The 139,871-nt window shown below is 39.9% G+C and overlaps 1 protein-coding gene across 3 annotated transcripts; it reads right to left on the minus strand.

Moving 5' to 3' along the window:
- Positions 1-19,157: 19,157 nt before the first annotated feature.
- On the minus strand, positions 19,158-121,191 carry LOC126470520 (glycoprotein endo-alpha-1,2-mannosidase). 3 transcript variants are annotated; one of them, XM_050098431.1, is made up of 6 exons: positions 121,080-121,184; positions 112,412-112,638; positions 86,482-86,698; positions 56,421-57,107; positions 55,907-56,314; positions 19,158-19,823 (listed from the first exon to the last, which is right to left on the minus strand). In XM_050098431.1, the coding sequence occupies exons 4-6, from the start codon at positions 57,049-57,051 to the stop codon at positions 19,405-19,407; spliced, it is 1,458 nt and encodes a 485-aa protein (XP_049954388.1). In that variant the 5' UTR covers positions 57,052-57,107; positions 86,482-86,698; positions 112,412-112,638; positions 121,080-121,184; the 3' UTR covers positions 19,158-19,404. The 3 variants fall into 3 exon arrangements, with proteins under 3 accessions (XP_049954388.1, XP_049954389.1, XP_049954390.1); XM_050098432.1 differs by lacking the exon at positions 112,412-112,638 and having other exon boundaries at positions 121,080-121,190; XM_050098433.1 differs by lacking the exons at positions 86,482-86,698; positions 112,412-112,638 and having other exon boundaries at positions 121,080-121,191.
- Positions 121,192-139,871: the final 18,680 nt, after the last annotated feature.

The following is a 139,871-nucleotide window of genomic DNA, read 5'->3' on the forward strand; positions in this document are numbered from 1 at the left end:
TAACATCAGTTTGTTGCAGAATCCTAGAGTATATTCTCAGCTCGAATATAATAAATTTTCTTGAGACCTAGAAGCTTGTGTCCATAAATGAGCACGGTTTTCAGAAGAAACTCAGCCAGCCATTTTCTCACACGATATACAGAAAACTGTGCATGAAGGGCAACAGGCAGATTCCATATTTCTAGGTCTCCGTAAAGCATTTGACATCGTGGCCCACAGCAGGCTTTTAAGAAAGGTATGAGCATAGGGAACAGGTTCCCAGATATGTGAGGCACTCAAAGACTTCAGTAATAGGACAAAGTGTGTTGTCTTCAACAACGAGTTTTCGTGAGAGACGAGGGTGTAGTTAGGAATGCAAAAACAGAAGTGTCATAGGTCTGCCATTACTTTCTGTATACGTAAATGATCTGGCCAGCAGGGTGGGCAGCACAGTACTCTACAGTTGTGTGCTCATGATGCTGTGGTGTACGACAAGGTGTCAAAATTGTGGCTGCAAGATGGTACAAGATGACTTAGACAAAATTTCTAGTTTGTGTGATGAATATGCTCTAAAAGTAGAGAAATTGAAGTTAATGGAAGAGTAGGAAAAAAAACCTGTAATGGTAAGATAGAATATTGGCACAGTCAGGTCATTTAAATATCTGGACACAACGTAACAAAGCGATATTAAATAAAATTAGTATGTATGGATTGTGGTAGTAAAGGTGAATTGTCGACTTCAGTTTATTGGGAGAAAATTGGGAAAGTGTGGTTCATCTGTAAAGAAGATTGCATATAGGATGCTAGTGCGATCTGTTCTTGAGTACTGCTTGAGTGTTTGTGATCCATACCAGGGCGGATTAAAGGAAGACATCGAAGCAATTCAGAGGTGGGTTGCTAGATTTGTTACCGCTAGGTTCAAACAACATGAAAGTGTTACAGAAATGCTTCAGCAACTCAAATGGGAATCCATGGAGGGATCGTGACATTCTTTACAAGGAACACTATTGAGAAAATTTGGAGAACTGGCATTTGAAGCTGACTGTAGAATGATTCTACTGCCACCAACATACATTTTGCATAAGAACCACAAAGATAATTAGGGCTCATACAGAGGCATATAGACATTCATTTCTCCCTCGCTCTATTTGGGACTGGTACAGATTAGATTAGATTAGATTAGTACTTGTTCCATAGATCATGAATACGACACTTCGTAATGATGTGGAACGTGTCATGTTAATAAAAGGTGTCTATACAAGATATTACATTACACAAAATATTACATGACACTCAATATTATTATTATTATCTTTTTTTTTGGGGGGGGGGGGAGGGGAGGTTGGGAAATTACCCACTTACTATATCCAAAAATTCATCTAATGAGTTGAAGGAGTTACCATTAAGAAATTCTTTTAATTTCCTTTTAAATGCTATCTGTCAGACTTTTGATGCTATTAGGTAAGTGACCAAAGACTTTTTTGGCAGCATAATTTACCCCCTTCTGAGCCAAAGTTAGATTTAACCTTGAGTAGTGGAGATCATCCTTTCTCCTAGTGTTGTAGGCATGTACACTGCTATTACTTTTGAATTTGTTCGGATTGTTAATAACAAATTTCATAAGTGAATATATATATTGTGAGGCTACAGTGAAGATTTCTAGCTCTTTAAATAACTGTCTGCAGGATGATCTTGGATGAGCTCCAGCAATTATTCTGATTACACGCTTTTGTGCAATGAACACTCTTTTACTCAATGATGAGTTACCCCAGAATATGATGCCATACGAAAGCAGAGAATGAAAATAGGTGTGGTAAGCTAATTTACTCAGATGTATATCGCCAAAATTTGCAATGACCCTAATAGCATAAGTAGCTGAACTCAAACGTCTCAGCAGATCCTCAGTGTGTTTTTTCCAGTTCAATCCCTTATCAATGTATACACCTAGAAATTTTGAATATTCTACCTTAGCTACCGATTTCTGATCGAAGTCTATATTTATTAATGGGGACATTCCATTTACTGTGTGGAACTGATTATACTGTGTTTTGTCAAGGTTTAATGAGAGCCCATTTGCAGAGAACCACTTAATGATTTTCTGAAAAACATCGTTTACAATTTCACCAGTTAATTCTTGTCTGTCGGGTGTGATAGCTATATTTGTATCATCGGCAAAAAGTACCAGCTTTGCATCTTCGTGAATATAGAATCGCAAGTCATTAATATATATTAAGAACAGCAGAGGACCCAAGACTGAACCTTGCGGCACCGCATTCTTGATTGTTACCCAGTTTGAGAAATCACCAGTTTTTTTGCATATTGTGTGAGCTGTTTATTTCAACTTTCTGCACTCTTCCAGTTAGGTATGATTTAAACCATTTGAGCACTGTCCCATTCATACCACAGTACTTGAGCTTATCTGGAGAAGCCTTTGATAGATCACAAAAAATCCCAATGGGTCACTTCCGGTTACTCGGAGCATTTAATATTTCATTAGTGAGAGTATATATAGCATTTTCCATTGAAAAACCCTTCTGGAAACCAAACTGACATTTTGTTAAAACTTGATTTTTACAAAGGTGTTAAGCTACTCTACAATACATTACTTCTTCAAGAATTTGGGATAAGGCAGTCAGAAGAGAGATTGGGCGGTTGTTGTTGACATCAGACATATCCCCTTTTTTATGCAGTCGTATAACAATGGCATACTTCAGTCTATCTGGGAAATACCCTACTTCAGAGAGCTATTACATATGTGGCTAAGACTCCCACTTATTTCTTGGGAACAAGCTTTTATTATCCTGCTGGAAATGCCATCAATCCCATGTGAGTTTTTATTCTTGAGAGAGTTTATTATCTTCCTAATTTCAGATGGAGAGGTGGATGGAATTTCAATTGTATCAAATGGTGTGGGTAACGCCTCTTCCATTAACTGCCTTGCCTCTTCTAATGAACATTTAGATCCTATTTTCTCTACAACATTTAAAAAATGATTATTCAAAATGTTTTCGACTTCCGGCTTGTTCTTTATCAAGTTTCCATTCGCTTTGATGGTGGTGCCATCATCCTGTACTCTTGGTTGTCCTGTCTCCCTTGTAATAATATTCCAAATTGTTTTGATTTTGTTATCAGAGGTATTAATCTCAGACATGATGCACATGCTTCTGGACTTTTTAATAACCTTTCTTAATGTAGCACAGTAGTTTTTATAATATTTGGCTGTTTCTGGGTCATTACTCTTTCTTGTTGTTAGATACAGATCCCTTTTGTGGTTACAAGATATTTGTATTCCTTTAGTAAGCCAAGGTTTTTTGCATAGTTTCTTATAATTAGATATAACTACTTTCTTGGGGAAACAGTTTTCAAATTCTCTTACAAGTGTATCATGAAATAAGTTATATTTTAAATTAGCATCAGATTCCTTGTACACCTCATCCCAGTCTAACTGCTGAAGATTTTCTCTGAAATTTCTAATTGTTGAGTCATTAATTGAACGCACAACATTCGAGGGTAGTTTTGAATTACTGAATGGAGCTATGTCGTGTACTGTAACTAGCTGAGCATCATGATCAGAAAGCCCATTCTCAACAGGACAAGAATTTATGTTTTTAAACCTATCTTGTTCTATAAAAGTGTTATCTATCGATGTGCTGCTGTCCTTTACTAGCTGAGTTGGAAAATTAATGGCAGATGTCAAATTGAAAGAACCAAGCAAGACTTCCAGGTCATGCTTCCTATTACACTCTTTCAATGAGTCAACATTGAAGTCCCCACAAATAATAATTTGCTTTCCCCTATCTGACAGATAGCACAACAAAGCATCCAAGTTTTCCATAAATAAATGAAAGTTTCCTGAAGGGGACCTATATACTGTCACAATTATAAAAGTGCCCTCCTTCAGCTTAAGTTGACAGGCACATGCTTCTATATGTTGCTCTAGACAAAACATTTCTGTATCTAATCTTTCTACACAGTGATAACTTTTGACATATGTGGCAACTCCTCCTCCCACCTTATTCTCTCTACTCATATGTGCCGCTAGTTTATAACCACTGATATTTACCTTTTCCATATCAGACACAATGTGATGCTCAGACAGGCATAGTATATCTATTACATTATTAGATTCAATGTCATCTAAACAAACCAGGAGCTCATCTACTTTATTCTTCAATCCCGGAATGTTTTGGTGAAAAACGGTAACATTATTTTTTACTTTACTTTTCTGAGAATCTACTTTTTTCTTTAATCCACCAATATTTTGGTTAAACATGGTAACATTATTATTTACTTTCCTGTTGTGAGAATTTTGTGAGTTTTGGATCTCTTTGGCACCTGCCTGCCTGAACTTCTCATTGGACACTGATATTAGCCTAAAGGAAAGGAAATGAATAACAGTACAGAGTACCCTCTGCCAAGCACCATGCAGTGGCTTGCAGAGTATGTATGTAGATGTAGATGATAACAGTAACAGTCTAAAAATACAATACTAGAAGGAGAAATGAATTAAACTGTTCTTCACTCAGAATTAGTGTGGCACGAAAAGGAGTGATGTATTCAGCTATCAAAATCATTTTCCACATACCCAGTGATATAAATAATTTAATCGATAATAAAATTAATTTCAAAAACAAACCAAAATCATATCTGCTTTTAATTTCTGATTATGTAATTATAGTGTGTGTGTGTGTGAGAGAGACAAAATCTACATGTGTAAGTATAAAGTTAGTATAAACTGGTTAGAAAATGAGGTAGCTTAAGACAGTCATAAAAACAATCTGCATGTTGCCATATGTTTCATTCAGGAAGTGTACAATAGTTGTGTACTTGTAAAACTGTCATTCCATGTTCTACAGAGAGGTCACAATTATAATTATAATATATGGCACATGCAAATAACATGTAGGAGGGCTATGTGTGAAGCGTTCAGTGAATTCGAAAGTAAAATTCTATGTACCGACTTGACAGAAAATCTTAGGAAGTTCTGGACCTACATTAAATCAGTAAGTGGCTCGAAAGAGCATATCCAGACACTCCAGGATGATGATGGCATTGAAACAGAGGATGACACGCGTAACACTGAAATACTAAACACCTTTTTCCAAAGCTGTTTCACAGAGGAAGACTGCACTGCAGTTCCTTCTCTAAATCCTCACACAAACGAAAAAATGGCTGACATCGAAATAAGTGTCCAAGGAATAGAAAAGCAACTGGAATCACTCAACAGAGGAAAGTCCACTGGACCTGACGGGATACCAATTCGATTCTATACAGAGTACGCGAAAGAACTTGCCCCCCTTCTAACAGCCGTGTACCGCAAGTCTCTAGAGGAACGGAAGGTTCCAAATGATTGGAAAAGAGCACAGGTAGTCCCAGTCTTCAAGAAGGGTCGTCGAGCAGATGCACAAAACTATAGACCTATATCTCTGACGTCGATCTGTTGTAGAATTTTAGAACATGTTTTTTTGCTCGAGTATCACGTCGTTTTTGGAAACCCAGAATCTACTTTGTAGGAATCAACATGGATTGAGGAAACAGCGATCGTGTGAGACCCAACTCGCTTTATTTGTTCATGAGACCCAGAAAATATTAGATACAGGCTCCCAGGTAGATGTTATTTTCCTTGACTTCCGGAAGGCGTTCGATACAGTTCCGCACTGTCGCCTGATAAACAAAGTAAGAGCCTACGGAATATCAGACCAGCTGTGTGGCTGGATTGAAGAGTTTTTAGCAAACAGAACACAGAATGTTGTTATCAATGGAGAGACGTCTACAGACGTTAAAGTAACCTCTGGCATGCCACAGGGGAGTGTTATGGGACCATTGCTTTTCACAATATATATAAATGACCTAGTAGATAGTGTCGGAAGTTCCATGCGGCTTTTTGCGGATGATGCTGTAGTATACAGAGAAGTAGCAGCATTAGAAAATTGCAGTGAAATGCAGGAAGATCTGCTCCGGATAGGCACTTGGTGCAGGGAGTGGCAACTGACCCTTACCATAGACAAATGTAATGTATTGCGAATACATAGAAAGAAGGATCCTTTATTGTACGATTATATGATAGCGGAACAAACACTGGTAGCAGTTACTTCTGTAAAATATCTGGGAGTATGCGTGCGGAACGATTTGAAGTGGAATGATCATATAAAATTAATTGTTGGTAAGGCGGGTACCAGATTGAGATTCATTGGGAGAGTCCTTAGAAAATGTAGTCCATCAACAAAGGAGGTGGCTTACAAAACACTCGTTCGACCTATACTTGAGTATTGCTCATCAGTGTGGGATCCGTACCAGATCGGGTTGACGGAGGAGATAGAGAAGATCCAAAGAAGAGCGGCGCGTTTCGTCACAGGGTTATTTGGTAACCGTGATAGCGTTACGGAGATGTTTAGCAAACTCAAGTGGCAGACTCTGCAAGAGAGGCGCTCTGCATCGCGGTGTAGCTTACTCGCCAGGTTTCGAGAGGGTGCATTTCTGGATGAGGTATCAAATATATTGCTTCCTCCTACTTATACCCCCCAAGGAGATCACGAATGTAAAATTAGAGAGATTCGAGCGCGCACGGAGGCTTTCAGACAGTCGTTCTTCCCACGAACCATACACGACTGGAACAGAAAAGGGAGGTAGTGACAGTGGCACGTAAATTGCCCTCCGCCACACACCGTTGGGTGGCTTGCGGAGTATAGATGTAGATGTAGATGTAGATGAACTAAAGTAAACGAAAGCAAGAAACAGGGTATAATGCATTACATCTTTCAAAAAAGAAACGAAACAGTGGAATTATAATGATGGGTGGTTTATGTACAGGGTGCATGGATTCATACACATTAAGCAGCTGATAACTACTGTGAAATAGATATTACTTGAGGAGTACATATTAATGAAAGTGGCATCACATTGCTGTTATGCCCAAGGTTTCATTCGTGATTCACCTCTCTCATATGATACAAAAACAATACTCTGGAGTTTCATTCAGAAATGAATAGCAAAAATTTTTAAAAATTGGTAGAACTCAAGTTCACTTCAAGATGATCTCCTAGCACAACGTCTTTGAACATACATCAAAACAATTAGGAGAATACATCAAACCGTCTTTTAGTTCTCAAAAAAGTGAAATGCAGTTGCTGCTAATAAAGTGCATTATGAGCCAAATCTGAGGAAGTTATACATATGATGTTAGTACACTTAACTTCTCATGTAAGTCTGGATAAATTGTGGAAAAAAATGGATTTCTTCTACCTCTGGTTCCAATCACATCATCCATACATGAATCTCATAGAAGTGATTTTCAGTGTACATAAGATACGATACATTTACATTATGTAAGGCATGTTGCTCAAGGATAGTTGGTGCTTTTTTCTTCTGGGATATTAGGAGACTGAAGAATAGCAGAAGGTCACATTAAAAATGAACAGGATGATTACAGATGAAAAGATATGTGGAAACAAATAACAATAAAGGGTGATTTACTACACCATCCTCGGGCCCCCTGAAGGCCCACTGGATCACTGTATCAAGCAGAAATCTGAAGATACAAATCTTTGAATGGTGGACCCTGTTTTGACCAGAACCAAGATTGGAATCTGTCTACACATCGGTCAGGGGGTGTGAAGATGGCATAGTAAATCGCCAGAAATGGTAGCCAAATAAAATAAGTTTGAAAATTAGATGGCTGAAAGATGTTTGATTTGACATTCTGTACTGAACAGCCGAGTTCCGCAACCATCTCTGAAAAGATGGACATAGGGAAATAATAATAAATCCAGTTTCTGACCACTTTTCAACTGGGTATTTAATTCAGGGGAGCTTATGACACTGGTCCAATGGTTAGAAAACCAAAAACTCAGTTTAGAGTTAATTTTTAATTGACATTTTGGAAATGCAAAGATCATGTTCAACATTATAAAAGCAGAATAAACTTAGTGATAATTTTTCTGGATGTTGCATATATTGAAGCAAGGTTCCATACACGAGCTTGGAAATATGATTACAAAACTGCGGGTGAGAGAAGGTATATTTGTAAGTATGTGAGTGAAACGAGGAGAATGTGTAAAATGCAGCTCCTGATACTTCAGACAAAAAGAAAAAGGTTCAATGGAAAAATTGTGATCTCCGATGTTCCACAGCATCAGAAAAAGATCTGATGGGAAGACAGCAGCCTGTGATATTCCAGAGCAACAGAAAAGTATTTCATGGGAAAAGTGTGACTTCCAACATGCAAACAGCGCAGAAATTGCATCCAACATAATAATAGCGGGTCCCACAGAACTGTCTGGACAGAGATGAATGCACTTCTTTGTGTCACCTGCAGTGGGAGGGTTAATCAGTTTACGGAAACCATGGAAAACCTAAATCTGAATGGCTAAGGCCAAATGGGGATTGTAAGCCTACTGCTCCCAAATATGGACCCAGAGTCTTAACCACTGAACCACCTCACTTTTGTTGTAAAAAATCCATCATACATTCTGGTAACTGAATGGACATAGTGTTTTCTTGCTATGTGATTTAAGTCCACAATTATTCTAAGTGTACTAGTAGATGTTATCTTCCAAGATATGGATGTAAGGATTGCCTGAAGAATTTCATCCATGTTATATAACCTGAGAATTACTGCACATTTCAGTAAGATAATGAACACACCATTAGAGGAATTGCAATGTTATTCATTTTATCTCTATATGGCATCTCTGCATTATTAGCAATGTTCTGTGAATTATACGCTTTCTGTCCACTCAAACGAAATGTTGCAGTTAAGTAAAAAATACACTTGAGTCACCTATCTGTCTCCTTCCACTTCGGCACTACTTTCACTGTTACTTACAAGACAGGATTAACAGCTTTCAAACAACTACTTTCATTTCTAGTACCACTGACTGCCTCAGGAACTTCTCGGATACATAAGTGGAACTGAATTTCAAAAACCGCATTTTCCTATCCAGGTAACTCCAAACCCCTTTATATCCACCATAAACATAAAGGAATAAATATCATGTGCAATTTCTTTTAGAAATCAATCTAAATATTAATCTTCACGCTCACAGAATTAGTTTACCTTCTCTATGATCTTTTATCAACTCCACTGCTTAATTATTAAAGCCACAAGTAGATTTCATGATGACTGACAGAACCTGCACTCAAACAACAATTACAATAAAATATCCATTAACATCCTGAAGGTGAAAAACAATTTTCATTGTCAGTAGTGAGAAAGAGGAGAAGAGGGGAATGGGAGACATGACAGTGAACAGTGGCTGATCATACACATACATCAAGGTCCGCAGTTAAATCCCAAAACTATTCAAATTATCTCACAAAATGAGTGCATGAAACACAGTTGATAGTGACCAATATGTTGGAGGGGGATGTTAAGCTCAGCAAGCTATATGGTGTTAATTGAGGAGAGCAGTTTGTGTTTTGGTACCAAGTTTAGGCCTCTTCCTTTCTTTCACGCAACTATATGGTAAAAGCATTCATTTAAATACCACAGGTATGCAATTGACACACTACATTGAGGAAACTAATGAGATGAAGTTAATATTTGAAGGCCCAAATAATCAGTCATAATATCTGTGTTTGTACACAGAGCCAAAGTGTGCAAATGATGACAGCTGCTGATGCAGGTATGGTTTCTTTAGACAACTTATGAGAATGCATCTAGATGATGTCTTTGACAACTGCCAGTATTCCAATAGGTGCACATCCCATAATTTTCAAGGCACAAATGCAAAGTGACAGTGCTGTACAAGGAAATTTAAAACTTTGGGTTTGCAGAGCAAATGCAGACAGACAACACACACTGTAAAAAAACTACCACCACCACACAATCAAAGACTATTAACTACCAATAGATGAGCAAAGGGCATTAACTTTGTACTTTCATTGTCTTACCATGGAGAGAACAGAATTCCAACCACAATTTTAGCAAAAACTTCCATCTCTATTTATAAGGCCACTTACTAATTTAATCTCAGCTGCATCCTTAATAAGACTATCCCAATAACTGGCAGTGCATACCGGAACCTCTGTGTTACATTTCATAGGATGACTTCTTGTGCCAAGGCAATGTTCTGCAGCAACAGATTTGCTCAGTAGTTGTGTGCATATGGCCATTGTACATTAATATGTTAGTTTAGAGTAACTAATAAATACAAAATTCAAGCAAAGTTACAACAGTGTAACTACATTACAATTTGCAAAAAAAGATAGCCATGTACAACACAAAATGCGAGTGCACAAAAGTGCTTTTCTTGGCATGACAGAACTAGAATATCCTGGACACATTTTACAACATTATTTAAATTCAAAGAATATTATTGCATTAGTAGTATCAGTTTACATTAACTAAACCAGTACAATACTTGGATTATAAACATTGACGCACTCACAATGAAGGAAGCCCTTCCAAGTCAAGCAGGACATGTAAATTCTTATGATGAAATCAACAACACACTGGTATGACAATATGCCTCTTACTGCTTTATGTAGCCAGTGATTGAACTATCACAATCAAAGAGATTCCTAGACTGTGGCAGAGGCACACAGGATGCAATGTGTGAATTGAGCTCCATGCTGCTTCATGACACTACAAAGAGCAAGGGACTCATAAGTTCCATTGGACAGGAAAGTGTTATAACCACTGACCAGCTCTATAAATGGAAATATGTAGTTGTGATGGGAAGACCTTTGTCACTTATTACTGCCAATCTGTTTATGGAGTATTTCGAGGAACATGCCTTGGAGTAATCAGTATTGAAACTATTCTTTTTTAAACACATGGACAATACTTGTATTCTTTGTCCCCATGGAAGTGAGAATTTAAACAGCTTTTAGAACATCTAAACTCCATTCGCAAGAATATTTACTTCAAAATGGAGGTGAAAAGAATAGCTATCTTCCCTTCCTTGATCAGATGGCCAGGAGAAAGGCTAATGGTACATTGGGAAATGCTGTTTATAAGAAGCCAATTTACACTGATTCATATCTTCATGCTGACAGTTGTCAGCATGCAGCTCAGCATAGGGGTATTTCATACCTTGGTTCATAGGATCCATGTTATCTCAAACTCTGAAAGTTTGCCAGCTGACTTAACTCACTTTGAAGTCACCTTTCACCAGAATGATTACAGTGAAAAACAGATCAGATACACATTGCACTATCAGCCGACCATGAATCAGCTGGATGATGAAAATAATGAAGTGGCATCTAAGTCTCTGGTCTTTTTGCCTTACACAGCTAGCATTACCATGGGGATTGGCCATACTGTGTGGAAATAAAGAGTAGAGTGTGTTTCTTGATCATAGTCTAAGACAGTCAAGTATGATCTTGGTTTGCATAAGCAGGTGTCTACCATAGTCCTTGTAGTTGTGGCATGTTGTATATTGGTCACCGTAAGGAACATGGAAGACCAGTGTACTGAGCATAAGCATCACACCACTCACTTCTGCTATTGCAGAATATATAACATAACATTGAGATTCTGACATGCACTTCCAGCTTTTGGGACAGTCTTATTAAGGAAGCATTTGAAATAAAATTAGTAAGTGACCTTATTAATAGAGACAGAGATTTCTGCTTAAATTCTGCTTGGAATCCTGTTCTCTCCCTGATCAAACAAAAGGGGGGAAAAGTAAATGTTCCTTTCTCACCCACTGGTAGTTAATATTCAGTATTGATAGCTTCTGACATCGCTCATGTTTGGTTGTGTGATGGAATTAGTTGTTTACGTAAACCAGGAGATATTAAAGTTTCATTTCTGGTTCATCTTTCAAACTAATTAATTTGTTTATTTACTGACAAAGTGATTCTCTAGCATATCAACAATAGGTGAAGCATAACAATGCTCACTTTCCTGTCACCTTGCTTTTTACCTTTGGTTTTCCCAAGAGGGCTCATGGTGTTATTGCCTCTCCCCAGGTGAGGTTTAAGAAAACAGTGACACTTTTTCTGTGGAGATTGTTTCATTTTTATGACAGTTTTCCATGAAAATTAAATGAAAGAAATTGCGATCAGCACAACCTATGCTGAAACATGTCAAGTATGTTGTTTAAATAAACAATACAAACTCAAGGTTGAAATATAAAAAACGTAGGAAAAAATAGATGGCTACTTATTGTAAAGGTGACATTATGTTGCGGACAGGCAAAATGAAGACACTTACATTTAAGCTTTCGGCCTCAGCCTTCATCAGAAAAAGAAAGAGAAACATACACCCAAGCAAGGACACCTCATGCACATATGACAGCCAACTTTGGCAGCTCAGACCAGAATACCGAGGTGGTCCAAGCTGCCGGAGGTGGCGGTCATGTATGTGTGAGGTGTGCTTCCTTGTATGAATGAATGATGTGTACTTCTCTTTCTTTTTCTGATGGAGGCTGTGGCCAAAAGCTTGTGAGTAAGTGTCTTTTAATTGTGTCTGTCTGCAACTTAATGTGTCACCTTTACAGCAAGTAGCAATATATATTTCCCTACATTGTTTTAAATATCTTGTTTATCTCAGTAAATGTCAAACTAACAATATGTAAGGAAGCAGATTTTATGTTATTAGATATTAGTAACCCAAGTTGCAGTAAAAAATCTGAGAAGATTGTATTCCCTGCATCAAATGTGCTGTGTCGCTGTGTCTTGTTTATAAGAATCAGAATTATTTTCCATACCAAATGACTACTTTTATCTTTACCATCTGTGATTTTAACTCATAAGTCTGTTACTTTTATTGAATCCTACAACTGCTGCAAGTTCTCCTGCAGGTCCAAATTTTGTACAAAAAGTACACTCCTGGAAATTGACATAAGAACACCGTGAATTCATTGTCCCAGGAAGGGGAAACTTTATTGACACATTCCTGGGGTCAGATACATCACATGATCACACTGACAGAACCACAGGCACATAGACACAGGCAACAGAGCATGCACAATGTCGGCACTAGTACAGTGTATATCCACCTTTCGCAGCAATGCAGGCTGCTATTCTCCCATGGAGACGATCGTAGAGATGCTGGATGTAGTCCTGTGGAACGGCTTGCCATGCCATTTCCACCTGGCGCCTCAGTTGGACCAGCGTTCGTGCTGGACGTGCAGACCGCGTGAGACGACGCTTCATCCAGTCCCAAACATGCTCAATGGGGGACAGATCTGGAGATCTTGCTGGCCAGGGTAGTTGACTTACACCTTCTAGAGCACGTTGGGTGGCACGGGATACATGCGAACGTGCATTGTCCTGTTGGAACAGCAAGGTCCCTTGCCGGTCTAGGAATGGTAGAACGATGGGTTCGATGACGGTTTGGATGTACCGTGCACTATTCAGTGTCCCCTCGACGATCACCAGTGGTGTACGGCCAGTGTAGGAGATCGCTCCCCACACCATGATGCCGGGTGTTGGCCCTGTGTGCCTCGGTCGTATGCAGTCCTGATTGTGGTGCTCACCTGCACGGCGCCAAACACGCATACAACCATCATTGGCACCAAGGCAGAAGTGACTCTAATCGCTGAAGACGACACGTCTCCATTCGTCCCTCCATTCACGCCTGTCGCGACACCACTGGAGGCGGGCTGCACGATGTTGGGGCGTGAGCGGAAGACGGCCTAACGGTGTGCCCAGCTTCATGGAGATGGTTGCGAATGGTCCTCGCCGATACCCCAGGAGCAACAGTGTCCCTAATTTGCTGGGAAGTGGCGGTGCGGTCCCCTACGGCACTGCGTAGGATCCTACGGTCTTGGCGTGCATCCGTGCGTCGCTGCGGTCCGGTCCCAGGTCGACGGGCACGTGCACCTTCCGCCGACCACTGGCGACAACATCGATGTACTGTGGAGACCTCACGCCCCACGTGTTGAGCAATTCGGCGGTATGTCCACCCGGCCTCCCGCATGCCCACTATACGCCCTCGCTCAAAGTCCGTCAACTGCACATACGGTTCACGTCCACGCTGTCACGGCATGCTACCAGTGTTAAAGACTGCGATGGAGCTCCGTATGCCACGGCAAACTGGCTGACACTGACGGCGGCGGTGCACAAAAGCTGCGCAGCTAGCGCCATTCGACGGCCAACACCGCGGTTCCTGGTGTGTCCGCTGTGCCGTGCGTGTGATCATTGCTTGTACAGCCCTCTCGCAGTGTCCGGAGCAAGTGTGTCAATGTGTTCTTTTTTCCATTTCCAGGAGTGTATATTGTCAGCAGAGCACTCTTTTAGTAAATCCCACTGAAATACATGGTTGTAGCTGTATCATAAGTTACATGAAGGAGTATCTTTTTTATTTCCTGATGTGACTAGTTTTGAATATTTATGTCCATTTTCAACCCATCCGTATCGTAAGTGTGACAATACAGGTGAAACCCTATGTACAAAAATGGCCCCTGCAGTGATAATCAAAGCAGCAATACGGCCAACTCAACAACAGTAAATAGACCACATAGGACAGACATTGGAGAACATACATCTGTCCTATGTGGTCTATATACTGTTGTATGGAGTCTGCCATAGTGCTACTTTGATTGTCACTGCAGGAGCAACTTCTGTACATAGGCTTTCACCTGTATTGTGATACTTACGATACGTAAGGTCTGAAAATGGACAAAGGTGTCCGAAATTAGTCACCATTATGAAATATAAAGGATACTTCTTAATGCAATGTATGATTGAGCTACAACCCTTTATTTCAATTATAAAACAAGTTTAAGACCTATTTTTCATCTGCAGCATGCTGCAAGTTCATAAATTTCTTTGAACCTAATAGTTTTCAGTGCAGAACAGTAACAAACTGAAAATAATACATTATTCTGCTTCTCACACATGTGCCATTTTGACCTGTCCTTGTAATGTTCTTGACTCTGGTCTTTTCTATACATGGAGAGGACACCATAGGGTTGAAAGCTCTTGAAGGTGTGTACATTCCCTTTTTCTACACTCTCTGTCTTTGTTTCTTTCCCTAGTGTTTTATCAGCAATCTGTAGTTTCAACCTATTCAAGTTTGTCTGAGTGTTTATCTGATACATCATCTGGAATTAGCATTTAGTAACATTTTTCTGCCATAAAATGTGGGATGAGAATATCCTAATTTTCTTTGCCTATTTTTATCTATGTATTGATTTACTAGGATCACATAATAACTTCACTTCCTCCTCTTTCTTTGTTGTTTCCTATTCTTCCAATACTCCATCTTTCCTGTATGTAGTGTTTTCCTTTCTTCTGCCCATGTTGTTTTTAATTTCTTATTTATTCTGCCTCTGAAGCCTTCTACATTCAGTATATTATTCTAAAAAATTTCTTTCTGAAATCTCCGATTCTTTGATATTGTTTCTTTCTAGTTTTTTTTTCTTATTTCTATAATCCAAGCTACTGTCAAATTATTTCTCCAGAAATATTTGTTTCAACGGCTTGTTTGCATTCATTCAGTAGCATTGTCAAAAGAAGATTTACCTTCAGTCTGCCACTACTTCTCATATTTTCTGTACATTCTGGTACATACTTTGTTTTCCAATGAGCTTTAGTTCTATAGTACTTATTATTTTTTTAACAATTATTTTTTTAGTATCTCTATTCTGTACAGTTTGTAGTTCACCATTAAGCATTTCTAAGTAGATAAACACTCTGGTTATATCAGTGTGGTATGGTGTCTTAGTTTTCTTTGTCTAAATATGCATATTTTTAGTTTAACTGTATGCTGTTTCCAATTTAAACAATGGAAAATCCAGAATGGAATGTAACAATATTATGAAAGATAGTTGCTACCACCATATGGCAGAGATCCTGAGTTGCAGGTAGGCTCAACAAAGAGGCTGTCACAAAATAAGCTTTCGGCCAACAAGCCTTTCTAAATAATAGGAAGGAGGGGGAGGGGGAGAGGGAGAGAGAGAGAGAGAGAGAGAGAGAGAGAGAGAGAGAGAGACACACACACACACACACACACACACACACACACACACACACACACACACTACCAGTCTCTGGCAGCTGAAGCCAAACTACAAACAGCAGCAGTGCATGATGGGAGAGGCAACTGGGTACAGGTAAGGAGGAGGCTGGGGCAGGGAAGGGGGATGCTAGCAGGGTTGGGGGTTGGGGACAGTGAAGTGCTGCTGGGAGCGTGCAAGGACAAGGTGGAGAGAGGCTAGGGCAGCTAGGTGCAGCCGGGAGGTTAGACGGAGGGCGGGAGAGAGAAAGGGCATGGGGAGGTAGCGGGAAAGGAGAGAAGTAAAAAGACTTGGTGCATTGGTGGAACAGAGGGCTGTGTAGTGCTAGAATGGGAACAGGGAAGGAGCTATCTGGATTAGGACAATGACTAATGAAGGTTGAGGCCACGAGCATTACAGGAACATAGGATATATTGCAAGGAGAATTCCCACCTCCCCAGTTCAGAAAAGCTGGTGTTGGTGGGAAGGATCCATATGGCACAGGCTGTGAAGCGGTCATTGAAATGAAGAATGTCGTGTTGGGTGGCATGCTAACAATGTGGTGGTCCAGTTGTTTCTTGGCCACAGTTTGTCGGTGGCCATTTATGCAGACAGACAGCTTGTTGGCTGCCATGCTCACATAGAATGCAGCACAGTTGTTGCAGTTTAGTTTCTAGATCACATGTTTGACTTTACAGGTAGCCCTGCCTTCGATGGGATAGGCGATGTTTGTGACCGGACTGGAGTAGGTGGTGTTGGGAGGGTGTATGGGACAGGTCTCGCATCTAGGTATATTACAGGGATATAAGCCATGAAGTAAGGGATTGGGAGCAGGGGATGTGTAGGAATGGACAAGTATATTGGGTAGGTTTGGCGGACAGCAGAATACCACTGTGGGAGGCGTGGGAAGGATAGTGGGCAAGACATTCCCCATTTCAGGGCACCACGACAGGTAGTCCAAACCCTGGTGGAGAATGTAATTCATTTTATCCAGTCCTGGGTGATACTGAGTTATGAGGAGAATGCTCCTCTGTGGCTAGATGGTGAGACTTTGGGAGGTGGTGGATGACTGGAAAGATAAAGCACGGGAGATTTGTTTTTGTACAAGGGTGGGAGGATAATTACAGTCTGTAAAGGCCTCAGTGAGACCCTTGGTATATATTGAGAGAGGGACTACTTGTCACTGCAGATGCAATGGCCATGGGTGGCTATGGAAGGGACTTCTTGGTATGGAATGGGTGGCAGCTGTCGAACTGGAGGTATTGCTGGTGGTTAGTAGGTTTGGTATGGACAGAGATACAGATGTAGCCATTTTTGAGGTGGATTTCAACATCTTGGAAGGTGGCTGGATGGGTTGAGTAGGAACAGGTGAAGTAAATGGAGGAGAAGGTGTTAAGTTTTGGAGAAATGTGGATGGGGTGTCCTCACACTAGATCCAGACCGCAAAGATGTCATCAATGAATCTGAACCAGGCGAGGAGTTTAGGATTCTGAGTGTTTAGAAAGGATTCCTCTAGATTGTCCATGAATAGGTTGGCATAGGATTGTGCCATGCGGGTGCACATAGCCATATCCTGGATTTATTTGTAGGTAATGCCTTCAAAGGAGAAGTAATTGTGGGTGAGGATATAGTTGGTCATGGTGACTAGGAAGGTGGTTGTTGGTTTGGAATCCGTTGGGCATTGGGAAATGTAGAGTTCGATAGTGGCAAAGCTGTGGGCATTAGGGATGTTAGTGTCAAAGGAGGTGGTATCAATAGTGACGAGCAGGGCACTGTGTGGTAAAGGAACAGGAACTGTGGGGGGTCGGTGGAAGAAATGGTTGGTATCAATATAAAAGGGTAGGTTTTGGATAATAGGTTGAAGGTGTTGGTCTACGAGAGCAGAGATTCTCTCAGTAGGGTCACAGTAACCGTCCACAATGGGGGGTCCTGGGTGGTTGGGTTAATGGACTTAAGGAAACTTGTAGAAATTAGGAGTGTGGAGACACATGGACTCTGGGGAGATGTTCTGGGATGGGCCTAAAGTATACAATAATATAGATATTGTTATTTACTAACTAAATCTATTTTACCTATTTTGATACTTTTTTATATTTGACATGAATTTTGTTTTCTCAGTTGAAATTATAAGCCCAGCATTAGTGGTTGTTCTTTCTAGAAGATTTATTTGAGTAACTGCTTCTGTCAGATTTTCTGAAAGTATTGAAAACTCATCTGCAAAGGCCAGTCAGTTAACATTAATTCTATTTGATTTCCTTCCCAGAATTATTGGTTCAATTTTTTGATTTTGTGGCTCCAAACTCCAGAGCTTTACAATATTTTCTAAAACACAATTGGAAACCAAAGCTTATAAGGTATCATTCTTATCTACAAGTAATTATTATTTTGAATGGCTAAGATATTATTCCATAAATTTCACTTTAGATACAGTTTTTGTTAAGTTTCACAAAATATGTTTCCCAATTTTGCTGAACACCAGATTCTCTAATGATTTTATCCTCTCTTTTCTGTATCTACAGAATAAAATGCTTTCTTGGAATCAATAAACGATGCTATTATAGGTTTTCTGGTTAACATTTTTTGGCAAATTACTGATTTTAATTTAAAGATCTCGTACACACAGTATCTTCCCCATCAAAAACCTATTCTTGACAGTGAGAGCCAGTCTGAAAATTATCAAAGATTACTTGAATGGCTCACTAGAAAATGTATTGCTTCCCAAAGACAAAAACCCAGATTAAAGACACGGTCTGGCACAGAGTTTTATTCCATTCAGAAAGACTGCTCCACTACAAAATTTGCCAGATTGATAGTTTCATATTGTTGTCTTATGTCTGCATGTCTGCTTACTGCTACTGCTAGATATTAGCCATACAAAATTTTTGTAAAACTGACATAACGCACTAAGCTTCATCAAGCCTTTTAAAACATTAAAAGCCTGTACAAATTTATGTTGGCAACTTATACAACTGGATGAAGTACATGAAATGTAATATTTAATGAAATAATCAAAGGGATGAATGTGACTTTGATTGGTAATGAAGTTATTGTATACAAATTTGGGGAATGATGTGACCTTGCAATTGGCGTCTTAGGTTGGGAGGAGGGGGGGGGGGGGGGGGGGGGAGGAGGAGGGCACTAGCTGGAATACTTAAGGGGGCAAGCTAGGGTAAGAGGTGGAGGAGCAGTGGAGGACTAGGTGAGGGTAACTTGGTAACTGACACACAACTTTCAGCTGTGTTACAGATTTCTGAGTTTCAAAATGTTTTTATTCATATGTGAAAAATATTTACCAGCAGCAAGTTAGCAAAATTTTATTTGAAAATAATATCTATTTAAAAGCTACATATGTAGTCATATGGCATTTTCATGTGGAAATCAGTTTTCTAGATGCAAATGACATGATGGTATGGGATTCACTGATTCTGTCAACTAGATACAATCACACAACTCTTGAGTAATTACAGTGGCAATTTGCTAGATTCATACCATTAACAAGTACGCACATAGTATCAATGAAACATTAACGTTAATATTAAATTCTGGTGCTGTCGTCCTGTGTTCTTTTTGTGAATTCATTTATCCACCATTTAGTCAAATTTAGATAAAAATATGAACCTTCAGGTTCATAATCTAGATACGTAAATGAGGGAGTGGACTTCGGTAAGGCTGGTTCTATCTGTGTTCCCTCATGCCATTCATTGAATGAAGTTATTGAAATTATTTTAGGTTGGGTAGTTATTGCACTTCGCCAAGCAACCTCATAGTATTTTCCATGGCGCCTGTGCCTGATATTTGCAACATTCCAAGGTCTAATCTGGGTATCAATATACCCAGGACCAACAGATGGAACAAATATAAGACTATTCTGATATGCAAATTTACTAAGACTTCGCCAGTTTTTCCATGATGATCCATATGTGAATCCACTGCTAGCAAAGTATGTGTAGAAACCTGTGAAAAATACAGACATAAATTATTAATAATAAAACATTATATCTGTCAATATAAATATCTCCAAAGTAGTTCTAAGAATGTTGTGTAAAGAATTAGTTGATCTCAAAATGTCAATGAAAACTAAAACTGATGTTTGAGATCTTTTTTGCACACAAAATATGTAACATACACCACTAAAAAACACTGACTACATTACGTGAAAAAGATAAACTTCTGCACAATAATAACAAACGAATATTTAAGTAAAAGCTATACCATCACAATAACCAAAAAATATCTTTCACCATATACACTGAGGTAACAAATCATGCAACAGCAGTCTGCACATATACAGATGCCATTAGTATTGTGTACACAAGGTACAAAAGGGCAATCGATTAGTGGAGCTGTCATTTGTACTCTGATGATTCACTGGCAGGAAGTAAGCCTGCGCGCCAGCACAATGGCGGCGCGTATTGCGCAACCGAAGGTGAATTATCATGCAACAGCAGTCTGCACATATACAGATGCCATTAGTATTGTGTACACAAGGTACAAAAGGGCAATCGATTAGTGGAGCTGTCATTTGTACTCCGATGATTCACTGGCAGGAAGTAAGCCCGCGCACCAACGCAATGGCGGCGCGTATTGACAATGTCCAAAAACTGACTGTTATATGGACAGCAAACAAATAAATAAATAAACACAGTGGCTGATGCCATTCACATAACGACAAACAATAGTGGCGTTTGCACTAGTTGTCAGTGCTAACAGACAAGAAACACCATGTGAAATAACCACAGAGATTGATGTTGGATGTACAATGAACATACCCGTTAGGACAGTGCAGCAAAATACGGTGTTAATGGGCTATGGCAGCATACAACCGAAGCAGATGCCTTTGCTAATAGTACATCATGTGCAGTGCCTTTCCTGGGCTCATGATCATATCAATTGGACCCTAGACAACTAGAAAATTGTGGCCTGGTCAGATGCGTCCCAATTTCAGTTGGTAAGAGCTGATGGTATGGTTCAAGTGTGGCACAGACCACATGAAACCATGGACCCAAGTTGCCAATGAGACACCGTGCAAGCCAGTGGTGGCTCCATAATAGTGTGGGCTGTGTTTATATGGAATAGACTGGGTCCTCTGGACCAACTGAGCTGATCACTGACTGGAAATGGTTATGTTTGGCTATTTGGAGACTATTTGCAGCCTTTCATAGACTTCATATTCCGAAACAATGATGTGCCATGTCACTGGGCCACAGTTGTTCACAGTTGGTTTGAACAACATTCTGGCCTATCTGAATGAACAATTTGGCCATCAAGGTCACCCGACATGAATCCCATTAAACATTTATGGGACAAGATTGAGAGGTCAGTTTGTGCAGGCAACACTTTCGAAATTATGGATGGCTACAGAGGCAGCATGGTTCAATATTTCTGTAGGGGACTTCCAATGACTTGCTGAGTCCATACCACATCCAGCTGCTGCACTACACAGGGCAAAAGGGGTCCAACACAGCATTAGGGGGCATCCCATGGCTTTTGTCACCTCAGTGTACATACGGCACCAATTTAATGAAAAAATAAATTTCATGTAGTATTACTCTACAGTTATGATATCACCATTCTTCTCAATAACTTAATACTTTCAATGTGTGCCAGTAACACATGCATTACTTATTAAGTTGAATTATTACTCAGACAGATAGAAAAACCCTTAAATTACATGCAATTTGGTTGTTCCTGGTAAAACAAGATAGATATGGTAAAACACATACCTAACAAAGATGATGTGACTTACCAGACAAAAGCGCTGGCATGTCGATAGACACACAAACAAACATACACACAAAATTCAAACTTTCGCAACCAACGGTTGCTTCGTCAGGAAAGAGGGAAAGAGAGGGAAAGACGAAAGGATGTGGGTTTTAAGGGAGAGGGTAAGGAGTCATTCCAATCCCGGGAGCGGAAAGACTTACCTTAGGGGGAAAAAAGGACAGGTCTACACTCGCGCGCGCGCGCGCGCGCGCGCGCGCACACACACACACATACATATCCATCCGCACATACACAGACCCAAGCAGACATTTCATGTCTGCTTGTGTCTGTGTATGTGCGGATGGATGCTCCCGGGATTGGAATGACTCCTTACCCTCTCCCTTAAAACCCACATCCTTTCGTCTTTCCCTCTCCTTCCCTCTTTCCTGACGAAGCAACCGTTGGTTGCGAAAGCTTGAATTTTGTGTGTATGCTTGTGTGTCTATCGACATGCCAGCGCTTTTGTTTGGTAAGTCACATCATCTTTGTTTTTAGATATATTTTTCCCACGTGGAATGTTTCCCTCTGATTATATATATATATATATATATATATATTTTTTTTTTTTTTTTTTTTTTTTTTTCAGTGAGTGCGTAAGTTATATCTGGAGGAAAGGAAAATCAACATCACTAAACCAAATTTAATATCTAATTAACATGTGACTGAGCGAGATTCAAAAAGGAAGAGCAGTATACTCAGATTACATAGAAATACTGCTCTACCTTCAATCCATTAAATCACATAGAATAAAACACTAATCGCACTTCCACCTCTGTGTTTTCTGAAATAATGTGGCATAAGTCCAAGGTTGCTGTTTGCTAATAAAATAAAAATTCTTCTTAAAACAGTTATACATTATTGTACAATGAGTAATAAGGCCACCTGCAAAGAAACTACAATGACAAATGAAATATGTCCTTATATGAAAGCCTATTAACAAATTACATGTAACACATGTTAACAGAATTGACTGGTGGACATGAGATAAGGCTAACTCATGTGGATTTGGTGACCAGACACTAGCACACGCAGTCTAACTTTTTGTATATGCCAGGCTGTTGTGTCTCATGCAGTTAAGAAATTGCTAAAATTCACATTACTGTGTCTACTACAATTTTCTACATGCCCACAGACTGATTCTCTCTAGTAGTAAGATGTAAGTTCCCAATGACAATTTGTCAATGTAGGAAGTTAGTTTACAACTATGGAAATTTGCCTCCGACAACAGACAGCATTATAAACTAGTTGTTCTACTGCCACAAACCTGGCCAACACACACAGGTACTGATGGAATTCTACTCATTTTGTCATCTCGCAAACTAGTTTGGAGTTCTTCATCAAGATGTTTACGTCAGCAGTGATATCTAAAAATATGCAATGAAGCCATTCAGTCCTCAGTTAATTACTGCACGACAAGCTCAGAGGCTGTAGCTATGAAGATATGTCATTACAACACCAAAGGGGCAATGTAGCTTGTCAAGTATCAATAAGAAAGATAATTCAGATTTCTGCAAAGCAGCATGATTATTAGTGGGCAAACCATACATATTTAATAGGAGATGCAAAAATATGATATAGGATAGATTGCTACTAACCACTGAGTGACAGGTACACTGCAACAAAGACTGTTGGATATTATAAGCTATTGGACAAATTCCTTCTTCAGTAAAACACACACATATTCATACACACATGGCCACTGTCATCTCTGGCCTAATTGTGCTGAATAGTGCATGGATAGTGTGGTTACAGAAGAGGTATGTGACTGGGAAGGGTAGGGATAGCAGGATTGGAGTGGATAGGATGCTATAGTGCTGCCTGTGGTGAGGACAGGATGGTAAACTGCTACATGCAGCATTGGAAAGCTGTGCTGAAGGGGTGAGGGTGGAGGTGAGGGGAAGGGTAGAGGGAGAGAAGCAGACAAGGGGAAAGGACTACACAGATGCATTGCAGGGGTAGCAGGCATTTGTGACATTGGAGTGAGAGCAGGGAAGGGGCCAGAAGCAGATGCAGAAAGGGGCTAGCAAAGGTTGAGGCCAGGAAAGGTTAAGAGATTGGAGCATATGTTGTAGGGAGAGTTCCCACTTGTGCAATTCAGAAAAGCTGGTGTTGATGAGAATAGTCTAAATAGCACAGGTTGTGAAGAAGTTGTTGAAGTGGGGCACATCATGCTGGGTGGCAGGCTTTGCAACTGAACTGACTCTTGGCCACAATTTGGTGATGGCCATTTATGTGGGCAGACAGCATGTTAGTGATCATTCCCACATAGAATGCCACACAGTGGTTGTAGCCAAGTTAGTAGACCACATGTTTGCTTCCAAAGGTGGTCCTGTCTTTGATGGAGTAGAAGATGCCTGTGACAGGACTTGAGTAGGTGGCAGTGTAAAGGTGTATGGGACAGGTCTTACATCTATGTCTATTACAGGGATATGAGCTGTGGGGCAAAGGGTTGGAAGGAGGGATGGAACAGGCACAGAGAAGGATATTGCATAGATTGCGTGAGTGGTAGAATACTGGGAGGGGGGGGGGGGGGGTAATGGGGAGGATATGGAGGATATTTCTCATTGCACAGTGATAAGTTGTCAAAACCCTGAGCAGACAAGGTGCAGGAGATCTGTTTCTGGATAAGTTGGAGAGGGTAATTTTGATCTGTGAAGGCCCAGTGAGATCCTCAGCATACTTGGGGAGGGATGTTTCATCAGTGAGGATGCAATTGCCATGAGTGGCTAGGCTGTATGGAAGGGATATCTTGGTGTTGAATGGGTGGCAGCTGTCAAAATGAAGATATTGTTGGTGATTGGCAGGTTTGATGTGGACAAATGTACTGATGGAGCCATCCATGAGGTTGTGGTCAACTTTGAGGAAAGTAGCTTTCTGAACAAAGAAGGGCCAAGTGAAGTATATGAGGGAGAAGGTGTTGAAGTTCTGTGAGAATGTTAATAGCGTGTTCTAACCCCTGATCTACATCATGAAGACATCATCAATCAATGTGAACTATGTGAGGGGTTTGGGATTCTGGCTAGCAATGATTTCTCTAGAGGGCACATGGATAGACTGGCATAGGATAGTGCCACATAGATGTACATGGCTGTACTGCAGATTCATTGTAGGTGAAGTCCTCAAGGGAGAAGTAATTGTGGCTATACTTGGTGATGGTGCCCAAGGAGGAGGTTGTAGGTTTGAGGTTAGTCAGACATTGAGAAAAGTAGTGTTCAATGGCAGAAACGACATGAACACTGGGGATATTAGCATAGATGGAAGTTGCATCAACAGTGGTGAGCAGGATGCAGGGTGGTAAGGGGATAGGAACTGTGGAGTCAGCAGAGGAAATAGTTAGTGTCTTTTATATAGGAGGGTACATTGCAGGTGTGTTAGTCCACAAGGGCAGGTATTCTCTCAGTGGGGACACAGAATCCAGTCACAATAGGGTGTCTTGGATGGTTGGATTTATGTATTGTAGAAGGCAGGAGTGGAGGGGGTGAGGAGAGAGGTGCCTTCAGGAGAGGGAGTTCTGGTATGGACCTAAGGCTTGGAGGAGTAATTGCTGATAATGCTAGATTTCTGGAACGGGGTCACTATGGCACGTCTCACATACACCTGTTATTCCACCACACCACACCACACCACACCACACCACAACACACCACACCACACCTCACCTCCCACAAGCACAACCTGCCCATGCTACACCCAGCACCCCACTACCCTATTCCCATCAGGTCCTTGCACATTCCCACCACAGGCAGCACTACAGAATATTCCCCCATTGTTACCCCACTGTCCCTACCCATACTCCCCTATGCCTCTTCTGCACCCTCACTTCACATCCCAAACAAAATCACTGCTCACCACAGTGAGACCTTGGCACAATAGCTGTGTGTGTGTGTGTGTGTGTGTGTGTGTGTGTGTGTGTGTTTCCTACATGTCAAGAAGGAGTTTGTCCTATAGCTTATAATATCCAACATTATTCTTTCAATATACCTGCCTGTCCCTCAACACCTCCTGTATGTGGTGAACAGCAGTATATCCTATATCATTATCCCTATGACATCAGACTTCTGGAAGTCCTACATTGTGTGTCATAATATTTCATTAGAAGCAAAAAATTATGTAAATAGTACAACATCTCATTTGCTGGCTGTGCATGTGTGATCTTCCTGTGGCTACTGTCTATGACAGGATTGATTTTTAGGGGAAGGAGGCTTTCTTCAGTATGGAGTTGATGGTCCAGTATTTGCAAAACCTCCTAAGTGGGCTGTGGCTGAAGCTTACATGGCTGGCTTATAGAGAGAGTAATTTCCCCACAATGGCCGGCGTTTCCAACATCTGATGCTGGAAAAGTTCTGAAAGTCCTGACAGAAAGCAGCAGTTTACAGAAGCTCTATTAGCAGGAGCAAGAAATGGTGGATGAAAATGCCTGCATTCTGCTCCTGATCCTGATTCACTGAAGGGCCTAAATGCTAAATAACTTTGTGAGGCAGTTTGAGCCAGTGAAATTGGGGTTGTTGATCAGTAGCCCTGTTAGACTCTCTGGAGTGAAGGTGCCAATGCGAGAGTCTTACTGATTTCTGTGTGCAGAGACTTAAAGTATGACAGACTGGAAGAATCGGAAGTATGGCATGGAACTCTACTTAGTCACTTTCCAGTTTTTGTCCATGAATGTTGCAGATTAGTGAGCATGGGCTGACAGCAGTGAAAATATTCAACTCCAAGGTCAGGTCTCGGAATCTTTTTCAAAGTAGTAGGATTGCTACAGGGCTTTCATTATTGAATCAGAGTATTGAGAAGTTTAACCCTGTCCCATAGATTCATAGAGGTCAAAGCAAGGCTGGCAACCCTTTCTCAGACTGAGCTTGTGTGTAGTAACATACAGAATTAATCCAGGTCAGCTAATAAATGTTTCCAATTAATCTGTGGAGCAGCACATTGCATAGTTTGTCTCAGGTGCTGCATGTCGCCGAGAGTGCGTGGATTCTGGCCATGACTGTTATGTAATTGCACACAACACTATGCAGTGGACAAAAAGAATGTTTCAATAGTATCACAGGAAAATTAATTTGAGAAAACTAATAAATTATGAGACAGCATTGCTGGCAAGTTCTTTCCTTCAAGAGGCAAGAGGTATACATTGTCTATAGTCACATATGAAGTGACACACTTCCTAGCTTTCAGAACTAATAGTTCCTTTGGTTGGGAGGAGAGATGGATAGTTTGTGGAAGATTTAAAAGATAGGAGAGGTCACTTGAACCCCAGAATGTGAAAGACTCACATGTAGTAAGAGTGAGGGTGGATAGAGATGAAGGGGGATGGCTTCTCCCTTCATCTTCACTACAGGTGAGTCTGTCTCCCATCCTGGGGTCTGAGTGACCTGCCAGTCCTTTTTAACATTGCCCAACCTATTCATCTCGCCTTCCAACCACAGGAATTACTTTAGTTCTGAAAGATAGGTGGGTGTTACTTATATATCTGTTTATCAGCAGCACTGCATGTAATGCCTCTTTAAGGTAAGTACTGGGCAACAATTATGCATGGTAAATTATATAAACAGACAAAATGTTAAAATTACATGCCCTAAACCTGTGAACTTGTTGACGACTGGAACGATAAAAACGTCTAGAAACTCAGTTTTTCATTACCTAAAATATGGCCAGATCTCCAGGTATGCCCATGGTGTCTCCCTTGACACCACAAATTAGAAGATGGTGCAAGCAATGATACTGTTTATTCACAAGCATCGTCACAAACAGATGGCCAAGTGTCAAATGGCAATATTCTATTCTTAAGGGATGCACATCCAACATGAATGGTGACCTAACTTTATGTAGGTTGTTACATTTCCAATCTCTCATTCATCCTCTAGCAAGTGACCTCCACCTCAAAACTGAGAGACCATGGTACAAGAATAGCACAAAGCAATACAGTGTGTTCATCTCATGCACACCCTGCTCCTGCATCTCTTATGCACACCCTGCTCCTGCATCAGCTTACTAATTTCCTTTGATTCCCACACATACATGTACCAGCAAAATCATACTCAATTTCCATGCAACTGCAGTATGTGAATGAGCCTTGTTTTCTGCATGCTTTTCTGTATCTGGCATACATTTGCTGAAAAGCATGAATAACACTTTCGGAACAGAACAGAAAAAAATATTTCCACCAATCACATTTCATCTCCATCTGTCCCTATGGAAGGCCACAGAGCTATCACTGACTGCAATTAATCTAGAAAGTGATCCTAAAGACAGTGTCAGTTGCTTGTAGATACCACTTTTACAATGTATACAGCACAGGTTATCCACTTTGAAGTTGCAATTGAATATTCACTCTTACATAACTAGGAACAGGAACTATCAATATGCACTGGTCTAGAATTACAAAAATACAAAAAAGTCTCCTGCATGCAGGACAATTCTTTTTAACCAATTATTCTGTGGGAACCAGCAGTTGAAAACTAGTACATTCAGAAAAGCTGTGGAAGCTTGGCAGAAAGAAAAAGCTTTCTATAAGGAGCAGTCAAATGAAAATGGAACAGATGGGGAAAAAAGTAAGTAAACTGTTTATTATTTTGAAAGTAATCACCATAGCTGTTAATGCATTTATCCCATTGTGAGACAAGACGGTCAATGCCTTCATGGAAAAAATGTTTGCAGCTGCCTTCTGTTACGCAATCAAGCCATAATTTTCATACATACACATATAAAAGATTTACTCTGAAGAGCCAAAGAAACCGGTACACCTGACTAATATCATGTAGCGTCCCCGTGAGCATACAGAAGTGCCACATAACGATGTGGCATGGACTCGACTTATATCTGAAGTAGTGCAGGAGAGAGTTGACAACATAAATCCTGCAGGGTTGTCCATAAATCTGTAGAGTACAGGTGGGTGGAGATCTCTTCTGAACATTACAAACATCCCAGATATGCTCAATCATGTTAATGTCTGGGGATTTTGGTGGGCAGTGGATGTGTTTTTAATCAGAAAAGTGTTCCTGGAGCCACTCTGTAGCAATTCTGGACGTGTGGGGTGTCGCATTGTTGTGCTTGAATTGCCCAAGTCCGTTGGAATACACAAAGGACATGAATGGATGCAGGTCACCAGACAGGATACTTATGTACCTGTCACCTGTCAGAGTCGTATCTAGATGTATCAGGGGTCCTATATCACTCCAACTGCATACAACCCACACCATTAAAGAGCCTCCACCAGCTTGAACTGTCCACAGCTGACACACAGGGTCCATGGATTCATGAGGTTGTCTCCATACCCATACATGTCCATCCTCTCGATACAATTTGAAATGGGACTTGTCCGACCAGGCAACATGTTTCCAGTCATCAACAGTCCAACGTCAGTGTTGATGGGCCAAGTCAAGGTGTAAAGCTTTGTGTCTTGCAGTCATCAAGCGCACACGAGTGGGCCTTTGGCTCCAAAAGCACATATCAATGATGTTTCATTGAATGGTTCACATTCTGACACTTGTTGATGGCCCAGCATTGAAATCTGCAGCAATTTGTGGAAGGTTACATTTCTGTCACATTGAACAGTTCTCTTCAATCATCATTGAACAGTTCTCTTCAATCATCATTGGTCCTGTTCTTACAGGATCTTTATACAGCCACTGCTATGTCGGAGATTTGATGCTTTACCAGATTCCTGTTATTCACGGTACGCTCGTGAAATGGTCGTACGGGAAAATCCCCATTTCATCCCTATCTCTGAGATGCTGTGTCTCACTGCTCATGTACTGACTATAACACCACATTCAAACTCATTTAAATCTTGATAACCTGCCATTGTAGCAGCAGTAAGCAATCTAACAACTGTGCCAGACACTTGTTGTCCTAAATAGGCATTGCTGACTGCAGTGCCATATTCTGCCTGTTTACATGTCTCTGTATTTGAATACGCATGCCTATACACCAGTTTCTTTGGCACTTCAATGTATATCCCGAACATTTAAACTTATGTTGAAGCATTTCACATGAATTCATGTAAATCCATTTTATTAATTGTTTTGAAGTTGTACCAGCAATTATCATTTATAGTGTTATTAACTCTTTGAACGTAAGATCACTGTTCTTGTTCACTTAGAAACAGGTAAGAGACTTTGCAAATATGTGGTGTGGAATGGAAGCTCTTGGCAGAAGGGTTGTTGCTAAGGGACTCCAATTTTGTTTTGTAGTACTGCTGAAGGCAGAAGCATTATATGTTATTATTTCTGAGTGTAGAAATTCATTTAACAGTACAGAAACTACATTTATTGGAAGTTAGCTGAATAACAATCCTTTGTCCATTCAATATTTTTTGGTATAAGGATGACAACTTGGGACTTCATGGAAGACAGTAAGGCCAACAATGAACAAACATAAGTACTAATTTAGAACAATAGATGTGATGTGGGAATCTCTACAAACTAACTACATAGGTCATTAAAACAGCCACTTTATGACATTGTCTGGTATCATTACAATGTACGAAGAAATATTAGACTTTTTCAGAAGTTAAATGCGAAAAGAAACTAAAATTTACCACGAATGCAAAATCCAGTGAAATGAAAATGAAACAGAACAACAATCAAGACCTGTGAACAAAAGGACTGGAGAACAAAGAGGACATTACATACACAGAGAAATAAAAGCTAAGTACATGATACCAATTTTTCTTTAATTATCTTCTTAGACAAAAAACAGTAACAAAAATTTTATTACTTGTGATATTTGTTTTTTTATGTGAAGTAATTTTGCTAACCTACTTCATTGATCATTTCAAAATAACATTGAAGGAGGAGGAAGGTGGCTCACTTGAGAACATCTTTGAGGAAGACATTTCAGGGTTAGGATTTCAGAATCAGAGTTTGGAAAATTCAGAGAACAAACAAACGTTACATCAATTTATGCAAAAAAAGAACACAGCTATAAATTTTTAGCACAAAAAAGTAACTAACAAATTTCTGATGCCAACAAAACTTCAAACAATCTAATTTCTGAGCAGTTCTCTGATGATGCTGTAATTTACGGTCTGGTAAGGTCAACCGAAAACCAGTATCAGTTGCAAAGCGATTTAGAAAAGATTGCTGTATGGTGTGGCAGGTGGCAGTTGACATTAAATAACGAAAAGTGTGAGGTGATCCACATGAGTTCCAGAAGAAATCCGTTGGAATTCGATTACTTGATAAATAGTACAATTCTCAAGGCTGTCAATTCAACTAAGTACCTGGGTGTTAAAATTACGAACAACTTCAGTTGGAAGGACCACATAGACAATATTGTGGGGAAGGCGAGCCAAAGGTTGGGTTTCATTGGCAGGACACTTAGAAGATGCAACAAGTCCACTAAAGAGACAGCTTACACTACACTCGTTCGTCCTCTGTTAGAATATTGCTGCACGGTGTGGGATCCTTACCAGGTGGGATTGATGGAGGACATCGAAAGGGTGCAAAAAAGGGCAGCTCGGTTTGTATTATCACGTAATAGGGGAGAGAGTGTGGCAGATATGATACGCGAGTTGGGATGGAAGTCATTAAAGCAAAGACGTTTATCGTCGCGGCGAGATCTATTTACGAAATTTCAATCACCAACTTTCTCTTCCGAATGCGAAAATATTTTGTTGAGCCCAACCTACATAGGTAGGAATGATCACCAATAAGAGAAATCAGAGCTCAAACAGAAAGGTTTAAGTGTTCGTTTTTCCTGCGCGCTGTTCGGGAGTGGAATGGTAGAGAGATAGTATGATTGTGGTTCGATGAACCCTCTGCCAAGCACTTAAATGTGAATTGCAGAGTAGTCATGTAGATGTAGAAATAAATTTCCAATAAGAGTGAAGCACCGAAAACTGAATTAGGAAATAAGATTGCTGAAAGTTGTGATGGTGATAACTAGGGGGTAGGAAATCAGATTCTGGCATTCAGAGATGGACTAAGTGGACAAACTGAAACCATGAATTCAAAAATTAGACTTAAATGACAGAGTTACAAACACAGAATCCAGTGTTCACATTGTTAATCAAAAAGGAACTAACTGGAAGTAAATTTGTGGGGTGAAATTTTAGAAATAGATCCTAATTTTAATAATGAAATTGTAACTGTTAACATTACTTGTGAAAAAAATTTGTAATATTGAAAATACCATTTCGGAAAAAGATAATGGCTGTAAAAGTTGGTAGGCTGGTTGGTTTAAAAGAGGGGGGAAGGGACCAAACTGTGAGGTCATCGGTCCCTTGTTCCCAGTAAAATAATTACAAAATGGAAAGAAGAGAAGAAAGGAGACATACAGCACAATAACGAGAGAAAAGAAGAACCAGAAGAACGACGGAAGGACATCCAACACTACTATGGACAAAAAAAGGAAAATAAAACCATAGAGAGAAGCAAGAAACAGGTAGAAGGGGTAAAAACAAGAGAGCAGATAACAGTGGCTGGCCGACCACGAGAATAAAAAGGAAAAGCCAGCCACTCTGCGTCACATTAATACATCTACCCTAAAAGCATTACAGTGGAGAACACAAAGGGACAAAGAACATGTGCTAAAACTTATATAGAATGATAAAACCCACCGTCGCGTATCAAACGTAAAACTAAATTAGCCAATGACGCACTGCCAGCTAAAATTAATGGCAACGAGTCCGGTAACTGAAGAGTCCGTCGCAGGTCAGCAAAAGAAGGACAGCTCACCAAGATATGGGACACTGTCAGCTGGGCGCCGCACAGACACTGAGGTGGGTCACCACAGCACAGGAGGTAGCCGTGTGTCACCCAAGCGTGGCCAATGCAGAGCCAACAGAGAACCACAGAGTCCCTGTGAGAGGCCCGCATGGAGGACTGCCACACATTCATAGTCTCCTCCATGGCATGCAGTTTGTTGTGCATGCTGAGGTTATGCCATTTCGTCTCCCAAAGCTGCAAGACCTTGCGGCATAGTACTGAACACAGGTCAGTTGCAGAGAAGCCAATCTCCATAAGCAGTTTCCACATAGCCCGTTTGGCCAGCTTGTCGGCAAGTTCATGCCCTGGGATTCCATTGTGACCTGGGGTCCAGACAAAAACCACTCAACGACCGGACCGTTCCAGGGCATAGATGAACTCCTGGATGGACGCTATCAAAGGATGATGAGGGCAGCACTAGTCAAGAGCTTGTAGGCTGCTCAAGGAGTTAGTACACAGAAGAAAAGCCTCCCCAGGGCATGAAGAGAGGTGTTCAAGAGCACGAGATATAGCCACCAGCTCGGCAGTGAGAACACTGCAGACATCGGGCAAGGAATGCTGTGCAACACATCCTCCATGGACATACGCGATGCCGATGTGAGCATCAGCCATCGAGCCATTGGTGTAAACCACTTCATGGCCTCGGTACTTGTCAAGAATCGAGAGGAAGTAGCAGCAGAGAGCCGCGGGGTTAATTGAGTCCTCAGGGCCATGTGAAAGGTCCAGATGAAGCTGTGGCCTAGGTGTGCACCATGGAGGTGTACGTGAATGTACCTCAATTATAGGTGGTAAAGACAAGGATTCCAGTTAAGAAAGAAGGGATCAGACACGAACTGCAACTGGAAGCCCTGACCTGGGCTGCCCATGCAGGAGATGAACCACCATGGATGGGAAAAGGAGACGGTGATTCAGACGCACAGGAGAACTACGAACATGTGCTACTTAACTGGCCAGCAGCTGTGCATGCCTAACCCGCAATGGAGGTTTCCACAAGGACACTGGTCACCGGACTCGTCCTAAACGCTCCTGTCGCTAGGCGAACACCACAGTGGTGCACTGGGTCAAGTAAACGCAATGCTGAATGTGCCGCCGAACCACAAACCAGACTCCCATAGTCAAGGCGGGATTGAACAAGGGCTCTGTAGAGCTGCAACGGTGTAGAGTGATCTGCACCCCAGTTGGTGTTGCTCAGGCAGCGAAAGATATTGAAGGTGCTGCCAGCACTTCCACTTAAGCTGATGAAGATGAGGAAGCCAAGTCAATTGGACATCAAAAACCAGTCCTAAGAATCGATATGTCTCCGCTACAGTGTGTGATCATCATTAAAGTAAAGTTCTGGCTCTGGATGAACTGTACGATGCTGACAGAAGCTTGTGGCTGTAAACTGGAAACCGTGGGCTAGAGCCGATGACTGTGCCTTGTGGATGGCTTCTTGTAGGTGCCACTCAGCAGCACCAGTACTGGTGGAGCAGTATGAAATGCAGAAATTGTCTGAATACAGAGAAGGTGAGACGGACGACCCTACAGCTGCTGCTAGACCATTAATGGCCACTAAAAATAGAGAGACACTCAATACAGAGCCCTGTGGGACCCCATTCTCCTGGATATGGGGGAACTATGGGAGGCACCAACTTGGACACGGAAAGTACGAAGCGACTGGAAATTCTAGATAAAAATCGGAAGTGGGCCTCGGAGACCTCACTCGTATAATGTGGCAAGGTTATGATGTCGCCAGGTCATGTCATACGCTTTTAGCAAATCAAAAAAGACGGCAACCAGGTGTTGGCATCTGGAAAAGGCTGTTCAGATGGCAGACTATACGGACACAAGATTATCAGTGGTAGAGCAACCCTGGTGGAAGCTGCTCTGACATGGAGCCAGTAGGCCACGTGGCTCCAGGACCCAACCCAACTGCCGACACACCATACATTCCAGCAGCTTATAAAGAACGTTGGTGAGGCTGATGGGCTGATAGCTATCCACATCAAGTGGGTTTTTACCAGGTTTGAGCACCGGAACGATGGCGCTCGCCCGCCACTGCGATGGAAAGATGCCATTGCATCACATTCAGTTGAAGATGACGAAGAGATGTCGCTTGTAGTCAGGTGAGAGATGTTTAATTATCTGACTGAGGATCCAATCTGGTGCAGGAGCTGTGCAGGGCAATGTGCAAGTGCACTGAGGAGCTCCCACTCTGTAAATGGGGCATTATAGGATGCACTGTGGCGTGTAGTAAACGAGACGACTTCCCCTTCCAGCCACCGTTTGGAAGTGCAAAAGGCTGGTGGATAATTCTCCGACGCAGAGGCTAGAGCAAAGTGCTCGGCAGTCGTGTTTGCATCAGTAGATAACATGCCATTTATGTTAACATCGGGAACACCTGTTCGGGTCTGGTACCCGAAAACACGTTTGAAATTTGCCCAGACTTGTGAAGGTGATGTATGGCACCCAATGGTCAAGATATATCTCTCCCAACTCTCTTGCTTCCGTCATTTGATAAGTTGGTGAACGCAAGCACGGAGCCATTTAAAGGCTATGAAGTGCTCCAGGGAACGGTGCCGCTTATGCCGCTGGAGAGCTCACCGATGCTCCTTAATTGCTTCAGCAACTTCCGGTGGTTACCACCAAGGGACTGTCTTTTGCCAGGGGCACCCTAAAGAGCGAGGGATCATTGTAGTCACCTGCTCAACCATCAATTGTAGTCACCTGCTCAACCATCACATCGATGTTACCGTGTGGGAGAGATTCAACAGTGACCACAGAGGTGAAAGTTTCCCAATCCGCCTTATTTAAAGCCCATCTGGGCAGGCATCTGTGGGCTTGACATCGGGGCAGTGACAGGAAGATGGGGAAGTGGTCACTACCACACAGGTCATTGTGTGCTCTCCAGTGGATAGATGGGAGAAGTCCTGGGCTGCAAAAATTGATAAATCAATAGCCGAGTAACTACCTCGAGCCACACTGAAATGTGTGGCAGCCCCAGTATTAAAGAGGCAAAGGTCAAACTGAGACAGTAAAGTTCTGACATCTCTGCCTCAGCCAGTAAGCACAGTGCCACCCCACAAGGGGTTATGGGCATTAAAATCTTCCAAAAGCAGGAAAGATTTAGGGAGCTGATCAATCAATGCAGTTAATACATTCAGGGATACTACACCATCTGGAGAAAGATATACATTCCAGACAGTTATTTCCTGCGTCGTCCTTATTCTGACAGCCACAGCTTCAAGAGGGGTTTGAAGGGGCACAAGTTCACTACAGACTGAGCTTAGGGCATAAATGCAAACTCCACCTGACACTCGATTTCAGTCGCTACAGTTCCTGTAGTATCCCTTACAGCAGTGGAGGGCAGGGGTCCGCATTGCCAGGAACCAAGTTCCCTGGAGGGCAATGCAGAAAGCGGGTGTGATACAATTAAGAACCCCAAAGACAAAATTTCAGGAAATTAAAGTAAGCAATAAATATAACAACATTGTGGAAGTGGAATCTATTACATTTCTAGGATCAAATCTATATATGATTTTAAACTGGAATAGGTGTAGCGAGTACCTATCAAGTTAACTATGTTTCTTGCATTTGTAATGTAAAACTGATTCACCATCATCAACATGGACACAGGGAAAATTGCATAACACAGTTATTTTTAATCAGTAATAAGGTATGGCATTCTGTGCTATACATCCAAGGCAATTACATTCCCCTGTTATTTGAAAAGATTGCACTTTTGACTGTCATCTTCATAAACATCTATAAGAAAATGATCATTTAACACACAAAACTAGAATTATTAGTGAAAAATCATTTTCATCATTCATATATTATAGAAGAAATAATTTTATGTTTTATGTCTCCTATTCATTAATTTAAATTACATGCTCAGACTTTCCAGTATATGAGAATGCTAGTCATTAGCAAATCAAAAAAGTTGAAACCACCTCATATAATTTTGCACTGAATATAATTTAATCATTGCTAATACTTGGTTTAAGAATTATGACAGATTGTACACATGGAAGAGACTTGGAGACCAGTTGCGAGTATTACCGGACCATGTTTAAGTCACTCCTGCAAAATGCTGACACAAATCTGCATCTACATCTACATATATACTCCGCTAGCCACCAAGCGGTGTGTGGCGGAGGGCAATATTCGCGCGAAAGTCACATTCCCCCCCCCCCTCCCCCCTCTGTTCCACTCGCGGATTGTGCGAGGGAAAAACGACTGTCTGAACGCCTCAGTACGAGCTCTAATTCCCCTTATCTTTAAATGATGATCATTGCACGATTTGAAAGTTGGTGGTAATAATAAATGTTCTACATCATCAGCGAAGATCGGATTTTGGAATTTAGTGACCAGCCCCTTCCATTTAGCATGTCGTCTATCTGCAAGTGTGTCCCAATTCAAACTTTCTAAGATATTTGTAACGCTCATGCGATGGCTAAATGTACCAGTCACGAATCTTACCACTCTTCTTTGGACCTTCTCAATCTCTTGAATCAGACACAACTGGTAAGGGTCCCATACAGATGAACAATACTCAGACTGGACGAACTAACATATTGTAAGCAATTTCCTTTGTTGAAGGACTGCATCACTTCAAGATTCTACCAATAAACCACAATCTAGATTTCGCCTTACCCGTTACTTGTGTAATCTGATCATTCCATTTGAGATCATTTTGAATAGTCACACCCAGATACTTGACAGATGTTACTGCTTCCAAAGACTGGGCATTTATTTTGTACTCGTACACTAATGGGGATTTTTGCTTTCTTATTCACAGTAGGTTGCACTTACTAATATTGAGAGATAACTGCCAGTCATTACACCACGCATTTATTTTCTGCAAATCCTCACTGATTTGTTCACAACTTTTGTGTGATACTACTTTGCTGTAGACTACAGCATCATCAGCAAACAGTCTAATGCCACTGTCAATACCATCAACCAGATCGTTTATGTAAATCGTAAAAAGCAGCGGAACTATTACGCTGCCATGGGGCACACCTGATGTTAAGTTTGTTTCTGTTGAAGTCTCCCCTTTCAGAACGACATACCGGTCTCTGTCTGTTAGAAAACTTTCTATTCAACCACATATGTCATTGGATAGACCATAAGTGCACACCTTTTGGAGGAAGCGACACTGCGGAACTGAGTCGAATGCCTTTCGAAAGTCGAGGAATATGGCATCAACCTGGGAGACAGTATCTAGAGCCTGTTGTATATCATGCACAAAGAGGGCCAGCTGTGTCTTGCATGACTGCTGTTTCCTAAAACCATGCTGGTTTCTGCAGATGAGCATCTCAAAGTTTAGAAAGGTCTTTATATCTAAACACAAAATATGTTCCATGATTCTGCAACAAATCAAAGTCAGTGAAATTGGCCAGTAATTATGTGGATCCGATTTTCTACCCTTTTTATAGATTGCTATGACCTGGGCCTTCTTCCAGTCCCGTGGAATCTCCCGCAGTTCCAATGATCTGTGATAGAAGATGGATAAGAATGGTGCCATATTTGTAGCATAGTCAACATAAAATCTTATGGGGATACCGTCTAGGCCAGGTGCCTTCCTAAACACTGTGTCTACATCTACATCTACATTGATACTCCGCAAGCCACCCAACGGTGTGTGGCGGAGGGATTTTATGTACGATCAAAATTTTTTGGGGTTATTTTTAGAATCTGCAGATAAAATATTGCAAATACATTACATCAGTAGAAGCTGACCACGGGGAAGATCAGTTCACATTCCAGCCATCCTTGCATTTGTTCGATAATTGAAAAGGTGAATGGTGCTGCAGTCCTCTACCCGTAAACGAGTTTTTGAAACCTAGGTTTAGAATTTCGGCCTTCTGTTTATCATCATCAGTTACATTACCCGTACCGTCAGCAAGAGAAGGTATTGAATTATTAGTAACATTCATAGATTTTATGTACGATCAAAATTTTTTGGGGTTATTTTTAGAATCTGCAGATAAAATATTGCAAATACATTACATCAGTAGAAGCTGACCACGGGGAAGATCAGTTCACATTCCAGGGAAATGTAAGAATACCTGGGGCAGTACTGACCTTATGACCAATCTTAGAAGATTGTATTGTATTGTATGGAACCAGGGACCTAGAAATGACGGAGAGGCTTCGCCCCCGCGGTAGCCCTGAGTGGTTCACAACCCCACAACAGGCTACAGCAGTCCACATACCCCACTGCCGCCCCACACCGAACCCAGTGTTAGTGTTCAGCCCCCAGTGGACCCCCCCCCCCCCCTCCCCCACCTCCCCAGGAACATCTGACACCAGACAAGTGTAAACCCAGTGTTTGCGTGGTAGAGTAATTATGGGGTACGCGTATGTGGAGAAAGTGTTTACACAGCAATGGCCGACATAGTGTAACTGAGGCGGAATAAGGGGAACTAGCCTGCATTTGCCAAGACAGATGGAAAATCACCTTAAAAACCATCCACAGACTGGCCGGGACACCGGACCTCGACACTAATCTGCCGAGCGGATCCATGCTGGGGACCAGCACACCTTCCCGCCCTAAAAGCAGTGCGTTAGACCGCGGCTAACCGGGTGGGCCAACCTTAGAAGATACTCTGAAGAAGAGAGGCAAACCTATATTTATAGAATTTGAAGATTTAGAGAAAGCTGATGATTTTAATTAAATTTGAGGCCACAGCTGTGACAAATTACTTAAATGATTGAATCCCACTCATAAATTTCACTTTATTTGTTGTACTACTGCACAATTTCTGCATTAGGACATTTTCAAGGACATGATAAAAATAACCAATACAAATTCAGTGATGCAAAAATCAGTTAAAAATTGAACACAGTGACAAATCAAGTCATAAAAGATGCCAAGATTAATAGAAACCTATTTAACAATACATTTGTCAAAAATCAGTGATTGTACATTATGCCACACTAGTCTCTTTCACATGTAGCATCCAAAGTGTGTCCACAGCTGCCACTGTACGTGTGGGTGCAAATGTCATAGTTGTATTAAAAGAATGTGCCACTAGTACCATTAATACAGGTACATGTAACAAATTTAAAATTTATGAATTACCAAATAGCATCACAACTGACTTATATGTTATGCTCAGACATTAACTAATGTTAACATGGCGCTTCCAAAAATACTGTGTCAAAGAACTTACCCTAAAACAATAAAGTAGGAATGATGTACATGAGTGTCATGCATAGTCTATCTTTAATTAGTTCCTTCATATAGGGTTATGGGTAATGGGACAAGTTTAATTAAATTTCTAGATGTACAAGCTATCGGTCAAATAAGATAACTACAATACAATATTTGCACTTACAAGTACAATGGCTGTGGACACTCTTCAAATGCTACATGTGCAAGAGCCTAGTATGGCATAACATGTTATAGCCAATTTTTGACAAATGTATCAACTACAAACACCTAGCAAATGCCTATTAATCTTAGCAAATTTTATGATTCAATTTGTCACTGTGTTTAAATTGTAACTGATTTTTGATGCATTGACTTCATATCACAATACTTGAATATAGCTGACGGAAGAAATTTTGTAGTAGTACAATGAATAAAATTAAATTGACTATTATATGTGAGATGAAGTCATTTAAAAAATTAGAGAAAGCTTTGGATGATGTTGACAGGAATATACTCTTTAAAATTCTGAAGGTAGTGGGGAAAAAACTACTTGGAGTGATATGTATTTACAACTTCTACACCAACCAGACTGTAGTTATAAGAATCAAAAGGCATGGAAAGAGAATCAGTAGTTGAAAAGGGAGTGAGACAGTGTTTTAACTTACCCCTGATGTTTTTCAATTGACACGCTGAGTACGCTGTGAAGGACACAAAGGAGAAATTTGGAAAGGGAATCAAATTTCAGAGAAAAGCAATTAAAAAAGTTAAGGTTTCTGATGACACTGAAATTTTGTCAGAGATGGCACAGGACTTGGAAGACCAGTTGAACAGACTAAATAGTGTTTTGAAAAGAGCCCATAAAATGAACATTAACAAAAGTAAAACAAGGTAATGGAATGTCACGAAATTCAATCAAGTGATGTTGAGGGAATGAGAGCTGAAAATGACATATTAAAAGCAGTAGATGTGATTTGGTATTTGGGCAGCAAAATAACTGACGACTACCAAAGTACGCAGCATATAAAATTCAAACTGGCAATACCAAGAAAAGTATTTCTGAAAACAGAAATCTGTTAGCATCATATGTAAATATAAATAAATAACAAATAAATGAATTTTGTGAAGGTATCTGTGTTGAGTGTAATCTTGTACGGAAGTGAAACATATTCAATAAACCAAAATAGTTCACAGGAGGTGAGAGTCGGAGATTCTGAAATGATGTGCTACAGGCAAATGCTGAAGGTTGGATAGACTGAATAGCTAATGACGGGGTGCTGCACTGAACTGGGAAGAAAATAAATTTGTGGTGGAGTTAGACTAAAGGAAGGGATCAGTTGGTAACACATGTTCTGAGGCATCAAGAAACCATTGATTTGGTAATTTAAGGAAGCATGAGGAGGGGAGGGGGGGGGGGCAATTTCAGGGGGAGGCCAAGGATTGACTACAGTAAGCAGGTTCAAATGGATGTAGACTGCGGTAGTTATGCAGAGATGAAGAGGCTTGCAAATGATGACTAGTATAGAGAGCTGCACCAAGCTGGACTTTGCAATGAATACCACAATAACTAAACTGCTCCACTTTATCGTCATTTTTTCCTGTTTTCCTTCATTCCTTAGTTGCTTCAAAATTTGTGGAGGTATATCCTGTCCATACAACTTATTGAAGCCAGCTTATTGCCACGTGCATTTTGCTTCTTTCATTTGTGAAGCATCTTCAGAGGTGATTTCCAGTGCTGTTAGCCCATTTGTGTGGTCCTGGAGATGTGTTCATTAGTCTCCATGCTCCAGTTGACCGATTTCTGCCATTCTTTCACTCACATTTGATTCAACACATCACAGACATCACTTGCATTTTACATTTTGTGTTCAACGTGTGTGTGTTTTTGGTGTGTAGTGTTGCCACTTTATTAGCCAAAATTTTATACAAGTTATGACACTGCAGATGGATCCTCTCCATCTGTGATTTTTTTTTCACTCCCATAAATAACCATTTCTTTTTTTTCTAATTTTCATCTAATTTCAAATACATTAATCTATTGACATGCAACATCCATATAAAACTCTCAAGATCCTATTTATACTGAATTTTACTTAAATTTATCACTCTGAATCTTATTTCAAGTGTTCTGAGTCCAACTGTGTAATTAGTTTTCATTATTACACAGTTAATTTAAAGTTAAAGCTAGCACTACAGTAAAAACCTATGAGCTAATACTTATATATGAGAAAGGTGACCTGCACTACTTGAAAGTTAATCATTCTGGTTTTCCGGTAAAGTGCTTTAAATTACCTAAAACTAATTATCTTCCACCATAATTAACATCAAATTTCATAACCAGTACTACGAGGGCCGTTCAGAAAGTAACCTCCGGTTGATTTAAAAAAATACACCAAGTTAAATAAAAATATTTTAATATATACATCTTACAACTACATCTTTGCACTATTTTTCTACATAGTCTCCATAGCGATTGAGGCACTTATCGTATCTCTTCACAAGCTTTGAAATTCCTTCTGCATAAAAATCACCCGCTTGTGCCTGGAGCCAGCCTGTGACCGCATCTTTGAGCTCTTCGTCGTCATCAAACCGCTGTGACCCGAGCCATTTCTTCAAATGCATGAAGAGGTGATAATCACTTGGCGCCAGGTCTGGGCTGTAAGGTGGATGGTTGATAACGTCCCACTTGAAGGACTCAAGAAGGGCCGTTGTTCTGCGAGCAGAGTGAGGACGGGCGTTATCGTGCAAAAAAACGATACCGGAAGTCAGCATACCACGGTGTTTGTTCTGTATAGCCCGTCGTAACTTTTTAATTGTTTCACAGTACACGTCTTGATTAATGGTCGTACCACGTTCCATGAATTCAACCAACAACACCCCTTTGGCATCCCAAAACACCGTTGCCATCAGTTTTCTGGCAGAAAAATCTTGCGAGGCTTTTCTTGGTTTGGTAGGCGAATTTGAATGTGCCCACATCTTTGATTGTTCTTTTGTCTCAGGGTTCACGTACTTAATCCAGGTTTCGTCACCAGTCACGATTCTGTTTAACAATGGTTCTCCTTCGTCCTCATAACGTGACAGAAAGTCTAATGCAGAGGCCATTCTTTGAGTTTTGTGGTGGTCGGTAAGAATTTTGGGCACCCATCGTGCACAGAACTTACGGTAACCCAAACTTGCTGTCACTATCTCGTACAAGAGAGTCTTAGAAATCTGTGGAAAACCAGTAGACAACTCCGACATTGAGAAACGTCGATTTTCACGAACTTTTGCATCAACTGTCTGAACGAGTTCGTCAGTCACCAATGATGGTCTACCACTCCTCTCTTCATCATGAACGTTTTCTCGTCCACTTTTAAATAAACGTACCCATTCACGGACAACTCCTTCACTCATAACTCTTGGTCCGTACACGGCACAAAGCTCACGATGAATAGCTGCTGCAGAATATCCTTTGGCTGTAAAAAACCTTATGACAGCACGCACTTCACATTTGGCGGGGTTTTCTATTGCAGCACACATTTCAAACTGCCACAAAAACTAAACTAGCGCAGGTACGACGTTCACTCGACCACGGCTTGATGCCGACTGACCTGTTGAGTGCGTGAACGCACAGATGGCGTCGCTACTCCCCCCACAACCCGCACTGTGACCAATCGGAGGTTACTTTCTGAACCGCCCTCATATTTTCCAGCATAGATTTTGTTGTAACTACTGTTTTCACTGCACAACCACATTTTTGTCTGGCTGTATGATTACTAAAATGGCATTTTATGTACAAATCAATTATGGAAGTGTATCAAAAATGCTGCTATATAACTGAATAAATATAAAATTTTGCCACTCTCCACACCCACAGTGAGTAATCACTGTGTGGATCTGTAGGACACATATCCAATAAATAAACAAAGAAATGACAAGAAGATAATAAGAGACAATTGAGAACAGTTTACATGCAAAGGAAACAAAATCAATTTTCATGCAAGAAAAATTTCTTTAACACTTTACTAAGTTCATATAATAAAGTAGAAACTGTGTTAACACATTGCAAGAAAGAATATGCTCCAGAAATAATATATGTCTGATACTGGGGACAGTGTCTTAAAACAGTGTGTTTCGCATTGTTATAAGCACTGTGTCTGACATTACATGAGAATCATTACCAGAGTGGTGGGATCCATTTGTCAGTAACACTGTGGCCTATTCCCTGGACTCTGGCAAGTTGGCGCATCCGTTTCAGCCAAACTAAATGACTTAGGAGAGGCCTAGGAAGGAAATATGAGAAAATCATTGCACCACTTTAGCACTTCAGGCTGGTGTGTCAGTAGGATCTGCTCACAGATATGTGTGCAAATGCTGAAACCTTACACGCAGTGCATGATGGAGAGGCTGAGTCTCAAATGCTCCTTTCTTCTGATAAAGTATAGTACAACACAAATTAACGGACTGACCTTTTCCCACTACACTATAACTTCTGATGGGTATATGAACAATATGCCGCAACATTTCTTCACACAAATAACAGCTATGGAAAACATGTATGGCCATTTCATACAGGACAATGCAAGAGCAAACATCACCAGTTCACCTATGACGGTATTAGGATGATAGATTCTATCATTAAATTATACTAATATTTTTTCCTCTAAATTTTCTAGGTGTCATGAAACATGATAATGGATTCTGCCAGTATCACAAGTTGCTTTACAAGACTCAGAAATGCATAATTTAGATGCTATTTGGTTAAGAGATATTAGGTTGGTGTATAAGCTGGTAGCATTTTTGTTTTTCATGTTGGTATCTCGGCTCTATGGCTTTATTTATTGGGGGCCATTTTTTATATGTAGTTCACTGTTGCTATATGAGTTCACATATTGTCATTTTGTCATTTGGAGATAGTGAGTGGAGCTATGGAAACTAGAAAATAGAGTGCTAAGTGGAGAAATTGGAATGTTGCCAACATATTCTTCTGTTTGAGTTCAATAGAGAGGTGACAGCAGTGGAGGCAGCCAGAAACATTTTTGCCGTGCATGGGGATAATGCCACTGGACAGAGAATGGCAAAAAAGGGGGGAACCGATAGAGGTACTCAAAGTACCCTCTGCCACACACCTTCAGGTGGCTTGCAGAGTATAGATGTAGATGTAGATGTAGATGAAAATGGTTTCCTCATTTTAAGGAGGATTGTTTTGACATTAGTGACTCTCCACATTCAAGAAGACTTTCGGGGTTTGGTGAAGATTGTTTAAACATATTAATCCATAATGATCCATGTCAGTATGTTCAAGAACTGGCAAATGTGATGAACTGTGATCATTCCACAATCACACGACATTTGCATGCAATGGGGTACATTCAAAATTTGGTTGTATGTGTGCCGCACCCAGTACAAAGAGCTGGTGCACCCACAATACATAATGTTATGTATCTGGTGGAACAGCGACAGAGTGATGTACTATGAATAGCTTCCCTGGGCTGGAAGCATCACTGCTGAAATTTAGCCAAAAACAACGACCAGGAAGGCTGTGTGAAGTGATGCTACTCCACGATAATGCCCGCCCATTCTGCTAGACTGACAAAAAACACTACTGAGGATCTGGAGTGGGAAGTCATTCCACACCCACCTCATTCACCTGATCTTTCACTCTCAGAATTCCACCTTTTCCATTCTTTATTGAACAACCTTCAAGGAATTTCCTTTCCAGCTTAAAATGAACTCCAAACATGGCTCAATGAGTTCTTTGCCTCAAAACCATGTGATTTCTACAGTCACACGATCAAAACGTTACGCCAGTGTTGGAAGATTGTTGTAATTAATGAAGGAGAATATATTACTGACAACTAAAGTCTCTGTTGTGTGCATTTGTCATTTTTATTAAACTTATGGATAAACACTTCGAACCTATGCACCAACCTAATAGTTGTACTCTTCACTGTAATTGGAACCTAAGTCCTAGCCCATCTGTCCTTCAGGTTGCAGAAAAGATCAATGTTGTGTCCTGGTTCGCAGTTGCAGTGACTGACAGGAAATATTTCCAAATTGTATGGGTGAATGGGAGATGATTCCAGTTGTTTAGTTAAGGTCTGTGTTATTAGAGACATAACACATGTTCCAGAAATCCCTACATCTTTATGTAGTTGGTAGAAATATTTATCTATTGCAGAAACTACTCTTGTGATCACACCATGTTTCCTCTGGTTGTTGTTCCTGCCTCTGCCCATATGATGTGAAAGGCTGTTTGACAACTGATTTCCATTGCAAGCAGGCTGATACGGCAGGAAAAAGAAAAGTTTATTTATTGGAATTCAATTAAGATTTAACCTCCACACATTGTGGGTACTCAGATATTCACAGGCCAATTTGAACATATAATAATCTCAAGAGGTAAGGGTGAACATAGCAGGAAATTAAACCCCATACAGGAACGGCACAATTCCAGAGATGCTACGTGGTCTCACTATTAACCTATAATTTTCCCAGATGTGGCAGTCTCTCCACACGGCAAAGTCATTGCCAGTATTTTGAAATTGGGGATGGAGATTCAAGATAGTGTTCCCTCACTGACAACAATGGGATGTTCAAAAAGACAAGAGAAATCCCGATTATGCCCAGTTTTCCTGGTGACTGATATCCTGCAATGTGAGAAAACAAGTCTGCATGCATGTCCAAAGGAACACTGCATTGTACTTCTGAACAACACAGGCACTGCAATATCATAAACATGCTAGCATTATGGAGATGCTTAGGAAACTCATTGAGGGAAGGTAATGTTCTTTTCAAGGAACACTATAGAGAAAACTTGTATAATCAATGTGCACTCCTACAGCAAGTGCTTAAATATTTGTTAAGTAAGTTGAGTGGAATGTGCCATTCACAAAAGTGGCCACTCTACCTTTAACCCTACACCCACAGAAGTCATACTTTAGTGGAGATTGTATCTCGTTAGACACAAACACATGAGAGTCTCCCCTGTGCAGAGGGTTTCATATTCTCTGCAAGTGTTATAAACCATTCACATTCCATTCTCTCCTCTGAAAGGGAGAGTCTGTAGGAGTACATTTATGATACACAGTTTTCTTATAAGAATTATACATTTCACCATAGAAGAAACTGAGATGAACCATCTGTAGTAGTCAGATTTCTTGATAATTTAATTATTAAAAAGTTGACCAAGAGCCTAGAGGTAATATTTTAAGTTCCCGGGTTAATTGCCTACTAATTTTGTTTCTTTGACATAGTTCCAGATTTGGAAGTCATTAATTTTATTAAGAAAGTGGGTAACCATTGAATGTAAGTATTTTTAGGCTTGTTTCCCTCCTTAGTTCAAAGGTACACCAGGTGAGAGGTCATTTGGCATTACAATGGGGTATATGTATTTCTGGCTTGCTTTCTGCCAAAACTGGCAGTTCAACAGAGTACACGTATCTCTGGCTTGCTTTCTGCCAAAACTCTGTTTGTGCATACTATATAGGTGAGAAATGGTGTCATCTATGCTTGTATCTGGCACCAATTCTGCTTAAGGGATGCATCAAGTTGACTCCCCCTCATTTTGCTAATTTTTCTCACACTATTCACTACATCCACTTCAGTGGAGAAGCTCACACATTGCTCTCGGTCATGTGCAGTCGAGACCCATCGAAACAGAAAGCTAGAGCAGCACTCTCTCCTACTTGTATTGAACTTTGACTACTCATGTGCAGTCACATCTAGAAGCCCTTCAATACAAAAACACTTGTAAACTGTGATTAATTTTGCAAGTATTAAGACAGGTTATGATCATGATAAACCAGGAAACTGGAGCCACAAATCTCCACCACCTACAGACCACATAATTGAGCCAAACTCATATTCTACTTCTACAAGTGAGGCGCTCTCTCTCTCTCTCTCTCTCTCTCTCTCTCTCTCTCTCTCTCTCCATCTACAACTATACTCCACAAGTTATCTTCTGTGTGTGGCAGAGGGTACTTTGTGTTTTCCTGCTCCAGTCTTAAATAGTTTATAGGAAAATGACTGCTGGTAAGCCTACATGTAGGCTCAAATCTCTCTGATTTTATCTTCTTGGTCTTTTCATGAGATATTCATAGGAAGAAGCAGTATACTGGCTAACTCTTCCGGAAACATACACTCTTGGAACTTTAATAATAAACCACACCTTGATGCAGAATGCCTCTCTTACAGTGTCTGCAACTGGACTTGGCTGAGCAGCTCAGTGACGCTTTCGCACTTACTAAACGAACCTGTAATGAAAAGAGCTGCTGTTCTTAGGATCTTCCCTATTTCCTCCATCAATCAGATCTGGTACAGATCCGAAACTGATGAGCAATATTCATGTATTGGTCAAAAAAGTGTTTTGTGAGGTACTTCCTTTGTTGATGGAGTACATTTCATGAGGATTCTTCCAATGATTCTCAGTCTGGCATCTGTCTTACCCACAATAATTTTTATGTGGTCATTCCACTTCAGATTGTTCCATATGCATACTTCTAGATATTTTATGGAAGTAACTGCTCCCAGTGATTGATTTGCAATCATGTCATCATACAGCAAAGGCTATTTCTGTCTATGTATACACAATATGCTACATTTGTGTATGTTGAAGGTCAATTGGCAATCCCTGTACCAAGCATTTATCCTCTGTAAGTCTTCCTACATTTTACTACAATTTTCTAACATCAGGACTTCTCTCAACAGTATCATCCAGGAAATGTCTGCCCCCGGTAGCTGAGTGTTCAGCGTTACAGAATGTCAATCCTAAGGACCTGGGTTCGATTCCCAGCTGGGTCAGAGATTTTCTCCACTCAGGGACTGGGTGTTGTGTTATCATCATCATCATCATCATCATCATCATCATTTCATCCCCATAGACCTGCAAGTCGCCGAAGTGGTGTCAAATCAAAAGACTTGCACCTGGTGAACGGTCTACCCGACAAGAGGCCCTAGTCACATGACATTTACATTATATCCAGGAAATACCGGATGGAACTTCCAACATTACCTTCTAGTTTGTTTACATATATTGTGAAAAGGAATGGTCCTGTAACCCTCCCTTCAAGCAAACACAATATTACTTTTTCATCTGAAGACCTCTATCTGTTGAGAATGACATGCTGTGTTCTGTTTGCTAGAAACTCACCAATTCATTCACATTGTTGGTCTGATATTCCATTCACTTGTATTTTGTACATTAGACATCAGTGCAAAACTGTACTGCATGCCTGCTGGAAGTCAAGGAACACAGCATCTATCTTGTCACCTATATATACTGCTTTCTGGGTCTCGGGGGCAAACAGAGTGAGCTGGGTTTTGCATGATTGTTGTTTTTGGAACCTATGTTGATTCCCACAGAGGAGATTTTCAATCTCCAAAAATGTCATAATATGCGAGTATAAAACATGTTCCAAATTCTGCAACAGGCCGACGTCACAGACATGGGCCTATAGTTAGTGCACCTGCTCGAAGACCCTTCTTGAAAATGGGACGACCTGCGCCTTTTTCCAATCATTAGAAACACTTCACTCCCTCAGAGACCTATTGCACACTGCTGCTATATGAGGGGCAAGTTCTTTTGCATACTCTATGTATAATTGAATTGGTATCCCATCAGGTCCATTGGTCTTTACCTATTGAGCAATTTCAGTTGCTTTTCTATACCTTGGTCACTTATTTCAATATCTGTTATTTTGTTGTTTCTGTGATGATTTAGAGGAGAGTTACAGTGCAGTCTTCCTCTGATAAAAAGTTTTGGAAAGAGATGTTCACTATTTTGGCCTTTTCTGTATCATCCTCTGTTTCAATGCCATTGTGGTCAGTGTGTGTCTGGACAGAGGGCTTCAATCAATTCACTGATTTAATGTAAGATCAATCAAAACTTCTTATGACTTTCTGTCAAGTCTGTAGATAGAATTTTACTTTTGAATTCATTGAGCACTTCAGTCATGGCCCTCCTGATGCTAATTTTGGCTTTATTTAGTTTTTGTTTGCCTGTGAGGATTTGGCTACATTTAAATTTGCAGTAAACCTCTCTCTGCTTCGTTAGCACACTGGACTCGCATTCGGGAGGATGACGGTTCAATCCCGCGTCCGGCCATCCTGATTTAGGTTTTCCGTGATCTCCCTAAATCACTCCAGGCAAATGCCGGGATGGTTCCTTTGAAAGGGCACAGCCGACTTCCTTCCCCATCCTTCCCTAATCCGATGAGACCGATGACCTCACTGTTTGGTCTCTTCCCCCAAAACAACCCCCCAACCTCTCTCTGCTTTCATAGCACCTTTCTAACATGGTTGTCGAACCATGGCTTGTCTTTTCCATCCCTCATAACTTCATTTGGCACATACCTGTCTAAAGTGTATTGTACAATGCTTTTGAACTTTGCCCATTGATGCTCAACATTGTCAGTGCTGGAGTTGAAATTTTCAAGTTGACGTGTCAGATAACTTCAAATCTGTTTATAAATTTTCCTGTTTACAGCTGTATTCAGTGATGCTGTAATGGCCCTATGAACATGGATTCTATGCTGAATCAAAAAGCTCGGATCTGTTTGTGACCAGCTGGTCTAAGAAGTTACCTTCGGGAGTTGGTTCTTTCATTAACTATTCAAGGTAATTTCTCACACTAAGCCACTCACTCACTCATTCATTCCTACTTCCTTCTCTCTCTCTCTCTCTCTCTCTCTCTCTCTCTCTCTCTCCCATGCACCTTATTTGAAAGACCTCATTCTTCTCTTTCAAGCAAACATTTTACTTTTTATGAAAACTTAATATTTCAAAAGTTATTTTTATTCAAAATTTGTGTTTTTCAGAATTTTCCAGTCTTAAAATAAGGTTATTTCCAAAATCCATTGTTACAGTTTAGCAGCAGTGATTGTTTTTGTTTTTGAAAATGTACACAGCTACTAAAATAACATGTTGGTTTTATTACTATTCCAATTAAAAAACCTCACTTTTTAGAAAATTCTTGACAAACTTTGGGAATCCCCATGCTCATTAAAACTTCCCTTTTTGTAAGATTAGTAATTATTATTGTCAATTTCTAATTAAAACTTTTTTGAGCAAATTTACTTCACTGTCAATTGAATCTCTCTCACTTCCGCTTTTTCTATCTTTTATGTTGATATCTAAAGTGTAATAGTACAGTGTTTTACCAGTTTGTAATTTCTGTAGCATGTGCAGGCCTGTCTACAGATAGGCATTGTGCACAAAGCAGGAATCAGTCAGCATTTGGTAATCTTTGTCTAAGGTAACATGTTAGTCCACCAATACCCAGTAGTCAAAATTGGAAATTTATGTCAGTTTTTAGTTGGTATACAAAAGTCAATGAGTGCACAATCGATGTTCATTTTATAGACTCTTTCGTGCAGTTTTTTGTCAGTTCTGAAACAGTCTTCAATTGCTTTGAAGATGTATAGTTATTTTGTTGACTATTGCCACTTGAGAACTTTTTGGAGTTTCTTCTAATTGGTGTAGCTTACTGATTTGTGTTACGATATTGATGTCCATACATACGAGGGGCATTCAATAAGTAATGCAACACATTCTTTTTTCTGGAAGCAGGCTGATTTTATTCGGGATCCCAATACACCATATTGTTCCCACCTCTTTTGGTTACAAAACCTTATTTTTCAATATAATCTCCACTTAATGTGATGGCCTTATGCCACCTTACTGGGAGGGCCTGTATGCCCGCATGGTACCACTCTACTGGTCGACGTTAGAGCTAATGTCCTGCTGTATCAATAACCTTCCCATCATCCCCGTTCCCGGGGAGTGCATCCTTTTTTTGGGCTAAACAGATGGAACTCAGGAGGTGCAGGATTCAGGAGGAAGAGCAGTCCAATGAAGTTTCGTAAGCTCCTGTTGGGTGCGCAGACTTGTGTGATGCCTTTGCATTTTTGTTAGGCAGCGAAGAACCCAGCGGGTACACACCTTTTAGTACCCCAGCTGATGAATAAGTGTGTCAGTCCTATCAACAAAAACACATCTAGTTTCGCAGCTAGGTGTTTGATTGTGATCCACTGATCACCTCAAATGAGAGTGTCAGCACATTTCAACACCACTGAAGTCATAGCTGGCACATGGGAGATAGGAAAGGTTTGTGCGACCTAGTTGCGATGACAGACACCTCGCCCAACAGCTCACCCTGCTTGTGCTCACATCCAGGTCTCCGTGAACATTCTGCAATGTTCTGGCTTTCCACCAAAAGAAACTCAATGACAGCTCTCCACTTAGAATGTACCGCTGTTACAGATGCCATTCTGAAGGCTACATATAGTGCCTTCACCTATCCGAACTTCATGAAACTGTAGTGGTTGAAGCAGGAAGATTCCACAACATCCCACAACATATTCCACATTTTTCAACCAAAATTGGTCAAGAAAAAAAATGTGTTGCATTAATTATTGAATACCCCACATAAGATAGAGAAGATCATCAAAACTGAACTTAGTGTTAAAGAGAAGAAATTGAAAAGTAATCTCTATAGTGCGGTGCCCATTTATTCAACAACTGCTCACTATATCCAGTACTCATAGGAGGACAATTAAAGAAGACATTCCATGAGACGCATGAAGTAAGAACCAGGTAAGTAACATTCCGCACTAACAAGAACATGGTTGAGTAAGCCAGTCATTTAAATTTGTTCTAATTCGATGTATTAGAAGCTCAGGATTATTAATAGCTCTTAATCCTATGCATTCATTAGCCTGCAACATTTCTGTGAATATCATAATATTGAGTATGAGTGTAAACGATTTTTTAGTACACTGACAAAAAAAATGCAACACCAAGGAGGAGTTGTAAAACATAAACAAATGTTGGTAAGCATGTATCTACATCTAAAGATTATGTCTGTTCAAATTTTGTGCCAGTCGCATAAGAGTAGCACAAGTAGCATCTCTATGAGGCCGCAATTCATGTTTACTTTAAATGCACGCTGTACCATTCGTGAGCATTAGTTTCCTTTGAGATTGGATGTGGTGGTTGTTCTTAGTGAATAATGCCTTTAAGGCATCAAAGATTCCATTATCAATACCTCAATGGGTTTGAACCAGGTCATGTAACAGGGCTGCCAGAGGCTGGATGTTCTTTCTGTGATACTGCAGAAAGACTTGGCATGAATATAGCCACTGTACATGACTGCTGGCAGCAATGGTCACAAAAATGTACAACCGGAAGAAGACTGGGTTCCAGACGGCCCTGTGACACTACCAGCAGGGAAGACTATCATGTTCAGTCTATGGCCCTGGCATACCGTACTGCATCTGCAGCAGCTGGCACCACAGTGGCACAACGAACTGTTAAAAATTGGTTACATCAAGAACAGCTCCGAGCCAGGTGCCTGGTAGCATGCATTCCACTGACTCCAAACCACCACCATTTGTGACTTCAGTGGTGTCAAGCAAGAGTTCATTGGAGGGCAGGGTATTTTGTATTTTCTGATGAAAACTAGTTTTGCCTTGGTGCCAATGATGGCTGTGTGCTGGTTAGAAGTAGGCCAGTTGAGGGCCTGCAACCAACCTGTCTGCATGCTAGACATGCTGTACTTACACCTGGAGGTACGATCTGGGGTGCAATTTGGTATGGCAGCTGGAGCACTCTCATGGTTATCTCACACATTCTAGCTGGAGACCTGTATGTCAGTCTGGTGATTTGACCAGTTGTGCTGCCAATCATCAACAGCATTCTGGGGATTGCTTTCCAAGAGAATAACACTAGCCCAAGAGAATAACACTCGTCCACATACCACTGTTGTAATCCAACATGCTCTACAGAGTGTTGACATGTCACGTTGGCCCATTTGATCACCAGATCTGTCTTCAATCGAGCACATATGGGACGTCATTGGACGATAAGTCCAGCATTATCCACAAATAACATTAGCCATGAAACTCCATCCCTCAAATTGTAATCCAGCACCTTTACAACACAATGCATGCATATTTGCTTGCTTGCATTCAACATTTTGGTAGTTATATCAGTTATTAATGTATCAGCATTTCAAATTTGCAATGGCTTATATTGCGCTAACATTAACCTGTGACCTTGCAATGTTAATCATTTAAATATGTTGCCTAGACAAATGTATTCCCAAAATTCCATTACTGTACATTAATTATTTTATGGTGTTGCAAATTTTTCTGTCACTGTATGATGATGTACAGATGTAATATGTTGGTTGTGACTGAGAAGGAAAATTAGGATTTAATGTCCTATTCGTGATGAGGTCATTAGAGGAGCAGCACCAGCTCAGAATGGGAAAGGATGAGCAAGGAAGTCAGTCCTTTCCTTTTCATTTCCCCCATATGCCTTAAACAACTTGCGAAAACAACAGGAAACCCAAATCTTTATCGCTAGAAAGGGGTGTAAACTTTGTTCCTCATAAAGGTGTGATAACCACTGAGTCATCTCAATATTCCTGGGTTCCATTGAAATGCAGTATTATGAAACTAAGTCTGAATGAGAAGAATGGATGAAAGTTTGTGGATCACACACATATCTCAACTGAATCACAGAGTAATTATCATTGGAGGTCACTGATGTCTCTAATGTTTGAACTGACTTCATTTCCTCAACACTTTGTCTTTGGGTTATATTCTTTTTCTCCTTTAGAAGAAACAACATATATTTAGACCTGAACATACATACTTTATATTATTTCCCCTGCAATTTTTTTGGTATTTATAAACTGAATTACTATGCATGATTTATTCCTTTCGCAGTTTCCATAACCCACTCACTGTTTCCATAAAAGAGAGTACCTTTTTGATGGTCTGCAGAATATAATCAGGATTTTCAGAAGTTAAATTAAGCATTCCATCAATCGTCTGCTTTGGGACTTACCAGTCCCACTTGTCATTGATGCTGGCCACAGGTGCATCTCCACATGGTGTTGGGGCCACTCTCTCACATAAGTTAGATGATGGAATGGGAGAGATCTGTCACATTTATAACAAAGACACTTACTTCGACACATGAGGATTACTCTGAGATCAAAAAGAAAGTGGTGGTCATCATTTTTGGTGTCCATGAATTTCATATCTTTTGTATCGTCATAAGTTTCATCTTATCATCAGCCTGTCATTTTTTGGATCGAATATTAAATCATCAGAGTATAAGGTGGACTGCCTTCATCAATCAGCAATGTGCTTGGCAAATTCCCAATATTTAATTTAATATTGCACTTCCCCTCAGCATTCTAACATGGGTGACTTATCTTGTCTTCCAGCAGGTCAGGATCCTGAATTTTACTCCCAGGAAACAGTTTATTTTCATGTAGAAAGCCAACTGGAGCAACTGCTTGATTAACTCCCTGTAAATTTCTGGGATGGTGCTACAGCTTCACTTGTGACCGACTTCTTCAACTGGTCCTGCAATATGTCCAATTTGCTTGGCCTCCTAAGCTCTCTGGAGCAGATCCACCTGGTCTTCCTGTTTTTTTTTTTTTTTTTTTTTTTTTTCCCCTTCATCTGTAGCACCAAATTCAGGTCTGACAAGACATGGTGCTCCTTACAGAAGATGATGAACAGTGCCACGTGGTGGTACCATCCTCTCTACAATACTGGATGCTTCAGCTCATGCATCAGCCCCACTGTGAGAGTTCTAGGATGGAACAACTGGCATGCCACTATGACTACTGGCCTTGTATGGATGATGATGATGATGTATGAGTGGTGCGACAGTGTGTTGTTGGCCGGGCACACCAACCAGCGCGGACCCAATTGTTCTCGCTGTAGCCCACATCCCCATAGCTACAGGACTACATTAATACTGACTTTGTGGATCCTTACCTAAGGGTCCATGTGCTTAATTATTGTGGACACCTTATTCCACTTCCTGTATGTTTTCCACCTGCAGCTGACAACAGCAGCAGCCAAGGTGGAAGCCTTGGAGCAGATCTGTGTAATAGAATTTGGACACCACGTGCTGGTGGCCAATAATGGTCCCCAACTCACAGATGCAGATTTCAAAAGGTTTGCAGCTGCAATAGTATTAAACATCTTACCGTATCCCCTTTCTATCCAGTCTCCAATGGGCTGGCAGAACAGAAAAATCTCAGGATAATTTCTATTACATTTGATATTAATAGTTTGCCAAGAACTGTTTCTTCTTGGTTCAAGGACTAATTAACTGTTACATTATTGCTATGGAAGTTATTTATCTTCAATAAATGTTGTGATCCAAGTGAGTTTACAACAGACATGACTATCATTATGTCTCCTTTTTTGCTAACTGAAGCCCTATGGGTCCCTAAAACTAGCTCCACAGCCAAACATGACACAGTAATAATAATAATAAAAAAACACACACACACAACAACCATATTCAGTTTCTGTTCAGAAAAGCTTAATATTATTTACATGGTAACAATGTTCATACAAATAAATTCTTTACAGAAAATATTGTCTAAATATGTTTTACATAGCTGCTCAGAAACTCACCATCAAAGTGTGCCTTCTTTATTTCATATCTGTGTTGAACATCTACCAAGAGCCCAAGGAATATTCCATCCAGTTTTGTTCCACGAACACTAAGGTTTCCTTTATTGCTGAGAAGCTCTTTCCATGTTCCAGAAGGAGTTAGATAGGAATCATAAATGTAAAACACAGGCAGTTTCTTTCCTCTATGTTGTCTATGGTAGAAGGCTGGATGACTTGCATACTGAGTTGCAATGTATTGTAAATATTTTGCAAGATTGATAGGATTTCTGCCACTGTATGGTTCAATATGCAGTGCTATCTTGAGGTCATATTTATTAGCAATGTCCAGCAAAACTGAAACTAATGAATCTGATGAGGCACCCTCGGTATCAGACATTCCTGGTGGATACCATGAGATGACAAGTACACCTTGAAAATAAAAAGATTAAGATATGAGTAAATTATCCAACAACCAACAATAAGGCATAATGTAAAATAATAAGTTTCTCTAACTATATAGCATGCTAGTAAATACCAATGTTAGCATCTCTTAGAAGTCTCATGTGCACATCAATAATATTATTATCTCTTGAGCTGTAACATCCAAGTGCTGGGTAGAAGTTCGAGCTAATGTCTGTAGGAGGCTGATGACTGCCTGTAGGGTAAACTCTCTTATCTTCTCTTTTCCAGTTTGGTAGGTACCTGTGATTCCAGTGTTTCCACTCATGATCAACTACTAAATTTCCATACCACACATAATAAAATATATGTACATCATAGTTCAGTTTTGTACTCACAGTTCTGTTTTGCTCTGTGTTACTATTACTACGATATTTCTTCATTTTTTGTGATATATGTTGCATCTTTTGATAAAACCTTTTTGCTTTAGCAATTTTTTCATTGAGTATTTTCTCTGTGGTAAGGTGGTAAGACTTGCTTGACAGTAGCTTTTGTACATTTTCCTCTTTCAAAAGGTCAGTCTTGATAACAAATGGTTGTACAATAGTGGCTTGTCTTCTGTTTGGTAAATCTAGGTTCAAAATCATATTTCGCCATTTGTGACTTACAAAGCCCAATACAGCAACCAAACTGAACATAAATATTGTCAGAAAAACATGTCGCTTGACACGGATAATTAACAGACGAATGTGCATTACCATGTACATGTACAATGCATAGAAGCTTCAGACTACTTCAATGTAATGACATCACTAGGCCCATTCTGAAAAAGAAGACAGTACATAAAATTACTCACTTGATGGTTATTAGTACTGGTGCTGGTTTGTTATTGAAATCACTTAATACTGCAGTTACCAGTACATATACACATATTAGAAAACAATGTAGCCCATGTCTGTCTGAATTGGGGTATAGAGCAAAAATTAATTTGAAGTAAATCAATCAAGAACTTTTTGAGATTTTCGGTTTCACTGGGTGATTTTGAACATGTGACATCACCTGATGACGTACCTCACCACACGTCCAGCGGTGGAGCCTATCAGTCTATCACACCTGATGATCCCATGTCAAGTGTTAAGTGTAGCTCCGGGCATGACTCAGTGCATCTGGCAGGCAGTACTTTTTTTGCATTGCATTAGACAATTATCTGCACCGAGGTAGTATTCATTATTTTATTTATTGGTCTCATGCTCTCCACTGGTTAACTGCAAAGTACAGTACAACAAAAACCTACCACAATGCGTCACAAGCACATAAATATAAGCTTCCGAATTGCATTGCTGCCATTAAATGACCCACATGTTTTTTACTAAATAAAGCCTGTAAACACAGCAGCCTAGCAGAGCAATGTGGAACACTGCCCCCTACCAGCAAAGGTAAGATCGACAAGCCCTATTGCTATACATGTAGTGAAGTATGTCATGTGGTGACATCACATATCCAACATTTGATGTCCACTTTTGGGGTATTTCCTGACATTTGCAACCCCATGTGCATTATGTTTAATTATTTGTCTCAGTGTCATCTACAATGCTTCATGGATTTTTAACTGTTAAGAAAAATCACCTTGCATGCATAAAATCTACACAATTATATAATGACAAGTCATGTTTAACATTGCTACCAAAATTTTATGTGATACTCTACTAAATTTTTGGTCTAACTAAATATGCATATAAAGGGGAAAATTTGTTAGCAACAAATCCGCAAAGTTCTTGGCCCATTTACATCAAATATTCACATGATACTCAAATAAATGTTCACATGGACATAAGCTACATATATTTTTATACATAAGCTATATAAACAAATATGTAGCAATATATATAGAAGAAACATTGTTAGCAAATACCTCCGAAAATATTTTGACTGATTTACCTCAATTTTTTTACACAATCCTCTAATAAACGTTTGGTTGCACATAGGGAAACATTGTTAGCAAAACTGTCGAAAAGTTCAAATTTTTACAGGATACTCTATAAACATTTAGATGGACATAGGCTAAATATTTTTTAAACAATGACGTACAGGTTTCCTGTTAAAACTTTTCTTGCAGTAAGTTTTAATTGCAATAGTGGGGCACTTAAACCATTAGGAAAATTGTTTCTCCCTATATATTCTTTCTCCTTAATACAGTTTTAAACAAAACTTGTATTCACGACTATGTGCTGTTTTATTTTCTTCCTCACAGTCAGTTTTCACAACAAACAGGAAAGTTGTATTTATAGCTTATCAGATTATGACTAGAATACTACTTCGGAACCCGAAGTGTCCAAACCTTTGTAATCTTACCCATTTACAGATTAAAACTATGAGGGTTGGAACTTAAAAAGTGGCAACTATTTATTCACGACCGATACAAGAGAGTTACTTGTTTGCACCTGTTGCTGCCCTTCAAAGTAGTCATCAGCGTTGTGTACAACCCGTTGCCAGCAATGTGGAAGGCGTAATACACCATTAGCAGAGCCCTATTCTGTTGATGGTGCGAATGGAGCAGTCTACTGCCTGTCGAATCTCTGGAACAGTTCTGAAGCGAATGCCACGAAGTGGTTCCTTCATCTTCGGAATCAAATCAAAGTCACTAGGACTTAAGTCCAGGGAGTATGGTGGATGCTACAGTACTTCCCAGTCCTATCAACTGAACAGAGCAGCCACAGCTTGCGCTATATGCACCTGCGCATTGTTGTGCAAGATGATGGGTGGGTTGCGCAGAAAGTGTCGCTGCTTGTTTCGCAAAGCTGGTCGCAGGTGATGCTCCAAAAACGAACAGTAATACTGTGCATTGACTGTCTGCCGTGGAGGAATGCAATGTTTTAGAACAGGGCTTAACAACTGGCCGGTTTTGAGCGCGAGTACTCGCATCTGCTCAGGCACATGCTCGCGAGCAGGTGCAAGGTCGCGGAGTGGGGAGGGAGGGGAAATGCGCGCGCACGTTTGAATGGGGCCGCAGCGTGCCTATTGAATTCGCGCCGACTGTGTAACATTTAAAGTACTACGATCAGCTCTAACAGTCACTTCGCTGGTTAAGAATCATGTCAAGTCGCCGTTTTTTTTTTTTTTTTTTTTTTTTTTTTTTTTTTTTTTTTTTTTTTTGGGGGGGGCGCAAAACTGCCATGGTCATTAGCGCCCGGTCCGTGGCTTAGGAAACAGTAAAAAAACCGAAAAAAATGGAAACCAGCGGCAATGGGAACGAAAGTCATAAAATTGGAGAAACGAAAAGCAGAAGGAAGGCTTAAAAATCCACTACAGAAAGGGGTGGTTGTCCCCAAAAAAAGCTTCAAATGACTGACGTCATTTCACTGGCACTAATAAACTTGAGAACGCGATCGGCTGAGCGCGTGTCATCTGCTAAAATCGACGATATATCAGGCGATAGCTGTAGACGGGAGCGTAACGGATTAAAATAGGGGCACTCAATTAAAAGGTGTCTTAGGTGTCTTACCGTCCACAGCTGAGAGCAGTGGGGACAGAGTGGGGGAGGATCGCCGCTTAAAAGATGTCGATGGCTAAAAAGACAGTGCCCTATCCGGAGTCTAGTTAAAATTACCTCCTCCCGACGACGCGTTCGGGAGGAAGAGGTCCAAGCACAAGGAAGAGCTTTCACGTCCCGCAATTTATAATGGGGAAGTGTCGACCAATGTGCGTGCCATAAATGAAGAACACGACGACATAAAACGCTCCGTAGATCGGCGAAGGGAGTCGATTGAATAGCTGGCCGAAGAAGAGAGACTGCAGCCTTGGCTGCAATATCGGCCGCCTCATTTCCACAGATACCAACGTGTCCTGGGAGCCAGAGGAACGCCACCGAGACGCCCCCCAGGTGGAGCAAGCGCAGACAGTCCTGAATCCGGTGGACCAGAGGGTGCACAGGGTAAAGAGCTTTGAGACTAAGGAGAGAGCTGAGAGAATCTGAGCAGATAACGTACTGTATCCGCTGATGGCGGCGGATGTAGTGGACAGCCTGGAGAACAGCGTAAAGCTCCGCAGTATAAACTGAACACTGGTTGGGAAGCCGAAAGTGATTTGGGGTGTCGCCAACAATATAGGCACTCCCTACACCTAACGATGTTTTCGAGCCGTCGGTGTAAATAAATGTGGCTTCTGTCATTTGTGCACATAGAGCAGCAAATGCCCGACGATAAACAAGTGAAGGGGTACCTTCCTTGGGAAATCGACAAAGGTCACGGAGCAGGCAGAAAGTCGCCGTTGTGTAACCCCAACCATGCTTTCGCAGTTCAACCCCCATTGGGAGGAATTGTATCTGTTTACAGGAAAAGATGGTGTTGCAAAACGTTAGGTATGTCACAAAACGCTGAATTCTTTTAGGAAATTTAATTTGCAGCGACATTATATGTCGTACCACGCGAAAGACTACGGAAGTGGAAAATGTGATGGACCAGATCGTGCACAGGAAGTTATTAAACTTAAAAGGAAGCTATCCGAAGAAGATCTGGACGACGAAGAAAAATCAACTGAGGCAGCTCTCAGAGTGAGTTACAAAATTGCTTTGCTTTTAGCAAAATCCCTGCGCCCCTTCACTGACGGCGATTTAATAAAAGAATGTTTGGTAGTTGCAGCGGAACATTTGTGTCCATCTCAAGTTGAACAGTTTCGGACTGAGCCATTATCTAACATGACCATTATGCTCGCATACAGGACATGGCAGACGACGTCCAGAGCCAGCTTGCAAATTTCTGTAAAGATTTTATGGCGTATTCTCTAGCTCTGGACGAAAGTGTTGATATCACTGGAACAGCTCAGCTTCCCATATTTATAGGTGTTAATAGAGATCTTCAGGTGAGGGAGGAGCTCCTCGATGTAGTAGCCATGAAGAACACTACAACCGGAAATGATATTTTAAGTTGTGTTGAATAAAGTGTTGAAAATATAGGATTGTCGTGGAATTCTTTAGTTTCTGTGTCTACAGACGGTACACCAGTGATGACAGGGAAAAAATCAGGTTTCGTTGCGCTGTTGAAGGAGAAAATGCAAAAACTGACCGTGCCGAATGAAATAAGGGGCGTTCACTGTGTGATCCACCAGGAAAACTTATGTGCAAAGAGTATCACTCTAAAAAATGTGATGAGTGTTGTTGTTTGTACAACCAATTATATAAGGAAGCATGGGCTACAACACAGGCAAATTACACTCCTGGAAATGGAAAAAAGAACACACTGACACCGGTGTGTCAGACCCACCATACTTGCTCCGGACACTGCGAGAGGGCTGTACAAGCAATGATCACACGCACGGCACAGCAGACACACCAGGAACCGCGGTGTTGGCCGTCGAATGGCGCTAGCTGCGCAGCATTTGCGCACCGCCGCCGTCAGTGTCAGCCAGTTTGCCGTGGCATACGGAGCTCCATCGCAGTCTTTAACACTGGTAGCATGCCGCGACAGCGTGGACGTGAACCGTATGTGCAGTTGACGGACTTTGAGCGAGGGCGTATACTGGGCATGCGGGAGGCCGGGTGGACGTACCGCCGAATTGCTCAACACGTGGGGCGTGAGGTCTCCACAGTACATCGATGTTGTCGCCAGTGGTCGGCGGAAGGTGCACGTGCCCGTCGACCTGGGACCAGACCGCAGCGACACACGGATGCACGCCAAGACCGTAGGATCCTACGCAGTGCTGTAGGGGACCGCACCGCCACTTCCCAGCAAATTAGGGACACTGTTGCTCCTGGGGTATCGGCGAGGACCATTCGCAACCGTCTCCATGAAGCTGGGCTACGGTCCCGCACACCGTTAGGCCGTCTTCCGCTCACGCCCCAACATCGTGCAGCCCGCCTCCAGTGGTGTCGCGACAGGCGTGAATGGAGGGACAAATGGAGACGTGTCGTCTTCAGCGATGAGAGTCGCTTCTGCCTTGGTGCCAATGATGGTCGTATGCGTGTTTGGCGCCGTGCAGGTGAGCGCCACAATCAGGACTGCATACGACCGAGGCACACAGGGCCAACACCCGGCATCATGGTGTGGGGAGCGATCTCCTACACTGGCCGTACACCACTGGTGATCGTCGAGGGGACACTGAATAGTGCACGGTACATCCAAACCGTCATCGAACCCATCGTTCTACCATTCCTAGACCGGCAAGGGAACTTGCTGTTCCAACAGGACAATGCACGTCCGCATGTATCCCGTGCCACCCAACGTGCTCTAGAAGGTGTAAGTCAACTACCCTGGCCAGCAAGATCTCCGGATCTGTCCCCCATTGAGCATGTTTGGGACTGGATGAAGCGTCGTCTCACGCAGTCTGCACGTCCAGCACGAACGCTGGTCCAACTGAGGCGCCAGGTGGAAATGGCATGGCAAGCCGTTCCACAGGACTACATCCAGCATCTCTACGATCGTCTCCATGGGAGAATAGCAGCCTGCATTGCTGCGAAAGATGGATATACACTGTACTAGTGCCGACATTGTGCATGCTCTGTTGCCTGTGTCTATGTGCCTGTGGTTCTGTCAGTGTGATCATGTGATGTATCTGACCCCAGGAATGTGTCAATAAAGTTTCCCCTTCCTGGGACAATGAATTCACGGTGTTCTTATTTCAATTTCCAGGAGTGTATATGCTTTCTTGAGGATGTAGAAAGCCAGTATGGTAGCCTGCCTTATTACAGTGAGGTCCGCTGGCTTAGTCGTGGCGAATTATTAAATCGATTTTTTTTGCCTGTTAGATGAGATAAATATGTTCATGGAAATAAATAACATGAGTGTTCCTGAATTGAAAGAGCCTTCATGGAAAGGTGATCTCGCGTTCTTAGCAGATTTAACTAGCCATCTGAATGCTTTGAACATTTCACTACAAGGTAAAGATCTGCTAATTACTCATTTCATAGATCGAATACGAGCTTTTAAAATGAAATTGACACTTTGGGTGAGTCAGCTGGAAACAGGAAATCTAGCTCATTTTCCTAAATTATTATCCATGCAAGATGTTCACAAAGACTGTGAACGTTATAAACATAGTTTAGTTGCCCTTAAGGAAGAATTTGATCAACGCTTTCAAGATCTGACAGCACTAGATAGTGATTTTGAACTGTTCTCCTCTCCATATTCGGCGAATATTGAAGAGATTCGTCCTGAGCTGCAACTAGAAATTATTGACCTGCAGTGTGACGGAGAATACAGAGACAAATTTCAGAACAAGAAAAACATTTTGGAATTCTACAGACACTTCCCTCAGGATAGATTTCCTCGTTTGCACAAACTGGCGGCTACAATAATATCAATGTTCGGTTCCACGTATGTTTGTGAACAACTGTTCTCTGCAATGATATGTAACAAGACGCGCCTGAGAAACGCATTGACTGATCGAAATTTAAACTGCACTAGACTTGGCCACTGTTTCTATGTTTCGATACAGTGTATCGATACGTGGAACTGTTTCAGTGTTTCGGAACGGCTGTAGTTCACTGTTTCGAAAAAGTGGTGTTTAATTCCGCCCCTGTCTCGGATAACCGGACCAGATTCGATCTCGAGCCAGACACAGAAACTGTATCGTTGTTTCAAAATAAGGCTGTTTCAGTCCACCGGTGCTTGGAACGGACTAATTGTATCGAAACAGTGATGTTTCACTCCGCTCTGTGTCGGACGAGATTCGGGCTCAGCACAGGTACTGAAACACAATATACCACTTCGTGAAACACTTTCAAGAGTGTCGAAATCATTTTGACAAGCAATAGCATGAAGCTTAAGATATCCGAAAATAAAGCTTCGTTTATAGCTGACTGTCCTATCCCGAAATGGTGTAACATCTGCTTTATAAACACTAACCAAACAATTAAACAACGCATACTATTCACATTCAAAGTAATAAATATGTGAAAATCATTCAGTTAAATTACACTTTATTTATAACATACGCTTCTCTGTTCACGTGCAGTAATCATATTAAGAAACGCAAGTAAGCCTACACCATTGTGAATAAAAAAAAAAGGCGTAGAGTGACAGTTATTAGACATATATACAAATTTGATGTCGGTATAATTGCAAGCAATCTGTTTGACATATCACTGATAGTGTAATGGTGAACGGGAAGGGCTGGGAAGCATGGTGAATTTATAGTAACGGTTCGAAACACCTTGAAAGACAATTTTTTTTTCTGTTATATTTTGTTATTTATTCGAATTATTTGGCATTATTTGTAAGGCTATAGTCACTGTGCCTATTATCCACAATGATTCCCTTTGTGTGCATGGAAGTTAGCAGGATGGGTATATTACCCATACTGACGGAATGTGGGAATCCCAGTACCATATCCGTTGTTTCTGCAGTTTGCTCCCACCTCCAGTTCCGTTCGTGGTGGTTCTTCTGTCTTCAGCTATGGCTGTCCTCAGCCAATTGAAAAGTATGAAAGTCACACGACACGAAAGCAGCGCATTTGCTGCATGAAATACGAAACTGCCAAGACGCCTAAGTGATAGTTTCATACTTTCTGCGATATGATTAGCGCTCTCGCACCTCATTCGTGTTTATATGGACATACTTATACAGTAGACATTCAAGATGATAAAATGTGTAGGTTTATTAAATTACAAAACACAAACTGTTTCACTGTTTCGAAACAGCGTATCGAAACATTACATTGTACTGTTTCATTTGTTTCGAAACAGTTACGTGTTTCAGTTTGCCCATCTCTAAACTGCACGCTGCGCCTACAATGCACAAGAACAATTACTCCGAACATAGATGCAATTGTAAAGGGCAAAAAGTACAAGACAACTGAGAATCCCACACTTCAGTGACACCTTTTATTGTGTAACAATTCACAAATTAATACGAATGTAGAGGCATACACTAAGCTAATAAAATTATGTGGCACGTGTACATTCTCCTTTATTTGTTTCATTTGTCGCAGTAATAATTCGTGAGTGATATCCCTGCAGGTGGACGCGGATTTACATTGACTGGCGGCAGCTGTTGTGTGCCCCACGTGACTCTCCCCACTCTCCGCTCGCGCTGCTCCGTGCTCGCGCCTTGCTGCTCACAGCTTGCTCCGCGAGCACGTATGTTGTGAAGCCCTGTTTCAGAATAACACCATCACAGTTGTACATGACAACTTTCACCATACTGGGGCTCCGACACACTTTCAACTTTCATGGAGACCCATAATGCTTTGTGAAAGGAGCAGCTACACTTTCTGCGCAACCCACCTATCATTTTGCACAACAATGTGCGGGCTCATACAGCACAAGCTATGGCTTCTCTGTTTGGTCGATGGGACTGGGAAGTACTGTACCATCCACCATACTCCCCGTACTTAAGTCCTTGTGACTCTCTTTTGATTCTGAAGATGAAGGAACCACTTTGTGGCATTTACTTCAAAACTGTTCCAGAGATTCGACAGGCAGTAGTGCACTCCATTTGCACCATCAACAGAACAGGCTCTGCTAACGGTATACTATGCCTTCCACATCACTGGCAACGGTTTCTACACAACGCTGGTGACTACTTTGAAGGACAGTAACAGGTGCAAACACGAAACTCTTTTGTATCGGTTGTGAATAAATAGTTGCCACTATTTAAGTTTCAAGCCTCGTATATGAAATAGTGTCAGTGATGGTACAGTCAATTGAGGTAACTTTGCACCACGTTTTTCCATTTTTTGAAAGTACTGGAAACAAAATAAATTACACATTGCAACAGACATTGTAACATCTTACATCTATAGTTTCCGAGTGGTTGGAAAACTGAAAACGTATACTAGATATGCCCTATTAGAGTAAAATTTCAATTTTAATACTGGTACAAAGTTACACAGTTATTTGCGGTAACTTTAGACTATTCTTACAAAACAAAGAAGTTTTGCTATACCTAATGCTCTGGGTAAATTTAGATGATGCCATTAAAAAAATCAGATGTTAATCAGAAGGAAAAACAAACACTGTTTATACAGTACCCCAGGTTTCCTTTGAAATGTCAAGATATTTGTATCGACCTTGCATTGTTCACTCTACATCACTGTCACTGGAAGCTCTCTTCACATCCAACACAATTAAAGGATAATCACAAGCCTAAGAGATTATAGAAAGTTGTAAAGACAACTGAAATACTAACTAGAAATCACTTTCAGTACAAGTCAATGCAAGTAGTTGGAGCAGCAGCCATTGAAACAAAAGTAGTAAGTGGTACAAAGATAACCTAACTACTAAAAAGTTAAAAGTTACCTTATGTGACTGTACTATCCTCACAGACCCAGCAGCAGGTATACTAAATATACGATGATCCCAGCCCATGTATCAATTTATTTTAATTTAATTCAATATTCAGTCAAGATTTGTTGGCAGTAACAATAAACAAGGCTACAGATCAGAGAGAGTGTGAAGAGGGTATGGATGAAAACAAGAGAGGAAATGGACATATGGATACAGAGAGGGGAAGGAGGACATGGACACAGAAAGGTGGGAGGAGAAGGTGGAGAGAGATAGGGAATTAGCAGATGGACAGAGAGAGGGGAGAGGAGTTGATGGGCAGAGAGAGGTGGAGGAAGAGCAGATGACCAAAGAGGGGGGGGGGGGGGGGGAGGAAGAGGAGATTCACAGAAAGAGGGGGGAGGAAGAGATTAGGATGTGTATCCAAGTCCTATACATATTTAGCAACTGCGAAGTATTGCCAAGTTCAGTAGTGAAGTATAATTGTCATTTTTGAGGTATATTTCTTACACTCTTGTACTGTCCATACAGTGTAAAAACATCAAAAGTTTATTTGGTTAAAGGCTCTGCTTACACATAAATATAGCTATGCTGCTTGTTTACAAGAGGTGCAATAGGTTTGAAAACAAACAAATAACAGTAGCAGCTCTGATAGACTTAAGTTCTGCATTTGACACCATCAACCTTAGAATACTCAAGAAAAACTCTGCAACATATTTGAGGACCATCACCTAACAAAAGGTATTGAATCTCTATTACAAAACAAACAGTTTTGTGTAACACTGAAGGGTAGGAAAAGTCAATGGCCTCAACTAAAAAATGGTCTTACCCAGCACAGTGTTCTGGCCATCTTTTCATTTAATCTATACACAAATGATCAGTCAACAATAGGCCATACTACCCCCTTCTTGTATGCCACTGATCTGGCTATTACTGCGCAAGGAAAGAGCTTTGAGGAAGTAGAAAAGAATCTGGAAAACTCGTTACACATCATGACTGAATATTAGAAGAGAACTGCCCCAAGCCAAACCCCAAGTTGGCGATTTCCACCTCAACTCAAAACATGCAAACACAACACTGAATGTCACATGGAATGACAGCAACTTGGATCACACAGACTAACCAACATAGCAGAGTGTCGTGTTGGACACATCACTGACATACAAATATCATTGCAAAAACACCTGCCAAAAAGTTGCTGCCAGGAACAACATTTTGAGGAAACTAGCAAACAGTAAATAGGAAGCCAGACCAACTGTATTAAGGATAACTACCCAAGCACTTTGCTTTTCCATGGTGGAATATGCATTCCCCATATGGTCCAGAAATACACAGGCTCAAAAAGTCAATACAAGCCTAAATGAGACACCTAGGATAAAAACAGGATACATGAAACTCATGCCACTTGGGAAGCTATATAAAGCAGACTGATTCTCAGATCCCGAATCATGAAGAATTGCATATGAGCATACAGAAATAGTGAGCACCACTCCCAACATTGTTCTTCATGTGGAAATAGCAGACTTAAATCCAACAAGAGTTCCTTAGTATTGAGCTAAATGAGCCCTCAAAACCTCCCTCACAATAGATGCTCAGTGGCAATACATCATGCTAGAAGATTTGGAGAAAACTGAATTGCAGCAAAGATCCAGTCATAACTAAAATAATTAAATGTGGCCTTAAAGATGAAGCAGACAACAAATGTGACTGTGGTGAAGTTCAGGACATGAAACACTTTGACTATGTCCCAGCTGCCCCACAAGATGTACCCTTGACAGCTTATGGCTTGGCAATAAAGCTCAATACTGGGCTAAAAAATCTTCAAAAGAAATCTTCCAGATGTGAGAAGGTAAAGTACTACAGTAAAACATTTTCTGGAGAGCAGTTCCTCTAGAGCAGCAGTATAGATCACTTACACAAGCAGGTAAAGCAGCTGACTCTCTCTCTGGCTAAGGACTGTAATTTGAACCACATTAAAACACACAATCAACTTGTAACAGGCAGTACCATATATACCAGCTCAGTAGCTTATCTGTAAGAGGATGGGTGAAGACTCGCCAAACTCAGACCATATGCGTACGGCTCATGCTCTGCCCCCAAACACTTGTTGAATCATTGCAAGGGTCTCCATAGCACTTTTGTCGAGATTCACACAGAATTTGATACACATGTGCTGTTCTGTTCGCGGATCCATCGTAAAATCACCATACACCAAACACTGAGTATTACGGAAATCACTGTGGACACACAACATGTCCTCCCAGCTGAATGCCACTCCACACACTGACTCATCAGATATGCACCTCTTGCCACCTAACGGTGCTAAGAGCTACTACTCCCACTTGCCAGATGGGAGCACCAGTCCCAAAAATGTTGGATTCCACCTTGTATACCAACTCCACAAGGCGTAATTATCACCATTTCGTTATAACAACTTAACAGGTTAAAACTTCCTACTGTAATACGTGTTGCTGTTACTTTTGTTTTCTTTTAACCAACTGTGCAATGACTTTTGCACCACCTGGTATATTAATTCCCTCACGAAGTTTGTTGTAAATAATCTGCTGCAATTCTAAAAGAAGAATTATGTACATAATTGCAATACCAGGAGGAAAAATTATATTTATTACTCCACATAAGGTTGTTTTTATCACAAAAAGAGGTGCACAGTGGCACAAATAAAATTTTTGATACCTTACACAGTTATATACAATGCCTGGCAGACAGCAAGGCTGAATTTGAAAACAAACTGAAAAAGTTTCTCCTTGACAATTCCTTCTTTCCTGCAGAAGAATTTCTATTATTGTAATGTGTAAAAGGCAGTGGAATTCACATAGGAATATTTAATGATGATGATGATGATGATGATGATGATGATTATAGTAGTTGTTGTTGTTGTTATTTTATTCATGGCTGTAATTATCAGCAACTATAGTGTATATTTTTCAGAATAAAATGCAGTCATCAGTTGCAGATGTATACAGACAAGGTCTAAAGATTTATAACATACCTAATTACACTCCTGGAAATGGAAAAAAGAACACATTGACACCGGTGTGTCAGACCCACCATACTTGCTCCGGACACTGCGAGAGGGCTGTACAAGCAATGATCACACGCACGGCACAGCGGACACACCAGGAACCGCGGTGTTGGCCGTCGAATGGCGCTAGCTGCGCAGCATTTGTGCACCGCCGCCGTCAGTGTCAGCCAGTTTGCCGTGGCATACGGAGCTCCATCGCAGTCTGTAACACTGGTAGCATGCCGCGACAGCGTGGACGTGAACCGTATGTGCAGTTGAGGGACTTTGAGCGAGGGCGTATAGTGGGCATGCGGGAGGCCGGGTGGACGTACCGCCGAATTGCTCAACACGTGGGGCGTGAGGTCTCCACAGTACATCGATGTTGTCGCCAGTGGTCGGCGGAAGGTGCACGTGCCCGTCGACCTGGGACCGGACCGCAGCGACGCACGGATGCACGCGATCCTACGCAGTGCCGTAGGGGACCGCACCGCCACTTCCCAGCAAATTAGGGACACTGTTGCTCCTGTGGTATCGGCGAGGACCATTCGCAACCGTCTCCATGAAGCTGGGCTACGGTCCCGCACACCGTTAGGCCGTCTTCCGCTCACACCCCAACATCGTGCAGCCCGCCTCCAGTGGTGTCGCGACAGGCGTGAATGGAGGGACGAATGGAGACGTGTCGTCTTCAGCGATGAGAGTCGCTTCTGCCTTGGTGCCAATGATGGCCGTATGCGTGTTTGGCGCCGTGCAGGTGAGCGCCACAATCAGGACTGCATACGACCGAGGCACACAGGGCCAACACCCGGCATCATGGTGTGGGGAGCGATCTCCTACACTGGCCGTACACCACTGGTGATCGTCGAGGGGACACTGAATAGTGCACGGTACATCCAAACCGTCATCGAACCCATCGTTCTACCATTCCTAGACCGGCAAGGGAACTTGCTGTTCCAACAGGACAATGCACGTCCGCATGTATCCCGTGCCACCCAACGTGCTCTAGAAGGTGTAAGTCAACTACCCTGGCCAGCGAGATCTCCGGGTCTGTCCCCCATTGAGCATGTTTGGGACTGGATGAAGCGTCGTCTCACGCGGTCTGCACGTCCAGCACGAACGCTGGTCCAACTGAGGCGCCAGGTGGAAATGGCATGGCAAGCCGTTCCACAGGACTACATCCAGCATCTCTACGATCGTCTCCATGGGAGAATAGCAGCCTGCATTGCTGCGAAAGGTGGATATACACTGTACTAGTGCCGACATTGTGCATGCTCTGTTGCCTGTGTCTATGTGCCTGTGGTTCTGTCAGTGTGATCATGTGATGTATCTGACCCCAGGAATGTGTCAATAAAGTTTCCCCTTCCTGGGACAATGAATTCACGGTGTTCTTATTTCAATTTCCAGGAGTGTATATAGGCTTCTGAAGCTGACAAATTTGTGTGTCAAGACCGGTAAGGCATAATAAAAATATATTTGCAACTGATGACTGAATTCTATTCTGAAAAACAACAATAATAACAATAATTATAATAAAAAAGTCTTATAAATGTTCAGCTTGTAGCCATATTTACTAATTAATCTACGATGTGAATGGAAAATGACTCATTCTACATTGTTACAATTTGTTGTGCGAATGATCCATGGAACATGAAAATAACTAAAGACAAATATTTAACACACAAATTCATTTGTAAACAGACATTTTAAGCTGTTTTTACATGGGGGTTTGATTCTTTCTAAAATCAGAGGTTTGCTGGTAAATACTAAATAACAAATAATGGCAGGTGATCAGATTTAAACGAGCAACCCACTGCATGCGAGCCAGTGAGGCTAATCACTACACTAAACTGTGTGCACAATAGGTCATGGCAGTATTAATGTATTATATGCATCCATAAAATAGCCAAACCATTGAAAACACACAGACTCATTCAACGTCTGAGCAACTTCCCAAAATTCACTTATTCAACGATAAAATATGGGGGGGGGGGCGATTGGGGGGAGGGAGGAGGAGGGAGGGAGAGAGAGAGGGAGAGAGAGAGAGAGAGAGAGAGAGAGAGAGAGAGAGGGGGGGGGGGCGGGGGGGTCCAAATACTGACTAGTCAGCATATGTGTTCACACTAGTCAGTAGTGGACACATGCCTGTGCTATTCCACGTTATTGTAATTGATGAAGTGAAATGAGGACAGTTGCAAGAAATTGAATGGTGCACAGTGTGCTTTCAGGGTTGTCTATTGTACAGAATTGCTTTGTGTAATGCATTAACCCTACATATACATCTACATCCATACTCCGCAAGCCATCTGACGGTGTGTGGCGGAGGGTACCTTGAGTACCTCTATCGTTTCTCCCTTCTATTCCAGTCTCATATTGTTCGCGGAAAGAAAGTTTGTCGCTATGCCTCTGCGTGGGCTCTAATCTCTCTGACTTTATCCTCATGGTCTCTTCGCAAGATATACGTAGGAGGGAGCAATATACAGCTTGACTCCTCGGTGAAGGTATGTTCTCGAAACTTCAACAAAAGCCCATACCGAGCTACTGAGCATCTCTCCTGCAGAGTCTTCCAATGGAGTTTATCTATCATCTCCGTAACGCTTTCGTGATTACTAAATGATCCTGTAACGAAGCGCGCTGCTCTCTGTTGGATCTTCTCTATCTCTTCTATCAACCCTATCTGGTACGGATCCCACACTGGTGAGAAATATTCAAGCAGTGGGCGAACAAGTGTACTGTAACCTACTTCCTTTGTTTTCGGATTGCATTTCCTTAGGATTCTTCCAATGAATCTCAGTCTGGCGTCTGCTTTAACAACAATCAACTTTATATGATCATTCCATTTTAAATCACTCCTAATGCCTACTCCCAGATAATTTATGGAATTAACTGCTTCCAGTTGCTGACCTGCTATAGTGAAGTTAATGATAAGGGATCTTTCTTTCTATGTATTCACAGCACATTTCACTTGTCTACATTGAGATTCAATTGCCATTCCCTGCACCATGCGTCAATTCACTGCAGATCCTCCTACATTTCAGTACAATTTTCCATTGTTACAACCTCTCGATATACCACAGCATCATCCGCAAAAAGCCTCAGTGAACTTCTGATGTTATCCACAAGGTCATTTATGTATATTGTGAATAGCAATAGCAATAGCAACCAGTGTGGGATCCGTACCACTCCCCTGCGGCACACCTGAAATCACTCTTACTTTGGAAGATTTCTCTCCATTGAGAATGACATGCTGCGTTCTGTTATCTAGTAACTCCCCACTCCAATCACACAATTGGTCTGATAGTCCATGTGCTCTTACTCTGTTCATTAAACGACTGTGGGGAACTGTATCGAAGAAGTCAAGAAACATGGCATCTACCTGGGAACCCGTGTCTATGGCCCTCTGAGTCTCATGGACGAATAGCGCAAGCTGGGTTTCACACGATCGTCTTTTTCGAAACCCATGCTGATTCCTACAGAGTAGATTTCTAGTCTCCAGAAAAGTCATTATACTCAGACATAATACTTGTTCCAAAATTCTACAACTGATCGACGTTAGATGTATAGGTCTATAGTTCTGCACATCTGTTCGACATCCCTTCTTGAAAAAGGGGATGCTCTGTGCCATTTTCCAAGCCTTTGGAACGCCACGCTCTTCTAGAGACCTACGGTACACTGCTGCAAGAAGGGGGCAAGTTCCTTCACGTACTCTGTGTAAAATCGAACTGGTATCCCATCAGGTCCAGTGGCCTTTCCTCTTTTGAGTGATTTGAATTTTTTCTCTATCCCTCTGTCGTCTATTTCGATATCTACCATTTTGTCATCTGTGCGAGAATCTAGACAAGGAACTACACTGCAGTCTTCCTCTGTAAAACAGCTTTGGAAAAAGACATTTACTATTTCGGCCTTTAGTCTGTCATCATCTGTTTCAGTACCAATTTGGTAACAGAGTGTCTGGACATTTTGTTTTGACCCACCTACCACTTTGACATAAGACCAAAATTTCTTGGGATTTTCTGCCAAGTCAGTACATACAACTTTACTTTCGAATTCATTAAACGCCTCTCGCATAGCCCTCCTCACACTACATTTCACTTCACGTAATTTTTGTTTGTCTGCAAGGCTTTGGCTATATTTATGTTTGCTGTGAAGTTCCTTTTGCTTCTGCAGCAGTTTTCTAACTCTGTTGTTGTACCACGGTGGCTCTTTTCCATCTCTTACAATCTTGCTTGGCACATACTCATCTAATGCATATTGTACAATGGTTTTGAACTTTGTCCACTGATCCTCAACACTATCTGTACTTGAGACAAAACTTTTGTGTTGAGCCATCAAATACTCTGAAATCTGCTTTTTGTCACTTTTGCTAAACAGAAAAATCCTCCTACCTTTTTTAATATTTCTATTTATGGCTGAAATCATCGATGCAGCAACCGCTTTATGATCACTGTTCCCTGTTCTGCGTTAACTGTTTCAAATATTTTGGGTCTGTTTGTCACCAGAAAGTCTAATATGTTATCGCCACAAGTTGGTTCTCTGTTTAACTGCTCAAGGTAGTTTTCAGATAGTGCAGTGTTTAACTTGAAAACAACCTCAAGATAAAAATTAGCCAACTGCACATACAAATAAAAAAATAGTGGGGAAAATATCTGATGTTCCTTATAGAAGCATTTCCAGTGTAAATGTTGTCTGATAAGCTTCTTCACTGTCTGGGAGTGCCAGAACATGAACTGGAAGCACTATCCCCTGCTCTCTCCCCTCCTCCCCCCCCCCCCCTCCCATCCTGCACTCACTCCCTCTTGCATGCATAACATAACCTTTCATATAATTCTGAGTAACAACACAGTTCCTCTTAAAGGGCCTGTTTGAAGTCTGATGATTGTTGCTAACAGTATTAATTATGTAACTGATCATTTGATACAGTCTACAGATCACTCACCATCAGTTATGCATTCCTCAATGCTATAGGTAGTATTAGATATTAGGATAATTTTCAATTATTTCTTAAATGTGAATGTAATTATTTTACATTTTTCATTTTTGTATGCAGTGTGTGTATAGTAATATTCCCATTACAGTATTCAATGTTTGTATAACACTTCTCATTACCATTGTTTTCAGCATAGCAGCTACTTTACAATTGTAGCGATAATTCAGAGGCTCCATTAATGAGTAGAAATTATGGATTTCAAGTACCAGTCATGTTTTTTTATCCATATATGTGTTAGATAGTTGGCCTGAAAGGCACTTTTCAAGATATCCAAAAGTGACATTTATCAAAACATTAAGCATATGAAAATGTATTCGCTTCAGTCATGGAGAGTAGAATCTGTGTGTTTGTCCTAGTTTTCCAAGTCTGTTGTGCAGCCAAGGCATGATGAAAAATTCACTGAGGCCTATAAGTATAAAAACTCTGGATGCTTTTCACCACAAGCAGACTACACTGAGATATCATGCCTAGCCTGTGGGCTGAGTTTGGCGAGTCTTCACCCATCCTCTTACAGATAAGCTACTGAGCTGGTATATATGGTACTGCCTGTTACAAGTTGATTGTGTGTTTTAATGTGGTTCAAATTACAGTCCTTAGCCAGAGAGAGAGTCAGCTGCTTTACCTGCTTGTGTAAGTGATCTATACTGCTGCTCTAGAGGAACTGCTCTCCAGAAAATGTTTTACTGTAGTACTTTACCTTCTCACATCTGGAAGATTTCTTTTGAAGATTTTTTAGCCCAGTATTGAGATTTATTGCCAAGCCATAAGCTGTCAAGGGTACATCTTGTGGGGCAGCTGGGACATAGTCAAAGTGTTTCATGTCCTGAACTTCACCACAGTCACATTTGTTGTCTGCTTCATCTTTAAGGCCACATTTAATTATTTTAGTTATGACTGGATCTTTGCTGCAATTCAGTTTTCTCCAAATCTTCTAGCATGATGTATTGCCACTGAGCATCTATTGTGAGGGAGGTTTTGAGGGCTCATTTAGCTCAATACTAAGGAACTCTTGTTGGATTTAAGTCTGCTATTTCCACATGAAGAACAATGTTGGGAGTGGTGCTCACTATTTCTGTATGCTCATATGCAATTCTTCATGATTCGGGATCTGAGAATCAGTCTGCTTTATATAGCTTCCCAAGTGGCATGAGTTTCATGTATCCTGTTTTTATCCTAGGTGTCTTATTTAGGCTTGTATTGACTTTTTGAGCATGTGTGTTTCTGGACCATATGGGGAATGCATATTCCACCATGGAAAAGCAAAGTGCTTGGGTAGTTATCCTTAATACAGTTGGTCTGGCTTCCTATTTACTGTTTGCTAGTTTCCTCAAAATGTTGTTCCTGGCAGCAACTTTTTGGCAGGTGTTTTTGCAATGATATTTGTATGTCAGTGATGTGTCCAACATGACACTCTGCTATGTTGGTTAGTCTGTGTGATCCAAGTTGCTGTCATTCCATGTGACATTCAGTGTTGTGTTTGCATGTTTTGAGTTGAGGTGGAAATCGCTAACTTGGGGTTTGGCTTGGGGCAGTTCTCTTCTAATATTCAGTCATGATGTGTAACGAGTTTTCCAGATTCTTTTCTACTTCCTCAAAGCTCTTTTCTTGCGCAGTTACAGCCAGATCAGTGGCATACAAGAAGGGGGTAGTATGGCCTATTGTTGACTGATCATTTGTGTATAGATTAAATGAAAAGATGGCCAGAACACTGTGCTGGGTAAGACCATTTTTTAGTTGAGGCCATTGACTTTTCCTACCCTTCAGTGTTACACAAAACTGTTTGTTTTGTAATAGAGATTCAATAACTTTTGTTAGGTGATGGTCCTCAAATATGTTGCAGAGTTTTTCTTGAGTATTCTAAGGTTGATGGTGTCAAATGCAGAACTTAAGTCTATCAGAGCTGCTACTGTTATTTGTTTGTTTTCAAACCTATTGCACCTCTTGTAAACAAGCAGCATAGCTATATTTATGTGTAAGCAGAGCCTTTAACCAAATAAACTTTTGATGTTTTTACACTGTATGGACAGTACAAGAGTGTAAGAAATATACCTCAAAAATGACAATTATACTTCACTACTGAACTTGGCAATACTTCACAGTTGCTAAATATGTATAGGACTTGGATACACATCGTAATCTCTTCCATTTCAATCACAAATGGGAAATACAACCAGTCAGCAGGAACATGTACCACAAGAATAACTATCAGTGACAGAACATAGTCCTTTGAATTTCTCGTTTTAACACAATGCAGTCATGGTGATATTCTCAGCTGGGACTAGACATCACGAGCAGCCACAGACTGTGGAAAGCAGAGCTCCAGACTGGTGAAGCTGTTTCATTATGCACACCAAACAAAAATTGCTGTGGGTGGTTGTTTGCCATTGAAGACATCATTATCCTATTGTCATCAATGAGACAGTTCCAGTCAATATGGCCAGTTAAACTGATGCTTTTGTTGATTGCAAAACATTCTCAGGTTCGCAAAAGAAATCTACATGTCAGCAATGATCATAAGCATTTTAGGTGGTCAAGGAGAACTTTGGATCACTAATTGTCATGAGCACACAAGTCTGCCCTAAAGTCATGTATGTGGGGACAGCCAGACCAGTCCATGAAGGGTAGCTTAGTGTCATCGAGAAATAATTGTGCTCCACTGCAGGGGAGGAAGTTACTATCAAACTGCCAACACATCTGTTCTGACTGATGAAGAACACTGGCGAGTAACAATCTTTATGTGTCAATATTTGGAAGCTTTCAGATCCAGTGCAGAGAAAAGTCAAACCAAGTGGGCCATGATAAAACACCCTGTCAGTATACTAGGGACCATCCACCAATTAGTCAGCACTCATATAGAGTGTCACTGGCTGAACGATGAATAATCTGGGAGAAAGTGGAGAAGATACTGCAAGATAACATCACTGAACCTTCAGAGAAGCCTTGGTCCTCTCCTGTGGTTCTTGTGAAGTAAACGATGGCAAATGGTATTCCTACATCCACTAATGACAACTTAACAAAATCATGAAGAAAGATGCCTATCCACTGCCACACAATGACAATACCCTAGACTGCTTGAAAGGAGCAATGTATTTCTCAATTATGGCCATGTAGACAGGCTACTGCCAAATCTACACTGAAGATGGTGACTGGAAAAAAAATTGCCTTCAAAACCCCTGATGGCCTCTATGAGCATAAGGATATGCAGTTTGGACTGTGTAACACTCCTGCTACCTTCAGATGTATGATGGACAACCTGCTTTGACACCTTCAACAGATGAAGTGGCTTTGCTATCTGGATGACACTCATTTTTTCGAAGACATCTGAAGAATGTCTAAGCTACATGACAACTGTGTTGAAGTGTGTTCAGAATGCAGGTCTCTGTCTGAATCTGAAGAACTGTGCCTCTTTGTCACTCAAGAAATAAAAATCTAGGGGCATCTAGTAAATGACAATAGAGTCCATCCTGATTTAGAGAAAATAAGAACAGTCATAGAGTTTCCAATGTGAGAGGTTTTCTTGGAATGTGTTTGTACTACTGGTGATTCATAAAAGACTTCTGTACCAAGAAACATCCCTTGGTAGAACTACTGCATGGTGATGCGAAATTTTCCAGGAACAAGGCACAAGGAAGTTCTTTTCTTGTATTTAAGTAGGTGCTAACATCTTCTCCAGTTCTAACATTGTGTGACGAGAATGACCAGACAGAACTTCACACCAACACTAGCAATTTTGGGATAAGGACAGTTCTAGTACAAAATCAGGAAGGTGCTGAAAAGATGATAGTGTAAGCTTCCATAGTGTGTGTGTGTGTATTGTGTATTGAACCAGGAACCTAGAAACGATGGAGAGGCTTCGTCCCACCATAGCCCTCAGTGGTTAACGACCCCACAACAGGCCACAGCAGTCCACCCACCCCACTGCCGTCCCACACTGAACCCAGGGTTATTGCGTGGTTCCTCATTGGACCCCCACCCCCCTCCCCAGAAACGTCTCATACCAGACAAGTGTAACCCCAAATGTTTGCGTGGTAGAATTATGGTGTATGCATACATGGAAACAGGGTTTGCGCAGCAATTGCCGACACAGTTTAACTGAGGTGGAATAAGGGGAACCAGCCTGCATTCGTTGAGGAAGATGGAAAACTGCCTTACAAACCATCCACAGGCTGGCCAGCACACCAGATCTCGCCATGAATCCACCGGGCAGATTCATGCAGGGGACCAGCAAGCTTTTCTGCTTGGGAAGCATCACATTAGACTGCATGACTAGCCGGTTGGACAAGCCTCCATAGTACTCTCCAAGATGTGCTACTAATGCAACCAAGAAAGCATGTCTTCCAGTTGTTTTGATCACCAAGCAGTTCTGGCAGTATTTACTTGGAAAATCATTCACTGTTGTGACAGACCACCATTCTCCATGCTGGATGACTAGCCTGAAGGATCCTTCAGGTTGACTGGCGAGATGGGCAACAAGGCTTGAGGAGTATGAGCAGTATACACAAGTGGATGCAGACACAAGGATGCCAACAGCCTTTCAAGGAATCCTTTAATTGAATACAACAGTGTGGATTATATCTCAGTCATTCTCATATAAAATTACATTGCTGCTGATAGGTGGGAAGATCCAGCACTGCTGAAAACCATGGAAGCTTTGGAGGTGGAGCCAACCAAAGGCGAATTTGAATTAAGAAATGGAGCATTGCATAAGAAGAACTATGATAAAATGGGGCAGACATGATATCTTGTCATCCCAGCTCATCTATAGTTTGCCGTCCTGAAGTATTTTCACAACACTCCAACATCTGGGCACTTGGGATTCATGAAGATGGTAGACAGAAGTGGACACAGGTATCACGGTCCAGGTCTCTACCAATCCATTAGACACTATGTGAGCCATTGTAAGGAATGCCAATAATGGAAGCATGTGCCACAATTACTTCTGGGGCATCTGGTACCAATCCTGCCAGCAGCAGCACCATTCCACCAAACTGGAAGTGATGTCTTGGGGAGACAACAAAAGGGATTCAATGTATAATATTCTGCTCTGATTACCTCACTCGCTATGCTGTCACAAAAACTGTGCTGACTGCCAAAGATCCAAAAATTATGAAGTTCGTAGTAGAAGACATCATTCTGAAGCACGGAGCACCCAATGTGATGATTTCTGATTACAGAGCAGTACCAGAAGTAATTTCACATTGCAAACTCACCCACAGGATGAACATTGTCTACCACCCATGGATTGGCCTTAAAGAACAGTTTAATAAAACATTGGAAGATCAGATATACTCTTGATGTACACTGATGTTGAACATGGAGATTGGGATACAATACTGTCCATCGTAATATGCGTATACAACACAGTGAAGCAAGAAACCACAAGCTTCACACCATTCTTTCTGCTCTACAGTTGCGAGGCCAAAACAACAATTGATGCACCTCCTGTTTTCAACCAGACAACACTCCAGATGACCACGAAACATCTCATTGACAGAAATGAAGAAACACGGCATCTGGCTCGCATACGGATGCTGGGCACCCAGAAGGAAGACTGGGAACATTATAATGCCAAGCACCAGCTAGTGAGATAGAGCCTGGGAGACTTGGTATGGATTTTTATGTCAGTGCAGAAAGTGAGATTATCAGAAAAATTACAGATTTACTACTCTGGGCTGTATCATATCCTTCACCACTTGTCAGATGTCACATATGAAGTTGAGAGTTATGAGCCTTCATCAAGAAGGCAAAAGTCCAAAGACGTCATCCATGTCCTCCATATGAATTCCTACAACAGTCCAGAAAAGCATATCACGGAGGGGGGGGGGGGGGGGGGGGGGCAGGGGGGGGGGTTCCTTTTGATGCCCATCATAGTGAAGAGAATGTAACATCACAATCAGAACACAAAGATCCACCAGCACTGCCATACAAAGAACCATTGACCGGATCTTGACCCAGAATACTGCAGTCAGCTCCAATGACAGCTTCTGAGACAGCGGGTCACTTTTTGTCCAGGGAAGGGAGCAATGCAACGTGCTGTGTCATGTGCAGTGTGGTGTAGTGATTAGCCTCACTAGCTGCCATGTTGAAGGTCACCAGTTCAAATCTGACCACCAGCAGTTATTTGTTATTTAGTATTTATCAGTTCTGGAAGGTTCTTGAAATATCTTATATTTCCAACATTTGTATATTCTGGCATGTTCGATGTATGTTAAAATACCAGCAGTCTGGAATATTTGTTGTTTGTATAAATAGCTGCACTCTTCATCCAGTACGTCAATTCCATTCTCACAGTACAATGATATCAGTAATAAATGTGTTTTCAATTCTACATGTTGTACTTCACTGATGATACTCCTCTAGACTTTGAGTTGATTGTGCTTTAAAAATGACAATCCTAAATACAATTTTTCCTCTGGAGAATGACCTAAATGTGAAAATTGGCCAATTACACATAAAAATAAATAAACTCACACACCCAAAGTGGAAAAGTCTTCATTAAAATATGTCATCAAGGTTTTAGAAATGTGTAGAAATAAATTGGAAAGACAACAGTACAATACCAGTCGAATTCACACATGAAAAGCAGGAAGCTTCCAGGAGCCAAAAATTCAACAAAGAAGGTGACTGACCATCTGCTGTAAGGTTTTTCCCTCATAGTCAGGCAGGGTGACTATATTAAATATTGGGGCATATGGCCCTTGTCTGGTTTTGAAGAGGACAATCAAAGTAGCCTCTCTCTAAGTTGGGAAGTGTTCAGTCAGCCAGGTTTCATTAAAAATATTAATGGGCAATGAGAATCTAGATGCTGAGCACCCCAATCACCAAAAATAGCAACAACAAAAATATTTAGAAGATATTGATTTCTGAGATACCTCATGATACTAAAGTTGGCTAGTTGTATCTCACACTGACAACAGCAAACCTATTTTCCCACAAAGAGAAGGAACAACTACACTATGCCTCAGTGTTGGAGAAATCACATTCAGAAGTAATTTACTCAACATCAATACACTTGATAAGAGTGGTTGTCAGCTGGCTCACTTTGAGAAGCACTACCAGACAGATGCTCCACTACTGCCTCAGGAAAATACTTAGGGCCTGCGAGACAATGTGTCTTCACATGCTGCTATGAGCAGTTCAGCAGTTCTGTCAATTATACTCTTGAAAGATTCCAAAATTCCATAGGAAGTCTCCTAATTTAGTGAGCACATTGAGGAGATCATTGACAGTGAAAGTAAGTAAATCTACAGTTATTGGTACATAAATTTGATTTTATACTACTGCTTTTTTGAGTCATTTCGATATGAAATTACTGAGGCAGTATGAACTTTTGATGTACATTTATTAAATTTTAGGCCCATTTTTGCTTCTTATTTAGGATTATAATCTCTTTTAGGCCGTATGAGTTCACAGAAGTTTTGAGATGTGGGATTGTACCTACCAAAAATGCAAAATTGCTTTCAAACATATCACATTAAATGATGGGCGACTGAAAACTATATGCCCAGTGGTTCCAAAGTGAAACCACGATCTCAAAACAACTGAGTTAAAGCAACTAAATGGCTGACATTTCAACTGACTTGCTGTGGTCCTATTCAGTGTGGTTAGTTGCTGGATACTGGACAATATCTTCCCGTATACTCTGTCTATTTTGCTTATATGGTGGCTACTGGCATCACACATTTGGGGTGTCACTGGACAAGTTGAAAAGAGGTAACTATGGAGGGGGATGGTTATATGGTAGACTATTGCCTGTGCTACTTTGATGGCAACTATAGTTGGTGAACAGTAGAAAATCGCATATCAGCATGTTATTTCCTGTGCCGCTCCAGTAAGTGATACGCTACTCTTGGTGATTGGTAGGCAATAGCAAATTGGCAGCTTGTACCCAGGGGTAGTGTTTTCCTGTAGCGAAGCATTAAGGCCACACGGAAGTTCTCTCATGACTACTGTTTTTCTCTCATGACTACTGTTTATGCAGCTAGAGTCTAGACCCAAGTGGTGCTGTTGGCTGGCAAACACACATGGTCTGCAGGGGTGGAATCTCTGGCAGCTAGGCCATTTGTAGCCATCTTCCCTGTTCATGCTGTTAGGGCATTTGATTACTTCAATAGCCCCTCTTATTTTTGCTGTTGCATCTACAGCTGGTGAGCAAGCATGGGAGGTTCTATAAAACTGATAGAATGTACACATTGCTGGTGGTGTTCTGTTACAGCTGACTTGTTGTTCTGTCCCAGTCATATGTAATGTTCATGCTGAGACATGAGTGCTAATAGGTCTCAGATCTTGTGGCCACTGAGGAAGATGGATTTGATTTCTCTGCAACACAGAACCTTCCCTATGCAGTTGCTGAAACCTCTCACATGGCTGGCAAACAACAGGAAGAGTTTCTTCTGTACCTTTGCCTGTTTTGTCCTCACTATACCTCATAGCTCATTGTATGTCTCTGTTGTTGTATCCATTCACATGGAATGTTGTCTTGAGCTCATTCAGTTCATGTTGTGTGTGGGTAACATCACTAATACGGTGAGCTTGGGCTCTCAGTGTATGTAGCACAATGTGGTGGTGTTTTTTTTTTTTTTGCTGGATGGTGGTGCGAATCTGCATGCAAGTACCTGTTGGTGTGAGTCAGTTTCCTGTACACTTTATGTTCTAGTTTGCTGCTAGATGTTCTATCCACCTTCACATCCAGTATAAGAATCACTCCATTGTTTTCCATTTCTAACATGAACTCAATGTTCTTATGCAAGCCATTGAGATGCTCATGAAATTGGTGTGGTTTTGCTTCCTCATGCAACCATAGGACAAATGTGTCATTCAATTACCTCAGCCAGCAGTGAGGGTGTAGTGGTGTAAAATTAAGCACAGTCTGTTTGAAAGCTTCCATGAATATGTCTGCTTCTACAGGACAAAGGGGAGAGCCCATAAAATTTACCCTGCCAACTAAGATATGTTAAAGACAAGCACAATTGCACTGGTCCACAGGTGTCTGGTGGTATTTACTCTTGCAGGATGTTGAAGGTTTCAGCTACTGGCATGCTGGTAAAGAATGATTTTATGTCAAAGCTAACCACAAGATCTGTAGCTATTACTTGCTGTTTCCATATGAGCTGGATCAAATGCATAGAAACCTTAACATAAGACTATGTGTGGCCAACCAGGCTGTATAATTTGTTGGCCAGATGCTTTGCAAGACAATATGTGGATAAGTTGATCCCATTGACATTTGTTGCTCCAGTGTGAACTCTATAACTTATCTCTGTTGGCAATTCTTTACTACTTCATTCAGCATGTAGGCTTGCTTGTACGTTATTTTGTAAAAATTGTTTCAGTCGTTGCCAGCAACCTGGATGCCAGGCATAGATGAGCCTACTAGTACTAGCTATGGACCTTATGGTTAATTTTAACATAAGAACTTTGTTTACCTATGTGTATATAGCTGAAACCATCACCATCCTATAGGAGTAAATACTACCAGACATCTGCAACTGGTGCAATTGTGCTTGTCTTCAACATATTTTAGTTGGCAGGGCAAATTTTATGAACAGGCAGTCAGAATAGCAATAGGTCCTCCCTTTCACCTGTAGAAGCTGACTTATTTGTGGAGCTTTTAAACATACAATACTAAATTCTGTGCCACTGGGCTCACACTGTTCATCATATGGCTGCAACGGAAAGAACTATACAGATTTCATGAGTGCCTCAACAGCTTACATAAGAACATACTGTTCTTTAGAAATGGAAAACAACAGAGCAATTCCTTTCTGAACGTGGAGGTGTATAAAACATCTAGCAGCAAACTAGGAAATAAATTCTACTGGAAACTGATGCACAGCAACAAATACCAGCATGCAGATTCACAACACCATCCAGCACAAAATGACGCTGTGCAATGTATACTGACACTCTGTGTTCACTAGATTGGTGCACTAACCACATACAAAATGGACTGAATGAGCTCAAGACAACATTCTGTGCAAGCGGATACAGCAACAGAAACATACAAAAAACTAAGAGGTACAGTGAGGACAAAACTGATGAAGATACAGAAGAAACTCATCCTGTTGCTTGCCTTCCTTATGTGAGAGGCATCAGCGACCGCGACTGCAAGGTTCTGTGTTGTGGAGGAATCAAAGCTGTACTTCATGAGTGGCCACAAGATTCAAGATCTGTTGGGGTCCACTAAGGATCCAGTGGATGCTCTCCACACTGCTGGCATCTACCAACTTTGGTGTGTATGTGGTAAAGTCCATTTTGGTTATTTTGGTGAAGCCGGTAGACCCATAAGCACTCATGTGCCTCAGCATGAACATTATTTATGATTGGCACAGCACAACTCAGATATAGCAGAACACCACCAGCAATATGGCCATTCTATCAATTATCTAGAACCTCTCATACCTGATCAGCAGCTGTGGATGCAGCAACAAAAAATAACAGAAGCTACTGAAATAATCAAATGCCCTAACAGCATGAACAGGGAAAACGGTTCAGTTCCCTATGGACTGGGTGCCAGTTATCCCACCCTGATGGATCAAGTGTATTCGTTAGCCAGCAGCACCACTTCACCTGGGTTTCACAACAGAAACATCAGTCATGAGAGAAATGTCATGCAGTGTGACCTTAATGCTTCACTTCAGGAAACACTACCCCGGGGTACAGGCGGTCGAACTGCTACTGCCTACCAATCAATGACAAGAGTTGCCTACCAATTACTTACTAGAGTGGCACAAGAAATAGCCTGCCAATATGCTATTTCCTAACACTCACCTACTATAGTTGCCTTCCAATTAGACACCAGTTTAGCACAGGCAATAACCTACCATACAGCCATCTCTCCTGCCCCTCTCCATAGTTATCTCTCTTCAATTTGTTCACCGACATCCCACATATGTGACACCGGTAGCGACCACGTAACTGAAATAGACAGTATATACGGAAAGACATTCTCCAGTATCCAGCAACTAACCGACCTGAAGAGGACCATAACAAGTCAGTCAAAATGTCACCAAGTTAGCTGCTTTAGTGTTTCATAATGATGTGACCTAATACCCAAAATTATTTTATTCAAAATGGCATTGGTCATGGAAGCCTAAGAAATTATATTATTGATTGTTTCTTTTTTGCCAATTTCTTCTTGTTTTCATTGCTTACAATGATAGTAAGAATTGATTTTGTGAAAAATTTTAAAATATTGTTTTTAATATTGTTGGGACTCATAGGGTTACCTGTTGATTTATGCAATTTGACAAGTATTGCCTGCTTTGCTTTTGTTTCACTTAGTAATATATTACAATTTGAACCCAAAGAATTGAACTGAGCAAGGTGGCACAGAGGGGGCAAAGGTTGACATCCCCTTCAGCCATACAGATTTAAGTTTTCCAAAATAGCTTATGGCAAATAACAGGAAAGTTCCATTCAAGAGAAAATGGTTCTTATTCTTCACCAGTCATCCTCAATTTCAGCTTGTGCTCCTTCTCTAAACCCCTCATCATTGACAGGACACTAAACCTTAATAATCCTCCCTCTTTTCCTAAAGGACTGAAATGTTTTCTACAGGTTCTGAGCACTACAATTTAGTGTTGCTTTTATACCTAGTGCTTGTTTCATCTCTAATTGTAAAGCAAGGCCTCTATGAACTCCAACATTGTTCTGATGACTGCAACACTTTGCCTCAACAGCTTGGTGAATCACGGTAACAAAACCGTATAGCATCTAGCCAGGTGTAACAAAAGCAAAAAAGTGAACAAACTGAATTGGTCACTGCAGCATACAGTATTGCTAATTTCCCATTAAGCACTACTCTGATGTCAATACAGTGAAACAACATATTTGAAGCATGGCATATGAAAAGCTAGTTTGGGCTATTTATTTCAATACAGAAAGCAGGGAATGGACAGACTGATGCAATGAGCTAGTAAGACAAACAAAAGAACAGAAATATCAATACATATTTAAAAATTTAAGCCTCTACAAACCTCATAAAATAGATGCACTGCAATGGAGAAGTATATACAGCAATACATGCACATGCACATGCTAATGCATATGCTTTCACCACATGAGAGCTGAAAAACTATACAGCATCCAACAGCTGTGTTCTATTTTTTGCATTTTGGTCCATGTTGAAGGCTCAATAGATTTCACATCTTCTCAATGATAAAAGGAAATGTGACTGAATTTTCTCCCTAATGCCTGAAAGTGTAGAGAGAATCAAATGTAAATAACTTCTGCAGTTATCACAGTTACCAGTAACTATGATGCAGCTTTCCCCAAAACCATCTGCACATTATGTAATTTTTATATTTAAAAATATCAGGGATATCCATAAGTAATCTGTAAACCACAATTACTTGTTAAAAATTTACCTTTACCATACAATCAACAATCAGATGCTGACAAACAAAGACATTGTTCATGAGGTTCATTATTAGCTGTTTGTTTAAAAAACTGAAGCTCTTAAAATCACCACGGAAGCTAATGACCATGCTTTGCAAGTGTATGTGATCTATGTCAAACACTGAAAAGTGACAGTGAAAAACAAACATGGAAAATAAAACAAAAAAATGGTTCAAATGGCTCTGAGCACTATGGGACTTAACATCTATGGTCATCAGTCCCCTAGAACTTAGAACTACTTAAACCTAACTAACCTAAGGGCATCACACAACACCCAGCCATCACGAGGCAGAGAAAATCCCTGACCCCGCCGGGAACCGAACCCAGGAATCCGGGCGTGGGAAGCGAGAACGCTACCGCACGACCACGAGATGCGGTCAAATAAAACAAGTTCTACATTTCACACAGGCATCAAACAACATAAACTCTGCTAGACAGGCTTTCTCAACTAAAGTCTTCCTGATCTGATACATATATCTAATATTCTACCTCCAGGAAATACTTACAAAAAAAACAGTAAGGCAGAATATACAGAAAGTCTGTTATTCTAGTGTTAGACTGGTGTTTACATAGAAAAGATTGTTGTATTCTCCCAATAAGAGGGTAAAATTAAAGTGTGGTACAGTACCCTCTAAATTAAGAAAGAAGACTAAAGTTTAACATATCACCAATATGAAAATCATCAAGAGAGAGACTACTTTCTCTGATGGTAGTGGATTAGATAATGAATGAGCTGTGACCTTTTCAAAGAAAGGATCCTGGCATTTGCCAAAAGCGATTTAGGGAAACAATGGGTAGCACAATCAGAATGGAATCACATTAATTCCTTGAGTATAGGAGATGATAGAAACTGCTTCCTTCCTGAGACATAGTGTTGGGTTGGAGCAGTATTGTGCCAAATGTAAGCACATCAATCCTTCATGTCATTAACAATAATGTGGTAGACTTTGTTCTGACCACCATGTCAAGGTAAGTGGACTGCCATATGCACCATAGATTCAACTGGTGAGCAAAAAGGCTCTATCTACAGTAACATAATTGTAAGAAAACTGAATTCATATTTGCACCGGCAACAAACATTTTCCCAATGTCTAAATAAAGTGCTGTCAACACATGGGTAATGTCTGCCTCATTCCTTTAGTGACTTCCACAAGTACAACTGGCATTTAAGCCTCATCTACTTCTCCCTGTAATCCCCCTCAAAGATGATTAGACTTTAACATTCCATCAACAGTTATGTAGTTAGAGTGTTAGTTATTCAGTTAGTTTGTTAGTTACATATTCCATATGCCATTTGGATGATTCTTTCATTGAAATGATGTGTAACAAGTCAGTTTACGTGTTTGTATACATGATTGGTGTTAATATTAATGAACACTTTTTTTTTTAAATCCTGCTCATGCAACTACACTTAGAAACAACTTTTTCTATTTTTTTGTTATGGTGGGGAAGGAAATCAGCCTTGTCCTTTCCAAAGGAACCATCCTGGCGTTTGCCTGGACTGTGTGATGAAGCAAGCTGGGTTATTTTTACTTGCCCTCTTGTTTTGCCATCTGCCTCCTTAAACTAGCTCCCCCCCCCCCCCCCCCCCCCCCGATTTTAACTGATTAACATATGTGAGTATAATCAGTATTTTCATAAAAGAGAAAGATTGGCCCTCAGTTTTAAAGAGTATAACACAAGATCTAATTTTGTGCTTAGTTTTATGTAAGTAATTGATTTCCTAGTTTATTTTGACTATTCCTAGTTAGTAACTTTCATTACAGGGTGAAAGTCAGTAATTGTTTTGTAATTTAAATTCTATTGCTGACATATAAACAAATACAAATTCTGTACTAGTTATAAAGATTTGGAAGACGAAATGCTACTATTCTTAAAGTATCTATTTAGCTCTATTTGAAAACATGTTAGCAAAGCTGGCTCTTAATTAATTCCAAAGTAATTAAGTTTTGTCCAAAGTATTGTTTGCATACTTATATTTGTTAATTTCATGATTTAAGCAAATAATTCAGCTTTTGTAGTATAAGAAACTGTTAAAAAGAACCAATTTTTCGATGTATTCAGTAAATTTAATTGTAATTTCTGCAAATTTAACTTTGAACAATGTGTAGTTTCAGTACCTATTACTGTGAGGATATGTAAGGGGCCAATTTTTGATCACTAGACAGTCAGTCCAAGGCCAAGTTTCAGACAAGGAACCTGTGTTGGTTAGAATGATGACAATGCACCAACTTAACAGTGAAATAAGTGTTGCACCAATAGGCTGTGTGTTGTTGTTTGGCACCTCTTGAGTTAGGAACATAGATGGTGGGAGGCTACCCCCTCTCTACAGCAGACAATGACAGTGTCTGCTCCATACGTACCTGATTATCCCCAAAAAACTGTGGACTATGTGGTTATGTTTTTTACTGCTCATAGATGTTCAACTGTAAACTATTGTAGCAGTATGTGGATGTTCACCTGCAACCTATTTATGAGACTTACGGAAAGTTAAAACAATAGTGCACTGGTCATATGACTGTGTAATATTGGGGGCTTGTGAACAGTGAAAGTATAAGACAGTGAAACACAAATGTGCACCTGTCGGCTACATCATTTGCAGTAGACACCACCTAGTTTTTCAGCCAGTATGTCGACACCGAGGACAACAAACAAACAAAGAAACAAAGCAGGTGAGTGTCATCACAACTGATTTAGGGAAGTCATGGAAAACCTAAATATGGATAGTTGGATGGGGGTTTGAAACACTGTCCTCTCAAATGTGAGCTCCTTCAACCACCCAGTAGTTTTCTGTGCCACACTACATTGAAGTGAAACATTTAGACTTCAGAAGATATTTGCATGTTCTTGTTTTTAATCTTTGAGAGTGTCTCCAGTTGGTCTGCATTTGAGGCTGAGTGTTGTAGATGCATTAAACAGTAACTCCACCTCAACCCCTTGCTGCATTTGAGGTTGAGTTGTTCTTGCAGAGATTATTTGAGTTTCAGAAACTAAATTCTAAACACACTCCACACAACATAAAATGTCATACATTCAAATCCAATAATTGTTTTTGAAATGTAGAAGAATTTTGGCAGTAGGGAACTGGCGAGACAAAAACACCTATGTACAAATTCTGTGCTTCTGGACAGAGTGAATGGAAATAATAATATTTTAGACATGTGATATTTTCATGAACACTCGATAGCTATCCTCATATCTCTGGCAGAGACACTGACTTCTTAGCCTATGGCAAGTGCGGCTTTAGAGAGGGGGTAGCCTCCCACCATCTATGTTCCTAACTCAAGAGGTGCCAAACAACAACCATTTTAAAGCCATTTTAAAGTGAAGGCTATCACTCTCAATGGACTTTGTATCTCTCAGACGCACCAACTTCAAATTTGTAATTATTTTTGATCAGCCTCTATTTTTGTTCTTAAGTGTATTATTGTCATTTTATTCCAATTGTGTTAGTAGCATTCAAATGTTTTGTTATTTTTCTCCCTTTGGAAATGAAAGTCATCATGATCGGAAGCCTGTGTATCACTCAGATACGATGACAGCAAATTCGTAAGTATTTTTGCTCAATCTATAATTTTCTTCTTAGTTCCATTTATGTGCTTTTACTGTAATTATTTTAGTAAAACACCAACTAACTATTAGTTTTATCCATGACAGAATCAGACTGGCATTAGAGAAACATCTTTTTGACTTGAATAAGCCAGCTGATCTAGCAAGAGGCCACCAAATATAGTTTGATGGTATGGATGAGGATGAAGTGCATCCTGGAGCATCTTCATACAACTTAGAAGAGGAAGATTGTGACATCGATGCATCAGAGGACACTGAAGAGTGGGAGGAAGACTCACAAGATAAGCAGAGCAGCACAGATGTGGACTCTGTTGTTGAAGAAGGAGAAGAAGAAGAAGAAGAAGAAGAAAAGCTGAATTTCTATGTTTATCACCAGAAGCAGGGAAAGAAGGTAATAGAAACATTTACTTGGGAGAAAACACCTAACAGTCAACAGATGAAAACTGCCAAGCACAATCTAATCATGCACCAGCCAGGTGTAATTGGAATGGCCCGAAATATTGACAAAATTGTCAATATGTGGAAGTAGAATCAAAACTGAGTCCAGAGTTGCAAATTTTACTTTTTTATTCACTCGATGACTAGTTTTGGACCAAGACTCATTTTCAAATCATCATAACATAGTCGAAAATGTCATTTCCAGAGATGTGCAAATTTTTGATACCGTTTTCACATCTTCAAAAGTGCCATTTTCGACTATGTTACAATGATTTGAAAATGGGTCTCAGCCCAAAACTAGCTATTGAGTGAGTAAAAAAGTAAAATTTGCAGCTTTGGGCTGGTTTCTCGTTCACCTGGTTAACAGAAGTTGCTGATCCACAGCTACTCCAGCATGCTGGAAGTTCGTAAGCATGTGGAAGTGTCTCACTGACAATGACATGGTAGATATGATTATTAAATATTCAAATCAGTACACTGACAGCATCCCACATTATTTACAGCCTATATTTACACGCCATAGTGATGGGACTGAAAAACAAAGACTGCTGAATTACTAATGCAACACCTTTTTTTTCTGAAAGCAGGTTGGTTTTATTCAGAATTCTTATACATCACATTACTTCCCACTCTTTTGGCTACAAAACTCTATTTTTCAACATAATCTCTATTCAATGCAATGGCCTTATGTCGCCTTACTGGGAGGACCTGAATGCCTGCATGGTCCACTCTATTGGACGCCAGAGCCAAAGTCTTTCTGCATCCAGATCATCCCCATCATCCACAGACTGCTTCCCATGGAATGCATCCTTCATTGGGACAAACAGATGGAAGTCAGAAGGTGTGAAATCTGGGCTGTAGGGTGGATGTGGAAGAACACCCCAGCGAAGTTTGTCAGCTCCTTTTGGGTGTTCAGACTTGTGCGAGGCCCTGCATTGTCATGGAGGAGAAATTCATTTGCACTATTGTGGCAACAACACAACGAAGTCGTCTCTTCAATTCCCTGAGAGTAGCACAATACAGTTCAGAATTGATCACTGCACCATGAGAGAAGATATCAAACAGAATAACCTGTTCAGAGTCCTAGAAGACCATCGCCGTGACTTTACCGGCTGAGGGTACGGCTTTGAACTTTTTCTTCAGAGGAGGGGTGATGTGGTGTCACTCAATGGATTGGCGTTTTGTTTCTGGCTCGAAGTGATGAACCTACGTTTTATTGCATATTATGATGATCGAAAAAATTGTCATGGTCAATCTTGTACTGAGCAAGCAATTCTGCACAGATGGCCCGTCATTGTTCTTTATGGTCTTCTGTTAGGCAACGAGGAACCCAGCAGGCACACACCTTTGAATACCCCAACTGGTGGTGTCCAGTTGAGCAGCAAGGTGGAAGAAACAATCTTGAAGAGTGGTGGGATAGAAATGGATTTGGCATACGAATCTTCCATTTGATGATGTCCCTCAATTCTTATTGCAAACTTTGAAATTTTATGATAGAGAAAGTAGACTAGAAAGGAGAACAATAGACTGTTCAGGAGCTATTCATGATTTCTTTGAAAAGTCTGTAAACAACTGCAGCACTTGCAGTTGTGTGGGAGCTGATGTCACAACTGATGAAAAGCTAGAAGCCTTTAGAACCAGATCCCCATTCACTTAGTATATTCCATCAAAATACGTGAAAAAAATATTTTCAGTTGTCAATTCTAAAATGTTTTATACCATCAGATTGGAAATTTATTCTGGTAAACAGCCAGAGGGACCATTCCAATGCACAGATCTAGTACAAAGAAAGGTTACTCACGTAACTAACACAGGACATAATGCAATGGCTGATGAGTGGTTTAGTGACGTCACTCTTCTTCAATCCTTATTGACAAAACATTGCCTGCTTTTTGAGGAAACACTAAAAAAGAGCAAATGGGAGATCCCTAAATAGATAAAAGAGGTGAAAAACAGAGAGAACTTTTACAGCCTTTTTGTATTCCATAAAGAAGGAATGCTAGTTTCATACGAGTCTCAAAATAAAAGTAAAAATAAAAATGTACTGCTCATCTAAAGTTTACACAAGGAAGACTGAACTGACAAACATACTGGTAACATGAAAAAGACTGAAATGGTAACTTACTATAATGTATATAAGACTGGAGTAGATACAGCTGACAAAATGTGCTCCACACTTAGTGTCGTGAGAGGTACTACATGCTGGTTGATGGTTTACTTTTCAGTTTAAAATATTGCTGGAATCAATTCTCAAGTTATTCATGTGGGAAACAGAGTCAAACAACTCAAATATTAGCTGTTTCTTAGAATATTTGGAGGAGAAATTATTGATAATCACTTGAAAAGGTGGTCACTTATGCCTTGTTTATCCCACTCAATTTCTACAAGACTTCATGAAATCTCATCTGAAAATTGACAACCTGTCATTACTCATGTCAATCCGGTGATCATTGACAGTGCAAATAGGAAGCGTTGGCAGCCCTGATAGGCCATGAAAACAACAAGTCGACAAAATATACCTGCAAGACATGTGGACAGTATTTAAGCCTGCAACATTGCATTTTTGTTTCTGCTGATGGGTGTGACATAGGAAATAAACATAATTAAGAAGACCATGACTAATTTTGTTCTTTATATTATTATTCTCCCCTGTTTTTGTATTTAAACTTCATTATTGCAGTATGTTTTCAAAGTATAAATACATCTACTTACATTTTCTTTCTTTTACAAGATTTTGCTAGCTGTTTAGCAGGTTTGTGGCTATTAAAAGAGCAAAAGGATGTACATGTATTTATTTACCACATTGTCCTAAAATACTTGTGTAAAAAGTGGATATATATTGTAATTTATGGCATATATCTGACAGACATAATGACAATTATGTAAGTTTTCTAAGGATAGCACTTGAATGTTAATAGCGTATTAATCAATCGGTATTCTGATAAACAAGAACAAATGTTAACCATTAGCATATCAACAACATCTAAGTCATTAGAACAAGGCACTAACTTAGTCCACTAAGGATCTGGACACCAGCCAAAAACCAGACTCTGATTTGAATCCAACTTCTCTCCAATGAGTCCAGCATATTAACCAATTCCTTACATCAATCTGTCTGTAAAAGGAGTTAAGCAACTGTGTACCATATCAAGATACACAATAAATCAATTTCACAAAGAATATTTCCAGAAAAGCTGAAACATGCAACCCTCAGATGCCTTTACATTGAAGGTAGTAAAAGAGATATTAACAATTACTGACCAGTGTGACTACTTATCTCCTTCTTGAAGATAATGGAAAAAATTATGCAAGCAAGAGAAATAACAATCCTATCCAACAATAACATACTTAGTCAGTCCCACTATGAATTTCAAAATACATTTTTCAGTTTGCAAATCAGATTATATAAAATTTAAATTACATAATAGTTCCAACTGGTATTTTTAGGGGGTTGGCAAATTAAATATGATTATATACAATTCACAGTATTCTTCCCCAGAATCTCAAAAAATATATCATTAGAGACCTTGCTAGTAACTGGTTTTCATCCTAATTAAAGGCATGCAAAGTGTCACATTAAGAATTCCACAAAAAAACACAGTGAAACAGCATTTTCATGGTGAGGTACAATCACTACATATGTACCACAGCAATCAATATTTGGTTCACTATTCTTCTCGTTATATATACATAATTTCAAATGAAACTATATGTTTTCAGAGACCTTTCCAAGACACACACATCTATGACGTATACATGCAGACTGAAGTTACAAACAGAAATTTGTACCAAGACCAGAATTTGAACCCAGGTCTTCTGTTCACAAGGTAGATGCACAACTGCACGAACTACCCTAGCACGCCTCCCTCCTCAATCCAAATTACCATTCACACCTCAGACCACTTGATACTCCCCCTAAACTCGAGTAGCATAGCAGAGGCTTTCAACTGTACTGGGGTAGCACCTCACCTTCAAATGAAACTATGTGGTTCCAGAGACCTTAGGGGAATACCAAGTGGGGTGAGGCGTGAATGGTAATTTGGATTGAAGAGGGAGGCACACTAGGGTAGTCCATGCAGTTGTGAAAAGCCAGTGTGCCCGGAAGACATAGTGGTTACTGCATCAGCCTAGTGAGATGGAGAACTGGATTCGAATCCCAGCCTTGGTATGACTTTTCATTCATTGCTTCAGTCTGCAAGTACACATATATTATTTGTTACCATATACCTGAGAAGTTGAAAAATTTTCTTTGCTGATGATGCAAGTATTGTAATCAAACCTAATCGAAAAATCTGAACACTTGAAAATGTAAATAAAAATTTCTTAAAAATTATTAAATGGTTCTCTGCAAGTGGACTGTCGCTGAAGATCCAGTTCTGTACTACAGAAGGCTGGAGATAACGCATGTGAGAAAATTAATAAGCGAAACAGAATATTCTACTGTATATCTATTTCTCATGTTATAAGGCTAAACTGTTCCAAGTATGTAACAATAAAGGCTCACTGTACAACAGCTATAAACTGACTGAGGTAGAGCATTTGTTAACATGCTGGCTTCAGATTCATGTGAACGAGAACGCTCTTATTCAACCATTCTGATTTAGGTTCTCCTAAAGCATTTCATACAACAGCCTGGGTGATTCCCTCAACTGGGACATGGCTGATCAACTAAGTCTATCTTCATTAACAACATCTGTATATACTTACATGTCTATATGTACGACATGCTTTTTTGTTGTATTAATGGAATTGTCAGTATTCAGGGATGTGACAGGAATGATCATTCAGAGCAAAAAAGTCTAGTGAACATGGGCTCTAAAATGCATATCTTAATAGCTAAGAGCACTTGCTCAATAGAAGAGATGTGTTTCATAGTATTGTAATGAAGAGTGCCTATAGTTCTTAAAACAGGCATTTTAGAGCCCATGTTTATACAACTCTTTTTGCTTTGAATGACCATTTCTCTCATATCCCTGAATTCTGACCATTCCTCTTGGAATGCTTTGTATAACTGTAAAAAAACTTCCATGTAATAATAAATTACTATACCTTATTAAACTATAATAACCTGAACTGTATGTCATACATTAAATATCTTCTCAGATGTCTAAGCTCTGCAACTTCTGAACAAACCTGATATAAAATTGTCAAAAAGTTGTTTTTTATTCAGAATGTCTTATAGCATTATATTCTTGAACAACTATTAACTGAGGGAGAAAGTGTTCCTTGCACATAAGCAAGTAATAAGTATAAAATAACAAGTCCACTGCTGAACTTCTTCCAAATAGCTCTCTGAACAAGACGAATTTGATAAATGATGATAATACATACATTTCTCAAGAAACAGATAAACACCCATGTATCAAAATATAATTACTTAAAAATTTTGAGGAAGCACAAAGGTGTAGGTGAAAAAATGATAATTAAGAGTGAGTGATGATAAAATTGTTACATATTTCATTACCAAGAAATGCCTTTCATAAATGGAAGTAGCTAAAGAGAACTAATAAGGAATAATGAAAAACAAAAGAAATTTAAAAATGAAACAGGATTTTCTGCAGTATAAAAGTCAGTATAGTGTCAGCATAAGTGTTGGTCAGCCCAGTCAGTTCATATTTCTTAGATCATTTGAATGATTTTTTTTTATAAAAATGATAAGGAACAAGTCAGTTTACAGGGTACGTATACAAGGCACTGGATGGCATTAATCCAACCAACAGAGAATTTTTTAAGTGCCTAATACATCACATAGTGAAGAGAAAACAGGTAATACATTTTAAAAATGTATACATACTGCAAATACTGGTAGAAGAATTCTAGAGGATGTTTCCACGATAATGATGATGCAAAAATTCTGATATGACAGAGAAGAGTAAATTTATCGATTGCAGATAAAATAACATTGGTCTGGAAATGACTGAGTTGAAAGTTAAAAGTATAAACTAAAAAATTCAAATTTGCTGTTAGTACACTGACAATGATGAAAAATCCATGTAAGCTACTTTTTTTCATTAATTTAATGTATCAAACTAACATAAGTGACATAGCAGTCAGTAACAATGATGTTGAAAATCAGCTTATCAGCTTAACTGCTAAAAATCTAGAAATCCTCAGGCTCTGATGGAATCCCAGGCAAGTTCAACACAGAATTTGTGAGTGAATTAGCCTGACTTTTGATTATACACTACTGGCCATTAAAACTGATACACCAAGAAGAAATGCAGATGATAAACGGGTGTTCATTGGACAAATATATTATACTAGAACTGACATGTGATTACATTTTCACGCGGTTTGGGTGCATAGATCCTGAGAAATCAGTACCCAGAACAACCACCTCTGGCCGTAATAATGGCCTTGATACGCCTGAGCATTGAGTCAAACATAGCTTGGATGGCGTGTACAGGTACAGCTGCCCATGCAGCTTCAACACGATACCACAGTTCATCAAGAGTAGTGACTGGCATACTGTGACGAGCCAGTTGCTCAGCCACCATTGACCAGGCGTTTTCAATTGGTGAGAGATCTGGAGAATGTGCTGGCCAGGGCAGCAGTCGAACATTTTCTGTATCCAGAAAGGTCTGTGCAGTCGTGCATTATCCTGTTGAAAAGTAGGGTTTCGCAGGAATCGAATGAAGGGTAGAGCCACGGGTCGTAACACATCTGAAATGTAACGTCCACTGTTCAAAGTGCCATCAATGCAAAAAAGAGATGACCGAGATGTGTAACCAATGGCACCCCATACCATCACGCCGGGTGATACACCAGTATGGCGATGACGAATACACGCTTCCAATGTGCGTTCACCGCGATGTCGCCAAACATGGATGCGACCATCATGATGCTGTAAACAGAATCTGGATTCATCCGACAAAATGACATTTTGCCATTTGTGCACCCAGGTACGTCGTTGAGTACACCATCACAGGCGCTCCTGTCTGTGATGCAGCGTCAAGGGTAACCGCACCCATGGTCTCCGAGCTGATAGTCCATGCTGCTGCAAACGTTGTCGAACTGTTCGTGCAGATGGTTGTTGTCTTGCAAACGTCCCCATCTGTTGACTCAGGGATCGAGACATGTCTGCACAATCCATTACAGCCTTGCGGATAAGATGCCTGTCATCTCGACTGCTAGTGATACGAGGCCGTTGGGATTCAGCACGGCATTCCGTATTACCCTCCTGAACCCACCGATTCCATATTCTGCTAACAGTCATTGGATCTCGATCAACGCGAGCAGCAATGTCGCGATACGATAAACTGCAATCACGATGGGCTACAATCTGACCTTTATCAAAGTCAGAAAGGTGATGGTAGGAATTTCTCCTCCTTACACGAGGCATCACAACAACGTTTCACCAGGCAACGCCTGTCAACTGCTGTTTGTGTATGAGAAATCGGTTGGATAGTTTCCTCATGTCAGCGCGTTGTAGGTGTCGTCACCAGCGCCAACCTTGTGTGAATGCTCTGAAAAGCTAATCATTTGCATATCACAGCATCTTCTTCCTGTCAGTTAAATTTCGCGTCTGTAGCACGTCATCTTCCTGGTGTAGCAATTTTAATGGCCAGTAGTATAATTTACCAACAGATCCTGTGGGCAATGATATGTTCCCTGCAACAAAGTGAGTGTAGATCACGCCAATCTATAAACAATAAAGTCCAACTAATCAATAAAACTACCATCCTATATTCCTCACATGTATGTAATGGAACCTGACAGCCTATTTTGAAGTCAAATAATATAAGATCTACATAGAACAAAATAACCTTCTATGTGAAAATCCACACTGGTTCCGGAAACACTGAACACGCAAAACTCAAATCGTGCTCTCCACACACAATATCCTCAGTGCTATGGACAGAAGAAACCAGATTAATTCAGATTTTACAGACGTTCAAACAGTTTTTAATTTGTAATTACACTGAAGCCTTATAAAGTAAATGCATTCCCATGGAATACTCGACCAGATTTGGAAGTGACATGCAGGATGTAGCACATTAGACCTATTCTGTGTGGAGAGCTATCTACAGACTCAAATAATACATGCTGTGCCAAAGGGGAGTGTAATAGTACTGTTGTTGTTCATGTTACGCATTAATGACTTATTGGATAGCATTAGTTGCAATGTGAGGTTTCTTACAGATGATCCAGTTATCTTTGAGGAAATTGTATCCAGTGAAAGTTGCAGTAATAATTCAGTCTAGCAAAATACCAGCCTAGTACAAAAACTGGCAACTAGCTCATAATGCAGAGAAATGAAAAGTTGTGTGCTTCATGAAATGAAAAACCATGATTTTTTTTACTACAGGATTAATAAGTCACAACTAGAGTCACTCGTGTACTGTAAATATTTAGGAGTAACAATATGTATGTATATAAAGTTGAAACACCAGACAGGTCAAGCAGTAGGCAATGCAATTGTAGCATATTGGGAAACTGCAGTTTGTCTACATGAGAGATTGTATAAAAACACTTGTATAGCCCATACCTGAATACTACTCAACTACCTATGAGACTAATGGGGGACATAGAGTGTACTGTATAGAAAGCTGTAATTAGTAATTCAACCAATATAGTCCAGGGATGTAACACTGACTCGGGAGACGTCACATATGGCTTTCCCCCAAGGCTCAATCTTATGTCCAATACTGTTCCTCATATCTGTAAACAATTTTCCATCTAATATACAAAAAGCAGAATAATTCTTTTTGCAGACGACACTATTATTGTAATCGAGCCAAGAATAAACAATGGTAGAAAAAGTTCTTTACAGTATCTTTGACTGGTCTTCTGGGAATGGTCTCGACCTCAATTTTAAAAAGACACAATATATTCAGTTCTACACACCGAGGGGTACTAGAGTGATAAGTGTAGCACATGGTGAGGAAATGATAAATAAGGTGGAAACTTCAAAAATTCTTAGGTGTCCACACTGATAAGAATTTAAATTGGAAAAATAACATTTTGAAACTCCTAAAACAACTTAGTTCAGCCACATTTGCACTTACAATCAATGCAAACCTTGCGGAGAGACAAATCAATTGACATATTTACACATTTTCATTCAATAATGTCATATGGAATAATGTCCTGAGGTAACTCATCTTTAATAAAGTTAGTTTTCATTGCACAAAAATGTGTTGTAAGAATAATATGTGGTGCTCACCCATGATCATCTTGTAGACATCTGTTTAAGGAGTTGGGCTTTCTGGCTATTGATTCACAGTATATTTATTCCCTTATGAAGTTTGTTGTAAATAATGCATTATAGTTCAAAAGGAACAATGATGTACATAACTACAACACCAGAAGGGAAAATAACATTTATTACTACACAATAAGGTTGTCTAGAGCACCAAACGTGATGCACAATGCTGCAATAAAAAATTTTATCACTTATCCAGTGATATAAAATGTCTGACAGCAAAGTAAAATTTTAAAAAAAACTGAGAAAGTTTTGCCTTGACAACTCCTTTTGTTCTGTAGAAGGGTTTCTGTCATAGTAATGTGTGAAAGGTGGTGGGTATGAGTTACTGACTCACATCTGTACATCTTTTCTTCTGTAAAGAGAGAGAGAGAGAGAGAGAGAGAGAGAGAGAAAGCCACTTCAAAATGTTCAGAATGTAACCATACATACAAACTAATTTGCAGTGTGAATTTATAATGACTCGTTCCACATCACTGCAATCTATTGTGCAAAATGATCCATGGAACTTGTAACTAACTAACTAGAAATAAAAGTTATTCTAGTGGTCACAGAGTGCTTTGAATGGTGAGAAGGTGTAACAGAAATGCTGAAAAATCTAAAGTGGCGCCCATTCCAAGAAATACACTCTAGATATCACGATAACGTAGTTAGAAAACTTCAAGAACCATCTTTCAGTGCAGAAACTATGAATAGTCTTCAGGCCCATATTTATCAGTCCCACAGAGATTGTGCAGATAAAATTAAGTGAACAACAACTTACATACAGGTCTACAAGCAATTGTTCTTTTCACACTTCATCTCTGAAAGGAACTGGAAAAAACTTTAACACATGCTGCAATAAAAAGTACCCTCTATCACACACTTCACATGTAGATGTATCTGCACAACTTACATGAGGTGCTACATAACACAACAGTTGCTGAGTGGCATCCTACAGCTTCTAGGCATACATAACATTGAAGCACAAATTTCAGCCCTACCTGTACAATCACGACATTGTTCTAACAACCCTGGTACTGATTGAACAAGGCCACAGCTAGATGTAAATTGTGGCAGGAGATTCTCTTCAGTCTTGACAGATGTCTTGAGCATAATAGTTTGCACATGACCCCACAAGAAAAAAAATCTGACTTCCTGACCCAATACACCTTTATGCAATCAACTGACACAAGTGTTCACAAACAACATGTACAAAATGAGCTGGGGATCTTATCATATAACAGTCACTTGCAGCACAAATATCAAACATCAAGTGAAATACTTTTCAAACAATGTGACGAATACATCTCTCAGAAACATAGTATAAACTGGTCCAACTATGCCTGGAGGAAAAAGATATAGACCTATTAGCCAGTCGCTGACTATGCCCACTCACAAGTTCACTGTAAAACTGTGTTCATGGTTCATCACAACTGTCGCATGGGGATTCTCAATGGACTAAATGTGATCACTGAGCACTCCCTCTCTAGTGAAATATGCTTTATCCAAGGAAAGTATATATTCAGGAAGAGAAAGATCAAGCATACAGCATTGCAGAATCCTTTGGCTCAACATGACATGTAGACTGAAGTCAGCAGGAGTTAGAGATTGCAGTTTTGGTGAACTGTAGAGGTACAGTTACTGTTCCCATATTACTTTCCACACAAGACTGTGTGTGACACCCATTTCACAAGCAAATGTTTGATAAACTATTGTGGGATTCTTATCAACAAGTGGAAGCACTTCTTCTTCCAAGTGATAAGTTGAGACATTTTGTTGACCACTTCAGTCACTGTATGTTTCATTTAAATGTTGGAACAGTTTCAGAAACAGGGTGTGCACCAGATAGATGTCTTGTACGTGGGTACTTGGCCCACTACAATCTTTCAGCTTTCCTACAATTTCCATTTGTTTATGCATACCTTGGAAGATGTTTCCATAAAATAAATAAACTGAGATGGAGTAAGGATATAAATCAACAGAACTTATATGAATACACTTCCTTTTCGTGTTGAAATTGTTTTGTTTTCTTTGACTGCAGGCAAACTTCAAATACGAATGGAAGAACTGTAGAGAGAAATTACAAAAGAGGATTGAAACACAACAGTAGTATGACTTACCTGGCGTATAATAGTATTGAGAGATGAATAGATTAAATAATTTTATTCCATACATAGAGCAACTGAAAGTCAGACATGAAGGAACTCTAAAAATAATAAATAGAAGAATGCAAGTGGTTTTCAGTTCATTTGATAAATCAGAATACTGTATTCAAAAGCAAATTATGAATGAAGCTAAGAAGGAAAGTGGCTATTGCTTTCAGCATTAGTGCAAGAACCACCCAGAAATTTAGAGCCAAAGGAAGAAAATCTCATGTGAACAACTGAAAAGGAAAGGAAAATCAATAAGAGTAAAGACATGTTGCAAACGTCATAGTCAATGTTTTGAAACTTAAATTGAGTGGTGCTGAGGTAACAGTAGATTTCTCACTGGAAGATAGACTACAGGAATTCTTTGTGAGATTCATCATAACAAATGACCATACTGCCTAGTGAAAAAATGGGACATAATACATGAGAACAGGGAAGATAAATAATAATTTGTAATTTGTGATGCAGTCTAGTACAAGGAATGAAACTTAACAGTTTAACATTTCACTGCAATCAAGGTCATCAGAGACTGTATACTTCCTCAACTGACAAGAATGGGAAAGGAAATCCCCCTTGGCTTTTTGAAGGAACAACCTTAAGATCTAGAAAAAGCCTTTGTTCAACAATAGGTATGTATAATGATTAATGTCGTTAAGTTCCAAAATACCTCATTTCAACACTGAAGCACTGGTCTTTGATATCATTATGCCTTTTGCCTGTGTGGTATCCAACATCTAAGATGTGTGAAGGACTCATAAAATTGTGATAGGGACAGGAATTCGATGTAGACAACAGGTCATTAGTAAACACAAAGAGAACCAAAATATAGTGACCATTTGAATTATGACATCATACATCATTTTCATGTGACTACAAAAATGGCTGTGAGAGAAATTGGTACATTCGCTACTAGAAAGGCTGGCTGTGGTGCTCCATGGATGTGCTGCATTCTCAATTTTGAAGAGGGCATCCTTCGCAACATGAACAAAACTCGACGATGACTACTCGATATAGTGCCCATACGGTGGACTCCTGAAGAGCACACAGGTCAGAGCTCATTGTCTCCACTGTGTGTCTAATGTGAAATGGGTGATTTGAAAGTGATCCAATCTCTAAACTTTTTTTACATCCAAATGGTACACGCCCGGGCATGGATTCCTTATCAACTGAAAAGCAGTCTAAATGCTTGAACAGTATTCTATAATTGGTCACACTATCATCTGGAAAGCTGTCTCCACAGAGGCTTTAGACTTTCCCACGACTCTTCCAACAAATCTGAGTTTTCTACCTGCCTTCATTACTACCGATTCCACATTCTTTATGCAGGTTAAGTACCACACGTGGAAATACTACAAAAATGTGCACTTCAATTAATAGTGGCTATAGGGCGACTACTCAAGTGACGTTTAGGGGAAAGAGTGATGGACAAAAAATGGGGGAGGAAAAGAGAGGGTAAGAGATACAGCGTTTCCTGACATAGAGCTTTGGTTTCAGAGCTGATTTACAATACTCTCCACTGATTTGTATGTTTCTTGCACAGTGTCTCCACTAATCAGTGAGTTGTCATCTTCCCATGTAGCATTTTTATGCTAAATGGTAATATGAAATTATTAAATTACAAAACTTCCCAAGCATTGTGAGTCTACACAGCTTATATAGAAACAAAGTACTTGTTATTTACCTGCAGTGCTTACCCTCCTTTGCTATATTCAAACTTTTAGTAAGCTTCATGCTTTTGGAATTCTCAGTCTAAGACTAAGTGTTAATGTGGCAACTCTTGGATGCTGTCCCTTTAAATTAAAAATGTGAAAGGACCAATTTAATCTGTCACATTTAATTTTCTATATTGAAAACTGATAACTAATTTATTATGTCTAACCTATATGCCTTTTATGGGGAAGTTGGAATTGCCAAGTCATAGTACTAAAACTGGTGTAACCTATCGAAGCTTTCCACTAATGAGTGGTAAATACCATTTTTCAATATCGATGATATGCTACTAAGTACAGGTTATTCCACATACATGCAAGCACTGTCTAAGCCTGGCCTTAGTCATAACACGATGCCCTGTTCCATTGATTGGACAATGTGGAAGCTGGAATATTTGTGTCAGCCAAGAAAAAACTACAGATGTTTAGAGTGTCCTCGGAAAGGAGTCTGAGATAATAATGTGCCATTTACCACTTCGGACTGGTGTGCCAGTATTGTCTGCTCACATAGTTGTACATAATCCCGTCATCAAAAACAATTCATAATACCAACATAGACTCACTGGTGGCGAGTGCTCTTACATTGACCTTTGTAAAATAACAATAGGTCTTTTCATTAGTTGTCAGTTTTCTGAAAACAGGATGCAGTATGTTGTTCACATACCCAGCAGAAATTATAAACTGGTGAAAAAGGTCAATCCAATAATTCATAATGCACTAACTGTGTACCATACTCCTATTTACACATCATGCAGAAGTTTCTGATATAACTAACAAGGAATTTCAGAACTACTTGTCAATTGTTCTGGGACATCATATATCTTGATAAATGCAACTGTGCTTCATCCAAAATCAAAATAATACTAACAATTCAGGATGAACCTTCCCCAATGTGCACAAACTGCAGTACTTACATCGCACAACAGTATCTGAATTGGTCAGTTGGTGCCATATCATTGCTTTGTAAGGTTTCATTTTAAATTTGTGCTTAGTTCTGTGAGCAGGCACTAATGGCATAACTGACTGAAGTACTAAGTCATGTAAGAATTTTCCCACACTTCTTTTCCAGGCCACTCCAAACTAATCCAGTTAATTCACAGCTAAAATCAACACATCACCTACAACACTGCCCAAGCAACAGGCCACAGCATCAAGTGGTGACTAGAGCCAGGTCATATCAGATCAGATCAGATCAGTATTGGTTTCTATGCAACAGAGGAGACAGTGCTTGTGTCATACATGTAACACCTTGTATTACAATGGTGTGCACATAAGAAGGCAGGTGGTTGGGTGATGTGCAGTGGCAAGGAGCAGTGTACGACATTATGCTCCAGCCAAGAGCACCATTCTGCTGAATCAACCTGTAGCGCACACATGGGTGTGTGTGTGTGTGTGTGTGTGTGTGTGTGTGTGTGTGTGTGTGTGTGTGTGTATATATAGAACATTTAGAGTTGATCTTCATGTTAAGTTTGGTTATGGTAAGATTACTGAGCCACTATAGTGTTCATTAGTGGTGACGTAACGCAAGCACAACAAGTATTATGTTAAGAAGCAACAGCAATAGTTTTCCGAGTATATCAGTTCTGTTAAATAGAGTCTGAAGCAGAAACAGTGGCTAGGTCTAGCACTTACCCCAGCATTGCCAGTCACCAGGGTAGGCAATGGATGGAGTGTGTGACGCGAAACAGACAGGGAGCACACTGGCAATGCTGCAATCTATTCTCTGTCTCTGTCTGTGCAGAATGCATCAAACTACCACTGTCTTACAAGCACCTCACAATAATATCTGTGTCAAATATTTTGATAATCATTTTTAATACATGGTTAATTGGCTTTATTTGTGAAGGTCAGAAGGTAAATAAAAGCACTGCAAAGAAAATCACCTTCTAGAACATGGTATATTGTCGCTCTTAAATATACAAATGCACACATGGCATTATTTACAAAAAGATGTAAAAAAATTTGGACATCTGATGCATAGTCCTCTCTCTCTCTCTCTCTCTCTCTCTCTCTCTCTCTCTCTGCCTGGAAAAAAAAAAGAAAAAAAAATGTGATGCACACCAAAGGGGAGAGGGAAATGAAATGAAACTCCTCAGGTTGAGAGGGTTACACTGTATTATTTCAGTGATCACAAAATCCAGTCAAATTTACAAAGAACTTGGCAGTATGAGTCCACTTATTAGTATGACATTACACCCCATCAAGTTTGGATGCATGCACTGATTCTGTTGGGAAGGATGTCACAGAGCCATTGTATCCTCTACTGAGGTACCCTGGTCCACAACTTTTGTAACTGTTCTTTGATATGCTCGATACTGGCACTGGGAAGGCGTTGACATCCAAGCCAGTCCCACAAATGCTCTATCGGGGTCAGATCTGGGGATCTTGGGGCCAATGGAGTATCACAGCACACACACACACACACACACACACACACACACACACACACACGCGCGCGCGCGCGCGCGCGCGCGCCATGTGTGGACGTGCACTGTCCAGTTGAAAAATGGCATCACAATACCAGAGCATGAGAAATAAACATGAGGATGCAGGATGTTCATGATGAACCACTGAGATGTCACAGCTGCCTCACTCACTACCAGTTGTGATCTGAAATCATAACCGACGGCTCCTACACCATGGCACCACTAATAACACCACTAGGCCCATCCACTGCACCAGGTCCCATTCAACGGCAATGATCATTCAGTGCAGTGCAGAACCATGATTCATCGCTGAACACAATGTGACAACATTCATCCACAATCCATGCTTCCCGGTCACTGCACCACTCAAAACGCAGCCACTTATTTTGTGCTGTTAACAGCAGCCTACGCATACAACAGTAAATCCATGGTCTGGCTGCTGCTAGCCTCTGACCAATGGTGTCAGGTGGTACAGAATGTTACAGGGAGTCCATTTCTTGTTCTCAGAAGGGAGGAGCAGATTTGATGGGGGTACAATGTGCCAGGTACACAATACTGCCCCCTTTATGGTCAACCAGAATCTTGACAACAAGTATATTTGGTCTCATATTCCCATGCAATGCAACATCAGCCCACTGTCACATCCCAATGACCCACAAATCTGGACATTGCACGATTCAACCCGCCGGCCAAACTGGAGACCCACAATGAGGCTCCTTTCAAACTCTATCATGTGTTGATAATCCTGACTCACATATGCATGTGGTATCCCCATGTCTTTCGCTGTGATCACTCAACATCTGATGCTGTCACATATCATTTATATCCTACCATGCCTGGTAACACCACCAAACAACAATAGCAATAATGCTAAAGCACTCTGATGGCCACTCTACCCGCCAGACAGAACTGTTACTCTAATCATTTACATACTCATCAATGGTGGATATGTGTACCAAGTTACACTGACAACCAACCACGTCTTCTGGGTGTGTCATGTTCCTTTGTCAGACAGTGTATTAATTCATTAAAAGTAGGCTATTTCTGGTAACAATGTGTTTATTTCAGAAAAAAATGAAGACCATTGTTACTGTGTAGAAACAGAAATTACCTAGTCAATTTTTACTGTATGTGTACCAAAAACACAAACACTCACATTATGCAGTTCCATTCCAAACAAATAAAACAACTTACAGGTATCCTAAGCAGAAATACATGAGCACACACTGGATAATTCTCCACGTGTGATGTTCTTAAGCATCCAGATGGATAAAAAAACTGAGGTGGCACTAGCATATATATATCAGCTAATCAAAAAATTCAATTCTCCCTGCTGAAGGGATTACATACATATATACATACATACATTCACTCAGTACTGTCATATCTTCCTGATTGATGCAGCTTAGAACAAAAATGTAATTATTCTACATAATCATGCAGTAAAAATATAGTGTGGAATTGATAACCAAACTACTTGCAGAAGTCTCTTGTGCAATTCAGTCACAATTCTAGAAGTAAAAAATGATTTCCAAACAGTCTATAATCCCTATCCCGCATTCAGAATCGTGTTTTATATTCTATTACAAAAGTCTATAATGTGTTGTTATTAGACATGAGACAGGAAACTGAAAGTTCACAGATACCCAAAAATGAAGTAAAAGAATATGTTGTTAGCTATTCCTATAATTTACCATAATATTTGAACTGTAGAATGTAAATTCTGCTTTACTGTAAGATCTGCATCAAAAAGATCTCAACTTTGCTAGTATATAGACAGCTGATAGTTATATAAATGGTTCATTTGAGGCAACTGAAACAAATTCTTTATAAGTTGCTGAATATCTCTAGAAATACACTGTTATCTTGTTTTAAGACCTTAATATGTGTCAGTTCCTAGACACCTTGTACAAATTTCATGTTTCACAGAGTAATGGCTATGCAGGTGTGATCTGTGCAGTGTGCAATCATTGAATTTGAACTAATGTGAAGTGAAGCACATTTCGGCAAAGGCCAGACACATCACAAAATATGCCATCAGAGTCCTTACATTGTTTTACTTCACAGACATCATGCAGATTTTTTAATTTCATAAACCAAGAAATATTTTACAGCTACCACAACATACCGGGTGATCAAAAAGTCAGTATAAATTTGAAAACTGAATAAATCACTGAATAATGTAGATAGAGAGGTACAAATTGACACACATGCTTCAAATGACATGGGATTTTATTAGAACCAAAAAAATACAAAAGTTCAAAAAAATGTCCGAAAGATGGCGCTTCATCTGATCAGAATAGCAATAATTAGCATAACAAAGTAAGACTAAGCAAAAATGATGTTCTTTACAGGAAATACTCAATATGTCCACCACCATTCCTCAACAATAGCTGTAGCCGAGGAATAATGTTGTCAACAGCACTGTAAAGAATGTCCGGAGTTATGGTGAGGCAAAGGCGTCGGATGTTTTCTTTCAGCATCCCTTGAGATGTTGGTCGATCACAATACACTTGCGACTACAGGTAACCCCAAAGCCAATAATTGCACGGACTTAGGTCTGGGGACGTGGGAGGTCCAGCATGACAAAAGTGGCGGCTGAGCACACAATCATCACCAAACGACGCGCACAAGAGATCTTTCACGCGTCTAGAAATATGGGGTGGAGCTTCATCCTGCATAAACACCTTACGTTCCAGCAGGTGTTTATCAGCCAGGCTGGGGATGATGTGATTCTGTAACATATTGGCATACCTCTCACCCGTCACGGTAGCAGTTACAAAATCAGAATCACGCATTTCCTCTAAGAAAAAAGGCCCGATAACGGTAGATGTGGTAAATCCAACCCATACCAGGACTTTCTCGTCATGAAATGGAGTTTCCACGACAGTTCTAGGATTTTCGGTAGCCCAAATTCTGCAGTTGTGGGCGTTGACAGACCCTCGGAGCGTGAAATGAGCTTCGTCGGTCCACAACACGTTACTCAACCAATCCTCATCTTCCGCCATCTTTTGAAACGCCCACACCACAAATGCCCTTCGCTTCACTAAATCGCCAGGTAACAGTTCATGATGCCAATGGATTTTGTACGGATAGCATCGGAGGGTACGCCTAAGTGCCAACCAAACAGTAGTGTATGGAATGCCGGTGTGACGTGCGACTGCACGAGTGCTGACTTCCCCGTGCATAGACAAATCTGCTACAGTCTCCATTTCTTCCTGAAATGTCTCAGCAGCATTACGCCTTGTGCTTGGTCGGCCACCGTGGCTTCAAACTTTGAAATCATTCTAGTCACAGCTGCATTTGTCACCGGACCTTTACCCATTCGAATCCCCTTCCTATGGCGATAGGATCATAACGCTAAACTAGCACATTCCCCATTCTGATAATACAGCTTCACTAAAAGCGCCTTTTCAGGTAACGTCAATATGCTGGGAATGCTGGTGCATCTGGTTCTCTCTCTCATTACAGCTCCTTTTATCTACATCTACATCTACATTGATACTCCGCAAACCACCCAACGGTGTGTGGCGGAGGGCACTTTACGTGCCACTGTCATTACCTCCCTTTCCTGTTCCAGTCGCGTATGGTTCGCGGGAAGAACGACTGTCTGAAAGCCTCCGTGCGCGCTCTAATCTCTCTAATTTTACATTCGTGATCTCCTCGGGAGGTATAAGTAGGGGGAAGCAATATATTCGATACCTCATCCAGAAACGCACCCTCTCGAAACCTGGCGAGCAAGCTACACCGCGATGCAGAGCGCCTCTCTTGCAGAGTCTGCCACTTGAGTTTATTAAACATCTCCGTAACGCTATCACGGTTACCAAATAACCCTGTGATGAAACGCGCCGCTCTTCTTTGGATCTTCTCTATCTCCTCCGTCAGACCGATCTGGTACGGATCCCACACTGATGAGCAATACTCAAGTATAGGTCGAACGAGTGTTTTGTAAGCCACCTCCTTTGTTGATGGACTACATTTTCTAAGCACTCTCCCAATGAATCTCAACCTGGTACCCGCCTTACCAACAATTAATTTTATATGATCATTCCACTTCAAATCGTTCCGCACGCATACTCCCAGATATTTTACAGAAGTAACTGCTACCAGTGTTTGTTCCGCTATCATATAAGCATACAATAAAGGATCCTTCTTTCTATGTATTCGCAATACATTACATTTGTCTATGTTAAGGGTCAGTTGCCACTCCCTGCACCAAGTGCCTATCCGCTGCAGATCTTCCTGCATTTCGCTACAATTTTCTAATGCTGCAACTTCTCTGTATACTACAGCATCATCCACGAAAAGCCGCATGGAACTTCCGACACTATCTACTAAGTCATTTATATATATTGTGAAAAGCAATGGTTCCATAACACTCCCCTGTGGCACGCCAGAAGTTACTTTAACGTCTGTAGACGTCTCTCCATTGATAACAACATGCTGTGTTCTGTTTGCTAAAAACTCTTCAATCCAGCCACACAGCTGGTCTGATATTCCGTAGGCTCTTACTTTGTTTATCAGGCGACAGTGCGAAACTGTATCGAATGCCTTCCGGAAGTCAAGAAAAATAGCATCTACCTGGGAGCCTGTATCTAATATTTTCTGGGTCTCATGAACAAATAAGGCGAGTTGTGTCTCACACGATCGCTGTTTCCGGAATCCATGTTGATTCCTACATAGTAGATTCTGGGTTTCCAGAAATGACATGATACGCGAGCAAAAAACATGTTCTAAAATTCTACAAGAGATCGACGTAAGAGATATAGGTCTATAGTTTTGCGCATCTGCTCGACGACCCTTCTTGAAGACTGGGACTATCTGTGCTCTTTTCCAATCATTTGGAACCCTCCGTTCCTCTAGAGACTTGCAGTACACGGCTGTTAGAAGGGGGGCAAGTTCTTTCGCGTACTCTGTGTAGAATCGAATTGGTATCCCGTCAGGTCCAGTGGACTTTCCTCTATTGAGTGATTCCAGTTGCTTTTATATTCCTTGGACACTTATTTCGATGTCAGCCATTTTTTCGTTTGTGCGAGGATTTAGAGAAGGAACTGCATTGCGGTCTTCCTCTGTGAAACAGCTTTGGAAAAAGGTGTTTAGTATTTCAGCTTTACGCGTGTCATCCTCTGTTTCAATGCCATCATCATCCCGTAGTGTCTGGATATGCTGTTTCGAGCCACTTACTGATTTAACGTAAGACCAGAACTTCCTAGGATTTTCTGTCAAGTCGGTACATAGAATTTCACTTTCGAATTCAATGAACGCTTCACGCATAGCCCTCCTTACGCTAACTTTGACATCGTTTAGCTTCTGTTTGTCTGAGAGGTTTTGGCTGCGTTTAAACTTGGAGTGGAGCTCTCTTTGCTTTCGCAGTAGTTTCCTAACTTTGTTGTTGTACCACGGTGGGTTTTTCCCGTCCCTCACAGTTTTACTCGGCACGTACCTGTCTAAAACACATTTTACGATTGCCTTGAACTTTTTCCATAAACACTCAACATTGTCAGTGTCGGAACAGAAATTTTCGTTTTGATCTGTTAGGTAGTCTGAAATCTGCCTTCTATTACTCTAGCTAAACAGATAAACCTTCCTCCCTTTTTTTATACGTGATTGTCATGCGCAGTCACTGACGTTTTGCTGTCCAGCACCATCTGTCGGACATTTTGTGAACTTTGTTTTTTTTTCTGTTCTAATAAAACCCCATGTCATTCGAAGCATGTGTGTCAATTTTTACCTCTCTATCTACATTATTCCATGGTTTATTAAGTTTTCAAATTTATAATGACCTTTTGATCACCCGGTATTTAACTCCCTGTCAACATTGACTGTTGGTAATAAGCATCTGTCCAAAGTGAATTACTGTTACTAAATCCATACTTAAAAGTAATTTTAAAAACTAACACAAATGAGCAGGAATGAGGAACAGCTGTATTATCTAAATATAGTTATACACAATAACAGTCATCAGCGATAAATGTAGGTGTTTTTGTAACTGAAAACAGAAAAACTTTATTTTGTACATTACTGTTTACCCTTATTGTCTTCTGTTCACTAACAGCTGCCAAATGTTGGCTCTGATCGATGGTGTCTCCTGGTAGCTTTGGTTCAGGTTTTGGACAATAAGATTTACTTGCTTCTTTGAGCACTCAAATGGTTGCACAGTGACATTCCCCATTCAAAGCCACACATGATACCAGCCCTCACTTTTTATCAGAGGCATAGGGGCATATTCACAGTCCAGGAGTCACCAGCAGGTGCCCTTAAAGTGTGCCATGGTGAAGAATAAAACGTTGTTTTATATCATATTTGATATCAAAGAACATTTTACAATAGGTATCAATCAAATGAGGCAGTACAGATGTTAAAGCACAGATCTCATATTCTGTAGGAAACAGTTTGCCCTGTCCAGCCACCCTCGTTTCATTTATCTGTGGTTGTCCTAAAACATTTCAGGCAAATTCTGGGACTGTTCCTTCATCAAGGTTTGGCTGACCACCTTGTCCTAGTCTCATAAAGCAAACTTATGGCATAATCCGTATCACTTCAGGCAGGAGGATGATCTTCATAGTCTCGGATGTTATTGAATTTAGCATATGTTAAAATTCAGGAGTAAGTAAGAAACACTTTTTTTTTTCCTCCCCCTCCAAAAAATCCCTGCTCAAAGATACAGGCTTCCAAAGATGACACTGCAAACACCATTATGAAGATGCGAATTTCAGAAAAAAATTTTAAATGCTGGATCTCTATAACAGGTCTAGATACTTCGTTAGAATTTTTTCTTATTTGAAAGATAACTGCTTTATGATTACAATGGTATCCTCTGTTTGGACATATCTGTCAAAGTTCTTTTACTGTCACCTTTCGAATTTTTTTTTTTATAATTTACAGAAAAAAATTTTCAAAAATGCCAAGCCAGAAAAGTTAGATTTTTTTTCTGTGGATTAGTACCTCGTAGTACTATATTCTTTGTACAGGAGAGCTTCCACTTTTAAGTTGGACAGGTTTTATTTTTAAAAATCCTTTTTATAACTGAAATTGTTTCTTACTAATTTCTTTGTTACAATATTTATTTCTATTCACCTTCTTTGTTACGGTTATTTCTTTTAACTTTAATTGTTGCAGATATTTCTTAAACTTTGTTGTAGTTTCTTGTCAGTTTCTTTTTCATGGTTGTTCATTGCAGGTTTCTGTATTGTAGTTGATCGGTGCTAATTTGTTTACTGGGAGAGGCTTCTAACATATTTGAGACCATCCAGTGAGTTCTGTGTTTACGTGAAGAATTGGCAGTTGACACAGTTGCAGTGTGTTTTGTGAAAAGGACTGTTTGAAATGTCTTCTGACTGGGGCCACAGGAGAGTGAAGTGTGCTGACTATTTGCATATCCATTAAAGAATGATATATAAGACAAACAAAAAAAACAGACTTTGTTCAGATTGGGAAGAAGTGTTCTCATTTGAAGACTCTGTTTCAAAGTAAAGATGTTTGCAGTGACGACTTTTTGTGTTCTAAATGTTTTGACATTACAACAACAATGATAGTACCTGAACAAAGTGAAGCCTCCCATCGTGCAGATGATGCGGTTTGGCTTCAGTAGAGGAAGAATTAAATAACCTGAATCAGTCAACTAAGGAGGTAGGTGTTACTCCTGTTGAGAAACCGTGGTCAGTGAAGTCAAGTCATAAGCTCTATGCATCAAGAAAGTGCAGAGAAATTACTAAAGCCATGGATGAATACACTACAGCAAACCTGACCATACTCTTCACAGTAGAAATTTCATCTTTCGAAGAGGATGAACCAAAGCAGTCTTGCAACTCTTGCCAGGGATTTTTCACAAATATCAGTTCAGCTGCTGAATATTGTACATCCTACAGTGAAAAGGTGCAAGTTTTAACTATTATTCCAGAGACATTTCCATTTTCAAAAAACTATTTTGAACCACATTCCATCAGTATCAAAGTACATAGTAGACAAATCAAGAAATGTGAGGTCTGTAAAAGGAGTCTTTGGAAGACCAGATCCCTATTATAGCCATCCTGTGGAAGCAGCTCAAGTTCCAATAGTGCAGTCATTGTGTCTGGAAGATAAAATTTACTGTTCTCGACAGAGTGCAACAAAGACACTGTAACTGTAACAGTTGAAGGTCAAAAAGTTGTGAAAGTGAAGAGGTACACGACTCCTAGTATTAAAGAAATTTTTGCAATTTATAAGAGCAACTATACAACTTCACATATTGGAAGATCAAAATTTTATGCACTACAACCTAAGTGTCAAGTGTTGCAGTTATAAGTGACGGCATAGGACATGACTCGGCACACTCTTTGCTAGCAATGCGCAAAATTCTTCAAGTGCAAACAGAGGCAGAGAAGATCATCATTATTTCTGATGGTGCTCCTAGTCATTTTAAAAATCGTTATCAGCTGTTTGAATTGAGCAAGTCGCTTATGCCAACTGACTGGGTATACAGTGCTACTGGTCACGGGGAGAGGTCGTGTGATGGTGTACGAGGCTTGCTGAAACACCATGCTACAAAACATAATCTTTCCAAACCAAATACAGCCGTGATTCAGAATGCTGAGGATTTTACAAGAGCTGTAAAATCTTACACATCCACAGCCCTCATTCTTTTGTCCAAAGAGGAAATCTAAGAATTCCATGAACAGAAAAAAGAATGGTCCATATAAACTACTTCTATGAAAGGAATTCAGAAGACATATTTTTGGACTCATAGTGATGGGCGAACTCATATCCCACACACTTTAAAGAGCAAGAAAGATGAAATTTCGTTTGTTCGGCCAACACCTCAGAAACAGCAGGATAATATTCAGATTCATAACTTGAGAAGTGGGATGTTTGTGGCATGTGTGTATGGTGTGACTGGTGGATTGCAGAGATTATAGACACCAGTTATGAGTTGAATGAAATTCTAGTGAACTTTCTGCTACCACATGGACTAGCTGCTGGATATAGGTTTCCAGCTGAAGGACAGCAACAACACCATCATTGCTCACTTCCTGTTCACAATGTTTTGAAGATTGTAAGTGCTCCAGATCCTATTGGTTCAACAGGAAGGCATCACTCTATAGCAAAGGAACATAGGCCCTACTGAAGAAGTGGAATACATTTTTAGTTCATTGACTGGCCAATTTCAGTACAAAACAAAGTGCACAGAAGTTGTATAAATAGAAACCCTTAAGTCTTTGGACCATTCACATATTTTTTGGAACCATTTAAAATGCTTGAAAAATGAGTCTCTTACTCATCTTTCAAAACTAAAATTATGTTACATAAGGCTAGGTTTTGATTTTTATGAGCCTGTTATCTGATAATGTGGTAACAAAACCGGTTTTATGTATGGCAAAAATTTCAGTTGTTTATCAAACCTGTTCAACCTAAAAGTCGAAGCTCTCCTTTTCAGCGAATGTAAAACTATATGGTACCAAACAACAGAAAAAAAAATCAAAATTTTATGGATTGGTATTTTTGAACATTTTTTTTCATAAATTATTAAAAAAGTTCAGAATGCTATAGTAAAATAACTTTGACAGATAAGTCTACATGGAGGATTTCTTTGTAATCATGATGCAGTTATTTTTCAAATAAAAAAACAAAAAAAAAATCTAGAACTGTTTGAGAGGTACAGTGTTTTAAAAGTTTTTCAAAAGTTTGCATCTTCAAAATGGTATGTGTAGTGTTATCATCGGAGGGCTGTATCTCAGAGCAGAAACTTTTTTGATAAAACAAAAAAATGTGTGTTCCTTACTTAGTCCTTCGTTTTAACATACGCCAAAAGTAATTTTTAGTCTGAGGGAGGAAAAAAATTGCAGAAGTTCTTACAAGAGTAAGCAAATCTTAGAATTTGATTTGACATGCAATGACCCTGATGACAATTTTTCTGTAGGGGAGAAGGAAGCATTTGTACATAGGGATGATGCAATGCCTAAGGTCTAAGAAGGCAAAGAACAGAAGCCAGAATTGGTGATTTTGGTAGAATGTACAAAGAAAACACCACTAGCAATGTGTGGCACGATGTAGGAACGGGCCTTTTGTGAAGAAACCACTAGGTGGGGCAGGGTGTCAGCGGTGACCATATACAGACCCGAGACCTCGCAGCTTGGTTGTCAGAAACAACAATGTGAAAGGAGTGATGTGCCCTGGTGCATAGTATAAAGGTGGAGGCAGTGGTGCCCGACAAGAGTTAATGTTCAGCCCGTCATCCTCTATGCAGGTCAGGCTGGCGGCTTGGACTTCCTAATATTCAATATGGCTCTGCTTGTATTCAGACTATCCGCGTACCTTTCTCCAGAGGAACTGTAGTGGGAATAGTGTACTTCCATTCACTCATTGAGCAGTAAATATTGTTTTTTTTTTAGGTCTTGCCTTTTTTCACTTATTTCCTGACCACATTCCATAATTACTTCAAAACATTCAGTTAATCACCACATTAGCTAATTGAATGGGCCTTCCTCTGTATCTTTTATTAAGCATGTAGCCTCACTGGATGCGAGAGTTTGTATTGTATTTGGTTCTGATGACCACCCTATCTAAAGACCTTGAACTGCTTTCATCTAGAAACCATTGGGTTGGTGTCAGGCCTTGAGGAGAAGTGCTATGTCCAACCTCTGTGCATAGGCTGTGAAACCTCTTCTAATCATACGGTGCAGCATGTCTGGTCAGATTACCAGTCTCCAGCTTGTAATCTTGTTGTTTGATTAGCAAGCCAGCGCTAAGCCAAGAAGAGAAGGCCTAAAGATGTAAGGAATGTGTAGAAGGACCATACAAAAGAAACAAACATGAAAACAACTCTAAAGGTAGGAAGCAGGAAGTAGATTATGTAATGGCGGATACACTACCATGAGAAGAAGTTGACACAGCACTGAAAATAGAGCTCTTAAAGTAGACAGTGTCCCCTCAGTTATTAAGATCTTTCTAAGAACCAGCCATGACAACATTATTCCACTATGTACAACAGATAAGAGGCAGATGTAATACACTTGGACCTCAAGAATAATGTAATAATTCCAATTCTGAGGAAGGCAGTGTTAACAGGTGTGAATATTACTGAACTAAGAAAGAAAAAACTGATGGAAGCTGACCTTGGGGACAAAGAATTTGGGCGCTGGAGAAATTTAGTAACATCCTAGACAACGCTGACCACATGACCTATCTGAGAGTATAGACCAAAGCAAAGGGAAACTTACTCTCATAGCATTTGTAGATTTAGAGAAAGTTTCTGAAATTGATGGAAATGAATGTTGTTTACAACTTTCTGAGGAATGAGACTCAAGTTAAAACAGTCAAACTACATTAAAGTATAGCAGTACTTGAGAAGGGAGTGGGACGGCATTGTAGCTTATCTCAGATGTTTGTTATTATTAACGACACCATGGACAAATTTAGAAAGGGGAATGTTCAGGGAGAAGAAAGGGAAAAATTAGAGGTTTGTCAATGACACTGTTATTCTGTCAGAGGGCAAATAACTTGCAAGACCAGTTCAACGGAATGGATACTCTTGAACAGAGGTTATGAGTTTCACTCTAAGTAAAGCAAGGTTATTTAGTCAAATTAAATTGGGTGATGCTGAGGGAATTAGATTAGAAAATGACACTAATAATAGTAGATGAGTTTTGCCATTTGGTCAGTGAGATAAATGGCTATGGCTAAAGTACAGAGGACATAAAATGCAGACTGGTAGTATCAATAAAAACTTTTCTGGAAAAGAATAATTTGTTAGCATAAAAATTAGTGTGTTAGGAAGCTTTTTCTGAAATCATTTTTCTGGTGCCTTATAGTGAAATGAAATGTGGATGATAAACATGTGAGACAAGAATTAAATGGTAGCTTTTGAAACTGGATGCAACTGAAGAATGCTGAAGGTTAGACTGGTATGTTAGGTAACTAATGAAGCGGCAGTGAATTGAAATTAATGCACAACTTGACTGGTATCAACTTACAGGATTCACCTTGAGGTATCAAGGAATCATAAGTTTGGTAATGGAGCGGAGTGTGAGGAGTACAAATTGTAGAGGAGAGACCAAGGCTTGACTGAGCTAGTTCAAATGTATTTGAGTTTTAATATAGGCCTACTTAGTACCACCACCACCACCACCACCACCACTACCACCACCAACAACTACTACAGATTTACTACAGAAACCATTGTTGTTGTTGTTGTGGTCTTCAATTAAAAGACTAGTGCGATGGAACTATCTGTGCTAGTGTATTCTATGGAAGTTTGTTGATCTCCGTACAACTACCGCAACCTACATCAATTTGAACCCTACAGAAACCTTATGGCTCTGTGACGCACTTCAGACTTATCTCATAACAAAATAATTTAATACATTCAGAGTAAAGAGATTTTTTTCATGTAATATGTGATAACACAATACATTATTATTATCTGCAATTTAAATGAAGGCTTGTGCTGTGTTAAAAGTAGTCAGCTTGCAATAGAACTCAAACATCTGCTAATTGAATCTATAGATTGAAAGAGACTAGACTTAAGCAAATGTTGTGCCCCAGGTAATGACTAAGTGTCCATCATGAGTTACAAAGACAGTAGTGTGCAGACAAAATAAAAATAGCACTTCTTGTACATCCATCCATTGTGCATGTCACAATTTAAGTGTAGCCCATAATGCTGTTGCAGAGCCTAATTAAAAATGTGACATGTTTCTCGACAAATTTCAGAAGCTCTAAAAAATTTTTGGCCATAGAAAGCCACGGGGGCAGGATTTAAAAACTTACTTGGTGAATACTTCCAAGGCAAAACTAAAGCCACTCTTTCAAAGATACTGAAGCAGTGAAACACATTTTTAGTTCATTGACTGGCTAATTTCAGTACAAAACAGACTGCCCAGAAGTTGTATAAATTGAAACCCTTAAGTCTTCGGACCATTCACATACATTTTACTTTAAAAGTGCTTGAAAAATGAGTCTCTTACTCATCTTTCAAAATTAAAATTACATTAAGTAAGGCTAGGTTTTGATTTTTATGAGCCTGTTATCTGAGAATGTGGTAATAAAACAGGTTTTATGTATGGCAAAAATTTATCAAAGCTGTTCAACCTCAAAATGAGAGCTCTCCTTTTCAGGGAATGTAGAGCTATAAGGTACCAATCAACAGAAAAAAAAAAATCAAAATTTTATGAATTGGCATTTTTTATAATTTTTTCCATAAATTATAAAAAAGTTCAGAATGCTATAGTAAAAGAACTTTGACAGATAAGTCAATATGGAGGATTTCTTTGTAATCATGACACAATTATCTTTCAAATAAAAAAACCAGCAAAATATCTTTAAGTGTTTGAGAGATACAGCATTTTAAATTTTTTCCCAAAATTCACATCTTCAGAATGATATGTGCAGTGTCATCTATGGAGGGCTGTATCTCGGAGCAGATTTATTTATTTTTAGAAAACGAAAAAATACGTGTTCCTTATTTAGTCCTTCATTTAAACATATGCTAATTTCAATGACATCTAAGACTATGATGGTAAGATTTTTTTCCCAGCCTACCTGAATTGATATGGACTATGCCTTATGTATAGTACGCGTATGTATATTTTGAGCTATGGATTTCTGTTTTACTCCCCCTAAAATTCCGTATCATTATCAGATGATCCTTGGGTGAATAAATAAATATAACATTGTTACAATCTTTGAATTGAATAGCTGCAGAATTTGTGGTCAAATCATAAAAATGTGTAATAATTTCAAAATAAAATGTGTTAATGATTGGTAGAACTCTTATCACACAACATTGGTAAATCATAGACGAGTATGGTACAAAACTATGATCACCCTTAAAACTCTGATATCAATGAACCAACTGCCAACATTCTTAGCTGTTGTTAATCTAGATTACATTACAGACAGCACTCTCAATTTTTGGATTCCTGTGTTCAACATGATCTACTTAACTGTGCCTAAAGTAATATGAAAGGAGGTTAGTGCATTTGGAGAGTTAATGAAAGTATGAGACTGTTCAGTGCAATGCTGAAGTCAACTCCCTTCCCTCCCCCCAGCCCTTTTTACACATTTGTTTCAGAAACTTTTCGCAGGGGCTTTGATTTCTGGCCAATTAATTGTAAAAAACCAATGACCCATAGTTGAAATGTATGCAGTATTTTTGCTTTGCAGTGTATTATTATTGGAAACAGCCTTCCTTGACACCAAATGATTTGGTAAATACATAAGAAAGTACCTAACGGTCTTTGAGAATGAAATCTGGGCAGTACTGAACTCCTACGGTATGCTGAAAGTTAAATCTAGTTGTTATTAGTTCCACATGATACTAACTATACATTAACTTGATATTACTTATTTTTCAGGTGTGATGTGGTACGATTCAGGAAGCGGTCGGCAGTTTTACAGAACATTAATAAGTGTTGGCGGAAAATGAATTTCTTTTAGGTAATTGGATGGATGAAAAAGTAAACATGCAATAATAAAAAACTTTGCCTTCTTTAATTGCTGTATTGTTTCTATCTTCATACACATAGGACTAACTGTGTTATATAAGGTTATTTGATGGGGGAAAGAAGGTAATAAAGGAAAGTCGGGCATATCACATCAGATACTTCGTCTGTATTTCATTTGTCACTTCACTGCAACCACTTTTGCCCTTAAGTACCACATGCAATTAAAACTTTCATTCTGCACAGTAGGCACATGCATCTAGCGTACAATGCCATTCACCTGTCACAAGTATTAATACTCTGCGGAGTTAAGCGTCAATCGCCCCATCATACACATTACACACTATCTCGGCGAAACTTATAAACTGACATCTGTTTACACTGCGTTTCCACACACATGGAAAACTTGCGCAGGGGTAACCCCACCACTGCCCTCGCCAGTCTACTTGCCTACAACTGTCAAGTCAGATGATGAGCCACTATGGGTCGATTGTATAAATCATTTAATCTTAGATTACGACAGAAAATGACTCTAGATTAAGCTTAACCTGGAAATCTGCGTTGTATAAACGTTAATCCTCGATCACGTCGCTGCGAAGTAGGATCGTATTTGACTGGCGAAAATTCGAGGAACAAATTCAGGTTCAGCTAAACTCGTCAGTTTATAGAGTAGTGGCACTACGATTCATCGCTTTTGTTTTTAGCAGATACCAATCGAAATAATAAAAAAAATGTTACTAACACAAAAAGTGGCAAGTAAATATGTGACTACGTCATTCCTCCACCCCTGATGCTCAAATAACTTTTTTTTTCCCCTATCAGGAAGGTTACGTTAAGGAACTTACCGGCTACGATCTGTACGATGGATCTCATAACAGCTCTTTGGAGACAACTCATAATTTACGTGATTTGTTCAAAGGCATTTTATGGGCACTTACCAGCAGAGTAAGAAAGGAAAATTCGAAATATTTGCGATTCAACATCACTTATATATGTTCCTTTGCATCTCCAATAGCAGTAACTATTCAATTCGTATTAAATTTTTAATTAACGATCACGTCCTTAAATTGCTATGGCAATTCCATGTGGGTTGAAAAATAGAACATTAGCACGTATTTTGAAATAAACTAACCACATAAATATATTTAGTTAATTTCGGAGTCTCAGAGGTTGCGTTGTGGACTGCAGTACAGAAGATCACATACTCGAACCCATGTCAATTCTTGAATCTTTTTCTATTTGTTACAACTTTCTCTGCTTTATTGATCGTAAAGATCATTATAACAACACTACCATGTTATTCCATACCATTGAAACCATGCCATACTCTCCGTTTTGCGAGCATTCTGGGCTACTGTTGGGCAAAATTCTGTGAGCAATATCACCATGCAACGTGGATTACATTGTTTCCTTTCGTTTACTTTACAAACATCTCAGCATTCAGATGTGTCCACAGAGAACGACGATGACGAGACCCAACGCGCTCCCCGCATGTTCTGTGAAAGTGTGAACCCAGACTTTGAGTTAAATAACAAATTATTTAAGCTGAAGTTTCGTTTGGAGACAAGTGCTGTAGAGTAGTTGCAACTAAGGCTCAGAGAGTAGCTGACGAAACCAACTACAAGAAACCACTGACTGCAATGTGCATGTTACTGTTCACCTTAAGATTTTACTTCACAGCAACCTTTCAAATAGTGGTTGGTGATCTGTTTAAAGCAGACACAGCAACAGCTTGTAGAGCTGTCCATACGCATCAGTCAACAGCAACTTCTCTCCAAGCATTCACCTTGTTTTCCACAATGACTTTGTTTCTTGCACTCAGTTATATATTTATACTGGCACTGCGCAATTTCCAGCTGCATATCTTTCTGTTGTTGAAAGAAGTTTGACGATCGCTTCTTTTTCAGTTTAATTGCATCCTTGCAGTTATAGCACACCTTCGACAATAAATACTGCAGATCTACGATGGACAATAAATATATGTCGTCGAAGAACTGCGATAATCGTCTCGATATCTGATTTTAGCCGTATTGCCAAACATGTTACCTTCTACCTAAGATCAAATCTGAACTTGCTTCGGTAGATCTAAATTTAGTGTTATACAATAGAGTTGAGTCCTGAACATAGTTCAGTGTGTTACTGTCAAATTTGATCTCCAGCCAACGATGTTTATACAGTCGGTCCTATGACAGTCGGAAAAGCAGCGGTGGTTCGTTCACAATGGATCCAAAGGAAAGATTCCCTCATCTCTCAGGAATGGCCATTCGCTCATCGTTCGATTATTGTAGAATGCACGAGCATTGTCCTGTTAAAATGGTACCTTGTGACATCGGACAAGTCATACGCCAGGTTTCCACAGGCATGAATTGTTTCCACGTGCACCCCCGCCCCCCCCCCCCCCCCCCCACCGCCACTCCAATCCTTAGATGCACGTTAGCGTTTCCACACGACTAAGTTGGAAGCATAGACTTAGTTGGAAGTGCTACTTACACAACATACAAGATGGCAGCAACTGAAACTATTCAAAGTGGAGTTGCTTAACCAAAGAGCTTATAGTGACGACAGTGACGAAATATGGATGCACAAATGCTGGGTATGAAAACAGGGGTCTCGTAGAAATCGTTTGGAATATTCTAATAAGGGAGTTATCTGCCAAGCTCGAAATTTCGTTGAGAACTCATTTTCGAATAAGTAAATTCCATTTTGAAATCTTTTTGAGCCATATTTCTGACTCTATACAAAAGTCTAATACACATATGTGAGATGTTAAGCCAGCTGGCATTAAATTACAAGTAACATTGAACTATCTGACAACTGGAGTCACTGCAGTACAAGTATTGCATTCCGAGCAGCACTATTTCCAAATTTTTATGGAATCTACAATACATTGAAGGTATATCAGAAAGTAAGATTTCTCACTCAACAGTTCAGCTTTCTTTTTGTTTTTAGAGTTAGTCATGGTTCTCAATAGATTACAGGTGCTGTAATTATATGTTTGATTACTGGTGCAGTGCTTAATTTTGTAATCAAACTTCCTACTACTGTACAGTACAGTCATTGCCCGACGATAATGCGAATTCGAATACTGCTGTATTTATGTAGGATTTTAATGAGAGTCAAGTGTAGCTTCAAATCTCTAAATTCACAAATAAGTTTCCACTTCACCATGATGTTTAAACTCAATGAGTAAAGGAAAAAATTATGATTATCATACTGCAATAAAAAATACCTTTACAGTACTCAGTTTTCTGAAATAATATGAACATCAGCATGTTCAGGCTCTCAGTTACAATACTATTTAATCCATTTCGTCACTTCAAGCGATGATGTGCTCCTTTATTACACATAAGTGATTATAATTTATTTCTTTATTTATTGATCCATCTTTAACCATTTGCATGCAATAGATTTTGTCTCGAGTAATGTACAAGAGGTTTTAAAAAATATGTTTGAAATGTTAAGAAACACACTTACATAAACTATGGTACTACACATAATTAAAGTAGGCTTACAGGTAATAAAAGAATGTATATGATAAAATAACATAAGTGATACATAAAGATTTCTCCATATGTTTAACAGTTACGTATGGAACTCAACATTTTTAAATTACCAAGTTTCAGTGAATAAAAGAATGAAGTCATACATAAAAATTTTACAATGTGATTAATAGTAGAACATGAGCTGAACATAATTTATTTACTTGCATATTCATTATGAAGGTAAGACACGACATCAGAGCAGACAAGAATGCATAGAAAAAAATATGGAGAAAAATAGAATGAAATAAGGAGTTGCTGAATGCTAGAATGATATTCCAAATGCACAGTTTAAGAATATTTTGCCATTTTAGAAAGTATTTATTTTCTTAGTTGAAAGCTAAGTACATTACTTTAGCTTGGTACTAACTTTTCACGTACATAAACGAACAAGTGTATATCTGTGATGTCAAACGAATCAGAGCAGAATGAGAGTAGACTGACTTATTGGCAGCTGCTGAATCACATGGGCTATGGTGGAGAAAATGACATCATGCAAGAAAATAGAACACCTTTTAACTTTCATAAATTATGGATAGGTTGGCATGATAATATGCAATTTGGGTGTTTGCAGATGTTAGTTGGCTTACATGAGAGATAGTGGTGAATGCAAGAGTAAGAAATTCATGTCTGTGGAAACCAAGCAGTAGCATGAGATGGTTGATACCTTGAGGTGGTTTGATGAAGACTTACAAAACAAGAAAGCTTACATAATTTTAAATAAGCATGTGTAGCAATATTTATTAGCGTTATTGTAATTCCACATCACACACACACACACACACACACACACACACACACACACACACACATATATATATATATATATATATATATATATATATATATATATATAAGGACAAAATATTTATGTACGTTAGTTTCGTTTACAAAAATTATTTCTGTATTTCATTTCGTATTTATTTGAAGACATATAGCACAAAAATACAAATACCAGCTCAGAATGATGGCAATAATCAAGCACAGAGGCTTTTAAATTTCTGGTAAATTAGAACAGAGACTGAATGTTTTCTTTTTACAGATTGTTGTATAGTTAAACACCTTGGATGAAGGATGCATTTTAAAGATAAAGGTACACATTCTCAGAATATGTGGGGTTTCATTCCATCGATCTTCTTCCTATCTGGACGGCCACCCATTCCAGTGCCATCACTCAACATCTAGTATTGAGCTGTCATTCCCTTTGCCATAGCTAGTGGTATACTGCAGTGGTATAGCAGCTTTATGTGTGAATACTCAATTTTATGTGGTGCCACTTATTTGACTGCCAGTTCTTGACTGAATTTCGAAGCACCATTGCTGTACTTTGGTTCTTGTGTTTGTAATTTTACTGTGTGTATGTTTCACAGTACCAGAAGATATCTAAACATTGTCAGTAGCAACAGCTGTACAGTTTTTGAACTTTACTTCGAGCAACCTCGTTTGTGGAAAAACAAAAACGAGTTTTGCAAGTGCATTTCTTTAAAAGAAGAAGGATTGCTTGAGATTGTAGATGGTACGCATTGTAAGTCACTGGTTGTGATTTATGTATCACAGAAGCTAAAATAATAAACATTCGTAATGCCTATATCATTGATCAATATGAAGTGTTTAAGTCTTATAAGAGTGGTGTACCTGCAGGTCCATTTGGCACCCAAAAAGACCGATTTCTGAACATTTATGGCTGTATATTTGCGGGAAATGCAAAACCAATTATACTTAAAAACTTGTCACCATCTCTTGATGCCCATGACTCCTGACATTCCATTTCCTCTCACACTGCCTCTCCAATTTCATCCTAAATTGTGTCTCCACTGGGTATTCATATTTCTTGATCGATCATAAATAGCATCAGAATGGTCAGAAGTCCACTCTAGACATGAGAGATCTGCTGCTGAACTGATTCAAAGAGCTAGATTCATCTACAGAGTGAGTGACTAGGTACTCAGAGAAAATAAGCGGTAGCTCTTCAGATCCTCAATGTCTGTGGAGCGACCTGAGTGAGCGAAACAATGATTCTAGGGCAGGGTGCTGTAACAGTTTCCCATGCAACATCATGAATTAGTTATTATGGCATGGGACGTCCTACAGCAAAACATACTATAGAGATGTGTATATATGTGTTTATATTCCTTACTGTTGTGAGCAGCTTTTTTCAGCAATAAAAAGAATTGAAAGTAAAGAAAGGTTCAGTTCTGTAGAATGTTGGATGAATGTGAAAAACTCTTTCTTACTTTTTATTTTCCCTCTTGGTTTGAACAGATATCTTGTAAGGAACCTCTGTGTGGGCCCAACTGATGCTTCACCACAAGAGACAACGCCCTGTGGAGTAGAAGTATTCTGCAGCTCACTTGGAAAAGAGGGAGCTGGAAGGAAATGACTCAATGCTGCTGACTAAGGAGTCATCCCACTCTTGGCAGTCTTGGTTCACACACTGATTCACTTCCTGCCAGCCATTCGTTGCAGAAACCATCCCCCCCCCCTGCGCCCACACAATTCCCTGCTCCCCTCAACGCACTGCCCCCACTGTTGCAGAATTTCAGCATATTGATTCTTGTGAATTGCACCCACTGATGTCTGCTTCCACTTCAGATGAAGTTTTCCTTGGAGTAAATCAAAGAGAGCCTCAATCTGTGTCCAGTTCACCCTTATCATTTGGTTACCAACCAATTTTGATTTTGACATCCTCATCCTGAACTGATTTCATTTGTAAAAACATATAATTAAATCTGTCACTTTTATGGAGCCAATCATATTAAATAAATTTATAAAACTAGATACACAATGTTTACAAAAATGGAAAATGTGCTTTGCACAAATTATAATGCACAAATTCGAAAACGTTATGAAACTCTCTAATTCAAGTTACTCCATATAATTAAGAATGGCTTTACTGCTGCAAAGACAAGTGGACCACTATGAATAATGTTAGATTCGATGAACCTACAGCAATACAAAAGTAAATACAGGAAACTATCGATGAGATCAAAAATGCAATTACGTTTCTCAAAAAGAGTGCATTTGCCTTAAGCAAACCTGCTGAAATACAAGCAGTTTTTAAAAAAGACCAATCACCAATCAATCTCCACCATCACATGGAGAATTCATCAATTCGGAAGGAGTTCGATGCTACCACAAGTCAGTTCCAAGAAAGCCACAACCCAAATGGACATCATTTGGATCCAATAAAATGGACATAGAGCAATTATGGGCTAATTTTAAACTGACTGTAAATCACGCCCAAGAGATGTATGTGCAAAGTAAGTGAATTAACGATGTTTTAGACTCTCCATGGTTTAATAAACAAAATTCGGAAAATGTTGAGGAAACAGAAATGGTTGCACATTCTGGTCAAACACAAGTGGAAATTGAGACAGCTAAAAGTTAGCAGATACTTGTATATAAAAAAACATGCATAAAGCATACAAAAACTTCCAGCATCAAACTATAGCGAAGGATGTTGCCGAAAACACGAGAAAGCTCTGGGAATACAGAAAATCACTAAGCAGATCAAAGGCTTTCACCGACTAGCCTTTAACTGCAATATAAGGAAGCAAAACGAAACCTAAAATTCTCAATTCCATGTTTAAAAACTTATTCATGCAGGAGGATCTCACAGACATATCTTTGTTTGACCATCTCATAGACTACCATATGGAGGACAGAGAAATAGGTATCTCTGCCGATGAGAAGTAACTAAAATAGTTGAAAAGAATTAAGGCATCAGGTCTACATGGAATCCCAATTCTGATTTAAGGAGATATTCTACACCATTGACTCATTATTTAACTGGGATTTATCATGGATCTGTCCCCCAGGAAAAATCCTAAGCAACAGGAAAAAAGAGTGGGTGACTTCTGTGTGCGTACAAGGAAGGTAAAAGGACAGATCTGTTAAATGACAGGCCTATATCATGACATCGGTATGCTGAAGAATTCTTGAATATATTCTAAGACCGCATATAATAAATTTCCTTGAGGCAGAAAAGCTTCCCCCCACAAATCAGCACAAATTTAGAATGCATCACTTGTGTGAAATTCAGTTTACCCTTTTCTTGCACGTATCCTGCACACCATGGATGAAAGGAAGCAGGCAAATTCCATATTCCTACATTTCCAGAAGGCGTTTGACATGGTACCCCACTGCACTGTTAATAAAGGTCCGAGCATATGGAATATGTTATCAGATATCTGATTGACTCAAAGACTTCTTCAATAACGCAAACCAGTACCTTGTCCTCGATGGCGAGTGTTCAACAGAGAGGGGTATCTCCAGGAGTGCCCCAGCAAAGTGTAACAGGATTGTACTTGTTCTCTGTGCAAATAAATGACTTTACAGATACGATGAGCAGTAATTTGCAACTGTTTGCTGATGACGCTGTAGTATACGAGAAAGTACAGTCTTTGAGTGACTTTAGAAGGATACAGGAGACTTAGAATTTCTATTTGATATGATGAATGGCAGCATGCACTAAACGTCAAAAAATGTAAGTTAATGCAGATCAGTAGGAAAAACAACCCTTTAATGTTCGAATGAAGTATTAATAGAATGCTGATGACATATTCACATTGATTAAATAGCTAAGCATAATGTGGTAAAGCAATGTGGAAATTAACGAGCAAGTAAGGACGATAGAAGGGAAGGTAAACGGTCGACATCTGTTTATTGGAAGTGTTTTGGGAAAGTGTAGATCATCTGCAAAAAATACCACATCTAGAACTCATGTGTGACCGATTTTTGAGTATCTTACGTCAGATTAAAGGAAGACACGAAGCAATTTACAGGAATGCTGCTACATTTGTTACTGGATGAGTAGTCAAGTGGGAAATCCTCGAGCAAAGACTATGTCATTTTTGCGAAATAATAACAGAGAAAATTTAGAGAACAGGTATTTGAAGTCTACTCCAGAAAAATTCTACTGCCAACAATGTGCATTTGACACAAGGACCCCAGTTAAAAGATAAGAGAAAGTAGGGCTCATGCAGAGGCATATAGACACACATTTCTCTCTTGCTCTATTTGCGAGTGGAGTAGGAAATGGAATGACTAGTAATGATTCATGGTACCCTCCACCATACATCTTGCAATGATGGTGGAGGGTGTCTACAGATGCAGATTCAGATAATTTCAGGAAATAGAAAACTAGATTCAGTTATAGAGCAGTTTTTATATTGTATTTAGCTTCCAATAAAATTTTGAGAAAGTAACAAGAATGAGTTTCATTTTTATAATTTTCCATATCGATAAAAATTATAAAAATTTTGTTTTGATATTTTAAATTTATGTTGAAGACGAAATGCAGGACTTTTTGGATATCTTAAATCCGTAAGGGATGTAATGGAAAATTTTTAATCCTCTTTCTATGTTATTTCAAAACATGTTAAAAAGTGTTAACCTTCTGATCTAATCGATTAGTGCCCTATGGACATGTTCCCTATGACACTTTGATAGTGCCATGTACATCTCCATAACTGCTTCCCTTCTTAGCAGAACAACCCCATACCTGGCAGAACAACCCCATACCTGGTCTATATTGTCAAATCAATATTTACTGTTCACAACACATTTTTCTACATATGGAGGTACTTAGCATTATTATGTTACAATATTTAGGCTCATATACTACCACATCAAAAACATCATACCACCTCCACCTAAATTCAACAAGCCTAATGCATCCAAATCATCCTTGTTCCTATGCAAGACCCCTGAACACCAAACATTTCAAGCCATTCACACAGAACAGTCAAACAGACGACTGCCATTGTAGTTGTGGCAACTTTTATACAGCACTGAGCAAATTGACACACAACATCCAAGTTGTGCTAATATTCAATGGGTGACTTTCACTGGAACGTAAATTACAGTTGGCAGACCGTTTATACATTTTGCCCAGTGGCTGCTGTCACTATCCAGAAGCCAGCAGCACTACATACTGCAGGCAGTCATGCTGTATGCTGAGATGGCAGATGACTACTGAATGACACCGACTGCACCATTGGGCTCATAAGAGAATATTTTGTTTGACTGGGAGTTAAAGCAAACTGCAGGAAATGGGCGTTGTCCTGTGTGCCTTGCCAGTGTAGCAAGACCAGATAGCACACATCGTCCCCACAAGGCACTGTCATTGTTATGAAATGATGTTTCCAGCATGTACACGTGGGCTTCGTCGCTCGTTTACCTAAGCCCAAAGGTGCAAATACATTCTTTCACCCATCGACACACAACTTGTTGGGTAGAAGCAATCTCTTTACAAGACATTAGAGCTGAATACATTGCATGGGCTTTCACAAACCAGCGTCAACAGTTCAAATCCCTCCTCTTCGCCTAGTCGTGCAAACTATGTGGAGTGCAACTATTTCACACAATGGGTTAGTGAAAGGCCAATACTGAACGTTGAAGGCAGATTTAATGTGCCATGACACAAACATTCTATCCTCGGTCTTGCTAGTTACCCACTTGGCACATAAAGACAATCTGAAATCATCTCCAGTGGAAGTGTTGTAAGGCGAATGTGTCACACTCCCAGCACACTTTCTTTTATATTCCCTAACTCTAGTGCCTGCAGAACTACCTTCGTTGCTGAGGGAATAACGTTTTCGATTCTACTTATAGACAAGCCTACAACAGTATCAGTTCAGAGTTCAAACCTGCATGAGTGCGAACAGTACAGAAGAACGACAACCTCCCCCTCTTGTCTCAGCCTCGCCCATCCTCTTCCATTCCGACGTGAACCTTCAGATCCATACTAGAGTTTCGACGTTAGGACCAGAGATGCATAGACACGTTCAAACATCGCCAACCTCGACCCTTCTTGCTCCTGCTATGACAGACCCCTCCATCCATCATTTCTATGAGTCTATGTGTGAGACTAAACCGCCACATCTAATCGCTATATGTAATTTTGGCGACATCTTTCGGCCTAAAAAAAATCATGCTTGTTCACTTCCTCCACACCTATGCATGTGTTAAGTGCTGCCTGTTGTCTGCTGTAAGTTCCACTCAAGTGGGGGTTATAGCAAAATTGTTAGCATCACAGATACATCATTCATAAAAACGAGAAATACAAAATATTGAGCATGATTTTCGTTTTTCCAAATACTTCTGTCAAAAAATAGTTTTATTGTCTAATAATATGCCATATAAATAAAAATATCTGAAGTGAAAATGTGAACCGAAAACATCAGCATCAGCAGAAAACAAAAAATTAAATTGAAATAAAATTGTGATCAATATTGTCTTTTTTTGCTTCCTTACTTTCCTCTGCACTATGCTAAAGTGTGATGTTTGTTAACTCTAATGAGTGCCAATATCTGTCAAGTATAATATATTCTTTAGTTGAACATCTACTGGTAAAGGACAAAGTCGATTATCTAGATTTTCTGAAGTCAATGTTGTACATAAACAAGCTTTTTTTATTTGTTTCTGATTGTCTCGTCAAAATTATAATATAATACACAATGAAAGAGTCAGATATTTTCATTTATGACATATCTCATTAGCATTTTAGTCTGTAAAGGACAAATTTTTATTTGTAGAATGGACTGTTCCAATTGCCTGGGCATTACAAACACGAGATTAATTTAATTTTAGTTTCTCTTTAGCATGTGGAGAAACTGTAGCTGCAGCTGCTGTGTGATGGGTTGCTGTCGTAAAAGGCGTCCTAAAGTCGTTGTAATTGCCTAAGTAAATTCATCTGTTGATTTTCTTAGTCTTGGAATTGCCTGTTGTTAACCAATGTTTGTATGTAATTTCGTCAGTGTCATTCCAACCAATCTTATCGTATTTTAATAATAACTGGGACATAGATGTAAGAAACATGCTAGCAGAGAGGAACTGCACAAAAAATACAACAATCGATGCTCCTGATGAGTGACTAATTCTCTTTCCCCCTTCAAACTTTGCAGCAAAATTTAAAATTGTCTAAATCACATACACAGACAGCTTGAACGACGTTGACAACTATAATGTGATTTGGCTCCCCTGCAGAACTTCAGCCAAAATTTGTATTTTGTCACACATGCTGTCTAAATTCTGAAACTTACCTCTTGGCTAAACTATTGTTCCACTTTCTCTAAGTACTTCCCATTATTCTTTTTCTGATTATGCCACATAAATATGCCCTGACACTGAGGTTACATTTTTCAGTTTTTGTTTTTCCTCACACTGAAGGGTATTTCTTCCTAGTACGGTCGCCTAAATACTGTGTACTTGTATCTAAAGAATCAGGTGAAAGTTCAGGTACTGTCATCTTTACCTACGTTTTCTATAGAAGTAACTGGCACATTTGAGGCCAGTTCATCCAGTGCTGGGTATTAAAATCTGTCTTCCAACTTTGTGGAAGAGCAAAGGATTAAAATTTAATGCTCACAACTAAAATTCCTTAAATTCTTCTGGACATAGCATTTTGGTTGGTTGATGTGGGACAACTGCACAATTCTGACATGGAATGCACCGTTTTCAAGCTGAAAATACTACTAAACTGCACATTTATACTTCACTGCAGTTTGAAGAAACAAGCACAGTACTTTTTTTATTGTTTGTTATAATATGATATTAGTCATTGCCACTATGTATTCTGTCATTGTACATCCCAGAACAAATCTGAAATTAATTTCCCTGAAAAAAAGTGTTGATGATGATTTGTGATGTGCTGTTGAGCAGTCCAATTATAAATTATATCTGTAATACAAGTGTAAATTACCTATTCCATCCTGTCCTCATAAAAATAACAGTTATATGCTGTTCAGTTACATTAATGTGACCACCTGCCAAAAGAGTGCTGCTGGATGTGCAGAAAGAGAGTCAATGAGGTTCTGGAAGACGACGAAAGAGATGTGAAGCGGCATCAATTCCAGCACCATGGTCAGCTGCACTAGATTTCTTTTTTGAGGATCCATGGCACGAGCAGCTCATTCAAGGAGATCCCACAGATCCATAACTGAGTTCAAATCTGGGAAGACTGGTGGCCAAGGGAGTACTGTAAACTCATCCTAGTGCTCATCAAACTGAGCACGTACATTGTGAGCCATGTGACACATTACTGTCTTGTTGGTAGATACTGTCGTGCTAAAGAAAAAAACTGCATGTAGGGATGGAGAAGGTCCCCAAGGATAGAGGCACCCTTTGTTGATCGAGTGTGCCTTTCAGAACGACGACATTACCCAGGGAATGCCACGAGAACATTCCTCAGACGCAAAGGCTCCCTCCTCTGGCCTGGACCCTTCCAACTACTGTTGCAGTGTATTTACTTTCGGTTTGATGGAGCATAAAATGTGATTCACCTGAAAAGACCAACAGTTCCCCCTCAGTGGACGTCCAGCTGTGGTATCTGCATGCAAATTCAAGCCTTTGTCACCAATGAAAAGCAGTCAGCATGGGTGCATGAACCAGATGCCTGTTGCAGAGGCCCACATACAGCAATGTTCGCAGAAAGATCGTTGACGAAACATTATCCATAGCCCCTTGGATCATCTTGGCAGTCAGTTCCTCACAGCATGTTGGCCTGTACGCACCTCTGCAGCAATCATTCATCCCCATAATATATGGCTTGTGGTGCACCACAGCTGCCTCAGTGCAGTTTTGGACAATGTCATTTTGGCATGCATGGTACACTTTAAATGTGGTGGCGCACTAACAGTTTATGTACTTAGCTGTTTTTGGATTCTTCCACCCTTGGTCTGAAAGTCAATGATTGTGTGCTTTTGGACTTCAGATAAATCTTTCCATTTCTTCAATATGATGACTGCATTGTTTTCTGCGTCCCCCAAAAGGCTTTATATACCCTCCACCGCTAGTGCCACCACATGCTGTCTGTTCATGGGTATTGCACATTGACGTCTATCATATGCGGTGGTCACAAAAATGTGACTGGACCATATGTACTCTGTGTGTGCGGTATATTTTGAGCCATTACTTTCATTGTATTACAATTACAAATCCTATATCATTACAAGATGATCCCTGGACGAATAAATAAAATATTTCTGTCTCATGACTAGATACAGGATGAAGAGCCAAAGAAACTGGTACATCTACCTAATATCGTGTAGGGCCTCCGCGAGCATGCAGAAGTGCTGAAATACGATGTAGAATGGAGTCAACTAATGTCTGAAGTAGTGCTGGAGGGAATTGACATCATGAATCCTGCAGGGCTGCACATAAATCAATAAGAGTGCGAGGGGGTGGAGATCTCTTCTGAACAGCATGTTGCAAGGCATCCAAGATATGCTCAATAATGTCCATGTCTGGTGATTCTGGTGGACAAAGGAACTGTTTAAACTCAGAAGAGTGTTCCTGGAGACACTCTGTAGCAATTCTGAACGTGTGGGATGTCGCATTGTCCTCCTGGAATTGCCCAAGTCCGTTGAAATGCACAATGGACATGAACAGATGAGGTGATCAGACAGGATGCCTACGTACTTGTCGCCTGTCAGGGTCGTATGTAGTTGTTTCACGGGTCCCATTTCGCTCCAACTGCATAGTCCCACACCATTACAGAGCCTTCACCAGCTTGAATAGTCGCCTGCTGACATGCAGGGTCCACAGATTCATGAGGGCGTCTCCATACACTTACATGTCCATCCACTCGATACAATTTTAAACAAGACTCGTCCTACCAGGCAACATGGTTCCAGTCATCTACAGTCCAATGTTGGTGTTGAGGGGTCCAGGTGAGGCATAAAGCTTTGTGCCATGCAGTCATCAAGGGTACACGAGTAAGACTTTGGCTCTAAAAGCCTGAATCGATGATGTTTCGTTGACCTGTTCGCCTGCTACACTTGTTGATGGACCAGAAATTTGTGGAAGGGTTGCACTTCTGTCACGATGAACGGTTCTCTTCAGTAGTCGTTGATCCTGTTCTTGAAGGATCGGAGATTTGATATTTTACCGGATTCCTGATATTCACGGTACACTTCTGAAATGGTCGGCAGGAAAATACCTACTTTATCGCTACCTCGGAAACGTTGTGTCCCATCACGCATGCACCAATTACAAAACCACGTTCAAACTAACTTAAATCTTGCGAACCTCCCATTTTAGCAGCAGTAACCGATCTAACAATGGTGTCTGCACCAGACACTTGTTGTCTTACATACTCGTTGCCTACTCCGGCGTCGTATTCTGCGTGTATTTGAATACGCATGCCTACTCCGGTTACTTTGGTGCTTCAGTGTATAATAATTTCATGTAGACCTACTTACTGTACAGATGAAAATGGAAGTGACACGTGTGCCCACTTACATGTTATTTTACTAAAGTCACCAGGGAACAACACACTGAAATTAATAAAGGTTGCACTGCACCCCAGGACACCTTGACAGCTGGCCAGTGACGGTCTGGAGTAGTACAGGAAAGGGTTAGCTGGAAGAAGTGATTCCATGTTGTATATTCTTAGAAAGCCCTAACAGTGTATTTTCCAGTGGTACAAGTTTCATTTATGTATGTAGATGAGAACCACAATCCTAGTCATTTATCTAGAGACTATAAAGAGTGACTAACAAGCTATGTCTTAGGCCAGATGTTAAATGTATGTGGGTTCAAAATTCTTATTTGAATGTGTGCTGGTAGTTTATCGTGTCACAACAGAAGCACCACCCTGTACTATGTATATGATTTGGAAGGCTGTGTACTCATGTATTGTAACTTGAGAAAGAATTTCACAACGTAACTGAAACTTATATGTCAGATTTTTTAAAAATGTATGACGTGCAGCTGTTTAACTGCTTTGCATTGCATTACCAGTTTTGGTATTATCCCATCAGCATAGTATAAGAGGTCCATTGTTAGTTACATGTCGTAGCATCTATCCATTGCCAATCCATATAATACCTGTCTCACCTACACCACTAAACCTATACAGAAAACAAAACTGCTATCTTTGCACAAAAGGTGGTGTGACCTATTAGAAATCACAACTGCAACACAATATTATCAACACTCAATCTTTCGTACTATGATGATGTGTAATAACAAAACTGGTAGTGTAATGAAAGACAAACAGCAGCATCTCATACATTTAAAGAAATACATTTCTCACTTCTTTTGAGGTGAAATCATTCACTCTGCAGCAAAGTTTGAGCTGTTTTTCAAGTTGAACTGTGTTCTGTCATGGCCATAATAAAGTAGTACATCACCCCAAAAAGACACAAATCATAACAGTACATAACACAATGTATCACAAAAAACTATTTGCTTCAGAATTTTAGAAATATAGCTGATTTATAGATGTCCATGACTGATGACTACAGGTTGTATAAAAAAAATGATTTCTAACAGAATGTTGCAAGGACGTCCACCAAGATCACATTAGATGAATATGAAAAGTCTGGAGGTGATCAACTTGATAATCGAATGGAATTTACTGTGGGGTCAACAAACATAGTAAGACACTTATCTCTTTATCTCGCTAATGCAAGGTTCCCCCTCTAAGGGAAAAAATTGTTCGGTTTTGCTTCCTAACATGTTTAATAATTCTTACAATTTAAACTCACTTTAACAGATTTTGTGAATAGGCCTATGTTAAAGTATTATATGAGTATATCAGCTGATTACAAATGAAAATGAGGAATAATTACTGTGAAAGTTTTCTCATATCACCATGAGACTTTTAGTATTATCAGTTTGGTAAAAGTTATGTAGTGAAACCCTCTCTTGCCTTTTTCGTAGTAACAACGATATATTTACACAATATACATCACAATACTCAGCTAGATCTTCTCAATCATCCAATGTATGTTTTTCTGAATTTACTTTCCAGTGTGTTTTTATACTGATATGTGCTCTAAACATTACGTGGCAGTGGATATCAGACTTTGCAACAAATGAATATATTACCACACTCTTTATTTTCCATTCACATTCATCAACTCACAACTAAGTCATCACCTTTCAAACTAACCTAGATCTATCGTTTGTAGTTAGAGATCTGATATATTAATTTTGAAAGTATTTCACATTGGGATGCACGATTTTTAACAGTAGACATGATTTTGTTCAAGTGCTATGAGTGGACTTTGGAAATATATACTGATCTGGAATCTTGTGATTATTATACTTCACATTAAAAAGCACTCATTTTTATTTCTAACTGCAAAACACCACTATTACAAACATGTAAATGAGGTAAAGCACATTACACATGCACTATAAACTGGTATATACAGTGAGGAGCACAGAGAATCTATATCTATGGAGTAAGCATAGCATTCTGTGGATGTTGCCTGCTTCAAACTGGGGTAGTCACAAGATTTTGGGATAACACTGCTTGTCTACAAGTTGTGGTAATAGCAAAACTTGAATAATACATGTATTCACATTGTTTTGTATGCATTTGTGCATGTTTGAGTTTTAGGAAAAGCTGTAGAGCAGTACTGTCGTTGCCATGGATATAAAGAGAAGTATGTGAAAGGAGGACCAATTACTTTTCATACATATGTACAACGAATGTGTAGCTGTAAATTTCATATTGATATGAGGCACTTTATATGTTGAAAAATACCAGACATGGTAATAGAATGTCTAGTATTGTAGAGACAGTTTCTGCAATTTTATGGCTATGTATTTACGAGATCAATGCTAGATAAATTTGCAAGTGTGTTTGAGTAAACTGCCAGTCAATGTATACATATTGCTGCTATGTTAATATGTAGATAAAATTTATAAATGATAATCTGATTAATCTTATGCAGGTTCTCAAACTCTTGTGGGCATTTAAGAATTTCTGCATGAGATAGTTTCTTATACAGTGTCATTGTAACATAATTATTTGTAAGAGATTGGAAAATATGAATGAGTGCAATAGAAAATGTAAAAAAAAATATTGTTGGCTGTCACTCCTTTTATTACTCTCACTTTTTATTTTTTATGCATATTAGGTGTTTTTACTTTTCTGATAAGATAGGGAAAATTGTTATAGTTACTTTACTTGTTTGTAAAAATCAGAAGGGTAAATAAAGGAAAACTGAAAATAATAATGGACAAGCAGGTGGTGCTAATTGCTTACTGTGTTTACTGTAACAGTTTCATAGTTCCAAATGTGTTGTTTTTGTGACACTTTCTATATTGTAATTGTAATGGAGTTAATTAGAACAGAGATTCGACAATATGAAGAAGTGCAGTAGGAAACTTAAAAAAAAACATTGTTAGTTGTCACTTCTTATCCCATTACCAAAAAACGCAAGTAAAGATGAATCTGAGTTATGATACTGTGGTGAAAATGCACAGTACCATTGATCTTCACATTTTTAAGCCAACATCAGCAAACTGGTACAAAATTGTTAAAATGTTTGTAAAATGTGGACACAAAGTTTCACTGGACTTCTGAATGTGATCTATGTGTAGCAGCGAAGTAATACATACGCTAAGCAATATATGGGCTAAAATGCTACGTCCCAAACTCATGTGACTTGGGCTGCAGTAGATATTACAGATAGAACTCTCGTTCTCCACATTCGAATGCTCACTCAGTAGATATTTTTACACTATTGTGCGGACAAAGGACTATTCACCAAAGAACTTACACAAAACACACAAGGGTTGGAACTTAAGTAGTGGCAACTATTTGTTCACCACCGATACAAAAGAGTCACATGTTTGCATCTGTTACTGTCCTTCAAAGTAGTAACCAGCGTTGTGTAGAACCCATTGCCAGCAAAGGCGCAGTTTAGTGTTAGCAGAGCCTGTTCTGTTGATGGTGCGAATGGAACGGTCTACTGCCTGTCTAATCTCTGGAACAGTTCTGAAGTGAATGCCACGAAGCCAAAACTGAAAAGCCAATCCAACGAATAACGTCATTATGGGTCCCCACGAAAGTCGAAAGTGCATCAGATTATGGTGATTCTCGTGTACTAATGTGATGGTGTTATCCTAACACATTACATTCCTCCTGCATTGTTAACCTCCTTTCCCTCCTTAATACGACAGATAACAGACATGTATCGCTTGGTATTGATAGACATCCCTGCATGCACATACCCATGCAGAGATATCACATTATACACCGTCTTATCTCCTGTATCATGTGACATTGAACTTGGTGATTCACCTGCCTGTAGCAAACCGGACACCAGAACTGTCAGCTAAAAAGCTAAGAGGTTCGAGTAATGTACTGTAGTTGCACTTTTTTGAAAATGCAATAAAAGTTACAACAGGGTTGTCTGAAGTTTATCGTTTATAACGCGTATAAGTAGTAAGTATGGAAAGAATATAGTGTAATTTATAATTGTGACATTTGATTATAATATCATGCCAAAAACACAGTATATACAAACTTACAAAGAGAAGAGTTGGACATTAAGAAGTAGATACATCCAGCTGTAAGAGACATATCTAAAACATTCTGTAGGATTTGTAAAGCAGAAATAATGGCAAAAAGATATATGATTTAGAACATCATTTAACTTCTAAAAACATATTTCAGTATCTGTGCCACTCAGTAGCAAACATCAAACTAAAATAACATTTTAAAAAGTTGATGAAATCGCAAGTAGCAGAAAGGTTAAAGGTAGATTAGCGTTGTAGATTGCAACACA

This window comes from Schistocerca serialis, chromosome 3 (genome assembly GCF_023864345.2).
Source record: "Schistocerca serialis cubense isolate TAMUIC-IGC-003099 chromosome 3, iqSchSeri2.2, whole genome shotgun sequence".
Taxonomy (NCBI): domain Eukaryota; kingdom Metazoa; phylum Arthropoda; class Insecta; order Orthoptera; family Acrididae; genus Schistocerca; species Schistocerca serialis.

Excerpts from the sequence above, each read along its gene's own strand:
- LOC126470520 (XM_050098433.1), bottom strand. The coding sequence starts at position 57,051 with ATGTACATGGTAATGCACATTCGTCTGTTAATTATCCGTGTCAAGCGA. Across the intron at positions 56,315-56,420 it reads TCTAAGAGATGCTAACATTG|GTGTACTTGTCATCTCATGG; the intron begins GTATTTACTAGC and ends TTTATTTTCAAG. Across the intron at positions 19,824-55,906 it reads AAAGAAGGCACACTTTGATG|GTTTCTACACATACTTTGCT; the intron begins GTGAGTTTCTGA and ends TATTTTTCACAG.